A 121,896-nucleotide genomic window follows, 5' to 3' on the forward strand; every position below is an offset into this window, starting at 1 on the left:
CCTGCCAGAGTTCTGCGGGGACACTGAGCCGAGCCACAGTGATCTCTCCCCTCTGATGTGATTTCTGTGAAAGCAACAACGAAATGCCTCTGAGATATCAGGAGTTTCTCTTTCTCTGGAGATCCTGGGTACATGATGAAACCCTGTAGGCAACTGTCCGAACGTTCCAGGAGGCAGAACTCAGACAGCCTGAGATTCCCGCCCCCCCTAGTACGCACATCCGTATAATTCCCTTCCATGGGAAGTGCCGTGGGACTAGAGGGCATAATAAGGTATCCCTCCTGTGATTAGGTTACCACTCAGTTGACCTTAAGTGAATCAAAGGAAAATCACCCCAGGCGGCTTGACCTAATCAGGTGAACCCTTTAAAAGAAGGTGAAGTATCAGAGTCACTCTCCTGTTGGCCTCAAAGGGCCAAACTACCATGTGGCAGAGAACATTGGGTAGCTGTGACTAAGAGCCTCAGCCTTGGAATGTCAAGCAGCTGAACTCAGGATACCTACTGGCCACTCAAATCTTAGTGAGATTCAGCTTCCCCCCTATTTTCAGAGAGGACAGCCAGACTGAGGAAGATAGAAAGCATAAGGCCACTAGGTCTGGGGATGGGGAAGGCCCTGAATGGTGAGACAGAAGAACCGAAGATAGGATTGATGTCATGCCATTTTACCCGGGATCGTCCCTGGGGGTTGCGGTTGTGCCTGTCAGTTTTCCTGGGCTAGAAGGATGCCTCTGTCGGTCCGGGGGTAGGGGGGCACCCATGGGGAGGGAACCCAGCGGATCGCTGAGGTCGTGAGAGGCAGTCACTCCACCTGCAGTGGCTGGTGAGCCAATGTGGCTAAAGGTTATTGGCCACAGGGGGAAAGTCTCTCTGGTTCTTTTCTAAGAGGTTTCGATAAGGGAGAAAGAGTGAGAGCATTGCCACATGACGGGGAGAAATGGCCACAGCAGGAGGACAGAGCTGGAAGGAGGCGAGTAAGGGCCTAGAAGAAACACCGGTCCCTGCCACAAGTTTTCCTGGGTTCACACTGCCCACATGAGGTAGCATAGGCCCACCAGCCCCACCCAGCCCTGCCCTGATTGTACAGCTCCTGTTGTTGGGAACAGAGGTCGCCCAGATTATGGGGTACTCATAGTATGGGGCGCCCAAATTATGGTAGCCTGGAGGGACTCCCACTCTTAAAATATCCGTCCACCCACTCCTCTGTCCTCCATCTATTAGATTCACATTTATTGAGCATCTACTATGTGCCAGCCCTTGGGCTGGGTATCAGGAACACGTTGATCAATCCCCAGTCATCCCCTTATGATGATCCCAGGGTTGGGAATTTCCGCAATGCAGTGATGAGGAAGAAAGGTGAACGGGAGGAGCAGCATTATTTTTTAAGCATTCCTGTTTAATTTTTAATTTGTTATTGTTTTAAATGTGCACACAAGTAGAAAGAATAGTGTAGTCAACTTTCAGATAACCACCCCCCAGTTCCAACAATTTTTGTTAATATTGTTTCCTCTAACGGTTCCAGTTTTTTTGATGGAGTATTTTAATACAAACTCAAGATCCCGTGTATTTCACCCATAAGGACTTCCATACAGATCTCTGATATGAACGCTTTAAAACAAACAGCTATCTGATCCCCAAATGCAACGCCCTGACCTCTGCCCGCTCCACCCCCCGCCCCCCGGAAATCGCCAACCGCTGGGAAGCCAGTCCTATATCCTACACATCTAGGAGTCTTGACAAGGATCTGGTATCCCAGGCCGTGACATGCTGGAGTTTCAGACTTTGGCCCTTTAGCCACCCCCCCCCGCACCCCCTCCCTTCCCCCGCCCCAGGCCTCACCGCGCTCTTCCTCCTACCTGTTCTTGCCACAGATTGAAATGCTAGAACACAAGTACGGGGGCCACCTCGTGTCCCGGCGCGCCGCTTGCACCATCCAAACCGCCTTCCGCCAGTACCAGCTCAGCAAGAACTTCGAGAAGATCCGCAACTCGCTCCTGGAGAGCCGCCTGCCGCGACGGATCTCCCTGCGCAAAGTCCGCGCGCCCACTGCTGAGAGCCTGGCGGCCGAGAAGGCGCTCATGGAGGGCTACGGCCTCATGGGGCTGCCACTGGTGCGCTCGCCCTCCCTGCCGCCCACCTTCGCGGGCACGCTCACCGAGCTGGAGGACTCCTTCACCGAGCAGGTGCAGTCCCTGGCCAAGTCCATCGACGACGCGCTCAGCACCTGGAGCCTCAAGACCATGTGCTCCCTGCAGGAGAGCGGCGCCTACCAGCTCCACCAGGCCCTGCACGCGGGCGCGGGGCCGCCGGGCCTAGAGGCCGAGATGCGGGAGCTCGACAGTGCCCGCCCCGCGCCCGCGCCAGGGGAAGAGACCGCTGAGGCCGCCGGCCTGCCCCAGGGCCACGGCAGTACCCTCATGATGGCTTTCCGGGACGTCACCGTGCAGATCGCCAACCAGAACATCTCTGTCTCCTCCGCCACGGCTCTGTCGGTTGCCAATTGTCTGGGCACGCAGACCGCCCAGGCCCCGGCGGAGCCTGCGGCGGGCAAAGCCGAGCAGGAAGAGGCGCCGGGGCAGGAGGCCTCGGTGGCCACAACCGCGGCTCAGGGGGACGTGCCCGCTGAAAACACGGGCGCAGAGGCCGGAGCCAGCGGGGCCCCGAGCACCCACCCTCCTGGGGCTGTCGTGGAGGCGCTGGTGGAGGGGGCCACGGTGGCAGCGGAGGCAGAGGTGGCGGAGGAGGGTTCTGGGGAGGTGGGGAAAGGGACTGAGGCCGAGGCTGGCGACAACTCGGAGCCGCTGAGCAGCAGCAGCACGTCCACCAAGTCGGCCAAGTCGGGCTCGGAAGCGTCAGCCTCAGCCTCCAAGGAGGCCCTGCAGGCCATGATTCTGAGCCTGCCGCGCTACCACTGCGAGAACCCCGCCAGCTGCAAGTCGCCCACGCTCTCCACGGACACCCTGCGCAAACGGCTCTACCGCATCGGCCTCAACCTTTTCAACATGTGAGTGAGCACCGACTCGAGAGCTCTGGGGAGACCCGGGAAGCTCTTGGTCGGCGGGGAAGGGACAGGGGCTACAATGACAGGTGAGCAGGGTATGGGTTGATTTCCCGCATCATCCCAGCGCCCTGCCTGGTGACATTTGTGCCGCACCAGCTCCTGGAGGTGCTGGGTAGGGATGCACGTTTTCTTTTTAATGGTTCACAAATTTATGTTCAGGATTAGGGACAAAACAACACATCAAGGCCATGCTTTCAACACTATTCCTGCTTACTAGGGCTTGAAAAGCGAGGGAATTGAAAAGAAAATGCGGTATTAAGTAATAGTCCAGGTCGTATGAGGATTGAGCCGAAATCCTTCAGGCAGACTGGAAGCCAGGGAAACAGCATCGTCTCAGGGGGATGACGTCAAGGAGGGAGCAAGGAGGAAAACGAGGAAAGGCAAGGGAGGGTCTGGGTGGGTGAGAAAGAAGAGAAGGAGCACAAGGAATCCAGGTAAAAGGCAGGAGAGGGGCGGGGATAAAAGGGGGCGACAAGGACGCAGAGGTGGCACAGAAGAGAACAGGAGAAGGAAAGCAGGAAAATGAACAAGGGTTTTGGTTCAGAGTCCCCAGCCAGAGCCCCAGCCAGAACTGTCCTTGCAACTAGAATGTAGAGAGCAGGGGGCCAGCAGTATACACGCACCCCTCCCGTGGAAATCCCATCTCCACCCTCCGTTCACCCCTTCCTTCAGAGCCCCGAGCCAGGAAATTGAACATCTCTCCCAGCAACGTGTCCGTTCACTTATTCACTCAACTGTCACTTATTGAATGCCGGGCACACGTTGACCATGGAGATGAGTAGGACACATGCCCTGGTCTCCAGAAACTTCTATTCCAGGGAGGAACAGCTACTGGTCCCGGCTCACCTCACATAAAACATCTGTAAACTTCCTAACAATATCTAGAGATGGCCTTATTATGCCATTTTACAGAAAAGAAGCAGGCTCACACAAGTAAGGCAAGTTGTGCCCTCACACTCACGCAGACCCTGGGATCCCTCAAGACAGTGGTTCTCAAACTCTCTGTAATAAAGGACCAGTCTGGGTTTTCACCCGCTAAGTGGTGGCTGATACTTTTGTGAACTGCGATAAAAATGAGTTGCTAGAAAAACAATCACATGCTTGGTTATCCCGAAAATGTCAGAGTGCTATAAAAGGTTCTAAACGCTTGCCCTCTGTTTCTGTACTTAGCTTCTCCTGAACCAGTCAGATACAGTTCAGGGAATAGTATGGATTTTCAGGCCATACTGTGAGCACATATGCCTAAAAACACAGCACCCACATCCACACGTAGAGACCAGAGCCTGAGAAAGTGAATGATGGAGAGCAGGATTCTTGTGTCCCTGTGGCCAGTGCGGTAGGAGAGCTCCCCTCTGCTCCCCAGAGCCCTGCTTCTGGGGCGAGTACTGCATACAGACGACAGAACACGGACTGGGTGGAAGGGCCTTCGTGGGAAGCCTCCGGGCCTTTCAGGGAAGACAAAAAGAAACCTCTCCACTTGCTCTGGAATTCTCTTCGTCTGCCAGACCTCTCTAACTCCTTCTCTCCCCATGCAATCTTCATTCCTGTGTGTGTATTAGGGGTGGGGGGTGGGGGTGTTCAGGAAGACAAGGTTCCTAGGTGAAGCCCCTGGGACAAGGAGCCCGTCTGCAGCAGAAGGAATCCTGGCTTTTCGATGGAATTCTTCCCAGAAACTTCCAGGCACTTCTGTAGCTTCCCTGGGCTGGAAGAAAGGGAGGAAGGAAGTCGTGGATAGCCTTGGCTCACTCTCTACTTCTTCTTCCCACCTCCACTCCCACCCCCAGAAACCCAGACAAAGGCATCCAGTTCCTGATCTCCCGAGGCTTCATCCCCGACACCCCCATCGGAGTGGCCCACTTCCTGCTCCAGCGTAAGGGCCTCAGCCGGCAAATGATCGGGGAGTTCCTAGGCAACAGCAAGAAGCAGTTCAACCGCGATGTGCTGGAGTGAGTGCCCCTCTCCCCACGCATGGCCCAGGGTCCCACAGGACACAGGGGAGGGAACAGGACCCCTGGAGTCTGGGCCCGTCGCTGTATCTTGACCAGCCTCTGTTTCCCCCTCCTGGGGTCCTGCATTTACTGAGCGGGCTCCGGGCTGGGTCCCACTGAAGGCACCAGGGGTATAGAAATGGTCGAAGGAGACGAAAAGGCCTCCCTCCCTGCTACCCTGTGGGGCCAGAGAGGAGGACTGGGTCTACACGGGGACTATCTCTGCCTGGTGAACCGACCCTCAGCCCACCCCTTGCTGCCGTCTGCCCAGCCCCTGAGCCCCACTGGCTGGCTTGCTCCCCATGTGGGTTCAGTTTCATATTGGTGGAGGCAAACACAAGTCAGGAGAAGGGAGCTAGATGGGTTTTAGAGCAAGAAAATACAGTGATTCCACAAACATACGTTTACCACCAAGATCAACAGATGTGGGCAGGATGTGGGCTTGGCTTCGCTAGTGCTCTTGGCCCTGTTCACGTGGAGGCATGGGCAGGTGAGAGCCCCCGGGTCTGGGGTGGCATCCTTGGGGCCTCGAAGCTACCTTGCCCCTGGCAGAGAGAGAGGGTGAGGCCCCATAAAGTCTGCTCCAGACCCCCTTCTTGAAGGTCACCATGCTGTCGGAAGCCTCTCCCTGGGAAGTCAGCAGACGTATTTCTCGGGGGTTCTGAAACAATCTCTCCCTTTCGTCTTGCTCTTGGAGCAGCAAGGGACTGTTGTAGGAGGGACAGGGGTCTCCTGCCCGAGGGTTTGGGAGCAGCCTGACTGGCAAGATTGTCACTGTGCCTGGAGCGGGAGCTCGGACACCTGGCTTCTGTTTATGCAGTAGTCTTGGTGCTGTGTCTTTGGACAAGTCCCTGCCCTGGGGGCCTGCAGTTCCCTGCCCGTGGACTGGAGGGGGCTGGATTATGAGGGGTCGTCCCATTGTCCTTTAGAATCCCTGTCACGTTCCTGAATCCACTCGGTCTAACTGAGTACAGTCCGAAGAGCAGGGGCTTGGACACATCTGAGGGACCTTGAAATCCCAGGATGCCCCTTAGTTGACGGAACTCAGTCCCCCCCTATTTGGACAATCAGACCCTCCCCCACTAGTGCTTAAGATGCTCTGAGGGTCTTGCAGAGGAAAATGAACGGATAAGTTTGCTTCCTTCCTCCTCCTTTCTTCTCCCTCTCCCTCGCCACCCCCGCCCCCTTCTCCTCAGCATCAGCCCTGCTGGGTAGGGTGCCCTGAAGGGATGCCCTGAGGAAATGATACAAAGAGGAGAAAGATCAAGTTTTCTCTGTCTCCTTTCGCACAGGCTTTCCCTCCATCTAGCTCATCTCTCTGGCCTTTTCATTTGCTTTTGTCCCCGTTCCACTCGCCCCCCCACCGCCCTGTTTCCGTGGGAGGGTGAGTGGGGGTGTGCTCTCCTCAGTGCTTCATTCTCCTGGCTCCCTGCGCCCCTGGGGGACCCTGCTTTGTCTCTCTGCTCAGGGGCTTCCTGCTTCACTCCCAGCCCTGATTGACTGTGTCTCCTCTGCCCTCCCCAGTCGCTCTATGGCCTGGCCCTGAAATTCTGACCTGCTAGGTCCACGGTGACCTGGCACACTGGGAACACGCAGTTTTCCGGCAGCCCCGGTGGTGCGGGCACCCGGCAGCACAATGCTAACTAATTGCCATCCTCCCTGGGAGACCGAGTGTGTGGGCTGGAGACAGGCAGCCCCCGTGGGGAGGGGCGCCGCTGGGAGCCTGGGACCAGGCTGGCAGCTGAGGTGGGGAGCAGGCTAGGGATGAGGGGGCAGTGTGGTGGCAAGACAGAGCTGCTCCTGACAGGGCCTGCTCTGAACCCTGGCTCTGCTCCTCTCGTGCTGGGAGGCCTCCTCTGGGCCTCGGTTTCCTTACCGGAAAAGCGAGCAAGAGGGTCGGGCTGTGTGATCTCCAAAATCCCTTCAACTCCTGTGACTCTGAGATCTTACGTATTCCTCGGTGTCATTTTCTCACACTGGGATGGTTGCAGAATCGTTCGCCCTAAAGGCCAAGGCCTTGCTTTGTCAGGCCACCGGGACAAAGCCTGGGGGCTCCAGAGCCGGGAGTTCACAGTTCCTGCCACAAACACGCAGTGCCTGCTCCGGGCTGGGAATGAGGCTGTGCTGGGCATCCCTGCGAGTACTGGATGGGGGCAGGGAGGAGCAGGCGTGGCCGTGGCCTCAGGGGAACTCACAGACCCTGGTGTCAGTGGGAGAGATGAGCAGAGGAGGGTGGAAAGGGAGACAGGGAACCTCCCGCAGGCCTAGGGGTGTCAGGAGAGTGGAGTGCAGAGCTGAGCCCCCTCCGCCCCTGTGGGTGCCTCGGACCCTTGTGCTTTATTCGCCGGCACACCCAGCCTCCGCACGGCAACAGCACCGAAGGGAACCTCTTCACCCAAGTCCGAGTTGCCACCTGCCTGGCTTGTCTCCTGTAGGGTGTCCGAGGGAGATGGGAGGCAGGAAGGGGGCAGGCACTCACAGGGGAGCCAGATGCTGGGGTTCCGGAGGGGGGTTCCCTGCCACTCAAGCCAGCTCTCCCGCCACCTCTGGGCATCTGCTGCCTCTTCCTTACGCCCACCAGAGAACACACACAATAACAAAGTCACCGGTGCCATTTTGCCCAGGCCGAAAAGGCTTCATTGGGATTCTGCACAGCATCCCTGCCCCCGCCTGGTGACATTCAGCATGTCTCGTCCGTTCTGTACAAAGCTGCTTGCTGAATAAAAGGACATAAATCACCCATCCCCTTGGAGACTGAGACAGCCCCGGCCACTGCACTCTTCGAGATGTAGCTGGGCAGGAAGGGGAGAGGGTGGAAGCTTCTAGGAGGGGATGGGGCGGGACCCCAACCCCTACCACCTACGGGCCTGTGGAGAAAAGGAAGATAGAAGGGGCCAAGCAGAATCCACCTCAGCTGCTGGCCTATGCCGTGACGTCGCCTCTGGAATCGGGCCCTTGCTGCTCTAGGAAGCTGATCTCTTCGTCCCTTAGTGCCCTGATTCCATAGCAGATCCGTTCCAAGAAGAAATGTATTTAATCAGGGTGTATTGAATTAGTAGGAGGCATCCTGAGCTCCAGAGGCCATGTCCATTCCACTGTTTACCTGGGAAGGGTTTGGTTTTTATAAAGGAGAAAAGGGCCTGTTGCCTCGCTTGTCAAATGGGGACAATAGGACCCACGTCATGCAAATTACAGTTTTAAAATGCATGTAAAGTGCTTACGTCAGTGACTGAGGCTAAGTCAGTTCTTTACAAATATTAGCTATTTCCATTATTATCTTTCTCACTTGAAAGCACAGGGCGGTAGACGCCTCCCTAGCCTGGCCCTGGCCCGGTGCGGGGATCCCTCAGACGCCTCAGGTCTGGTTGGAGATCAGGTCCACTCCCCAGACAGCAAGAAATTGCTGGAGCTTGCTAGGGAGGGAGAGGAGCTCATTTGGGGGCCATCCTGCCCTCTAAGGAAATCTTCTCTGGTGCTGAGAAGAGAAGGGCCCTGGCGGCCTGGCCTAAGGAGCCAGACATCAGCTGGGGTTAGGATCCTGGGGCACTGGAAGCTTCTCCCTCTCAGTTTTCACATGGCTGGGAAATCTGGCTCTGCTCTATTTCCCTTCTGAAATGTTCGCCTCAGCAGTTTGAAGGCCGGTGGAGGGGGGAGCGTTCCATGCTGGCTGTGAGCAGGCTCTTTTCTGGGCTGGGTGATCTTTTCTGAGGGGAATCACAGGCGCAGGGCGGGTGTGGGTATCTGTCATTTCCGTGGAAGTGCACGGAGGGCAGCTTTTGGGCTGAATTGCCAGAAGGGTTTCCTGGATGTTCCTTCTCTCGCTGCGTCTACTCCGTTTCTTGTTCAATATTAGAATTTGACATTTTAGTCAGATCGCATTATTTCATTTCCTTGGAAATGTGTTGGCCAGAGTGTAACAGATTTGTTCTTCTGAGGGGACATTCAGAAATGAAGACAGATTGCCTGTCCAACTCAACAGGCTGGGAGGTGCTAGCCTTTCGTGGTTAGGAAGAAATTATTTGAGAATGTCTTGCCCACTCTGCCATGGGTAACCTCAGAATGGTTACTTTGTTTCTGGGGAATTCCACCAGGAAGGAGAGAGCAGGCTGGGGCCCAGGCTGGCCCTTATAGGTCTGCAGGAGGGTGGAAAGAGGCCCGGGGCAGGCCGGGATAGACTCTGTGTTTATTTCCACTGCTTTAAAAACTTGACACTGCCACCACCCAGCAGGATAAAAGGACAGGGTCCTTCTTTCTTCTTTTAATTTAATTGTATTTTATTTAAATTAAGTTAATTAACATATGGTGTATTATTCGTTTTGGAGATAGAGCTCAGTGATTCATCAGTCACATATGACACCCAGTGCTCACTACATCATGTGCCCTCCTTACTGCCCATCACCCAATTACCCCATCCCCCCACCCAGCACCCCTCCAGCAGCCCTCAGTTTGTTTCCTGAGATTAAGAGTCTCTTACGGTTTTTCTCCCTTCTGATTTCCTCATTTTATTTTTTCTTCCCTTCCTCAGTGATCTGTTTTGTTTCTTAGATTCCACATATGAATGAAATCATATTATTGTCTTTCTCTGATTGACTTATTTCACTTAGCATAATACCCTCTAGTTCCATCCACATCATTGCAAATGATGAGATTTCATTTTTTTGATAGATGAGTAATATTCCATTGTGTGTGTGTGTGTGTGTGTGTGTGTGTGTTTATTTATTTATACCACATCTTTATCTGTTCATCTGTTGGTGGACATCTGAGCTCTTTACACACTTTGGCTGTTGTGGACATTGCTGCTATAAACATTGGGGTGCAGGTGACTCTTTGGGTCACTACATTTGTATCTTTGGGTAGTAGTACAATAGCTGGGTCATATGGGAGCTCTATTTTTAACTTTTAGAGGAACCTCCACACTGTTTTCCAGAGCAGCTGCACCAGCTTGCATTCCCGCCAACAGTGTAGGAGGGTTCCCCTTTCTCCACAATCTCGCCAACATCTGTCATTTCCTGACTTGTTAACATGAACCATTCTGACCAGTGTGAGGTGACATCTCATTGTGGTTTTGATTTCTATTTCCCTGATGTCACATGATGTTGAGCATTTTTTCATGTGTCTATTGGCCATTTGTATGTCTTCTTTGGAGAAATGTCTGTTCATGTCCTCTGCCCATTTCTTGATTGGATTATTTTTCTTTGGGTGTTGAGTTTGCTAAGTTCTTTATAGATTTTGGATGCTAGCCCTTTATCTGTTAAGACATTTGCGAATATCTTCTCCCATGCTTTCGGTTATCTTTTGGTTTTGTTGACTGTTTCCTTTGCTGTGCAAAAGCTTTAGGTTTATGGCCTTGACCCCTCACCTCTCCAGTGCCCTTTCCCCTGATCTCCCCCCCCCCACCATTACACACGTACACACACAGACAAGAGATTTTCCTTAACGATAAAGAGTAATGAACATTTTAGACCCACTTGCTCCTGTGTGTAGAGATCTTTGGACTTTAAGTGTGGGGCGAACAAGTCCAATGTTGAGATTCCCTTTGGCTTGGTCACATTAGCGTATAAGTTGGACTTTCACACAAAGATCTACCACCTAGTCCCTTCATGATATTTTGGGCCCTAGCTCTGGAATGTTCTCTCAGTCCCTGTGTGACATTCAGGTGTGCCTTCATCTGGCCACTCTTTTAAGTGGGATTTCTAGGGAGTAGGATTCTAGGGAAGGGGCTTCCTAGGATTACAGTACTCTGGGGCTTGTAGGAGGGTCAGCTGTGAGTGAGTAGGCTGTGAGATGTAACAGTGACAGCTCACATATATCATGCATTCACTGTGTGCCAGCTGGCACTGGGCCAAGACCCATACGTTGAAAATCTTATCCCATCTTCTCAGCAGCTCTGTTAGGTGAGTGCTATTAATCTGTGCCAAATGAAGGAACTGAGGAACAGAGAGGGTAGGTAACTTGCCCACAGTCACAGAGCTAACCAATGGCTGAGATCTGAAGGCAGGCAGAATGGGTCTACAACCTGAGCCCATAGCCCGACACCACCCTTCCTCTCTGCCTCATCTCAAGGCAGGTGTGGTCCAGATGACCTCAGTTGTGAAATGCGGTGCAGGAAGGCCCCTTACATGGCCTGCTTGTCCAGCCCTCTCATTTCACCCAAGCAGGAAGAGAGGACCAGAGAGAAGAAATGACTAGTCCCCTAGCTAGTGACAAATTGAACAAAATCAGGTACTCCTACATCCCTTGACCCATGTTTGTTGGCTCTGCTCATTCAAGAAGAAAGCAAAACTGAGAAAAGGATCCATACATCTCGGGTCTGAGCTGGATCAAGTTTCCTCTCTCCCCGATAGGTGGATATTTTCAAGAGTTAGTGAATGAACATCTAGAGGTGAAATTTCAGGCAGAATTAACTGCTGATGATGGAAAAGGTCTCAATCCCTATGCTAAAAGGGACTTCAAATTCACTTACTCACTTCATATGTCAATTCAGATTGGGTGTCCAGGTACATAACGAAAACCGTCATCTCTGAAGCTTTGTTATGTAGCTTTACATACACAGTCTCTTTTAAAACTCAGAACCACCCGTCCACTAGAGGTCCTAGGAGTCAGCTCCATTCTATAGATGGAGAAAAATGAGGCATGGAGAGTCTAGGTGACCTGAACTGAGAGGCTCAATGATGGAAGCAAGATTCAGCCTCGAGGGTGTCTGACACCAAAGGCCTGACTTCCCATGCTGCCCATTCTTAATACCCTGGAGCAGTGGTTCTCAAAGTGGGGTCCCCGGAACAGCAGCAGCAGCAGCAGCCCCTGGAAAACTATTAGAGATATCAATTCTCAGACTCCACCCCAGACCCACGGAGTCAGAACTCCGGGGGCAGCAACAGTGGGTTCACAAGCCAGCCGGGTGGTTCGGAGGCACACTCAAGTTGGAGAATCCCTGGCAAGTGGGGATGCTGGCCGGCCCAGTGAAGGGAGAGTCCCTTCCAGGCATCCACACTGGCTTTGAGTTCATTCGGGTAGTTTCAACTTCGTTCTTTTGGTTCCTGAGTCTCCAACGTGTGACCGGCAGCCATCCCTTTTGAGGACCTCCCAGATGAGACTCTCTTTGTCCCCATGTCGTCACCAGGGATGCTGGCAGGTCCTCCTGCGTCAGCTTCCCTCTGTTCTATTTTCTGAGCCACATCACACTTTTCCAAAAAGCCTTGACCTTTGTTGAGCATGTTATGAGTTCTGCCTCACAAAAATAACTCTCTGGCGGATGGGGATATTTTTAATTGAATTGTATGAGCCAAGAACTGCAGAAATAAAACGAAGGTTCCTACATCCCGTGGCAGTGGGCGGTTTCATCTTCCATCCTAATCCTGGAGCCTGGACTCAGTCCCCGCCTCTAGCACCAGGGCCCCCCCTGCTGTCAGTGGGCGCTGCACTCTCGCACCTCTTCTGAGCTCAGCCCGAGCCTCACCTTCCAGATCTCTGCTGTCTCTTCTGGCCAATTAAAAATCCCTGCTGCTATCATTACCTATTTTCAGCTCCCAGTCAGTTCCTTTGTCTGCCAGACACAGTCTTGCTATCGTAAAAGAAAAAAAAAAAAGTTGAGATGACGAAATTCATTTTGCTCACAGTCGTCTACGATGCTTCACCTCCTTGCAACACAAATCGCTTCCACGCACAGATCAGTATTAACAAACCATTTTCTGCAAGGCTGTACCTGTTTATACAGATGCAGGGAACATCTGTGCTTCTGCTCCCCACAGCCCCTGGAAGGGGCTTGCACAGGAAAGAGAGGGAGGGAGGCCCGAGTAGAAGCTCCGACTCTCATGATCCACTCACTCGCTGATGTACAAAAGTGTCAGGCCCTGCTGGAAGCGGCTTAATGGGCACCAGTCTGCCCGGCTTCTTGTCACTTGCTCGCGCGTGCGGCTGAAAGCAGTGGGAAGCCTGTGCCTGCCACACTGCCTGACTGCCTGCGGTCTGGCATCCACAGGGCCGTTTCCTAGGCAGCTCTGCCCCGTCTAGGGGGCAGCTCTAGATGATCTTGGCAAAGCAGGCCCAGCAATCCTGAGCCACTGGGCAGAGCTCCCAGAGGCTCAGGCCACTGGTCTCCCTCCCTAGCTGAGCACACGCTCCAGGTCCCATTCATTCGCCCAGCTGGTCTCTCACTCACGCATTCATTCATCCCAGAAACGGTTATTGAATTCACATGCATGCCAGGCATGCAGAGAGTGAGAGGCCTCTGCTGGAAGGAGCGCAGAGCCGGGTGCGAAGACAGGCAGATAAATGTTATGGCACAAGGGACAACCGCGGCGGTCGACAGAGGACTGTCCGGGAGGTCCTGGAGAGATGGATAGCTCACCAGGGACGTTGAGGTTGGGGCTGGGCAGCAGGAAGAAGGACAGCATGTACAAAAGTGTCAGGCTTGAGACCCAGACTGCAGGAGGGGAAGCCAATATATGGAAGGGTCAGGAGAAGCTGGGTAGAAGTTGGGGTTTGCTTGGCCCAGAAACTGGGGCTTCAGACTACGGATGTGGGAAGCCTTGGGAAAAAAGTAGAAGCAGAGGAGTGAGTGACAGGACTAAATGGGTGTCCTTGAAGGATTGTACTGGAACATGACTTAGAAGCAGGGAGGCTGGTTAGGAGGCCATCGCAGGCACAGTCCTGGGGAGAAATGTTGAGACCCTGAGCTCAAGCAGTGGCCACGGAAGGGAGAAGTAGGCGGGGCGGGGAGGCGTGGCCAGGCAGGTGCGCTGTTGTGGTAGGGGGTTGCTGATCCAAGGAACAGCCTCCATAGCGGCTGAGATTTCAGAACCCTCCCTCTTAGCATATGAATTTGTTTGTGCTTCGAGCTCTCTAGGGTAATTTGTGAAATTATACCAAATAAACATGTGCATATTTTCAGTTTGGGAAGGGAGATGCTGGGGTCGGGAACATTTGATCTGAAGAATCCCTCAAACCAGGTATTATCAAATATTTACCAGGAACAAGCTGAAATATTAAATAGCCACTGAAACATGCCGTGTGCGCAGGGTGACTTCCCTGCGAGACATGCCAGCGCAGCCTGTGGGCTTGTGAGTGTGCCCAGACCAGCTCTGACTGCCATTCAGACCAGAGCACCCCCATGAGGTCAACAGTGAGAACTCAGAAGTTGGTTGGCTTCGATCAAACGCACAGTTGATTGTTTACTTGGCCCCTCTGGATTCAGCAATGTTGTCTTTTATTAACAATACAAATCAACCAAAAAGAAAATTAACTAGTTAGTGACGAATAATAACATGGAAAGGGAGAATTCATCACAAGAGATACACACATACGAGTGGTGGCAGGGGACGTTCAGAGCCGCAGTGATGGACGAGGCCACCTCAACAGAGGTGTTAAGAGGGAGAAGCGAGACTAGTGGCCGGCCCAAAGCTGGAGGCCAAGGGAGGGAGGCTCTGGATGGAGGAGGGGCACCCCCAGAGATGAAAGAGTCAACCCAGGGGAGGGTGGTGTGAAGAGAGCGGGAGAGAGGAGTGTTTCAAGAAGGGAATGATGAACTGTGTCCGTGCCACCAAGAGGCTGGTGGGATGAGAAGCTGGTGCCATTGGACTCGGCAACGAGGCAGCCAGCATGGCCTTGACAGGAGAAGTTTTAATGGAATGCTGGGGTAGATGCTTGGCTGGAGTGGGTTGAAAAGTGAATGGGATTGAGGAAGTATAGACAGCATGGGTAGGGACACCTTCTAGAATTTTGGCTCCAAAGAAGAGTAGAGAGAAGGGGTAGTGACGAGAGGCAAAGAAGAGTCAAGGCAGGGTCCTAATTCGTGAAATAGGAAAGACAAGGCTCGGGGTACTAAGGGGGATGATTTAGTAGACACTAAGTTGGTACTACCGTCAAGACCATCTCAGACTGAATGGGTCTCAACTGGCCGTCTCAATCTCTCCTCCTGCCTCTGAGTCCACCCCATCTGGACTCCACTTAAAAATTAGCACCACCAGCCCTCAGGTGCTCAAGCCAGAGCTCTGAGCTAAGAACAGTAATGTTCTGAGCTAAGAACAGTAAATGTTAGTGCAGAGGCTGTGTCCCCCACTGGTCTTGGACCCCCCCTTAGAGTGGAGAGGTCCTGCTGGGGGAAGAGGCCTCACAGGAGCAGGAAGCACGGGGCAAGCCCCTTTGTGGTCTCAGTTCTGCCTTCTGCAAAACGGGGAGATTATATGCCAGACAAGACCACTCAGAAATGTGTGATGGTTTTGACCTTAAAGATCCTCTAAGAGGAGAGACAGTCATGGGTGGACACCTGCTGGGTGGACACAGTAGGATGGGTTTGGAAAACTGTCAAACAGTCTGCACCCCACAAAGATTCCGGGGTGGCAAAGAAGGATGGGGAAGGGGTGATTTTACGGTGGACCCAGCAAAATAAGAGAAACCGTGGGAAAGAGGGAGAGAAGAGGAGAGGGAGAGGAGGTCGCCATGCAAAGCTGAGCTGGCCCTTCGGGAGAGAAAAAAGCATCATGCTGAGTGGAAGGACGAAGGTTTGGGTGATTGCAGGATGGCCGAGGCGTCTGAGGTGAGGATCCACTGGGGCAGGCTTGTCAGGAGAGAGCACAGCCTGGCCTTGCCAGCTGCCCCGGGCGGCACAGTCCCCACCAGGAAGACCCCCGGTGGTCCCCTGGGGTGAGGGAGAGAAGCAGCCCGTCATTGCCCACTCTGTATTCCAACGCCCCCCAGGAATGCTGCTGTTGACTGTGGCCGTCTCTGCTTCTGGGTCTTTCTTAGAGAGTGGGGGCAGTCCCGAGCGCTTACCTGGCTTGGACCCCGAATCTCCAGAGAGGAAGGCATTTGTCTTCTCAGGGATGGTAATACCCTACCACCACTCAGAACAGCTTCTTCCCTGCCATCTGGGGTTTGGCAGAACACACTGAGATTTTTTTTCCCCTCGGGATCTGAGAGCCCCAGGACACCATCAGCCCATCGAACATTGATGCCCCATGGTGGCAGTCCTCCCGGGAGGAAGGCGTGAAATAAGTGCGCACAGGCGTGTGTGTGTGTGCGTGTGTGTGTGTGTGTGTGTGTGTGTATGTGTGTAGGGGGCTCTGCATCTGTCTCTTCCTCCTCCCATTGCCCCCTCACCACCACCCTGCAAAAGGAGCCTCTGACAGCCTGACGGGCGATCTGTGTGCCCCCGGGAGCTGCTGCCTGGTGGTCCATGAGTTTCTGGATTCGCCTTTTCCAAAAAGCCTCCACACAGGCTGGACCCGCTCCTACCCTGGCCCTCAGCTCAGCCATGGCTTTTCAGGTTTTTAAGAATTGCCTGGAGAGCTTGGGAAAAATGCTGATTGCCAGGTTTCACCTCTGCATAATCTAGTCTGTAGATCTGGGATAGGCCTCAGGGGTCTGCATTTTACCAAGCCATCTCACAACTCTTACAAGGGGCCCTCGAGGACCTGGGGTGTAGACTCCCCACCCCACGGCCCAGGTGACCTCTCACAAGGTCCTCCCCATCATCCCCTCCCCCTCTCCCACCCCATCACCCATCCCCTCCCCCCCACCTCCCGGGTGGCCTGCGGCCGATTTACTCCGCACTCCCAGTCTGCGGCTGGCATTTCCACCTGGCTGAGTCTCGGGCTCTGGGCTCATTACTGGAGCTTTCAGCCGCAGCCCTGAGCGAGCCAGTGAGCAGGCTGCCGGTCACCTGAGTGAAGGCCGGGAAACTAGGCCATCGTGCTTGGCCGAGCAGATCCCACTTTCTCCCAGCTGCTCCACTGCCTCCTTCAGCTGCCCTCGCCCCCTGCCATGGTGCCTGGGGCCTCCCACCCCCTCAGAGGCCTGAGGCACCCACCCCCGCAGAGCAGTGGGACAGAAGGCACAGAGGCTCTGGGAAAGACGCCGCAGAGGGCCTCAGAGGCCCCGCAGCAGTGGGATGGGCAGACTGACGGGGCAAGTCCTGGGCAGCAGCTGGGCGCCTGGCCGGGGCACCAGGGGTCCTCTGGGTTTGGCCAGCCTGGGGCACACCACCCTCCCTGGTGGTCTCCACACGTGGGGTAGGGGCAGAGATGAGCTTGTGCAGCCCACCCCCCCACACACCCGGGCCACCCTGTCCGGTCCCTGGTGTTCTCCACCTCCGTGTCCTGTTACTTTCCGCCTCTCTCCTCTCCTTCCTCTTTGTCTGTCTGTCTCTTTCTCTGTCTCTCCCCAATTCTGTCTCTTGTTCTGTCTCTGTCTCTCCCCGGTTTTGTGGGTCTTTCTTGCTTCCCTGTTCACCTCCTTGCCCCTCTTTTTCTGTCTCTCTTGCCTTCTCTGTCTCTATGTCTTTGTCCTCCCTGTCTTTCTCACCAGAGTCTGTATCCTCTGCGTCTCTCACTGTCTCCATCCCTGTCCCGGCGCTGCCCTTGCCTCCCGGGCTCTAGCTCCTGGTCCCCTCCCTGCCAGTCTGCACCGGTTCACCTCCTCCGACCAGCCTTGTGGTCTGGGTCAATCATGCACGATCCCTAACTCCTGACTGTGTTGGGCTGGGGGACACGTGGATATGGGTCCCATGATGCTGCTCTCAGGGCTCACCTGCCACCTGGGGAGGACCTAGGGAAGAGGTAACACGCTGCTGGAAATCAAGAGTGACCTCTCCCCGGGCTAGACCCAGAGGCTTCCACCACCAGCTGCCTTCTGGGGGTTTTCAAAGGAAAGCCCCCGGGACGCGGGTGTGGGGAGTGGGAGGTGAGAGGGGTGGCGGGGGGGGGGGGTATTTGGCCTAGAAGGCCCTTCCTGATTGGTCACTGGGACCCCAGGCCCGCCCCCAGCAGGGCGGGCTGTCCAACGGGGTAGGGAATTGCACCTTGCACACTGCTCCTCAGTTTCCTTGGGTTGAGGGAGGTTCAGGTGCCGACCTCTCCTCAAGACCCCTCCACCCCTCCCCCGCCCCCAGCTGCGTGGTGGACGAGATGGACTTCTCCAGCATGGAGCTGGACGAGGCCCTGCGGAAGTTCCAGGCTCATATCCGCGTGCAAGGGGAGGCCCAGAAGGTGGAGCGGCTCATAGAGGCCTTCAGGTAGGACCCCCTTCTGTAGCCTCCCTCCCCTCCCCCAGCCCTCAGAACACATGCCTGGGGGCACGTGGGACCGGGACATACTGGGGGGGGGCAGTGGTTAGTGCAGGGCTGGGGAGAAGCCCTCCTGGTGAGGCAGCGGGGGTGGTGGGCTGCGTGGGATGGAGGGAAGGGAAGAAAAGGGACAGGAGCCCTCAGCCCTTGAGGTCGTTAGGCTGGAGTAGCGCTGAGCTCCCCAAGTGGACTGCGGGTTTCTCCCTCATCCTGCTTCTGTGCAAGGTGATGGGCTCCACGGGTGTGCGACACCTGCCCCGTCCTCTCAGTGGAGAAGAGGACCAGGCTAGAGGGAAGCTAACCACCATTACGGACCGGATGCCCTTGGGGAACCAGCTTACGGGCCCCAACAGCCCCCAGTCTCTGGAGTTCAGGGACCGGGGGATGAGGGGTTGGGGGGAAAGGACGTAACTGGGCAACCCGCTCCATGTCCCCCCGACAGCCAGCGCTATTGCATGTGCAACCCCGAGGTGGTGCAACAATTCCACAACCCCGACACCATCTTCATTCTTGCCTTCGCCATCATCCTCCTCAACACCGACATGTACAGCCCCAACATCAAGCCTGACCGCAAGATGATGCTGGAGGACTTTATCCGAAACCTGCGAGGTGAGGAGGAGGGGGAGCAGGGGTGAGGCCACAGCTCGGACCCCCGTCTGTTCAGCCTTAATTCTGTGAGCCTGATTCCACTGGAGATGGTCACCCCAGCAGCCAAGGGCACGGGGACTCTGCTATCTGGTCTTGGTCACACATAGCAATCTGGGAAGGCTGCTTGAGTGCCAGGCATCTGGTCAGTTTACAGGAGCCATTGCCACCATCCTAGACCTTGGGCGGGTACCCCTTGTCCTCCACGGAACGCCCTCCATGGGCTGACCACTAGGTGCGGGCACCACAGCCAGTGCCGAGGTATACCAGCCCTTCCCCTGCACAACATACAATGACATTTAGGTCTTAGGTCTGCTTATGTCCGCCTTGCAGATGTCATGCAGCCACCAGCCAAGTCCTTCCCTAAATGACATCGTGCAGCCCCTGGCAGGGATCAGAGCAAAGCTGGCAGGACGGGATGTGTGCTCAACTGGGTTTTTTTCTTTTCTAGCATTTAAGAAATCAAAGCCATACATGCACGTAATTTAATAAAGTCAAATAATTCCACAAGGCTTGCTACAAAGTTCATCCCTGCCCTTGTCACCACTCTCCTTCCTCAGAAGCAACCAATCTCAATTTTGTTTTGCTGTTTATTATGTGTCTTCTATAGCGATAAACAACATACTTCTGCTTCTTTTCTTATGCCTTTTTTCTAATTAGTATAAAAGCCGACTATAAGGTGTATAAATCTGAGGGCTTGAGGAATGCTTGAATGTATGAATATACATGTGTGTGATCACAGCCAGCTCACGATCTAGATCATTTCCCTGATCCCAGGACCGTCTCTCCCGTCCTGTCCCATTCAGCACCCCTGCCCGAGGGACAACTCTCCTAACTGCCATCCCCGCTGACCAGCTGGGCCAGTTCTTGAACTTCTTACAGGTGGGATTAAATAGTACACACACTTTGGTTCCTTTTATACTTTTGTTCTTTTTATATGAAACTTATTCATTTTTTAATTTTAAGTATTATTAATTTCTGTCTTAATCAGTTCAGGCTGCTGTAACAAAATATCACAGACTGGGTAGCTGATACACAACAGACATTTATTTCACACTGTTCTGCCCGCTAGGCCACCCAAGATCAAGGCGCTGGCCAAGTTGGTGTTTGGTGAGCACCCACTTCCTGATTCTGGCTGGGCCCATCCACCTGTGTGCTCACATGGCGGAAGGGGTGGGGAGCTCTTCGTCGTTGTTGTTGTTGTTGTTGTTTTAATGACACTAATCCCACTTATGACAACTCTATCTTTATGACTTCCACACTTTCTAAAGGCCCCACCTCCTCATACCATCCATTTTGAGGCTTAGGATTCCAGCCTATGCATGGGGAAGAGGGACACGAACATTCCGACCACGGCCATCTCCTGCTGCAGAATCCAAGGATTAGCTCTCTTTCATCCACCATCCCCAGCCCACCCCACTAAGACGACACTGTGTTTATATTATTAAGACATAAACACAGTCCAAAGCTGAGTCTGGAAGGATGTCATGATTACAAAGTCTTTTTATTTCTGCTTTCCTTGGAGTGAAGTGAGCACTTGTGTTCTTCTTCTCTTTGCTTAGCTCTTTAGGTACACGCTACTGATTTCTCTCCAAATTCCCCATCCTAAGTATCACGTCCCTCTCAACCCATTGAGCCCAGGGAGGTGTTCTTCTTGGAGTCTCCCTCCCGGAGCCTTTAGCTGCTCCAGTCTGTATGGGATCCCTTCCCCCATCATCTGGGGCCCCCCTTCACCTTGCTTCTATGTTCGGTCCATAGTTCCTAGATTTTATGGCTTGCTCATTTCTTTTTTTTTTTAATTTTTTTATTAACATATAATGTATTATTAGTCCCAGGGATACAGCTCTGTGAATCGTCAGGCTTACACACTTCACAGCACTCACCATAGCACATACCTTCCCCAGTGTCCATAACCCCAACCACCCTCTCACTATCCCCCTCCTCCCGGCAACCCTCAGTTTGTTTTATGAGATTAAGAGTCTCTTATGGTTTGTCTCCCTCCCGATCCCATCTTGTTTTTCCTTCCCTACCTCCCAAGCCCCCAACTTCGCTTCTCAAATTCCTCATATCAGGGAGATCATACTATAATTGTCTTTCTCTGATTTACTTATTTCGCTCAACATAAATACCCTCTAGTTCCATCCATGTCATTGCAAATTGCAAGATATCATTTCTTTTGATGGCTGCATAGTATTCCATTGTATATATATACCACATCTTCTTTATCCATTTATCTGTTGATGGGCATCTAGGTTTTTTCCACAGTCTGGCAACTGTGGACATTGCTGCTATAAACATTTGGGTGCACGTGCCCCTTCGGATCACTACGTTTGTATCTTTAGTTGTAAATACCCACTAGTGGTTTGCTCATTTCTAATTCACTTCCATAGAAAAGGGGCACAGGGGGCAAACTTTCTGAGAACCTGTGTGTCTGAGTATAGCTTTTTCTACCCTCACTCTTGATTGGGAGTCTGGCTGGGAAAAGAATTCCAGATTGGAAACAGGGAACTCAGAATTCTTAAGGTGCTGCTCCATTGTCTTTTCACGACGGTGCTTCTCTGCCATTCCAATTTGTCTCCTTTTGCATATTAATTTCTCTCTCTCTCTCTGAAAATTCACAGGCTCTTCTCTTTGTCCTTTGTGTTCTAAATTTTCATGACTTTTCACCTCCTTTTGGTTCTTTTTTTAAAAACTAAAGTGTAACTGACATCCTGTTAGTTTCAGGTAAACAACAGAGTGATTTTTATACACTGCAAAAGCAGTCTAGTTACCATCTGGCACCGCCCAAAGTTACTACAATGTTATTGACTCTGTTTCCTATGCTATACATTACATCCCTGAGATTTAATTTATTTGTAACTGGAAGTTTGTACCCCTTAATCCCCTTCACTTATCTAGCCCACCCCCAATCCACCTCCCCTCTGGAGGTGTTCTCTGTATTTATTTATTTATTTATTTATTTATTTATTTATTTATTTAGTTTTAAAGATTTTATTTATTTATTTGACAGAGAGAGATCACAAGTAGGCAGAGAGGCAGGCAGAGAGAGAGAGAGGGAAGCAGGCTCTCTGCTGAGCAGGGAGCCCGATGCGGGACTCGATCCCAGGACCCTGAGATCATGACCTGAGCCGAAGGCAGCGGCCTAACCCACTGAGCCACCCAGGCGCCCTTGTTCTCTGTATTTATGAGTCTGTTTCTATTTTTGTTTTGTGTGCTCATTTGTTTCATATTTAGAGCCCACATATAAGTGAAATCTTATGGTGTTTTTCTTTCTCTTTCTGACTTGGCTTCACTTAGCACAGTAACCTCTAGGTCCACCAATGCTGTCATAAATGGCAAGATTTCATTCTCTTTTATGACCAATATTCCATTTTATATATATGTTACATCTTCTATATCGATCCTTATTTCAATTCTTCCACATCTTGGCCACTGTAAGTAATGCTCAGTGGACCTGGGGTTGCAGATATCTCTTCAAACTGGTGAGTTTCTTTATAGTTCTTTTCTCATCTCTTGTGCTAACACTGGGTTGATCCTTTAGTCTAGAAATATGTCCTCCAATTGTTGGGAAGTTTTCTTAAATATAGTATTTGATCATCTCCCCATTTTGTTTTCTCTGTGCTTTCTGGAATGCCTATTGTAAGGATGTTAGATCTCCTAGTTTGATCTTCTAATTTTTACAGCTTTCTATTTGCCATCTTTGTCTTCCTGTTGGACTTTTTTTTTTTTTTAAGATTTTATCTACTTGAGAGAGACAGAGAGAGAGACAGAGAGAGCGAGAGAGAGCAGGAGCTGCGAGGAAAGGGAGAAGCAGGCTCCCCGCTGAGCAAGGAGCCCAATGTGGGACTCGATCCTGGCACCCTGGGATCAAGACCTGAGCTGAAGGCAGATGCTCAACCCACTAAGCCACTCAGGTGCCCCCTGTTGGACTTTCTTGAAGATGTCTTCCGAGTCTCCTCCTAAGGTTTTCACCTTTCCTGTCATGTTTTTCATTTTCAAGAACATTTTGTTCTCAAAATGTTCCTCTTTTCTGGGATTTTACTCTTGTTTTTTAGATGTGGTATCTTCTTACATGTCTCTGATGGTATTTATTAAGTTCAGTTTCTCCCTGCTTGTCTCTATTTCTTCTGGCTTCCTTTTTCTGATTCCCTGTCCTTTTTCTCTTTTGCTTTATACACTTTACATATATACATGATGAAACTTGGTTGTTCTCTCATATTTAAGAATGAGCTAAAAGGCTGATTAAAAACTATAAGTATGGGGCGCCTAGGTGGCACAGTGGGTTAAGTGGGTTCAGCTCAGATCACGATCTCAGGGACCTGGGATTGAGCCCCGCATCGGGCTCTCTGCTTCGCAGGGAGCCTGCTTCCTCCTCTCTCTCTGCCTGCCTCTCTGCCTACTTTTGATCTCTGTCTGTCAAACAAATAAATACAATCTTTAAACATATATATATGCATATATATATATATGTATAGGTGGGAGCTGCTGACCAGTGGGCTTTCTCATAGGGTGATTTAGTTGAGCTGCTTCACTGAGGGACCCCTACGGCAGCATCTTCAGATTTTTCTCATCTGCCTGTTGATTTCTCAGAAGAGAAACGTCTGATCTGTTGCCCAGAGGGTATGAGTCTGGCTGCCTTCGTTCTGAGATCTTCTGGGTCAATAGGACTGAGAGGGTCTCTTAATGTATAGACATCAACGCCATGCCCTAGTTTTCAGCACGGACTCCCACCTTTGGCTGGGCTTGCCCGCCCCCCCCCCCCCAACAGAGTTCCTATCTCACCTCTTGCAGAGGACAAACCCTCAGTCGGCTGCCAGAGTGGAAGAAGGGACAGGGAGATCTAAATGCTTTCTAGACTGATGATCGAGCTATGATCCTATGTCCAGCCCGACTTTACCTCTACTTTCAAGGATTCCTGTTGCCACATTCCAGAGCCCTTTGGTGGTTCTGTGGTGTATGGAGTGGCTTCTAACCTCGCTGCTGGCTTCACATTCCACTCTCTCACGTTTGCCAGTCCGGCTTATTAGTCCACTTCCCAGGTCACGTGGTGCCATTGTTTCTTCCCTGCCCTCTTTAAAAAATCCTCCCTTTGACCAGAATGTTGAGGAGGAACAGCAGTGTATGACCTGCTGTCTTCAGCTGGGAGCCTCTGTGTCTTGGTCCCTGCTCTTTCTTGCCCCCAGCCTGATGTCTTTTAGGCCCTCAGGGGTGCTGCATGGCTAATGTGTCTGACTTGAAGAACCAAGGTCAGATGGAGAAGAAACAAGGTTGATACAAAGAGTTGCTTGTAGAAGGTATAATATCCTCTCACTAAGTTAGAAAATCTCTTTGAGCACACTTGCCAAAGTTGCTTTATTTTCCACTTTTCTCTCTTGTAAGAGAAACATATAGTCATTAAAAAAAAAAAAAGCTTTAGAAAAGGTAGAAAGAAGAAATTTTTTATTGCCTCTCTTTCTACCTCCCGAAGAAATTTATTTCCATGCTGGTCAATTTCGTGCTACTATTTTTTGTTGCCAGAGTGTAATGACTGTGAAGTAGGAGATGGACGGCAGGTCTCCTCCGCTTCTCTTCACCTGATGTCTAACCACCACCACCTCCCACGCTCCCAGTGAGGGAAGAATGGTGTCATACATGCAGCAACTAATCATGGGGCACCAGGCCTCCGTGTGGAGGGGTGCGGAGGGTCCAAGAGGGAGGAGATCCAAGAGAGAGCAAGCTAGAACATCAGCTGTCAAGAGACTCTCATGGTGGGGACAGGGAGCGGGGTGGGGGTAGACAAATGCACGGGGTGGGGGTAGACAAATGCACGGAGGATAAGAGAACTACAGAAGCAAGGCACTGAGCAGGAGCATGGAGGCTGTATTTGGGGATGGGGAAAGAGGTGGGAGTGGGGAATGGAGGTTCCGGTCATGGAACGGCAGGAGATGAGGCTGCAGTGTGTATTATATTATAGTATTCTGGTGCCTGGCTCAGGAGTCTGTCCTTAATTCAGTAGGTAAAGGGAGTTGTCACTGAAGGTTTTGGAACAGGGACAGGGCAAAATCAAGGACACCCTTGAAGAGACTCAGTCTGGTAGGGTTTCCCCTCTCTGGCTCCTGGCCTCTAAGACCGCCCACCCTCCCTCCGCTGCCTCCCTGACCTTCCCTTCCCTGTCCATTGCTGGTAGGTGTGGATGATGGTGCCGACATCCCCAGGGAGCTGGTGGTAGGCATCTATGAAAGGATACAGCAGAAGGAGCTCAAGTCCAATGAGGACCACGTCACGTATGTCACCAAGGTGGAGAAGTCCATCGTGGGCATGAAGACAGTAAGTGCCCCCCACAGAACAGCACTCACCCCATGGGGGTCGCTTCCCAGGGCTGCCAAGCCCCCCACCTTGAGCCTGCTTCTGTCTCCCGTGTGACATCTCTTCCCATTCTCCTCCTTCCCTTTCAGAAACACTTTTGCATTATTTGCTCACTTCATAGTGATTGAATTCCCACTGTGTGGCACCCCCACACCCACCCCCATTTCCTCTTGCCTCATTTCCTCGTGGCTACCAGCCACCACAGCATGAGGGCCTGAGCTGAGGTGTTGGGAAAGACTGGCCAGTGATCTAGGGTTGAAGCATCCGGATGGCCCGATGGGGAGACTAAGGATGGGCGGGATGCTGAGCGTTCCTGAATGGTCCTACTGAACAGAAGACAGGAAGGAGCTAAAAAGCCTTCTAGACTCTGGTGTCCCAACCACTGGCTGCCCCTCAGTTATGACCTATGTCACAGGCAATATGGTCCACGCTGGTAATGATGCTCTATAGTTTACTACTCACACATCAGCAGAGGCTGTTCATGCCATAAATATAAAGGATGTAGAGTGGGTTCTGGTATTTCTTTCAACTTTCTCCTCCTAAATTGCTGACCCAGAAGCAACATGGGGATGTCATCTGAGCTCTGCACTGGGCTCCTCTGCGCTGGGATGGTCCTTTTTGCCCAGACCCTTGATTGCTGAGGTCTTTTTTTTTTTTTTTTAAGATTTTATTTATTAGTTTGACAGAGAGTGAGAGCACAAGCAGGGGGAGTGGGAGAGGGAGAAGCAGACTCCCCACTGAGCAGGGAGCCCAATGTGGGACTCTATCCCAGGACCCCGCGATCATGACCTGAGCCAAAGGCAGACGCTGAACTGACTGAGCTCCCCAGGCACCTCCATTGCTGAGGTCTCAGCATCTGCCTGGTCTGCAGGTGCCACTGCAGTAGACTGTTACACACGGCAGATCCAAGGCCTCCCGGCCATCCCCTCCCTCCGGCACACTAGGATTTGGTGTGCAGGGGACAAGGGGACGGAGGTGCAGCCCTGTAGCCAGCAGCCTGGGTTGTGGGGGGGCCCTCCAGAAGGTCTTAGAGGGAAACGGGTCGACGGTGGCCATATTTGAACAACCTGGCAGCTCTTTTCAATGGCCACGCCCCTGCTCCAGGTGCTGTCTGTGCCCCACCGCCGCCTGGTCTGCTGCAGCCGTCTCTTCGAGGTGACAGATGTGAACAAGCTGCAGAAACAGGCCGCGCATCAGAGGGAGGTGTTCCTCTTCAACGACCTGCTGGTGGTGAGTGGACTGGCCGGGCTGGGGCACCCTGCGGCCCCTCCTCAGCCTCAGCCCTGTCCCTGGGGACCTCCTTCAGAATGCTATAGTTATTTCTCTCTTTTGGTGGCTCCAGTGTCTCCAGGGCCCAGCTGGAGGAAGGGCGCTGAGGAAGCATTTGTGTATTGAGCAACTGGCTAAGTTTCCATTTTCCTTAGGGAGGGAGATGGAAATAACTAAGAAATTAACAAGATATTATCAAATTGGGAAGAAGGTGGGATAAAAGCAAGCAACGGTGAGGGGGGATTTGGTGCAGTTTGTTTCTGTTTGTTACTTGGGCTACTCAGGGAGGGGATTCCTAAGGAGGCCACATGAGTTGAGATGTAAGTAATGAGAGTAACCCAGCCACGCAAAAAGCTGCAGGGAGGGTTGCGGCCCCGGGATAGCATGTGCAAAGGGCCTGCGGGGGGACTGAGCTTGCCCTATTCAGGCCACGGAAAGGAGGACAGTAGGACCCAGCATAAAGCCGGAGTGAGGCCTGGAAAAGATGGGGAGAGGCAGGGAGTGTGGGCTGGCTTCTTCTAACTGCGGTGGGAGGAGCCACTGAGGAGTTTAGCAAGTTAAAAAAAAAACATATTTTGAGATAGTGTGTATTTATATACATGTGTATACACGCATGTGTATGTGTGTGGACACATATATAGCAATGTGTATGCGTGTGTGTATATAGAAACATGTGAATATGTGTGAATGTAACCTAAGTGTGCAAGCGTGTTCACATTTCTTTGTATGCACTCGTGTGTTCCCCAGTGCCCCGTGCGTGTGTGCACCCGAGCACACACACACACGTGCGCTGTCAGTGCTTGTCTCTGTCCCTCTCTGAACAGATTCTGAAACTTTGCCCAAAGAAGAAGAGCTCCTCCACATACACCTTCTGCAAATCAGTCGGCCTGTTGGGCATGCAGTTCCATCTCTTTGAGAACGAGTGTAAGTCTCCCGCAGACCCGGAGACGTGGCAGAGGCAGTTCTGGAGGGGAAAGTTGGAGGCTGGAGGGAGGAGGAGGGGACAAGGGCCCCAAAGTCCCTGGTCATTCTCCCCACGGGGCTGCCTCTAGCCTCCCCTGCTGTTGCTCACGGCCACGCGGGCCTGGGGTCTCCTTTCCAGACTACTCTCACGGCATCACCCTGGTGACCCCACTTTCGGGCTCTGAGAAGAAGCAAGTGCTGCATTTCTGTGCCCTGGGCTCGGACGAGATGCAGAAGTTTGTGGAAGATCTGAAGGAGTCCATCGCTGAGGTGACGGAGCTCGAGCAGATCCGGATAGAGTGTAAGGGCCACGGGGGGCGGCACGGTGGGAAGGGCGGGGAGGGCGGGGAGGGCGGGTGGGCTCCCCGTCAGCAGGGAATGGAGGCTGCTTGTGGCAGGAGTCTGACTCCTGCCCCTGCCCTGGAGTGAATGTGGTGGGGTGAGCCGGCCTCTCCCGTCTTCCGAGCCCTGCTCCAGGCCCACTGCATCTGCTCCTGTTTCTTCACAATTGAAGTGGGGGCTCGCTAGAGCGTGCACACCTGTGTGCACACCCACCAGGCTGTGGGGCTGCATGTGGATCCCGGGAGCAGAGGACCGGCTGTGTCTGGCCAGCGCGGCTGAGCCAGCCGAGCAAGGCAGCCATGCCAACCTCAATGGTCTGTGTGCCCAGGGGAGACAGAGACCCCTGGATCCAGTCTGGCTCACACCTTACATCTGTCTGCTTCATCTCGTTCATCACTTCTCATCTAGAATCGTCCCCCAACTTTATTTTTTCACCATATGGTCTTTTTGAAGGGTCCTGCCTGGTTTTCTGACTCTCCTTCATCTAGGAGCTGTCTTTTGATTCCCCTAAGGAATGCCTGGATTCTTGAGTACTCCAATTCAGGCGTTTTAGAAACTCCGTGGGCCTCTCTGGAGGGGGAGGTGGTTTGCCAGGTAACTTGGTGATTGAGGAAGGGAAGCAGCAAGGGCCCACAAGCTGTGCCCACTTGCAAGCTTTTCCTGCTGTAACATCGCCCTTGGCTTCAGACTGCCTTTCATGGGAAATCAAACAACCGTGGATTCAGAAACGAAAAGAGCAGATAGATTTCGGGTCTGCCTTCTATGGTCAGCTTGTTGGAAAGTGCTTCTAAATTAACTTAAACCCATTAGGCAATAGGAAAAGCAGAGGGACTTAGGGGGCAAGGCAGCAACGGGACAGGCCAGTGCTTTTTAACAGCGTTTTTGGAGCACCTACTACATGCCGGGGCAGTTTGCTTACAGCGCTCACAGTGATGCTGCAAGGTGGTGCTCGTCCCCAGTTTACAGACCAGCCTCCGGGGAAGTTAAGGGATGTGTTTAACATTGGGCATCTTAGAAGTAAACGTGGCACTTGCATTTTAGGTCTGCTTCTGAGGTTCATGTACTTTCTACTCTAACGTTGACGAAAGAGGTTCCGTTTATAATAGTATAAGGAAACAGCTCAGTCAGGTTGGAAGAGGAGCCGACCAGCCCAGACTGTAGGGCTCGGAGGTGGGGGGGGTGGTGGAGTGTAAATTCCCCTGCTGTACTCGGCTGGCATGCTTGAGCTCAGCGGCGGGACCGGAGGCTCCGACATGCCACCTTGGCTGCTGATCTTGAACATTCTCAAGGACACACCCTGAAAGGTCACTTCTGTCATTGTCGAAATGTTAAAGATGGCTCTGCGCCGCCCTGGGGAGGCACAGTGCATTGCTGGAAGAGGCCCCTTTGCCCCCACCCGCCTGGGAGCAGCATACCCAGTCCTCCCAAAGCACAAAGGAGTAGATATTGCCAGAATCCGTCTATCAAGAGCAATGTCCTTCCCTGCTGCCCAGAGGGCAGGGGAGCAGGGAGAGAGGCTCACTCACGTCTGGCTCCTCCTCTTCAGATGCAGAGAAGGGGAAGCAACAGCTAAGAAAAGATGAAGCACGGGCCAGGGAGGGAGGGAGGGAAGGAAATAGACAAAGGAAAATGGAAACAGCAGAGCCACCGTTTATTCCATGCCCGGCGCTGGGCTGCGTGCTGGCCCTCTTCTGTTATCTGGTCCTTGCCGCCACTGCCCATGAGTCAGGGAGGCTTGTCCTCATTTTACAAATAAGGAACCAAGCTGAAGGAAGTTGTCCAAGTTCATACAGTCAGTGAAAAAACAAGATTTGCACTAAGTTCCTCGGACTCCTATAATTACAATGCTAATTTCTCCAAAGCCAAGACAGCCCCTCTCTGGGGAGCGACAACCCTCCGCTCAGCAGAAGTATGAAGTATGGACTGATGGTGTGATTCAGGCAGTCAGGACAACCTGTGCTGGCTTGGAGGTTTGCAGTCCAAGGCCCTGGATTACAGACAACTAGGGACACAGGAAATGGGACCCAGGAGAGCAGCTTTAATAAAAGGAACCTGAGTTGTATCTCCTGGAAGAGAGACCCTGAAGGAGTGATTGAATCATGTCTGGACCAGGCTTACAGTGTAGTGAGAGGAATCAAGGTTGAGGGCAAGGCGGATGTCCTGGGGGTTGGGCAGCCACCGACATTCTCAGGTGGGGAATCTCCTCCCTGGGGGAGCTCAGCCAGCTGGGCGGGCTCTTTCCCATCAGGTGCAAGGGACGCAGGCTGGCCCCAACTGTCACTGAGGTCCTCTGTGCCAGGTGATTCGTCCGTGTTGTCACAAAAGCTAATATTCACTGAGCACTTGCCATGAGCCGGGCCGCCTCCTAAAGGGCTTTGGTGCATTTCCTCTTGAAATCCGCTTACCCACACTTGGAAGTGGGTACTGCTGTCCCCTCGAGTGAGGCATGGAGAGGTTAAGTAAGTTACCCATAGTCGCACAGCTAAGAAGTCCCAGAACCAGGATTCAAACCCAGACTGCTTGCTGCCCTCTCCGCCTCTTATGCTGCCTCTATGACACTGGAGCAGCCGTTAGCATCCCCACAGACAGAGGAAGAAACTGTGGTTCTGGTGGGTCTCTAACTTGCTGTGAAGAGGGTGCCAGACTCAGGCCACATGTTAGAGCCTGGGTCAGGGAGCAGCCCCTCTCCCTGTTCTCTCCTTACTCCTCTCCCATCTCACTGTGGTTGAGGTTGGGTTCCTCTCCATCCTCTAGGGGAGCTGGAGAAGCAGCAGGGAGCAAAGACGCTCTCCTTCAAGTCCAGCGGGGCGCAGGTGGACCCGCAGTCGAAGCAAGGATCGCCTACAGGTGAGCCCTGGTTCCACTCTGGAGTCCCAAACCCCAGGCCTGTGATGGCCCTGGGCCCACAGGGAGGCCACTCTCCGCCCCCAGCCCTGGGTTCCTGGGGAATTGGGATGAGGGAAGTGCTCATTCCCATGGTCATTTCTTTCTACTCAGAGCTCCAGGCTAATCTCATAGTGGGAGTGAGGAGGACAAGAAGGGAGGAACGTGTCCATTTACATGCTGCCCTGAGGCCCTGGGTCCCTGTGAAATGTCACTATCCTCCCTAGAGAAGTGGGGCCAAGAGCCCAGATGCCTGGCCCCAGTGGGGGAGCCTCCCATGCACGCACCCACCCTGCACCCAGACTCCCCGGGGACTGCTGGGGTTCACTGGGGGGTGGGAGGTGTAATAAAGAAAAACAGCTTGAGAAAAATTACTGCCTATGATGGGAGCCCAGTGAGGAGGACGGCAGAAGGATCTGGAAATCTTGGTCTGCCAGTCAAGTCTTTTCCCTAATGAGCCACAAGTGCTCCAGGCCAGAGTCAGCCCACCCCAACATCCAGATAAACCTTCAAACCCGTTTTCCCCTGTGGTTTCTTCAGATTGACTTATTCACTCCAGACGACTCAAGCCGGTTTCAGATTTTGTTATCAGCTCTGGCCATGTTCTCTAGATCTGCTTCCTTTCTGCCACTGACATCTTCCTACTTTCTACCTCTTGGCCTTCACCTTACCGCCCCCCCACCGCAGGGAGAAGTATCACCGCCACCCCCTCTCTGCAGTCCCAAATAAAAATCAGAGGCCAAGATGGCATAAGAATGAACTCCATCCATGAACAGACCTCCAGTAAACCATCCAGAACTGTTCACTGGTTAATTAATTCAGCCATTTATTCTTACATTTAACAAACACTTATCAAGTGCCTGCCGTGTGCCCCCTGCAAGCACTAGAAGACCAGGTCCAGCAAGACCGTGGCTTGAGCCGAGACACTCTGGTGGGTTTCATGCTGGGCCCCGGCCCTCGGTGACAGCTGTGACACCACGGTGCTGGGCCAGACGGTATTACAGGCTTTGGTCACTCTGGAGATGGGATTCCTTTCCCAAGCAAGACCTGAGGCTCCTTTAGCTGCACGGGGATTCTCACTGTGACGTCATCTTCCTTGTGTGGGTTTGGCCTGACATCGTGCATTCATAATTCTCCACCCGGCCTGAGTGTCCAGCCAGCCCCTCCATTTCTATCAGGTCATAGTACACGGGTCACTGCTTGTTTGCACAGCTGTGTAAACTCCAGAGCCAAACCTCAGTGTGATTAATTACTTGACATCCCACCCCACTCTACAGCTCAGCCTGCCTCTTTTGGAAGCTGCACCCCCTGGTCAGGCCATGATGCCTGTCTCCAGGGCCTGGTCCATCAGTCACCTCCTGCTTGGGGTTCTTCTCGGTCCCAAACAATGGCATAGCTCCCTCTTGTGCTACAGAGAGCAGAGAGATGGACCCAGCAAGGGAACTTGCGCACATGGGAGCGCACATGCACCGACACACACATAGACACATGGGCACACAGCAGTCAGAGGGGCTCCCCAAAGGGGCTGTGGGAGGCCTGATGAAGGCCAGGGAGGCAGCCAGGAGTGACTGAGCCAGAGAAAGCCACCACACTGTCCCTGGAGGCCCGCAGGGTTCCTGGTGCTGTGCCAAGCCAGTCAGAATGCCCTGTAGGGCTCACACAGCCACGCTTCCCACGCCAGGCCCTGTACAGGCCTCAGTTTACTGAATCCCCACCCCAGAGCTAAGTAGCGGGGATAGGAACACAAAAGGAACACTGCCTCTCCCTCAAGGGGCCTGCACTGGTCAGGGACAGGTTAACAGCGGAGCCTCCCTGTGTTACTGAGAGCCAATGGCACCATGAAACTGACTTTCACTGTCCCTATTGGGGAGGCTTTGACCATGGGTAAACGAGACTCAACAATGCTCACATAAAAACCATCAGAGATCCTGTAGTCTGCATGCCCAAGGGCACACAGCAACCAAGGGGCAGAATTGGGCTCTGCCTTCAGGTCCACCGCCCTGGGGCTGCGTCCCAGTCAGGAGTGGCACAGTACCCGGAGTCTTCTGTCCACACCAGCTAACTGCAAGGATGCTTGGTATCGGGTCGGGTTGCGGGGGGCCGGGGGGGGGGGCGGTGGCTGGGAAAGGCAGGAATTTGTATTGGGCTGGGTAGAGAGTGAGCCCTGTGCTCTTTGCATTCAAAGCCAAAAGGGAAGCGGCACTGGGGGAGAAGCCAGTGGAGAGCACGGTGGAGGTAAGTGGACGCCTGGTCGCCCAGGTGAGTGGTTCCGAGCCCCTGCTTGTCCTTCTTCTCACTGTCTCTGTTGTTTCTCTTCTCAGGTATTAATCAATGCCTCCCCAGCCCGACTCACCATTTTACCAATTTCAAGAGATACAATTAAAAGTTACTGCTAGCATGGGTAATGCCACTGTTCCAGCGCCTAATTAAGCCACAGCCCTCTCTGCCCATTCCCCGGCCGCGTGCTCTCCGAGGCCGAGCTCCCAGACTGACACCTGCAGACGATGCCCATGATGCCTCCGTAGCGACTCTGCTCACAGCCCCCCAAACCACCTCCCCAGCAGACTGCTCACTGATCCCCTAATACACGCTCTAGCAGGGAAGCCACCGGTCCTTCCCCGTGGGGTGTCTGTCCCCCACAGGAGGGAGCTTGGGCCCCTCTGGAGACTCACTCCTCACGTCCAGCCCTAGGGCCCACTTCCGGGGCGGACCCTGCCCGCCCAGCTGCCTCTTGGGACAGTTGGAGAAAAGAGACGGGGCAGCTGAGAGTGGGGAGCTCCTCCCTGGACCCGCCCGTCCATTTGGAAAGCGGCCCATGGCGTAGGGGTGCATGTGGGAGCCAGTGATGGAGAGCAGGGTTGGGTCACCTTGGGGATTTCCCTGGGGGGACAGCAGAGGTATCCGAAGACTCCCCACGTGGGAGGGGGATTCCCTCCCAAGCCACACAGGGAGAGGCTGGGGAGGTAGTCGCCGCAGCTAGTCCTTGCCAAGCCCCCGCCAAGCCCCCAAGTGGGGGCCCTACTTAGAGCCCCCTATAAGCTCCCCTGGGCCCCAATCCTCCCCCATTCTCCCCTCCCACCCCAGTGAACCCCTCACTCCTCTGCCAGGCCTCTAGGGATGAATAGCTTCTCACACAGACACCTCCTTGCCCAGCCCCACCCCCAGCTGGAGGAGCCCCCACTTAGAGGGAGGGAGGAGCCTGCCCACCATGATGCCCCAGGGGAGCCCAGCTTCTTCCCTCTTTTCCCATGGCCCCCACCCCCCACACACCTGGGTCTGGAGGAGGCACCTTTACACGGAGGAGCTTCCTGCCCCAGCAGCTGACAAGCCCCCAGGGTGGGTATCCCATCCCGTGCCCCCTCTTCTCCCCATCTTCCTGCAGCTGCCCATTCTCTAGCCTTGCAGATAAACACACAAGGCTCCCAGCCGTCGGGTTTGTTCTCCCAGCTCTGCCCTGCCTTAGCCTGACTGCCTAGGGAGCACAAGCCATCTGATGGCCGGTCCTCCCCACCCACACCTGCCAGAGGGCCACGTGGCTATCTGCAAGGCTGCCACCCCCAGCTAGCCCGGGGCCCTGCCAGCCTCTGCTCCCCTGCACAGAGGGCAGCCTCGCTGCCCCCAGCCTCTCAGCTGGACCCCAAGCTCTCTCGTCCTCTGCCCTCTCTCCAGCACTGCCTGGCCGAGCCCCTCTGGCAGGCGCTTCTCCATCTTCTCTGAGCTGTTCTGACCTGCTACTCATGATCCATCCTCTCTCTCTCTCTCTCTCTCTTCCCCTGCTCTCTCTCTGTTCTTCCATTAGCAGGGAGGTAAGAAGGGGGTCAGAATGAAATGTTTTGCTGTCACTTCCTGCTTCTCACTTACTGACCATTAAAGATAAGGAATCCAGGCTGAGGTGGAGAGAAGGGAGGGCCAGGCAGTGGGGGGGGGGGGGTCGGAAAGTAAGAGGTGATGAGGGGGCGGAGATGAGCCAAGAGCTGTGGGTTGCGTGAGGGAGGGGTGTGGGCCGGGAGGAGGAAAAGGAAGTCCAGTGGGTCTGGACTAGGGCAACTAGACACCAGCTGTAAAATCTGGGGGAGCAGGAGAGCAGAAGGCCTGCCCCCACTCTCTAGGCCACTTTTCTCTTGGGGAATAACTCAGAATACAGGCAGGTGGAGAAAGGAGCTGGTCCCCTCCAGCAGTGGAGGGCAGAAGCCTTCTGCCAGAGTGGGGATGGCAGAGGCAGAGGGCTCCCCAAGAAGAAGGTGGGTCCCAGCTATGCCCTCTGCCTACCCTGTGTCTCAGCAGAGCACTGAGGGACTGGGGGGGGGCTCCTTCATTTGACTGAGGGGAGATGGATCCCAGCCTAGAAAATGCTGCCAAGGCTGGAGGCTGAGAGTGAAGAGGAGAGCCTCCAATGTGCTGAGCACAGCAGGGTTTGTGGCTATTGAAAGGGTAGACAAAGCAGGGGCTTGGGGGACTGTGGAGAGGGAAGCAGCCCATGGGGAGTGCACGGGCCCAGAAGGAAGGGGTTCCAGAAATTGTTTCCTGTGCCAATAAATTCGCTTAGGAACCCCTGGTGTACAGCTCCGAGATGGGCATCTTGGTCTAGACCTGGCAATCAGGACTCTTCCACTCCAGCCTTGATGTCCCCCTCTGTGCTCTGAGAGCCCATCCTGGGTGGTGGTGGCCCAAAGACAGTAGGATGCCTCAGAGTGAAGGGTGTCAGCCACCTCAGAGGGCCAGGGGTTAGAAGGGGTTTGTGTGGCAACATTTGCCACACATTCCCCATAGGGAGCTGGAAGGTGAGGAACTAAACACATCCCACCCCCCAGAAGGCTTGAGCTTCTTTTCTTCCATTTCCCCAACCTCCCCCTGCTAAGGAGAGGAGGCCTGGTTGGTTCAGAGTGACCTCCATGGGTCGAGGGAGGGCATAACGATTAGAGTCCTTTCTGAGGATCCTCTCCTGCAGTGGGACAAATTTAACCAGGATGCAGGCTGGCCCAGAAAGGCAGCTGGGGACTGAGCTCTGGCCTTGGCTATCTGGGTTGCTTTTAGATTCATGGTTTTGGCCCTGGGGAAATCTAGGAGGACAGGGTAGGTCCAGATCATCCCTTCAGAGGCCCCCAGTGTTCTGGGTTTGGGCTCCTTTGTGATTCAACAGGGCTGGTGAAGCTTCCCCTTTAACAAAGGGAGGAGGGGGCTTGAAAAGCTCAAAGATGATGGACTGTCCCTGTGTCTGGTCTCTGTTTGTCCTCGCCATAGCCCTGGGAGGCAGGGAGAAGGCAAAGACCATTGTCCTGTTTTCTAAGCTCAGAGGTTAGTAGAGAGGGAAGTAGAGAGAGGTTTACCCGTGAGATGTGACTGCAGAGGCCTGCAGAGCCCCAGGTGAGGAGAAAGGCCTGAGAGCCGAGCTCTCTGGACCACAAGGGGGGCGGCCCTTCTGTATGGCAGCCGGAGTTCCTCCAGGCCTGTGGGGAGGCAGCCAGCGCGGCTCGAGGTGAGGGCTGGAAGCAGCCGAGGGGCCCAGGAGACGAGAAAGGGCTGGGGAGGGAGGCTCAGGGTAGCCAGTCCTAGCAGCTGGGAATTAGTCTTGTAACATTTCATGCTTCTCTGGCTGTTTCTAAACTAGGTGTCAATTCACAACAGGCTTCAAACGTCTCAGCACAACCCCGGGCTGGGGGCCGAGAGGGGAGCGCCAGCGCCGCCGCCAGACCCGCAGCCTAGCCCCTTGAGGGAGCAGCCCCCGCTGCTGCCGCCGCTGCCACCCACACCCCCTGGGACCCTGGTGCAGTGCCAGCAGATTGTCAAGGTCATTGTCCTGGACAAGCCCTGCTTGGCCCGCATGGAGCCCCTGCTGAGCCAGGCCCTCTCCTGCTACGCCTCGTCCTCCTCCGACTCCTGTGGCTCCACGCCCCTGGGTGGCCCAGGCTCCCCCGTCAAGGTCATCCACCAACCTCCGCTGCCCCCGCCCCCACCCCCATACAACCACCCCCACCAGTACTGCCCACCAGGTTCCCTGCTGCACCGGCGCCGCTACTCCAGCGGCTCCAGGAGCCTGGTGTAGACTTTGTTCCCCACTGCGCTGCTGTCCTGGAACAGCTGGCCGGTGGGGGTGGGGGACCCTTAGCTGCCCCCAGCAGCCCCAACACCCCCTCGCTCGCTGCTCCCCACACTCCGGCACAATGCACTCCTGGCCACTGCTCACCATCATTTTGGAAAGAGATTCTCAATCCCAGGCGCCTGGGTTGGCCTCGCCCACCATGCTTCCCTTGGTCCTAAGCACCCCTACCCCCTAATCTGGGCCCACCACTTCACTCTCCTGGGGCCCGACACAGCAAGGGACCCCTTCGTCCTGCTACCATTCTGGCCCCTTGGGCCCCAGACTGAGTCTGTCGGGTCCCAGGCTTCAGGCCAGGTGGGGAAAGCAAGGGGTGGGAGGCTTCCTCTTCAGCAGCCCCCAAGCGGACCCCCTAACCCCCGGGGGATGTTGGCTGTCCTGGTCACATCCTCCCTCTCCTCCCAGGGCCTTCTCCCACATTCTCAGGAGCTGGGCCCTGCCTGTCTGGGGCTTCTCTGACTTCAGGAAAGTTCTGAAGTTAAGAGGGAAAGGGAAAGGGAGCCTGTCAGCAGAGCTGTGGAATCGTAAGGCCATATAGCCATCAAACACACCTTTTAAAAGAGTTTTCTAGTTCTCTAGTCCCAGATAGTGCCCAGCCAAGGCGAAGTGCAGAGGTGAAGACTTAAACATACTCCTCTGAACCAGGCTCTTCCAGCCTGGAAGCAGACACACGGAGAAGTGGTGGTGATTGCCCAAGGGACGGATACAGCCAGCAGAGGTAGAATTCAGACCTAAGTCAGGGTTCCTTCTGGAATGGCTGTCACGGCCCCCATGAGAGGTTTGGAGACAGAAGCAGGCGAGAGAAGCAGGTGCTGTAAAGGCACCGGCATTCCTCCTGCTGCCATTCCCAACCAGCCCGGCAGCCTTTAAATCCTGCTCCCTGTGCCTCCTCCAGGAAGGCGACAGACCTGCCTCCAGGAGGCATGGCTGAAAGATCCCCCACACCATCACAGTTGCACAGGAGAGCCGAGCAGGGCTCACTGACTGCTGAACAGGGCCCACCAGAATCAGAGTGTCTGCTTTTGTGAGGCCCCGCGGAGCCGAGGCACTCAAAGCCCTTGGGCGCTACAGTCCTTTCAGGAGGTATCTGCCCCAAGTCAGGCCAGTCCTTTCAGGAAGTATCTGCCCCAAGTCAGGCCGGGCTGTCCAGTACTGTGCCAAGAGTTCATTGCTGTCCTTCGTTAAGACCCCCTCTCACTTGAAGCCCATTAGCAAAGCCTGCCAAGACAAGGAAGGGACTATTGGCTAGGGCTAAAGTGAATCTGCGTCGCCCTGACGCCTACCCCGTGCCCCAGAGGGAGTGCCCCGAGCCAGCTAGGAGACGCAGCATCCTCCCTCACTCTCAGAGGTTCCAGATGACCTAGTTTCTAATGTGTGTGTGCGGTCACCCAGACGTCACATGATGTCACCCAGTGAGTTTATTTCTGGCTCTGTCTTTGTCAGCCCCGTTTCCATAACTTGTGACCAATTTGCCGCCGCCTCCCCGGGTGGCTGCCCAGCTGATCTCCTGTACTTGTCTCTCCCTGCCACCCCCCAACTCCCCTCCCCGTGCCTTTCCTGTAACAGGTGGCTACAGTCATAGCCTTCGGAGCAGAGTGGCTGACAGATGGAGCCCACAGATTCAGTCACCTCTGGTGCCCTTGACCAAGGCAGGGAATGCCCTTAAAAAAATGCAGGCCTAGACAGTAGGAGTCAGGGTTGGGGGGACTCAGTGGGGGGAGTGGATGAACCTTGAAAGAGGGGCCAGGCCGAAAGAGCGATAATTACGCTGGGTGGCAGGGAAGCTGCCTTAGGAAGGAACAGGAGCTCTGAGATGGCAGTGTTCACTGGGTAGGGACCGTGAGTGCCAGGGACCGCCGAGAAGGGGCACCATCACAACTGCTGGACCCCTATTACCTGCCCACCCAGTGCTTCTGGTTGGAAAGTGCCCTCCTCTCTGTTGACGGGCACACAACCTCCGTCCCAGCTCTGCTGTGGCCCTGACTTTCCAGGCCGGGCCCAGCAAAGGTCTTAGGGCTGAAACCATGCCTGGAGCCTCTCTCTGAAGACCAGACGCCCAGGCACCACAGGGTCCCTTCCCCAGGTAGGGGCTTACCCGCTCTTACCCCAGGGTGGTTTCCCTGGGCCCCACTGGCAGAGCAGGGAGGCCTGGCCTAGGAGGCAGATCAGCCTGGGTCAGCGGCACCTGGAGCCAAGCCTGGGATCTGAGGGGCTTTTAATTCCTGATGGCCCCCCTCAGTGTCAGGAAAGCCAGACTTCCCACTGGCTCTAACAGCCCTCCTTCGATCAGCCAACAAGCTGAGGTTGGGACCCACCTCATTCCCTGTCCCCAGAGACGTGGGACAAGCCTCCTGCTCCTCCCCATGGCAGCGTCAGGCCCCAGCCCTCCCAGAGGGCCTGGCTGGAGGTGCAGTAGGGCTCCCTGCTCCCCGAGGCAGTGGGGGGGGTGCAGTGGAGTGCTGACTGGACCCCCAGACACAGTGTCCTGAGCACATCCCCCATGACCCCAGGATGGGCCCACTGGATCAGCTCTCTAGGCCTTACTTTAGGGGACCTGGGCCCCCTCTCAGTGGTATCCATCCAGTCCCAGCTTCAGAAGCAGGAATGGGAATGATTAATAGTTTTCCCACACAGTTTTGTGCAAGTCCCCCACTGGAGCTGGAACAAGCCCCCGCCCCCACCCTGGCAGCTTGGCCTGGAAGCCTGCTAGTCTCCAAGACACACCTATCAATCAGACCTGGGCCCTGGACAACCCCCCCACCCCCCGCCGACTGAACCCTGTTCCTCCACAGCCTGCCAGAATGTCTCTTTGCGTCCAGTAGGCTTCCCTGGTAGCCATCTGTCCATCTGTCCCTGTGTCCTGCTGTACAGACCTTCTTGCTGAACATCCCCCCACCCGCGCCCCAGCCCCCCGCATCTGCCCCCTCTCCTCGTTGGAGAGAAACCTCTCTAGGGAAAGGCAGGATGGCTGCACCCAGCGATGAATCCAAATGGCAAATATTTTGTAACAAAATAGCCCAGAGGTATTTTATCTGTTCAATTCATAGAGTTTTAGAGATTATATTGAAATATGTCACTTGAGCAAATTGCGTTGGTTCTGTTTCTCTCAGAGGGGGGTCCTACCTTGGGTCCGAGCGTCCGGTTGGCCAGAGTGCGAAGCCAGAGGCTGCTGTGCAGCCCTCAGCCCCGAAGGCTTTGGGGGGCAGCTAGACTGCCAGGCTGCTCTCCTCTGGCCACAGCGGTGTCATCTCTGACCCCGGGATGGGGTAACTCCGTGCCACCATACGACACGGTTAGGAAGCCCCATCCGAAATAAAAAAGAGTTGGGGGCTTGTGCGGGAGTCATAGGATGGGTCAGAGGTGGGGGTGCAGGGCCGGGCAGCTGACCCCAACACTCAACGCCGCCACACAGCGCGCATGCGCATACACGCGTTCCCACAAGCACCTTTCAGCCAAGTAAGAGAGCCGCTAACAGTGGAGACCGGGGCCACGTTAGAGGGAAGAAGCCCTGTGACCTCCAGTGTGCCGCCCCGCAGAGAGGGAGAGGAGGGGTCAGGACCCCATCTGCTGTGCTTGGCCTTATGCCATGGAGAGCGGGGCCGTGTTGGGGTTCCCAGGTCCCACTGAGCACATTTGATCAGCCTCTGAATGTCTGACCTTCTAATCACAGGTCTGCTTTGACCAGCCCTGGGGTAGAGAGCCCATCCGGAGGTGGAGGTCAACAGGCCCGAGGGCGCGGTCCGACAAGCTGCACCGAACCATGGAGTGTGTGGGGCAGACATCTGCAGGTTGCAGGAGGGGACCCCCAAATTCTGCAGGAGACGACAACAGCATCAGGGCGGAGAGGAGAGACAAGGGGCTCGAGCGAGCATTCACTGCTATGGACAGGGGCTTCACAGAGAGTGATTTCCCCTGGCGGGGGAGAGAGGACAGAGCCTTGCAGCAAAGCCAACACCTCAGAGTCAGTGCGCTGTGGGATAAGAGTGACTGGCCTGGGTGGAGGGTCCGGGGACACCTGTAAAGAGGGTGACCCACTCTCCTGGTGACCAGAACTCTGAACAACCAGAAATCCGGGCAGCTCCCCAGGCTGGGGCCCGTTATCCCCAGTTCAAGTAAGAAGGAACGTGACCTCACCCTCCTTCCAGGAAACGGGAAATTCCAGGAGAAGTCTGGGGCCAGCAATGACCTGTCCCATCCTGGGAACTCTCTGACCCAGGAATCTGAGGACGGGTCCCTGGAGAACACCCCTGAGGGGACCCAGTTCAGCCCAGGCCTGGGAGAGGGCTGAAGGCCAAAAGGGCTGCTGCTGTGTGGGAACACAGGGCGGCGCCATCCTCCAAGCCTTCTGGCCCCTGAGGTCGTCTGGAAGGAACACTCTTTCTCTAGTGGGAGAGGGAGACCACGGGCTCTAACGGAAGCCCCCTGGGTCCCTTGGCCAGTGCCTCTCCCTATAGTGACCCTTGAGCGGGGAGAAACTCCTCAGCCATTGATTCAGAATGTTTCCAGTAAGGAGCACCTGAGAGCAATGGCCCAGAACAGGACAGCAGCGTGAGAATTCAGGGAGCAGTTAGCAAGGTTAGGAAGCCCAGCATGCCCCAGGCACTGGTACGGGTGCGGGGGGCATCCAGTGAATGGGACAGACAAGGGTCCTGCCCTCCAGGAGATCGCACTGAGCGGTGCTGTCACAGAAACACAAAGGGACAGCTGTTTTCACAGAGCAAGTGGTGGCGCAGGAGAGGTGAGGGGGAGATAGGAAGGGGGTGAACAGTCAAGGAAGGCCTCTGCAGGGAGCCAGACACAGCAAGGTCAAGACCAGTTCCGAGGACAGGGGAGCAGTTCAGGGGGCGGAATGACCATAGCTTCCTGAGGCAAAAACAGCGACGCTCTGCCACAGGACTGTCTCCTAATCTGTGAATGTCCTTACATGAAAATTCTTAATATATCTTCCTGAAATGCATTTAAAGAACCATCTCGACTGAGGAAATGATAATATTGGGCTTCTCCTGGGAAACTTCAGTTGGCGGGGCACCATCATCAGTGGGGAAGGAGAGGGCTTGGACACAGACTGGCAGGCACTTCCAGGGGCTGGCCAGGTGGGGGCAGCTACTGTCCAGAGCAAAAGTTGGTGCGGAAGAGCCGCCTGCCGCCCCCCCACCCAGGGCCCAGTGGGCCACCTCACAGCCCTCTGTCCACCTCGTCCCTGTCACCCCATGCCAAGGAAACTCAGATTTGCTTTTTAAAATAACAGGATGGATTCCATGGCCCATTACCCACAAGACCTGGGTTGGCAACCTTTCTGACCTCAGCATGAATTACCCAAAACTGTGGTAGGGTCAGTTTCTCGTCCCGCAGGGCTGGCAGAAGGCTGCCGTGGACCTTGGTACGCCTCCCTTCCTTCCCCAAGCCTTGACAGACGGGGCTTGTTGACCACTGCTTTGCAGGAGTCCCCATCAATCAACAAACGTTGGCCCCTGGGATGAAATGAAGAGGCCGCCCACCCCAGGTGTCCTTCCTGAGCTGTTCTGAAGGAAGCTATTTGGGACGGAGGTGGTTTTAGAGCAGGAGGCACAGGCAAACTCTATGGACTGAAGGACCGGGACCTAGGGAGGAAGCCTGGCGGCAGATGCTTGTGCACACTCTTGTCAGATTGCTTGTGGAAAATGGCTCAGGAGGACGCCTCACTGTTCCATAGCTCACCAATGCGGTGCCAGGCCGATGCTCATGGCTGCTCCCTCTTAGGGCTGGTTCCACCCTGCTCTGGCACCCTACTGACCCCTGGCCCAGGAGGTCCCCTCACTTGCTCTACTCAGCTGCCATCAGTTCCCTCTCTCCTCTGACCCACAGAGTGAGCCACTGAGGTACAAGAGAGCAGCCAGGGTCACAGACAGGGAGTGTCTGGGGAACGGGAACTCAGGAGAGCTCTCCATCAGGACAAAGCATGGCCCCGAGAGGCCACCACCACCAGGCAAGTCTTCACAGGGCAGGGTGACGTGTTCCCTCCAGGAGAATGTGGGGCCCGACAAGAGCACGTGGCCTGAAGTGGCAGCCTGACCTCTTATCTGCTCCTCTCCCCTTCCCAGGAAGGAGCCAGACCCAGGGAGAGGCCCCATGTTGTTCCAGCCTAGAGACAGAACCGGTCCCACTTGGAAAATTCCATTCTGGAAGAGGCTGGAGGATGAGGGAACTGGGCTCAGGAGATGAAGGGGTTGGATGAAAACACTTTCCTCACCCTCTCCTCCCATCCCTCCCGCAGGTCTGGGTGGCTCCTTTCCCTAGAGAACCAGGCGCCCTAGACCCACTAGCTAGCCCTGAGCACCTCTGGGTTTCCTGCTTCCATGACCCTAAGGAACCTCAAGGCAGGCTGTGGAGAAGTTGTGGGAACCAGCTGCAGAAAGGCAGGAAGCCTCCAGGAGAGCTGGCTCTTATTCCACATTCCCAGCTTCCCTTCCCCCAGAACCCCCAATCCTTTCTCCTTCTAAGACGTCCAGGCTTGGAAGCGGCCTCCCTCGCAACCCCCCAGGATTGAGGGAGCCTAGTCCACCATCTCAGGGAGACACAGAGTCCCCGAATGTCGGACCCGGAAGCAACAGGTTAGTCAGTCCAACTGCCATCTCTGACAGGATTGTTCCCATTAAGAAGTTAAAAGTCTCAAAAAATTAAAATAAAATAAAAAATAACAAAACAAAACAGGATAATCTTAAAGGCAATAGGAAAAAGGAACTAATCAAGACAAAAGCAGAAACAGAGAAACAGAAAAGATACACACAACAGAAAGGATTAACAGAAGCAGAAGTTAGTTCTAAGGAAAGACTAATCAAATTGACAAGCCTCCAATTAGACTGATCACGACAATGAGATTTGGCACAGATAAATAAACTGAGACAGGAAGGGGCACATAGCTACCAATCCTGCAGAAATGTTTTTATAAACAGAATACTACAAACCAGCTATAAATAAACTACACACTTTAGAACAACATGTTTGAAAATTGTCATGTAAGATGAATACAATCTTTGAAAAATACTTTACCAAAACTCACTCGAGTACAAATGGGAAATTTGAGATGAATGGTCATTAAAGAAATTTGAGCACATGTTAAAAAATCTCTCTGCCACCTCCCTCCACGGAAACAACGACACAAGACCAGGCCAAATGGTTCTACACAATTCTACCATACATCAAGGGAACAGAAAGTTCCAACCTTTTATTAACTCCTTCAGAGAGGGGGAAAAGAAAGAAAATGCCCAAATGGCTTTTCACGAGGCTAAAGTCATCTTAAAAACAAAAACGGAAGGAGACAAGGCAACATGAGAAAGGGAAACTAGAAGCCACTGTTGCTTCTGGGCGTATATATAGCCAGAATATAGCAACTCCAAGCAAAATATTAGCACACTGAATCTGGCAGTGAATAACAAAGACTATGGTAGACCACCACCAGCTTAGATGGGTCCCGGGAATTAAAGATGGTTAAATATTAGGAAAAAACCCATTAATATAATTCACCACATTAACAGATTAAAGCAGAAAAACGATATGATCATTTCAATTGGTGCAGAAAAAGCAATCAATAGAACTCAACATTTTTTTTTTTTAATTTCCTGGAAAACCATAAGGGGGTATACAACTGTGTATCGTGGAGAGAAAAGTAGACCCTCTTGCTCCAAAAGAAATAATTTAGCCATCTAATTTGCACAAAAAGTCACATTTCAATCACCCCTACAGATAAGAAAGGTCCTACCACCAACTCAAAGGTCTTGATTTAAAACAAAACAAAACAAAACAAAAAACAGCAACAGATGAAAAGATGAAAAGTCATAGCCTTGAGGTTCCTCTCATGGGGACGGTCCTTTCATCAGCCGACTCCCTCCAGCTGAGGACAGGCTGGGTGTAGGCCATGTTCATGTACTCCTGTGGGCTGGGAGCAGAGCCTGGCCCTCCGCAGCCCCCTGCTGTCCTCCTGACCTCTCTGCCAATCACTGGCTAGCAAGCTTTTCCTCCCTGTCAGATCTAAAGAGCCCGTGTCACTTTCTTGAGCAGCTAAACTCGCAGGGAAGCCACGTGCCCTGGGCCACCGGGGAGTGGACACGTGAGGACCAGGGTGGCAGGCCGGCTTTCCCTGCCTCAGAGCAGGGAGAGGAGGGCAAAGCCCAGGGTCCGGGCAGGGCTTTGGAGGGCCAGAGGTGGTGAGGATGGGGGAGAAAGGCAAAGGGCTCAGACGGGAGGAATCCCAGGGAGTACTGAGGGTCGCCTCTGATGAGGGGTGGCACCCGACCCCCTCAAACAGGGAGATTCTGGTGTGCAGGGGAGTCAAGGATCCATATTGGTTACCTGCTGGTGCATAATAAACTGCTCCAAATTCAGGGCCCACCTGGCTGGACCTTCCTGGCACAGAGCCCCTCGTGAGGTTACAGTCAACACCAGCCAGGCCTGCAACATCAGCCACCCTTCTTTGGTCCCTTTTGAAGAACCCCCCTCCACAGTGACTCAGTCACATGGCTGACATGTCAATGAGGGCCCTTGGTCCGAGGCCTCTGTTCTACCCACATGGGCCTCTCTGTTGGGGTGCTTGAGTGTCTACGTGGCATCGTGACTGGCTTCCCCCTCCCCTCCCCGAGCGAATGACCCAAGAGGTCAAGACAGAAGAAGTCACTTGCCACCATTCTGTCACACACACTGTGGATCAAGGGCGTGGGTCCCAGGAGGTGGGGTTCACAGACAGCCATCTTGGATGCTGGCTACCTCACTAGACTGGAAGCTTTATTCAGAGAGCTCCTTCTATCCCCTGGCTGTTTGAAGACAAGGTGCTAGCCTTTCCAGTGAGCTGACCTCAAGCCTTGTGATTATGATACCTCCCCACAAAGCCCCATCCTGGCTCTTTCCTCCAAAACTTCATACAGCTCTCTTCCAGGGCATGTAGTCTAGGTCCCTCTGCCCCACCATGCTTCCGCCTAATGCCATCTGCTTCTGCTTCTTTCTCCTGCCCCAGTCCCCATTCCTGTAACCCTGTCCCCTCTCCCTCCACAGTCAAAAATCTTACAAGGCTGAGAGATTGGACATTACATTCTCTCTCTCTCTCTGTCTTTCTCTCTGACCCAGTTGGGGGAGTTCTGAGCTGAGGCCCTGGGCAGCACTGGAATGGAGCAGAAAGGGCAGAGCTGTGCCTCCTGTCGACAGTGACAGCAGAGACAAGAGACCAGCCGGAAGTCAAGGGTCAACCTCAAGGTGGCCCATACCTGAAGGGTGGATTTGGGCAAAGAGCTGGACGTGAAGCCCAGATAGTTCTTGGAGGCCCCAAACCAGGGCCAGCTACCCTCTTCTGGGGCTCCGCATGGGATGGGGTGGGGAAGCTGTAAAAGGGGGAAGCCAGGCTAGATAGGGGAACAGTTTCCCCTAGTCAGGCACCTTCTGGCCCAACACACACAGACCACAGCCTGAAATGAGAAGTCAGCTCCCCTGAGGTCAGAGGCTCCAGTGTCAGCAGAGTTCAAGGCCCCTCTCAGTTCCCAGAGCTCTCCCAGCTCAGGGGGATGGGGCGGAGGGGCCTGAGCTCACCTGAGCCCCCTCCTCAGCTCCTGCACCGAGCAGCGTCTTGGACTCTCAGGGGAGATGGGACAGGGAGAGCCAAGTCCAAGCCAGAACCAAGACCCAGCCACGCAAGGCGGACATACAGGGAAGACAAAGTGAGTAGCTGGGGACAGCAAACCCCAGCTTTAGAGGGTGGGCTCCCCAGAACCCCAGTCTAGGGGTGGGGAGGGAAAAGCAGGGACAGTCTTAGCCTCACGACATAGAGGAGTGCCAGTCAGATAAAAATGCTTTTGCCTAAAATAAAGGAAGGGGGAGGGTGATTTCTAAGCACATCTGGTTGCCCTAGTGGGGTTGGGAGGCAGGAGAGACCCCAGACTTCAGAAAACACAGCCACATTTTTTGCTTTGGAGCCCACCCTGCCCCTAGGGGCTGCCGTGCACTGACATTTTAGATCCAGCTTCGCAATTAAACTCAGCCACCATCTTTCTTTGGGCAAGAGAAGAGTCTGGGTGGGAGGGGGAGGTGACCCAGGTTTAATAAATTGCATCAGAGGGTCTACAGAGTGGGAAGTTCATGAACAAGCCATGAACTTCCAGCCCTTCGGAGGCGCTGGGACTCCTGAGACCACTTGTGTTGGGTCCCTGTCCTGCTCCAGTGAGGGTTCCGGTGACCTCCCTTGCACAGAATTCTCTGTTCTGCCTGGGCACTGGTTATGAAGGCAAATGCATTCAGGCATGAATGTGTGAAAAGATCAGGTATGAGTAATAGGGACTTGGCTGGGAGGGGGGTCAGTGGCAAACTGGAGAATGCCTGGAGGCGTCCGCCTTGAAAAAAGTTGTTCTTTAAATATCATAGTGGCCAAACAAGTCATGGTTGCCTGATCGGGCCACCAGTTTAAAACTTAAATAGTCTCGATGAGATGAAAACAGACCCCAAGTTATGACCCTACTACCCACAGAGGCATAGCTATGCTCTTTATGCATACATGTGTATGTAAACACACACACTCACGCACGCACAGCTGAAGTAGTGCTCTGGGCACTTGAGTCAAATTCGTGCTCATTGCCCATCTTGTGGGCCCAATGAGTGGCTTCCCTGAAGTCCCTTTTTCTCTGGCTGATGTTCTCTCCAGCTGCAACCAGCCCCCCCCCTCCGCCACTTCCCTCACCCCCATGCCAGAGCAGAGACTTTCCTGGACATGCTAGTGAGCTTAAAGCCAGGGGATCTGGAGCAGCTGAGAGTCCTGGTGAGTTGATGTGGGGAGAGGACAGTGGTGTCTGCCGTCTGCAGAGATCAATACGGAGGCTGAGGGCCCAGGGAGCTGGGGAGAGCTGGTGCCCCACCGCTGTGCAGAACAGGACAACCACCCACAACAGACAATGCCATAGCCCAGACTGAAAGGGGGCCAGGCTAAAAAGCACAGCACACCCTGGGGAGGAGGCTGGGGGCCGAGGAGCCTGGCCGGCCTCAGCCCCCATGCCCTTGAAGCTGGGCTCCCCCAAACCAAGCCAACTGTACTGGGGAGCCCCGCTGAAGCCACGGGAGGAGGACATAAGAAGTATTTAGTTTCCAGGCAGCGTGAGCTTACACAGGAAAGAAATGCTCAGCTAGCCAGCCAGTGAGGGCAGGGGTGAGAGCACTTTCCTCCTGCTCCTATGGGGAGCTCCAGAGGCTGGCAGGGCCAGGGAAGGGGACACTGCTCCCATCTGCCACCAGGCGGCAGCAGAAAGCAGCACACCTGCTCCACAGGTCCCCCGGGGTCATTCAGGAGAGCTGTCAGGCTGAAGCAGTTTCTCTCTATGGCTTTCTCCTGGACCTCCTTCTTCACCCACTAACTAGTCTGACCAAAGCGAGCACGGATATGCAGAGCAGTCCGAGGGAGGCTGAACCCAGGGGTCTAGACATCTGCTTGTGCCCAGCAGGGAAGCCCTGACAGATCTGGGTGAAAAACGCTGGGTGCTCTGAAGATGAAATTCACCCTGGTTGGACCACAGATTTTTGCTCCGGCCACCAGCCACTGGCTCTGGGTGACATCTATCTTTGCATCCCTGCAGATGGCTATCTGTAGATACAGAGGTGTATACAGGTGGCTTCCCTTTTTCCAGTTCCCAGGTCCTGCCCCAGGCCACTGTCCCGAAGTGGCCTCCCCCACCCCAACTCCTCCCCCTCCCTTGCCTTCCGGAGGCCCTGGTATCATTTGATAAGGGCCTGGGGAGAGGAGCATCCCCATGCAACACCTCCCACTCTGTGGGAGACCGGTGGGCTTTCACATACTCCAAGGAATCTCCGGAGGAAGAGGAGATAGAAAAGGGCAAGAACAAAAGGAGCGAGAGAGGAAATCTGGCCAGAGGAGTATGGGCCGGCAGAGGAAATGCCAAGATAGGGATGCCAATGTGGGGAAAGTCGCTCACCTCTCTAGAGAGGGGACCCTCTCCCTCCCACCCCAAGACATTAGAACTAAACAGGAACGGGTCGAGGCAGAGAAGACTAGCACACCATAGCAGACAATCCATATATACTTGTTAACTAAGGCAGGAGGGTATCATGGGAAGAACCTCGGCCTGAGAAAAGGAGACTAGGTTTTGGGCATAGTTATGTGAGCTTGAAAAAGTCACTTTCTCTTTGGTCCTCAGTTTTCTTACCCATGAAGTCAGGAGGTGGGACAAAAGCAGGGTGGCCAATGGAGCTGCCTGGAGTTCTGTATTTGGAAGGACTGTGTGGTGGGAAGACTCTGTTATCGATTAGCAATGTCTGCCTTGGGCACCGGAAGGTACAGACACTCTTGCCTTTGAACAGTCTAGGGATCATCTCTAAGTTCCTTCCATTCCAATGTTCCATGAGCCGAGGACACAGATTTCAGGAAGCGTGGGGAACCAGGGGCACCTTGAGAAGCCTCCAGGAAAACTTGAGACCCTGATGGCTCGTGAAAGCTTTTTGTATCTCTAGTTCCTTCCCCGGGCACTTCAGAACACCAAGCCTAGTGAAGAACCTCCTCTAATGGAATGTCAGAACAAATATGGTGTGTTCTGTTGTCACTTCCAACCCACCATGTTCCATCAGGCTCTCCGAGTCCAAGCGTGAGACGTATCCCCATCGGCGCTACCCTCCCAAAGCACAAATACAGGAAGCTGGAACATCCCTACAGCGGGAGCTCCCATACAGCGTGATGTGTTTGAATCAGATGGTGGACTCAAAGAAGACCACCCTCCTTTATAAATAAGAAGGTGTGTTCCAACAGTATGGTGTGGTGTAGCAGACCACATCTCGCCCACAGAAGGAGCTGCCCCAGCTGAGGAGCAAGCGGCCTGGCCTTTGGCTGGGGGAACCCACGGACATCACAGAGGTCCCCAGCTGGACTGCGGTGGGAGACGGAGGTGAAGGCTGTCCACCGTCGTGGCCCTAACAGAGGTTCCTGGCTCCATAGCCACTTGACTGCTGGCCACATCCTACAAGTGGGTCTCCTTCTCCCCAGCTATGAATCCCTCCTTTGCTGGGGAAGGCCCGCCGTCCTGGCTGGTACCACCATCTGGATACAGGCGTTGTTTGGGCTGTGGCAGGCCGGGGTCAGGGGTGGTGAGTTGTCGCAGGCGCTGTGGAGATGAGAGGGGACAGATGGGTGCTACTGGTGAGTAAGGCACAGATGTTTCGTCCTTTTTGTGTCCCCGGGGCCCAGCCCAGAGCCAGACACATAGGGGCCATTGGTCGAATCTGAGTGAATATGGGAATAAATATTTCGAGAAGAGAGAAGACACAGTAGCGTGGTGACTAGGACCAGAAACTGGCCAGGTTTCAGTCCTGGCTCTTACTAACTACCTGTGCAATTGCAGGCAACCCATTTAACCCCTCTGTGCCCTATCTGTAAAACAAAGATATTAATAGTACACAGCTCAAAGTAAGTTGACCAATAAGTGCTTATTTTTGTTCTTACTATTACTATTATGATGTGACCAATAGGTCCCTATTATATGAGTAGTAGTACTACTATTATTACTGCTATTGGTACCATCTCCTTCCCCCTCCTTCTTGCCTTGAATGCAGATGTGATGACTGGAGTCATGACAGCCTTCTTGTGACCATGGGCTGGTGAGCATGATGACAAAGACATGCTCAGACAGAGGTGCAGAAATATAGGAAGAGTTTGGTCCCTAATGACCTCTTTCAAGCAGCTGAACCAAATGTCAACAGGATCCATCTCTGGTCTTCTTGATGTAAAAGAAAATAAGCCAATTTGCTTATTGCAGGTTGGGTTTTCTGTTACTTATAGGCCGGATCAATTTCTACAAGTGTAATATCTTTGTGGGACATGCTCTATCCCCTTCTAGGAAGGCATGTCTTAAATTCTAAACAGGGAGTCTTTGCATTGGTTTCCCAGGCAGAATTAAGAGAAGAAAAGAAGCCAGAAGCCTGTGTATGAAATGAACCATGGTAACGGGTTATTAGTTTCCTGGGAGCAAGGGATTTGTACTCTCTAAATCTCTGCCTGGGCACTTCTTTAAGTTCTTGCTGTGACTCGGTTTCCTCCTTAAGCCTCTGACAGTTTACTCTTGCTCAACTTGCCCACATGATCTGCTGGAGGTCAGATTCTGAATGCCCAGAACCCGAGGACTCTTGAACGTTTCTGGCAGTGAAGCCATGGGACTGGTCTTCAAAGATTCCATGAGACCAAAGGATGGCCCCACACTCAGAGCTGGGCCCCACACCATCTCTCAGGAACCCCTTTCCATGTACCCCTTCCCCAGGTCCCTACCTTCTTGAAGGAGCCCTGGGTCTTCAGAAGGCTGATGATGACAAAGAGTGGGACACAGACCATGGAGGAGAGAGCCAGGAACCAGCCGATGGAGTAGCCCCAGGGAGGGTACACGTAGATGTTGTTGTATTTGAGAGGGGTGTACTTGCTCAAGGAGAAGAGGAAGGTGGCCTGGAAGGAGGGAGAGGTGGACACAGATGAGACACAGAGTCCTTGAAATCCTCTCTTCACCCACTTCAATGTCCAGGGACAGAGGACGAGTTAATGCACTGTGGTACATACAGAGGTAGACTAGTAAAAGCCATCACAAGCTGTGAGCCAAGGCATGGCTCCCCCGAGGACTGAGATAGGAGGAGCTCTGAGGAAGGGAGGGGAGGTGGAGGAGCCCTAAATCGGCAGATAGAAAGAGACCACTAAAACTGGGACGCTGGGCAGAGAGAAAGGAACGGGGCGGAAACTGGAATGAGGCAGGAGAACTGAAAGCAAGTGCAGGGAGAACCGACCCAGAAAGGGAGAATGGACCAGCTTCCCTGGGTAACTGGATAGGCAGGGAAGGAGCCCAGAGCTCAGGCGTCCTGCTCCTCGTCCCCGAGTCCTCTGGCGGCAGGAGGGTAGCTGGCTGGGCACATACCAGGCAAAGTCCAGGGGTCAGAAAGAGCCAGGAGACCTTCACCAAGGGCCATGGCCGATAGCCAATCATGTCCTCAACGTTGTCATAGAAACGGTCTGCTCCTGCCCAGGGCAGTGGGAGAAGAGTGTGAGAACGGGAGGAGGGAGACAGCTTGTAGGTATTCGGGGAGGACTCACTTGGCTTTGCCTTCTGCCCCCCACCCTGTCAGGGGAAACTGGGTCAGGGCACGTGAACGAGCAGGGTCGCTGGCATCGCAGCCACAAGGCAGGGAGTGGAGAGGGAGAAGGGGCTGCCATGAAAAACCCAGGAGCCCTCGTGAGAGCTACTCAACCTCCCAGTGCGATCCTTTATCCCTTTGTCTAGGAATGAAGAGCCTAAATCCTAAACCCAGAGGACGGCGTGGGCCTAAAATGGCACCATTGCTACGTCCATGCTCATTTATCTATGCCGCAGAGATGAATTCAGTTTCAAGTCAAAAGAACAAAACGGCGAGGGTCCCGCTATGCCTGCGTAGCACGCCAAACTCACACGGGGCCAGAGAGCCACTGGGGAGGGAACAACAGTCTAGATTCTAGACTCTGGAGGAACCACACCGCGTTCTCGGGAAAGCCCGACAAGAGGCTTGATCTGGGTTTGTGGAAACCCTGCCTAGTTTTATGTACTGTCCTTCTGTTTCCACGTCTGCTCCAGATCCAGGCCCAGCCAGTCCTCTAAGGAGATAGCCACCGATTGGGAAAGATCCTGGGATGGTCCCCCCCAAGCCCTTCCTCAGCAAAGCAATAACTCCCCACTCATCACCAGGGTGCACGAAATGTCCCATTAGGGCGTCATTGCTTTGACTTCCAAAATTCTCCCCCGGATACCAGCTAATGCTGGGGAGGCATAAACTATTATAGTTCCTCAGCTTTTTAGAACTCACTGTGATGAAGTTTATCAGACCCTCTTTGATAACAAGTCCCGAGACGCAGTAGAGAGAAATCAGAAAGACATCACATGTTTGAAGTGAGACTATAGGAGACATGTCCCAGGAGAGGAAGGACATTAGATAGGAAGGCTCAAGGTAGCAAAATAAAAACCTTCCTACTCGCAGCTTTCCTCCTCAGTCCGGCTAAATGGACCCAGCTCCCCACCTCTGCCCCGAGCCTTGTTACATCGGCAGCATGTCCGCCCGCCCCAGGGTCCTGGGATATGATGATGCCTCTTCCGCATACTAGCTGTGTGGGCTTAGACAAGAGAACTACCTCTCTGAGCCTTGCCTCCCCCCTGCAAAGGGCTGCTGTGTGGGCTGAGAGATAAGGTATGCCATAGTCAGCTTGTTTCTTGGGATTTAACAGTGCATTGACTCAATGCATAAAGGTTCCTCCCTCCACTGTCACCAGATAGGACGTTCTAGCTCAGCATCACTGGCTGGATACCCCAGCCCGGGTTGGGGGGTGTGGTGGTGGAAGTCAACAGAAGGCAGAATTCACTCCAGTCTAAGAAAGGAATGTGTAACAGCCATAAGGAGAAAAGCCCCCTCAAAAACACGGGAAGGAGTTTCCTGTTTGGGGAAGTATTCAAGCAAAGTCTGGGTGATAACCCAGAAAGGGAATGTGGGGATGTGCGGAGGCTCGGACGAAGCAGCCCTAAAGCTAGGATTCCCACTGGCAAAGGGCTTCCAGCTGCTTCTGTATCAACAAAACTGTTCCCCGTTGTTTCTCATTCCTCTCACCATTGCGGGAAATCGGTTTTGTCTGTCTGCCATAATGACAAATGCCTGGGCTCCCAGGGGTGGATGAACTTCCCAGGGCAGCAATACAAAGACCTATAGAAACCAGAGGGCTGGCACAGCCCGTCTCTCCTGGGCAGATCACGTCCTTCTTGGAGGAGGGGCTGGAGGCTCCCCCACGCACTCCTCTCTCCACTTACCGTACACCCAGCTGACGCAGATCACTTCAAACACTGCCAGGAAGAGCAGGCATATACCGCTAGATGCGTAATAATCAAACAGCTGGAAGATATACATCCCGCCCTGCAGAGAAGCCGGGAAGCTGGGTAGGGCCTTGGCCAGGGCGGGCAGGGCACCCGCTCCACAGCGAAGGTGCAACCATCCGTCTGGGCACCCCTCCTGCCCAAGCCCGTTCCTTACAACTAACTAAAGGGAGTTTTCCTCTCCTGTCCTTGCCTCCAGGCCCCTCATTTAACATCAGGACCACCATTTCTGACTCTTGGGAAGTGTGGGACATACACTTTGTATCTTCCAGCATCCTCTCTTGTAGAAGCTGTCACCACCTCACTCTGAGGGTGCTCCTTTCCCTGCTACAGGCCTGAAGCGGAGCTAGGGCTGGACATTCACTGTGTTCTTAGGAAAAGGTCCCTCTCTTTCCTCGGGTGTTGGGTGGGTGGCAGAAGGTAAGCCTGAAGCTCTGCCAGTGCTCTTTAATATTGGGAGGGAAATCTGGCTAAGAATGGCATTCCTGACAATGTCCTTAGAGCAGCTGGATCCAACTATACCTGAAACCAATAACCTCTAGACTTTTCAGTTTCCTGCCCCCCCAAAACTCTCTTTTCTGCTCAAACTGGCTAGCATTTGGTTTCTGTCACAGGACACCAAAAGAGCTAACTCTCCCGACATCCTCACTGTGATGAGGGCAGAGCCTGTATCAGCACCCCCAAGTAGCCGATAAGGAAGGTGTGGCCCCTGGCTCCCTCACCCTGGAGCCCATCCTGCAGGCCACACACACCCCCACACACTCACCTCCGTAACCAGGAAGAGCCCTATCAGATAGCACACGACTGCAATAGCCAGGATGAGGAGCTCTCGCCGCCCACTCTTCCGGAGCTGACTGGGAAACATGTCCACGGAGGCTGTCACCAGGCACTCCACACAGACAAACTGTGGGCAGGAGGGGAGTTGGCACTCACCCATGCTGATGCACAGGAGCACAGGAGGGGGTTCAAGGGCAGAAGTGGGGGTGCCAGTCCTGCCCTGGGACAACCAAGGGTCCCAACATGGGGACCAGAGCAGGAGACATGTTCTGTCCCCAAGGCTGGGGAGTGGGGCTGGGCTGCTTGAGCTGGATAGCCAGAAGGAGGCTGAAGGGCCATTTGGGAGGGAGGTGTCCATGCATGGGGAAGGATCAGGCCTAGGGGGAGAAGGTAGATGGCCCCCTCACAGAATAGGTTGGTCTTGAGGCCCAGGGTCCTCCAACCAACTGCAAGGACAAGCCCTGGAAAGTGGAGGGGGATCTGGAATATATGGTCAGGGGGAAAAGAGATTGGGGGGGAAAGGTAATTCCCAGAAGTGCAGAAGCTGGGAATGGGGTCAACAGGGCAGGGAGGTGTGCAGTGGGGTGGGTGGGGTGACAAACCTGGCTGTCCAGCCCTAGGAAGATGAGCATGATGAAGAAAAGGCAGGACCACAGCTGGGATAAGGGCATCATTGTCACAGCCTTGGGGAACGCGATGAAGGCCAGACCAGGACCTGCCAGGCACACAGAGGTCAGGAGAGCTCTGTCCGGGCTCTCACTACCCGCAGGGAGGAGCCTTCTCCCAAGGCTCTGTGTGAGAGCACATGCGAGAGAGAGAGAGAGAGAGCGAGCGCACGAGCGAGCATGCACATGCACACACATGCATGCGCAAGGGGAATGTGTGTGTGTGTGTGTGTGTGTGTGCCCGTGCGTGTGTGTGTGTGTGTTTCAAGAGTAGTTTCTTCCGTTACTCTGCTCTTCTGCTTCTGAGGAGCTGGCTTGACTGTGGGTCTGCCCACGCCCCCTCAGTCCATGCTCCCTCGCCCACCCGTCGTTAAGAAGGCCCTCTTCTGCTCCAAGCAGGTCCCCCAGAGGCTAAACATGTTCCCATAAGCCAGCTGCTGGGACCCCTGCCTGGGACCCTGGATGATGGATCTGTGTCCTCTCCTCAGGGCCCAGGCAGCAAAGTGGCACTTACCGGACTCGGCCACTTCGGAGATGGGAACCCCCTGCTCTTGCGCCATGAAGCCCAGGATGGAGAAGACCACAAAGCCGGCCACGAAGCTGGTGGTGCTGTTGAGGAAGCAGAGGGCGATGCAGTCCCTGTGGGGCAGGGCGGGATGGCGAGGAGCCAGGGGAAAGAGAGGAAGAAGAGCCACCAGGGAGGAGAGAGCCAAAGACAGTGGAGCAGTGGAGCAAGCGGAGAGAGCAGAGTGGGGAGGAAAAGGGGGAGCAAAGATGCACATGGGGAGGTATGGGAGAGAGAACGGGGAGGGACCAAGATCAAGGATCACGGAAGGCAAGAGAGGGAGAAGGAGGGAGAAAAGGAGGGAGGATAGAAATTCAGTCTAGGAACTAACGCGGTGATTCCCTGGCCACACTCCAGGAAGGCCAGCCCCCCATCAACCTGTGGTCCCCGGCACCCCACCCCTACCCCTTCACTCACCTGTAACAGTTATTGTGGTACTTGTTGTAGCTGCCCAGGGCGGTCAGGCACCCCTGGCAGATGGCAAAGGAGAAGAAGATCTGGGTGCCTGCGTCCATCCACACCTATGTGAGACCCCAAGAAAGTGGTAGGGGGTGGGGGGCGCCCGGCCTTGGCCCCTCAGACCCTGCTGGTCCCCTGGGTGTGCCCTTGGAGTTGCACACTCATCACCGTCCACTCACATGTCACTTCACAGGCAGGGCCATTTAAATGCGGCTCTGGGGGCACCCAGGGGGCCCCCCACACTAGGATTTCTTGAGTGGAGGGGCTGGGCTCAGAGAAGGCAGGGCCCAGAGAAGGCAGGGCAGAACTGAGAGCATCAGGCTCACTCCACAGCACTGAGTGCCTTAGGCAGCCAACACATGGGGCCAAGAGCCACTTCATTAGAATATAAGGAAAAAACCCAGGACTCCTTGGGGAGGGGGATGGGGGAGTGCAAAGAATGTGCTCAGACAAATCCTATAGGAGGAAATCAAAATGCGCAGCAAATCTGTGGGGAAGGGGAGGGGGGAGTTAAATTAAAACAACAAAATGATACTATTTTGATCTCTCAAATTAGATCAAAGTTTAAAGCAAATTATTATGGAATCTCTCATGGGCCCTGGAGGAAAAAAGGGTGTCCTCCAATGCTGGTGGAGAAAGTCTCCATTTCTCTAAAGCCAGTACATTTCAAGAAACTTAAACGCACATCCTCTTGGACTTAGTGATTCCAGAGACTGTCAAGAAATAATCAGAGATGTGGTCCAAGATTTAAACACAAGGTGTCCATTGCAGCTGTATATGTGATCATTAAAAAAAAAAAAAAATGTCCGGACGCCTGGGTGGCTCAGTGGGTTAGGCCTCTGCCTTTGGCTCAGGTCATGGTCTCAGAGTCCTGGGATCGAGCCAAGGATCCCTCTGCTCGGCAGGGAGCCTCCTTCCTCCTCTCTCTCTCTCTCTGCCTGCATCTCTGCCTATCTCTGTATGTCAAATAAAATCTTTTAAAAAAATGCCTGACCTAACTGTCCAAGAATAGGAGCAGATTGATGACACCTGCCCCACATGTAAGTGCTCAGAGGACAAGGAGCCTGGTCTGTCATGCACACTGCTGGCTCCATTCTTAGAGCACTACCTGGCCCTTGATGGGTCCTCAGTACATTCTGGATGAATGAGTGACTGAATGGTTGATAGATGGAGGACACAGTCTAGGCAAGTGTTTAAAATGACATTTACAAGTGAATTTAATAATATGGAAAATGCTTACAATATAATTTAAATGAAAAAAGACATATTTCTACAAAATTATCTCAACTATATTAAAACACACACACACACACAACTAGAAAAAGACTTGGAAGGAAATCTAAAATGCTCATAGAGAAACAGCTAAGTGGTGGGATTTCAAGAGATCTTTAATTGTTCTCCAGTGGGGATACGTTGCCTTTTTTTTTTTTAATTTTTTTAAAGATTTTATTTATTTGACAGAAGGAGAGCACAAGCAGGGGGAGCAGCAGAGGAAGAGGGAGAAGCAGGCTCCCCACTGAGCAGGGAGCCTGATGCGGGACTCGATCCCGGAACCCTGAGATCATGACCTGAGCCGAAGGCAGAGGCTTAACCAACTGAGTTCCTGATATACTGCCTTTAAACCAAAAGAAAAGCAACCAGAGATTTTCAAAAGTACGGCTGTGGTTTGGGGTGGGAGACAGCAGGGAAAGGTCCCCAGCACAGCTCCTACCTGGGGGTCCTTGAGGCGAAGCAAATCAGGCTTCAAGTAATAAATGATGCCCTCAGAGGCTCCGGGAAGGGTGACGCCACGGATCAAAAGGATAATCAGCATCAGGTAGGGAAATGTGGCCGTGAAATAAACAACCTGCAGGGAAGCATCCCCAGGTCACTCCTGCTGGGGACACAGACGCCAGGAGGTGCCAGGGAACCTTCGGCTGTCCTCCTGTCTCCCCTCCTCAGGCAGCAAGAGTGGCCCCCAGCTCAGCGTCAGATGCCTCCTTAGAGATGCCAAGAGGGGTGAGCACCCGTAACTCGCCCCAGCTTCCTTACAATTTCTAGCGGGTCTTGGGCTGCAAGGCCGGTAGAGTGTGAGATGCACACCAGCAGGGCAAGGACAGAAGAAAGACAGGGAGAGACACAAGATCCCAGCCACAACATTTCAAAGGCTATTTTAAAATCTGGAATCTGGTCTCCCGGAATCCCTCATCCTGGCTGTTCTCCTTATGCCCCCTGGTGAGGGTAGGTCTCGGAGACAGAGGGGGAGCAGATCCTCACAGTGACCTGTGACAAAATTTATACTGCTTTTCCAGGCTTAAGTTTGGGGGAGCAGCAGTGGCCTGAGTTCTGAGATATGGAGACACTCCAAGGGGTCCACTCTGCCCCTGACCGAGCTCAGCTCCTTGTCAGAGGTGATGCCGATATCTGTGTTATTATCGCCATCACTAGTTTTATTATTATTACAAAAATCCTGGGGATGGGAGGGCTGCCCCCAGAACAGGCTAATCGGTGCAGTCAGTATCCTGTCTATTCCTGGCTTTTTAAAAAAGCATGAAACCTCAACCTCAGATTTCCTGGGTTGGAAATAATGGCTCTAATTTGAACTCTCTACACACACAATAAGCACTGTTGTCCATTCTTGGCTTGAACCCTTTTGACGATTGGAAACTCACCACCTCAAAGACAGTTCTGTTTGCTGGTTCATACCACATACTACAAAAGGCAAGTCATAAAAGTGTACGATGCTCATTGTGTCATGTACACACATAATTAATACAGATGGACACAGACATACACATAAAGGAAACTAGAAGACAATACAATGAAACATTAACGGGGACTCGTAGATCCAAATGGCTGCCATGCTGGCTGGTACAGTGATTAAGGGGACTTCTAGGTTTCTTATTTCAATCTGTACGTTACTTACGTAAACGGATCTTTTATAATCATATTGAAAGAGAAAGTCTTACCTTTCTTACCTTGGACTGAGTTAAACTCTTCTTACCATTTCCCCTGTTCTCACCTTGCCTCTCCCTTATACTACTCTTTCTTTCAGTTCTCCAGGGGGCCTCTTTGAGTGTCTCAGGGCTTCTGGGGGCCAGAGAGAGCTTACCAGGGGCCAGAACACCTCACCTTGCCCGTGGTCTTGACCCCCTTCCAGATGCAGAAGTAGCAGATGACCCAGGCAAGCAGGAGGCACAGGGCCAGCTCCCAGCGCAGGGCCCCCAGGTCGTGGATGCCTGAGGTGATGCCCAAAACACGTCTCCTGAGGATGGAAAAAGAATTAACCAGGTAGCAGGTGAAAGGGTACAACTTGGTGTTTGTCTTCAAGTCTCTTGATTCTTAGCGCTGACCCCACAGATCTCATGTTCCAGGCTTCCCCTCCCCATCCCGCTGCACCCCCCCTCCCATGGCCATGCCATGTTCCCACCTGTGGTCTGTATGCCCCTGCTGTTAGAAGACCAAATCACGTAATCCCATAGGTATCTTTGTCTTTCTAACCATCCAGCTTTCTCTGTTGTACAGAGAGAGATAGAGAAAGAGAGAGAGAGTGAGGGTGGTAAGTAAGGCATGGACGAGCAGATGGAGAGTAGATACTTACACGGGCAGGTTGAGATACAAGTGCATGGGTATCAAACAGGGGGGCTGACTGTGTTTTAGCACCCTGAAGAGTGCAGGGAGCAGTGGAAATGTGTGCACATAAGTGTTGGTGGATGTGTGAGCTTTGGGTGACATGGGGACATACGAGAGTACGGGTGCAGGCAGACATGCGTGAGTGTTGGTAAATATGTAAGGGTACAGGCAGACCTTTGCGGGCATGAAGCTGGACACATGTGGGCGTGGGCAGATGGACGGGCGTAGTCACATGGGAGGGTGGAGGTGCGAGTATGGGGTCGGCCAATCTCTGCGGTACCAATACGCTCACCTTGGCCCATTTCAAGCTACCCACATGACATCCCTGAACACGGAGCTGGGGAGTGATGGGCACCACCTGCTCTTGCAAGCCGGGGCAGACCACTGGCCAGGCACCAGGGGACACATGTCGGTAGGAATGAAGGTGTAGGTAGATCCTTGTGGGGGTGGGGGTGGATTGGTGCAAGGCAACAAGATGACACGGGTAAATGTGTGGGCCTGGGCGGACACGGGTGGACTCAGGGTCATTGGGAGTGTGTCAGTGGATGAGTCCAGGTAGATGCGAGTGTGCCCCCAGGTCCCAGTGGTGTGCAGGTCGGGGAGGTGGGTAAGCACTGGAAAGTGTGCACAGAAAGGCTTAAACCCTCCCTCCAAGTCCCGGGTCTCGGACATCCACATCTCCCGCTTGGGGCCCCTGGCACATGGCATCCAAACCCAGCACCTACTCCCAGAATTCCATGACAGGCGAGGTGAAGTTCTCGGAGGGGGTGGCTGGGCGGGTTCCCGAGCCGTTCAGGAAGTCCATGCAGTGCTCTGTTGGGGACAAGGGGGGCTGGGCATTAGCTAGGGACTAGATGGGGAGAGATGCTCTGACACTCTGGTCCCCTCTGACCCTCTGACCTTACAGCCTGGCGGTCCCCATCATTCCCGATCCCAAGAGCTTCCCTCAGAGCCCCCATTTCTTAGGAGTTGACCACCCAGGTGGTTCATGGGACCAGCCCCCCTCCCCGTGTGCCTCATACAGCTCTTGTTCCAGGGAATCTAGCTGTGCCCTGGCCACCCCACCCACCAACCTCTGACACAGACTTCAGATCCCTCCTCCACCCCCAAGACTGGCCCACTGTCTCTCCACTCGACACACAAAGGGACTGTGTCCTACGCCTGCTCTTCCCCCCAGTTGGGCTGCTGTTCCCATGGTCGGTTCCTTCTCACCCTTCAGCCCTCAGCCATCAATTTTCCTCCCGCTGTTGTCGGGTTTCTGCTGCTTCTTTCACCCGGTGCAATTTGTAATTAATTATTTGATTAATTGGTCTGTTTCTCCCACGAGACCATAGGCTCATGGAGGGCTGGGGCCACGTGGCTTTTGCTCGCCCTTGGGTGTCTAGTACATCCAAGCTGGGAGAGGCCCCAGCCCAGTGGCCGAAACGATGGATACCTGTGTTCCAGCTATTGGTACAGGTTGTCCAGGGCAGCTCAGAGGTAAAGGAGCTGAACAGGTAAAAGAGGGCCCAGGCGAGGATAACGATGTAGTAGATGTTCAGATAGGACTCGATGACCACAGAGGCCAGACCGATGCCTGTGTGTGGGGAGGGTGGGGGAAGGGAATGGGGAAGCAACAAGGAAAATCCAAGAGATCAAGTTAGTCCAGCAGAGCCGCACGGAAGCCTCCTGCAGTGGCTGGCCAGGGACTGGGTGCTACCGGAAGAGACTCACCACATCTGTTTATTGGCCTGAGAAGCCACAGACAGCACATTTTTCTAAGAAACCCAGGCTACAGAATACCACAGTTTGCATTCTTCCAGTTTTGTAATACATGTTTGAACATATATCTTCTTTTTAATTTTTTTTTCTCATTATGCATAATTTACTTAATTTATATCCCCCCTTTTTTAAATGAGATAAACTCTGGAAGGATTGCCATCCAGAAGCTCCCTGTGGTTCTCTGGTGATAAGATTTCAGTTCATTTTTTTAAAGTTATTTTTTTTTCCTTTTGTCCATCTGCATTCTCTAGTTTTTCTATGACAGTCACGCATGACTTGTAAAATGAAAAGGGGCAGGAAGAACAGAGGAGTTATCTTTTGCTCAAGGTAAGAGCAAAGACCAAAAGAAACCAGCAAAGAAAAAAAAAAAAAAAAAGGAGAAGTGGTCACCGTGGAGAACCGGGAGCCTGAGTGGATCTCAAAATGCCAGCTCACAGGGGAGCGAGGGGTAAGAGTGTCCCCCAGAGGCGCGACCTGTGCACCCAGGTCTGACACAGGGGAGCAGTCTGGAGGCTGGCTGTGGGGCACCCCTCCCGCGCTCAAACCTATCAGGGCTGGGAAGGAGCAAGGGCAGGCATAGTACACCACCCCCACCCCCCCTTCCTGCCCCGCCTGCTCCTGCAAACGTGGGATCTTTTCCACAGTCATTTTAAAAGTAACACGTTGCCAGAGCGGCCGTTAGTCCCGAGGTGCGAAAACTGGTGGAGAAGTGGGCGCTGTGCCCTGCCAGGGCCTGCCTGTTTGTCCTGCGTCCCAGCACCGCACACCCTCCCCTGGGGCCCCAAGTCCTGGAGATTCGGCTGGCGGCCCGGGAAGCCGGTGCTCCAGAAGGATTTAATGAAGCAAAGCCCAGAGGCAGGTCGGAAAATCAATGCCAACTGTCCACAAAACCTGCCCTTAGTCGGGCGACTGTCCACAAAACTTGCCCTTGGCCGGGCGAGCCCACCCTGATTGTCTGTTCCCATGGGCCTGGCCACCTCGACTGGAGGCCCGCCATGTTTTCCTGCGTTTGGGTCTCCGCACAGCATGTAGGCGTGGTGGGGGGGGCGCCCTAAAGCAACCGGTTGGGGCCTCGGGAGGGGTGGGGCCGGGGGCTGCTGATGGCACGGAGGGTCCCCGGGGAGCCTCAGCCCTGCAGTTCTGAACGCACACACACAGACACTCCCAAACAAGTGGCCACTGTGTGGCCACTCGTCTCTGCCGCTGCCAGAACGTGCTGTGCTCCCACCACCCAGTAAACACCGACCTGACCCAGGAGGAGGCAGCGCGCCAGAGCTGGTGTGTATGGGGGGGGGGGGGTTTGCCCCATCTCTGAAGGGAGGGATGATCTGGGGCGGGGGGAGAAGGAAGCTTGTGCCTGTGTGTAAATTGAGGGGGAGGGTGGGTGAGCACAGGGTGTGCCCTCCCATATGGGGAGGGTGATCTGTGGGGTGGGCGCCCTTACACAGATGGAAGGCAAGGTAGTAAGCAGCCTTGGACCCTCCCACCAAAATAGGTGCACACACCTTGAATGCGTCTCTCCCTGAGACCCCAGGCCTCAGAGTCTGTCTCTTCTACTTAGAAAAGAGGGAAGGAGCAGCAATCCTTCCCTCCAACCCACATCCAATGATCGGTTTGCTCACCCTATCTGCAGTGATCCCCTCGGAGAGTTAGTCGATACCTGTGGGAGATTCATCCCTGGGTCCTAGGGATAGAGCCCAGCTGTGTGGGACATTAGGCAACTCCTGGGGTCCAGAGCAGAATGCTGAGAAACTACTCTGGCTGAAGCCACAGCACTCCAGCAGGACCCAGCCCTCATGAGTAGAAAGGTGTGCAGGCCAAGCTTTGCCCTGCCCCAGCCCCTTACTGCTGCTCCTCCAGAGGTCCCATGGGTGCCCCAAGAGGAATCGGCTAGCCCCAAACTAGCCTGGTCCCTACAGCCAAACCCCCAGTCAGTGGTCAGGTTCCCAGCCTGCTCAGGAACCAGTAATTTCCCCCCATGCCCGCCTCTGCCCAGCCTACTAAGCTGGGCAGTAACCCCAGATAGCCCAGTCCCCGAGGCTCTCTCAGAGACTGATGTGAGGGGAAGAGTCCTCTCCTCATTTCACCTAGGCCAGGAACCCCTCAGAGACAAAGGTTGGGTTTCCCAATGGCCCCCAGGGGACTGGCCCAATCAACTAAAATTGGAGTAGGGGAAAGACACCCCAAGCTGCTCGCATTAGCCAGCAAATCCACAGAGAGAACAGGAGCGGTGCCTAACCGAATCCCTAACCTAACATAGGAAATAGCGTGAATTTTCAGCTCGGGGTGACCTGGGTTCAAATCCTCAGTGAATGATCTCATTTTCTCATCTACAAATAACTAAGTGAGTTATTACTAGAGGATCCTATGAGGAAATGCACATAAAGTTCTTACTTGAGCCCCAACATGTAGCAGGGCTCAGTAGTTGTTAGCCATCGTCATTGTCATCGTCACTATGGTTATGGGCTTCGGTGGCATGTCTGCGGCCGTGCCATATACACGGAACAACTTTTCAGGAAGCTGAGGAAGATGAACCTTCACAATTCCTCACTGGCAAGGACCCCTTCCAGGCTCTGTATCTAGTTCTGCACTGGTGATTTTGTATTGTCTTTCTTGAGGAGTGCCTTCCTCCCCAGGATCTATTAAGTTTGAGGCCCCCCAAAGTCTGATGACACTTCCTTGTGTCCCCCACAATAGACGAATAAGAAGGCGGTGGCAGGGAAGGAAAGGGGAGGAGCAGTGGAGGGATGGACTCTCTTGGGGGCCCAGGTAGGAGGGCGAAGGGGAACACTCACCCTGGAGAAGGGGGCAAATCTTTCTCCAGGCTGTCACACTGCCTTGGCTGGTGTACTGGCCCAGCGCCACCTCCAGGAAGAACACCGGGATGCCACAGGTGAAGAAGAAGATGAAGTAGGGGATGAAGAAGGCTCCTGTGGAAGAAGGGGGGCAGGGGCTGAGTCCTCGACCCATCTGGGAGACCAGTGTCCCACTACTCGGCATCTGTAATCTCCCTCCCCACCCTCCCAGGGGCCCGTGTCGGCTTCCTCTTGTCTATGAACGGGGACGGGCAGAAATTTTCCAGTCTGACCCCACCCCCGGGATAGGAAAGACCTTTGAAGAAAAAGGAGTGAATATTTAGGTGGAAATCCTAATAGATGCCCAATTTATTTTCTCAGTGTGCTTCACAAACTTAGTCCATTTATTATTTTTGGAACCAAAACATATGTTCTGTATAATTTGATATGCCTGTTAAATTATCAAGTGTGTTACATTTTAGAGAAAAACAAACAGAGACACCTCAGAAAAATTATTTTTCCTCTAATAATTTTCAGATTTTTTTTTCCCCCTCCACCAGGCCCGGATCTGAACTGGGGTCCCAGCAGAGAAGGCCTTTCTGCTCAGGCCAATTCTCGGGTGCGGGAGTTTCGGCAGTCCTGTGATTAGGTGCAGACTCACGGGAGGCCAGGCTGAAAAAGCATCCAGCAAAGTAGTGAATTTGGAGACAACCCTAAGCCACCAATGCCCACTTCAGTCTCTAAGACATATACGTCACTTCAGAAGAGTAGCCGGGGGTGAACAGATTATTGTTTTCTGCACCAAAATAACCCTTAGCACTTATGGAGTGCTTACTGTATGTGAGGCTCCACCAACTTCCGAATCCTCACAGAACCACCTCCCACGGGGCGGGTACCATTGTTATCCCCATTTTACAGAGGAAGAAACTGAGACACCAAGCCAGCTGGTCTGATCCTGAGTCTGTGCTCTTACCCAAGTCATCCACCTTCCTTTGTAGGAAAAATAGAAAGTACGAAGGGGAGAAAAGGAAAAAAACATTGTATAGCCTTCCAATATTCTTATAAACACACACACACACACACACATTTCTCTTTTTTTGGCCAAAATGAGTACCTGCCATACATTCTTGATAATTATTTAAAAACATATCATGAACCTATTATATCAATAAATGTAGACAGCATCATTTCAATGGCCGTGTTATATTCCAACATAAGCATCTGTCCTAGCTCATTTCATCCGTACCTCCACTGGCCTCTGGTTGTTTCACTGCAAACTCCACTGTGATCTGCGGCCCACATCCTTGTGCATTTAGCTAACTGGCTCCTTCGTATAAATTTCCAGTAGATGAATTGGTAAGTCAGAGGGAATGTACTTTTTTTTTTTTTTTTTTTGCTTTATTTGGTGGTAAAATACATACAACATAAATTTTACTTTTTAACCAGTTTTAAGTGTACGGTACAGTGGCACTAAGTACATTCACTTTGTTATCCAATCACCACCACCATCGGTTTCCAGAACTTTCTCAGCCAGCCCAATCTGAAACTCCGTAGCCATTAAACACTATATCCCTATTCCCCGCCTCTCCCCAAGCCCCTGGTAACCATTGTTCTACACCTTCTCTATTGTTTTTCTACATATCCCATATAAGAGGAACCATACGGTACTTATGTTTTTATGTTTTTGTCTGGCTTATTTCACTTAGCTTCATGTTCTCAAGGTTTCTCCATGCCTTTCCACGTTTTGAGGCTGAGTAATATTCCCTCGTGTGTATATATCACATTTTGTTTATCCCTGAGTCCATTGATGGACATTTGGGTTGCCTCTACTCTTGGGGCTTGAACACTATTTAAAAGTCTTTGATGTGCATTCCCAAATGGTCCTCCAAGCCTCTCCTACCCATCTGCACCGCCAGGAGCAGAATGAGAGTGAAGAAGAAGGATCTGTGAGCCCTCTGGGCCCTCTAGAGCCACAGCAGCCAGTAATTCTCCAAGTCCTGAAGTCCTTTGTAACCCCAGCTTTGCCTGGAGCAACACCCCTGACTCCAGGTTTCATGGCTTAGTGGGTTACAGGGGTGAGGCTGAGGGGCAGTGTGCGGGGTTCTCCCGGAGGGCGCTTTACCGGAAGTCTGTGGCGGCATGTGACTCATGGGCCCCTTCCTGCTGACTGTGTGGAGGTCCTTCCCTCTCCGGAAGGAGAGGGCCTCAGCCCTACCCTTGGCTACGTAGACTTCTGCCCCACTGAAACTGGGGAGAGCTCAGGAGGTCTGGAGCCGGGCCACCCTCAGGCTGAGTCGGCCCAGGCCTGGGCCATGGCAGGCAGTGGGAGGAAGTTGGTCCTCCAGCGCCTACAGGCATCCATTCTTGGCTTTCTCCCTGGGTTTTCAACACACTATCACTGCAAACATCCTCCTCTCCAATGAACATCTGAGAATCCTCACTCGGGGAGGCTGACCTGGCCCACAGTTCTCTTGGCATGTGCCCAGGCTCTGGGCCCGAGCAGCCGGGTGAGGCCCCCCAGGGATCTGTGAACATAGAGCAAAGGGAGGGATACTTTAAACACATCCCGAGTGTTTATGATGACCCCTCCCTTTGCTCTAAGGTATGCCTTATTATCTCTGCCAAGCACTCACTCCTGAACCACTAACAGTTTGAAACTCAGGAGTCATAAAATTCTCTTTTGGGGTGAACCCTTTTTTGACGATGACCTAGTTTAGTGACACCCTGTTTTTTTGGTAACCAAAGACGTGATTACGCCAATAACACTATTTTTTTCATCCCTCTTGAAAGATTTTCCTCTATAGAACTGTTGGTTGACTAATTATCAATTCATTATGAACTGATTAATAGATCAGCAAAAACTATATATAACAACCTTAAAAAAAAAAATTTTTTTTTAAGCCAGTCAGAGTGCCCCCTGCAGTTCCTTATGTGGAAGCTTGACTACCTTATGTTCTCCTACAAACAGACCCAAACAAACAGAGAGCTTGTTTGGAGGTTCTAGAAGGGGAACGTTGCTACTCCTATATCCTCCTATACAGAAGAACGGACCTCTTCTCTCAGGGAAGGTTGTCCTCTTTAGACCGAGCAGACAGCTTTGGGAAGGATGCACGTGGAGTGGTGAGGGACAAGGGGCCACCCGCCTGGCCTTCCAGATCAGCTGAATCAACCCTAGCGACCAATGAGGTGAAAGATGTCACAGCCAGATCGCCCTCACATCCTAACTGCTAACTAAGGATTTATGGTCAGCTCGAGAGAAACCCTGTTATCACAGCGAGTTCATAAAATTCTAGCCTAAAGCAAAAAGTCGACACTTGAGTTGGTCGGTGAAGTCATGTTCCCATGTAGATCCATCATTACATTGTCTGAAATAAGGAAAACTACATGCCTACTTTCCTGGACCCCCAAAGACCAGTGACCTCAGATTGGGACCCCTGACCTTGCTCGGCCTCTCATGTGTGGGGAAATAAGGGAGACAGGAGAGAGGGGTGGTGAGGTGTCCTCCCCGGGCACTTAGGTTGGGACAGAGCTGACACGAGTACCTGGACTCCGCCCAGCAGCTGCGTTCTGGCACTGCCTCTTCACGGACCACCCAGGCTCAGCCCCGTGTCCCTGCTCACTGTCCTATGCACTCGTCTCCCCACACCACCCCATGGCCAGGACCGAGGTCACAGCCAAGGGCAGCCACCAGGCGGGACACCGGCAGGTACTTGAACCCGAAAACCTGTCCCCTGGACCCTCTTTCTCCCTCCTTTTCAGATGGCAGGGCGAGTGATGGGTGAGCTGGGAGCCAGGCAACCAGGGTACACAGCTCCCAACCACTTCTACGATCTTGGGCAAGTCACAAAATATCCCAAGGAGCCTCTGTGTGCTCTGTGAAATGAGGGCTCAGCCTCGATCATCTTTAGCTGGAACACGAATGCCTTGCATGTTCGTGAAATTGGCCTGAGACAAAGAAACAAGTCACTGACCCTACCACTTCTCCCCACCTCCCCTAATCTCTGGCCAGCATTCACCCGCACTCCACAACCTTGCCCCATAGCCCTCACCTGCCAAGAAACCCCATTCCTATTTCTTTGGAGCCATTAGTTCAAACACTTGGTAATAACAACTAAAAGCTTTAAAATACAGAAAGGTACCTGGTAGATGCTCAGTAAATACCTGTCAAAGTAAATATGAGGGGCTTGGTTGGGTAAGCATCTGACTCTTGACTTCCGCTCAAGTCATAATCCCCTGGTCATGGGACTGAGCCCCATGTCAGACTCTGTGCTCAACAGGGAATCTGCTGGAGATTCTCTCCCTCTCAGCCCCTGTCCCTCTCTCCAAAATAAATAACCTTTTTTAAAAAATTAAATATGAACAGTGTTTAGAAGGACTTTGTAAACAATGATTATCTTTAAGTAGGAATGTTTCTTCTTTTTACTTTTCAGGAAAGTTTCAGGTTTCCCAATAAATGTGTACAATTTCCACAAGAAAGAATAAAGGTATTTTCAAAAAGCAATGATGAATCTGTCCAGTCACAAATAAATTCATACAAATGGACACTTCCATTTGCATGAAAATGCCAAATAGGTAAACCTGTAGTCACAGAAAGTAGATCAGCGATTGCCAAGGGCTGGCAGCGAGAGGGACTAGAGAGACTGCTAATGCCTTCTGGCCTTCCTTCTGGAATGAAGAAAATGTTCTAAAATCAATTGTGGTGGTGGTTGCATAATTCTATGAATATGCGAAAAACCTTTAATTGTACCCTTAAAAAGATTGAGCTGGCCCCTTCCCACCACACCCCTGCTCATTTTTACAATCAGTGCTGAAAAATAATGAAGTTATGTTTCTTTAATTTAAAAAAAATCAGAGAGAAGGTCATATTCCTGTGCTCAACTTCTTCAACAGTTCCTATCTCTCTCAGAGCAGAGCCTACAGGATGTAAGCCCTGTTACCTCTCTGATCTCTTCCCCCTCTCTTCTCTCCATCAGGCACTGCCCTCCTCACTGTTCTGCAAGCAGGCCAGGTGCACTTTCACCGCAGGACCTTTGCCTTTGCTTTCCCCTCCCTTTGGAATGGTCTTCACCTGATCTCCAGCCCCAAGACTCACTCCTTTACCTCCTTCAAGTCACATCCTCAGCGCAAGCTTTCCTGGGCACCTTACTTCACCTTTCAGACCCTTCCTGCAACGTCCCCCGCCGCCAGCGACCCAGCATTCTCCCACCCCCATCCCTGCCTGGCTTCTCACCGTTCCACTCCTCACTATTCAGCATATCATGCATTTTACTTCTCTGGCTGTAGTCTGCACCCTGATCTAGAATATAACACACAGAATGTGTTCTGGACTGGATCTAGAACAGCACCTGGCACAGGGCAGGGCCATAATAATACCGGCTAAATGAATGGCTCCTATCAGCAACCGACGTTGTACACCATCATGAAGGACTATTATTATCCTGTCTTGTTACCTACTCAGATTCCTCGGTCCTGCCCATGACCTCCGTTTACCCTTCACCGTGGCCCTGGGAGATAGCATCCCTCCTTCACGGCGGAGGACCCCCAAGGCACAGCCAGAGCTCAGACCCCGGCCCTCCGACTCCATCTAGCCTCCTTCCATTTCATCACACCGCCAGGCAGGAGGCACCCAGGTAGGCCCTGCCTGGCGGTCAAGGCACAGCTCTCCCCACCACGCCTACCTCAAAATGAACTCACCACCTCCATTTTTGTAGCAGAGATAGGGAAACCTCCAGACATTCCCCAGCCCAATGATCTCCCCGGCCACTGACAGCACAAACTCCATCTTGTTGGTCCACTGTTCCCGATCCTTCACCTGGTCCTCGCCTTCCTGGTTCAACATCTCTCCCTCCTCGGGGAGCCAGGAGACCACAGGAGGCCCGTCCGCGGGGACTGTCACTTTTCTGTCCATGGCGACGCGATGGACCGGGAGGCCGCAGAGCAGGACGGTGAGACAGGTACTGCCAGGTGGGGGGAGAAGGGGTGAGCTGTACCAACCCGATGCGCACCCTCCACCCCTGCTTTCTCCCTCCTAGGCTTTCATTATTGTCGGAACATGACGGTCACATTTCCCTTTGTAAGAATATGGTTTAATATCGTCAGGGTGTTGCTTTTCTTCCCGAACTCTTAATGACATTTACACCGAAAGTTACACTTTGCTCTTGTGACTCGGAGAGCAAATAAGGAGCCGATTTTAGTTTGCCCATTTTGCAGAGGGGGAAATCCAGGCCTTGACAGATGAAGGGACTTGCCGATGACCGTATAGGAGTAGACTGGGAGGAAAAGGCTTGAAGTCTTTTATTCCGAGTCCCCTTCTGATATTAACAGCCAGCCACCATCCCTGCTTGCCCGTCTGCCCAGCTGTCCAGTGAGTGGCACCTGCCCAGCCTCCAGCCTCCAGGCCAGAAGGGATCAAAGCCTGCCAGGGGTGACAGGAGGTCAAAGGGCAGGTGTGGCCCAGCTGACTGCATGGTCTTCCTCTGGCCGGTTGTGTGCTCATCCCTGTGCCAGGGAATCGATCAGCTCCGGGTAAACATGGGAGCCAGCTAGCTCTGGGCGTCTGATTGGGAGGGAAGGAGAAGGTGGGGTCTTTAAATAAGGTCAGAGGAGACCTGGGATTGGTGCCAGGACCAAGCACAGGCCTTCGAGGGAAACCTGGTTCTTCTCTCCCCGTCGTACCTCTGTCCTGAGAACAAGCAAGGGGTTCTGGCGGTCGACCCCAGAGCAACTCTCACTGGGCTGGGTGGTCTCCTCAAGGGAGACCCAGATGTGGCTAAGCATGACAGTAGGTTACTGACCTTCCTGAGTCCCTGCTCTCCTAAAAAGCCCAGAGCTCCCTGAACTGCCAGGAAAATGACGTGGCCTCCCTCGGTTTTACTCTGCCCCTATCGCTGTCCATTTGTCAACCTCCAGGAGACAAATTGCGGCACCGTGGTATTGTACCTGGAGTCCTTGTTTGCCTTCCCCCCTCCCCCCGACACAGGCACCCTGAGGCCACCTCCGCCTTGGCTCCCAGGGAGCTGCCAGGAGGAGGGGTCCGGGCTCCAGGGGGAAGTACCCACCTAGCGCCCCTCACCTCCGGGGGGGCGCTGGGGGAATCAAAGTGACCCGAAGCTACCAAGTGCTCCTCCAAGGCTCTAGGGAAACACAAGGGATTCTTTTTACTAAAAGAAGCGTCTGTGTTTATTTGTTGGTCCTTTTAACCCAGGCAACAGCCCAAGCCCAAGTCAGTTAGAAGGGCGTGGCAGGAGCCATTTGAGGTTATGGAAATTTTTGAAGGTGACTTGGAGGGTACGGGTTATCCCAGGAACGGGAAAGCCTGTCGGGGTTAGATTCTGGTATGGGGACCTACTCACAGGTTTCCATGGCAAGTTCAGCCCAGGAAGAAAGATGAAGAGAGAAGCACCTACTGGAAATCAGAGGTCTCCAGCCTCCCATGTAAGAGAGGAGGAGGGAAGGAAGGGAGGGAAAAAGGCTTCCAGGTTCAGAGGAGACCATCGGACCTTGGAGGCTGGGGGAGGCTTTGAGAACCAGAGTGTCAGTTTGGAAGAACGAGGCAGTTTGGCCCCGGGGAAGAGCCTTGTTGCTACCTGAACCAATGGTAGACGGCAGACATTGTACAGAACTGGGGCTTAGGCACCCAGAGGAGTGGCCCCGGAATCGTTATCAGGCAGATGAATGGATGAATGAATGAATTCAAAAACATTAACGGAAAAAAGCACCGGACAGGAAACCCAAGGTCTAGTCCATTCCTAGCCTGTAATAACATTAATAAAAGTTTAACATTTGACTAATCCTTGTGCCCAAAATCTACACTTCTTCATATACATTATTAAATTTCATCCTCATTAAAATCTTTGAGTAGGTATTACTACGAATTCCATTTTATCAATGAGGAAATGAAGCTCAGAGAGATGAAGGGACAGGACTCGACCCCCTGCAGGTGTTCAGTAAAAACGACTTTTGAATGATTTGAAGAAACTTACAGATCCAATAAGTGATGGACCCGAGTCTCTAACTTGCTGTGTGACCTTAGGCAACTCACAGGTCCTCTCTGGGCTCTCAGTCTGCCTGGAAGAGAGAATGAGCCATTCAACAGGGGTGCTGGGAGGGTAGGGGATAAAAATAAGCCTTTTCTTGCCAAGCCATAGTGTAGCTTAGCTCAGGGTAAGCCCAAGCACAAAGGTCTCCAAGGGGGAGGTCAGGGGACAAGCCTTCCTGTTATCAAACCAGAAGCACCACGTGAGGGCCAAGCTGTTTGCAACAGTGGAAGGAGGGGAGACCTGGTGGGGACAAAGAGTGAGCGAAGGGAAGACCAGAAGCGAGTGCAGAGTGGGAAGCAGATCTCAGAGTCCAGTTTGGGCACAGGGTTTGGGTTGTGTCGGGATGGGGGAGACCAGAAGAGAACACATTGATGAGCTGATACTGATGGAACGTATTTTTTTTTTAAGGTTACTGGAAAGATCATAATTTATGGGTTAGAGTGAAAAACCGGAATGGCAGAATGAAAGCATGAGCCTGTGGAAAGGGAAGCTGGCCCCGAGCCATGGCAAGTCAAGGGGAAACAGTGCAGCAAGTGGGATTCAAGTTAGACTCAGGGAAGAAATGTCAAGGCAGAGGTCAGACATAAACACAAGGTCAGAGATCTCTTGTGGGGGTTACTTTTAAAAGCCAAAAGGACGGCCTGCCCCCCTACCCTTCTCACCCCGTCCCCACTGTGCCCTTCTGTCCCTAGCCCACTTGCGAGGAATAAACAAGTGCTATCTACAGTCAAGGTGACTTCCAGAGATCTCCCCCTTCCCAAGGTCTCCCCCGTCACAGCCCTGCCACCTCTCTAGCCCCTAGAACCCGCTTCCCACCTCTGCTAAGCTGGAGCAGGGTGCGGGGGGACAGGCATTGGAGCTCACCACACGTCAGTGCCCTCCAGAAGCAAAGACACCTACACCCACACTGGGCTCAGTGCTGCCCATGGAGGAAATCTTCAGGAGACTAGCAAGTCCAAAATTAACCGTTTACAGGAGCTGGGCATGGGTCAAGGTCTAGGAGGAGGAGGTCCGGTCAGGGTCTAGCGGAGGACCAGACAGGTGGAGGAATGCTGCTCACCAGCATGCCGCTGGGATCCCAGCTTGGCCCCATCTCCCTCCCAGTCCAGCACAGGAACAGCCCAGCCCCAGACCCGCCGTGGGGTGGCGGCACGGGATGCCCCAGCCCCTGCTTCAGCCCACACCCACATACCAGTTCCCATTTCCATACACACACTGGTGCCATTCCCGTCACGTCCCTTTGCACACACATACCTGTGTGCATGGCACCAAAACCTGACTCCGGCTAGTCCTTCACACCCTGTGGGCTGCCTGGTTCAGCTTGTGGCCGCCCGCCCCTCCCCGGGGCTCCCTGTTGCCCTCCTCTGGCACAAGCGTGCCCACGCCTCCCCATAGCCTCAGCTGGGGCAGCTTCCTCCTTCTGGGAGACACTTGGCGTCCTGCTTGCCCTGCTCGGCCCGTGGGGAGGGAGGGAACCCCGCATCCACATGGCTAATTGCAGGTCACAAGTCTTCGGGAATGCCCAAGGTTTGTCCCGTCTGCTCTTCGTCCCATCTCGCTGGGCACTGTCTGCTTTCCCTCCCTCTCTGAGTCAGGTGATCACCCCTCTTTCCCCCACTCCCTGGGACCAGCCCCCAACCTCTGGACTTCCCCAGGCTCGTCCCTGAGCAACGTAGAAGCTGCGGGTGTCTTGGGAGAGCTGGGGTGATGCCTCTGGTCCTAAGATTCCCCAACATCACACTTGCCTTCTGCCCCAGTCTCTTATACAACAGATACACACAATCCTACAAAATCTTGCCTCCCAAGATTCACTCCTCCAGCTCCTCTGAGGCTCCTCTAAGGGACTGCGAAGGCACAGCCTGTCCTCCACTTCCTGCTCACCTCAGTCCCGATCTTGGCTCCCGTGGTCAGCTCAGCTCCATGCCTCCGGTCCCCGGCACAGTCCGGGGGACGCTGCTTACAAGAATGCCCACACAGCCGGGACTTGAGAGGGGAACCAGCTTCCACCTTTGCTCCTTTTCCTGTTCCTCCCAGCTCAGAATCCCGTCTGAGTTGTCGTCCCGGGACTCCCAGACAGAAAGCAGCTGTGTGTGTGCGTGTGCGTGTGCGTGTGCGTGTGTGTGTGTGTGTGTGCTCAGTCACACGCCAGTGTATTGGGAAGTGAAGGGACAGAGAAACACCACAAGCAACAGGAGGGACTGAAGCCAAAAGTTTGTGCACCAGGATTACAACATCCAACCTCAGGAAGCCAAGTCCTCTGTCCCCAGTCCCCCACCCCCAGCTCCCTCCTTCTGTGGGTGCCCCCCAAACTGTCCCAGTGGACGCTGTCCCAAGACGACCCCTCCAAACGGCTCAGACTCTCATCTGACCACATCTCCCTCCTTTTGTCCCTCCCACCTTCCCCCTCCTCACCTTGCCCCTCCAGTGCCAGCTCCTTCCGAGGGAGGTGATGAGGGTGTGCGAAGCAGGGTGCAGGCTTCTCTCACCAGAGCGGTAGGATGGGAGGCACCAAGCCCCAGGCTGGAAACTGAGAACCTCAGGAGGGGAGTTGGCCTCACTGACGAGGGCTCAGGAGGAGGGTGAATCACGCTCTGGAGTTTTCCACCAAGTACCTGCCCTCTGTGGTTTCAAGGCAAGGCTCTGGACCTTCACAACCACTACCCTTTGCCTTGGGATTTTCCTAGAGAAACTGCCCAGAGCATACCTCAAGGAGCCTAATCTAGAAAGGACACAGGTCTACAGTCAGACAAGACCTAAGTTTGAGCCTCTCCTCTGTTCTACTGGTCGGGTCAGCTAGCTAGGCAAGGGTCGAACCCACAGTTTTCCCATCTGTAAAAAGGACAAAACAAGACCAACTTAACTTTTCACAATTAAAGACAATATGATAAACTGCTTAGGAGATTGTGGGGGCTTCAGTAGGGGGTTGGAGGGTCAGTGGTGTCTGTTGTGTGTCCTCTGGAAGCGGGAGCAGGGTTGGTGTGGCGTCTGGTCCCTGGCAGCAACGATAAAGCTCTGGTGACCTCTCAGCACTAAGGCTCCTAACTGGGACTTGTCCGATCACCCAGCCCACCAACAGTGACGATCCGGTATTTGCTGAATGAATTTGTGTGCCCCCTGCTCTGTGCTCAGTGAGATTATGCAGAGCAAGGTCCTCATCTCTGGTCCTACACACGCCCCTCATGGCGCTGGGTGCAGGACTGTCCCACAGGTCATTCATTCAGAATGGCCCCCCAGGGCCTTTTTCAAGACAATGACGGTGATTTTTAAGCCCCAAGTGGTGTGGAGGGAGGGGAAGTTGTGGGGAGAAAGGGAAATTTCCCTCTGCATGAGCTTCCCCTTTGTATTTTCGACCTTCCCAGCAGGGCTGGGGTGTGAAGTGAGAATCTCAGTCTGTACTTTTCCATCAAGCAGACCCACTGGGTGCCTTGGAGGCCCCTGGCAGCATCTCCTGTGGGGTTCCCCAGCGCAAGGAAGCCGGAGCGAGTCTCAGTTCTCAGACTCCTTGCCTCTGTGAAACCAGAAGGCAGACAGAGGGTCAGCCCTGGCAGAGCTGCCCATGGCCCCCAGCAGAATTCATACCGCAGTTACCCCTGCGCTCAGCTGGGACGATGTGACCTGCGCTGCCGCATATGTCCCTGCATGTTGGGTCCACCACATGTCAGCCCTAGAGCCTAGTGCAGTGGGGACACCAAAGTCCATGAGATACAGGGCAGCAGCGGCCGCTTCTCTGGAACAAAACACCCAGCCTCTCCACGAAGGGGAGTGAGAGGAAAGAGAATCACACTAGGCAGAGGGGAAATTTCCTGGTTCATTCATTCATTCATTCAAAAATGGCATTTCATGCCTACAATGTGTTGGGCTTTCCACAAGGACCTCGGGTTATACAGGGACAAGCAGTCTTATCTCCTCTCCTTTGCCCTGGAAGATAATAGCTGCCTTGTTGGCCCTGGACTCCTTTTGACTTTGAGCCCCCCTTCTTCAAACCTCACCCCAGCCCCTGCAGCTTCCCACCCCTAGTGGGTATTCAGACCAATTAGTAAACTCTTGGAGGCTAGAGACCCCGTCTTTGCAAAAGGTGGAAATCCCTTCATTACCTGGAAAGCTTTCCTAAGATGCTTTCCAAACTGGATGTTTCTGGAGACAAGAAGGAATATGGCTAAGTGACTCAGTTATCTTGCCGCTGTGAGAACCGTGAACCCCATAAAATGTTCTCCTCCCCCACCTTCATCTGAGCCCACGCTTTTGAGAGCCTGGCATGGAACTCGCTTTCTGAGCATCCAACTCTTTCTTGTCCCACTGCAGCGTCATTGTTTCCCAGACCAGAAATGTCTAAAGGATAGGGACGTGTTTCCCAATTCTTTGTTTCTGCCTTCAGCATTTAATAGAGTGCTGGTTCAGAGCAGGCACTGGATGTTTCTTGGATGGATGGAAGGAAGGAAGGAGGGATGCAATTTGAGGGGAAAGAATTGACCCAGTTTTCCATTTTCTTGGAAAGGCGCTGCCCTCCCAGATTCAGGGGATAGATTAGCTTGGGGGACTCAGCTCCTGCATTTCTTGGACAATACTGTTTGTGTTGGGTAGGACCCTGGGACCCCAGGACGCAGAGTTACTCTGCGCCTACTTCTCCCTTGTCCACCACCCCCCAAATGCCTCGTTCAGGAAATGGGTAGCCTTTCTTCTGGGCCCAATGCCACTTGATGCCAGGGGCTGAGGAGGTCAGCAGACTGCCAAGATGCCTCTGAACTCTTCCTGGGCTTTTGTGTTTCATGGATGACCCAATGTTGTGGGGCTAGAGCATGGGGGGGAAAGGTGGATTTTCTCAAATGTGTCCCCAGGGCAGCTCTCCCTACACTCTCCACTGGCCTCCAACAACACACTGATCTAGGTCTTATTATTTCCATTTTATAGAGGAGAAAATGAAGGTTCAGAAAGGTGAACTGAACCAAAGTCACATAGCAAATAGGTAGGAGGGCTCGGACCCAAGCCAAGACGGCAAGCTCCTATAAAGGAGTACACTGGGCTGACTGTGAAGCGTCTGAGTTGGTGCACATTTATCTGAGGGTGAGGAAGGAGGCGTGTGCGAGGTCTGCGGTGTGTGACCCAAGGCTCCAAGGCGGCCCGGTGGGCTCAGCGCCTTGTCGGTTCCTCCCTGTCTGCAAGGCCTCTGCCTGCAGCTCCGGGATACTGTGTCGCTTCTCTCCATTCTATAATCACTTGCCCAGGCACCCCTGCACCTGCCTTTTGATTTTTTTTATTGTCGTCGTCGTTGTTTTAGGATTTATTTATATCAGAGAAACAGCGTGCACGTGCAAGGAGGTGGGGGTAGAGACAGAGGGAGAGAAAGCCTCAAGCAGACTCCATGCCGAGCACTAAGCCACATGACCACGACTCAGGGCTCAAACCCACTATCCCGAGATCATGACCTGATCCGAGACCAAGAGTGGGACGCTTAACTGACGGAGCTACCCACACTCTCCTGTGCCTGCCTTTCTTCTCTAACAGGTGGGGCTGCTAGGTCAGAGAGGTCCCCTTTCTTTTGTGTCTTCCTCCTCGAAAAACCGCAGGATCCAGTTTCTGCCCTTCCAGGCAGAGAAAGCAAACGGACAGATAGCAGCCCCTCCCCCACCATCTCCGTTAAAGCCAAGTGCAGGTATTCCTGCTCCGGTTCCCGACCCTGATGCTGACAAGTGGCTCTTCTCTCACACCTTTGCCTGTCCCTGCCCCTCCCCCGGGGTTATTAGAGCAGATCGCCCTCATTCATCCCCTCCAACTAGTTTAATGACCTCACACCGCTTGGCACTGAATGACTGAAAGGGCTCTCACACCCATGACCACATTTGAGCCCTACAACAGGACCGCATTTAGGTGGGGGCACGGTATTCCCTCCGTCAGAAACATGCGAAGACTTCAGTTGCATGGGACTGCCACAAAGACAAGTTAGAGGCAGGTCAGGACTGGACCCTGCATCTCCTGAGCCTCGGGCCAATGGATTCTTTTCAGCCTGTATTAATGAATCTCCCATCTAGGATTCGAATAGCCATCACCAGACTGCAGGCAGGCATCCTCCTCCCTGGCCTCACAGCTGCTTGCAATTGTGGTCAGATGGCTGGCTGGAGAGCCAGCACACCCTCAGAATGGCCTTCCCCACCCCTGCCCACACCTAAACCAGCAGCCTGCTTCCCAGACCCCATCCCTCCTTCTCATGGCATTTTGCTTTTCCTCCATAGCATCGGCCACAATTTGTCATTGCAGAAATGGTATCTATTTTGTACCATCATGAAGATAGCACAGTGTCACAGCAGTGACAACTCTGCGCCAGAACACAGCAGTGTTCTGGAAACATCGTCAGATGGATGGAGACGCCAGGTTTCCCTCGCACATTTTCTCCTCCCACCTTATGACCGTGACTGAGCTTGGCGCACCCGGGAGATGCCCAGCTAGGCACGGTGCAGGAAGGAGTAGCCGACACCAACAAGCGGGAGGGTTGTGACCACTGACTTTGATAATTTCTCCAAACAGCAACAAAAAATATCAAAACCTGAAGACTGGCAACAGTTTCAGCAAACTTTCCCACTAACTGACCTGTAAAACAAACTAGGGAAATCACCCAGGAATACTGTCGTTAGTCCGCAGCTCTGAGATTCGCAGACGCTCCCCCAGACACCAGCAGAAGAACCATCTGAGCAGAGGTGGGTCAGGCCGACACCGAAGCCTCCACACGTTCAGGGAGAAAGAAAGCACCGTGTTCAGGCACATACACACACACACACATACCTATACACCAAGAGATAAGTGTGCCCCAGCTCCACACCTAAAGGCTGCAGACACACCTGTGTGATCACCCCACTCCGTGGACACGGAGGCCACCCCCTCCCCCACCCCCCCAGGAAGGACCTGCCACCTGGATCCTCTCTGCAGCCTGACCCTAAGAGCTCTGGCCCAAACCTCAAGCCTTGGTCGTGGCAGTGCCGCCCCCTTGTGGCCACGTCCAGCGGTGCCGCTTCTGGCATCCGCCCTGAGCAGAAGAGCGAGGTGGTCCTGAGGAAGTAGGGTCCCTCTGCTGGCTGAGCTGGGGTAGGACCCGTTCTGCCAGGGCTGGTGGCACCTGCCGCCTCAGGTCTGCAGTCACTGCTGTCCCTTGCGTGCTCGGGTCTCAGGACCTGGGCGGGCGTGCGCGTGCACACACCGTTTTGGCAGGCAGGATCAGGGAGGGAGGGGGCAAGGGGAATGTGGGGGGAAAGAAGCCCAAGCATCACGCTTTCCTCTTCCTTCCTCCAGCTAGGGCTCAGGTCTCCCTCATGTCCCCCTCCATTGCCCTGCTTAGTCCGTGGACCGGAGGAGGAGGGAAAGGGCTCCGGGGAGGTGAGAGCATGGATGGAGTGTGACAGACCCCTCTGGTGTGAGTGTCTGAAGATGGAGGGTCTCAGCTGGGTCCCACTGTCCTTTCCCTCTGCTCCTGGGCCACAAGAACTCAGGGAGAGAAGGAGAGACAGGGCCGAGAGGGGGCAGAGGGGGGTACTCTAAAGCCACAACTTTACAGTGAGATGGTGCTCAAGGCAGCCAAAGCAGGAACTAGGCAGAACAGCCGGCAGTTGGTGGGAAGAACATGGATTTAATGGAATGAAAGGTAAGAGGGACAGGGCTCCCGCTCCACCCACCAGCCCTCACCTGGCCTCCCTAGGCCTGTCTCAAAGGGGGCGCTCTTGATACCAGCATCTCACACCTGTTTGGCCAGCCCTGGAGCAGGAAAGTTCTGGAAGGAGGAGCCCAGCCCCAAGCAGATTCCAAACCATCCCCTTGTGTCTCATCTACCACAGGTGGAGGCAGAGATGCCCAGCGGAGTGGCTTCTGCAGCTGGTCCCCAAGCCAGGCCCATGGGCATGATCCCGGGCCCCATGGCCCTAGCAGTGAGACTCTAGCTCTGTGAGTATGAGAAGCGACGTCCTGGGTGTGGCAGGGGCTGAGGGTTCTGCTCGCTTCCATCCAGGCAGGTCCTCAGCTGGGCACATGAGCTGGCGAATTCTCTGCAAGGCAAGTGGAGGTGGCTCTCGTGAGCTGGTGTCAGGGGCATGGCTGCCCGCCGCCTTCATCAGCTCATCAGTGTCTGCCTGCCACCCCCCCACCCCCCACACACATGCCCTCCAGGTGGCCGGGTGCCAACCCCCACATCCCAGCCTGTGACTTGGAGGCATCAGTCTCTTTCTGAGAGTTGTAAGAACTCACTTTGTCCCTCCCCAGCAGCCTCTCCAGGCGTGGTGTCACCCCCGTGTCCCAACTCCTACCCTGGTGGATATCGGTCTATCCTCATGGGGCCCTATGTCATCGTCTTGTGTTCCTGTCCCTCCCCACAAACCCCCTACCTCTCTGAAGGAGCCCTTGAGGGTCCCGAGTTTATAGAAGCTCCAGGCGGGAATGCAGACCATGGAGGACAGAGCCAGGAACCAGCCCAGGGCATCACCCCACCAAGGGTACGTGTACTTTTTGTTGTAGGTCAGCGGAGTGTACTTGATCAGAGAGAAGAGGAAGGTGGCCTGAGGAGGAGAGGAGAAGAGAAAGGGGCTGGGAGAGCAGGAACCTTGTGCCCTCCGCACCCCTGGAAGAGCTGGCAGAGATCCTTCACTCTGCAAGCCTGGACTGGCCTCCAGGCTCATCTGAGTCAGTCAAACCACAACCCTCAACCACAGTCTGCTAAAAATCCACACATTCTCAACAGAACATCCAGGGCGCCTCCCCTCTCCCTGCAGGGCCCCGTGCCCCCTGTGTACCTCTACCGGAGCTGGCCCTCAGCTAGGAAATGGTCATGAGACTGTTAATGTTTTCAGGTGCTTAAGGCTCCAGCACCATCAGGTGAGGCTGCGAGGGCCTCAAGGGCAGGGGGTCGTACCTCCTTCCCCCTGGGCCGCATTTACACCCTGTAAGTGGGCACTTGGGGAGCAGCAGGCATACAAGATAAAGCCCCAGGAGGCAGCACCCCGGGGCTTACTGCTCAGAATCTGCAGCCAAGCTGCTGGACTTGATCCCAGCTCACTGCTATTTCCTCGATAGGGCAAATGGCTGACCCTCTTTGGCTTCAGCTTCATCCATAAAATGAGTATGAGAGTAATTCTTCATGCAGTCCTTGTGCAGATCAAGTGGGTTAAAACGTGCAAAGCACCTTATTCCTGGCACAAAGTGTGAGCTCTGTAATGGTGTTCTTATAATTGCTGTGGTTACTAGTACCACCACAAGCAGCCCAATGCCCTTGGGTTGCTGTCCTGCCTGTGACATTCGACTCACATCGTGGTGTTGGTCAAACCATCTGGTAGCTCTGGACCTCGGTTTGACCTTCTGTGAATTGGAAAGGAAGCATCTACCCTGCTAACCATTTTCTTTTTTTTTTTTTAAGATTTTTTTATTTATTTATCAGAGAGAGGGCGCGCGCAAGCACAGGCAGACAGAATGGCAGGCAGAGGCAGAGGGAGAAGCAGGCTCCCTGCCGAGCAAGGAGCCCGATGCGGGACTCGATCCCTGGACGCTGGGATCATGACCTGAGCCAAAGGCAGCTGCTTAACCCACTGAGCCACCCAGGCGCCCCCTGCTAACCATTTTCTAGAATCCAACAGGAGGAGGAGTGAAAATGTAAAATGGTTTTCAGTCCCTGTGGAGAAGTCCCTTCTAGAGCTAACAGCCTATCTACCCTCCTACCACCACCATTTCTCTTTGCCTTCATGTCACTTTACCCCTGAGGTTCTCTTACCGTGCACACAGCTGGGGTGAGGAAGAGCCAGCAATATTTGATGAGAGGCCACGGTCTGTATCCAATCATATCTTCAATGTTGTCATAGAAGCGCCCGGCTCCTACCAGGAAGAAGAGAAGGAAGGAAAGGGGGAGAAAGGACATTCTTCAGCATCCAAGGCACGGGCCAGATGGGCAAGGACCAAGAAATAGAAGATAACATGGTTCTCTTTCCAATGACTGCTGGGAGACTCTCTTCCCCAGGGATTCATAGGCATACATGGCAGGGGCCAGGCCTTAGCATAGCAAAGACAATGACTTTCTGATCGTCAAGGTCAAGAGCTGAAGAGGTTTGGCTAGGACAGGCTAGGATGGGCCCACTCGGGGCAGTCTGGATGCGGCCATGACCAGGAGGATGCCGAAGCAACCTCCGGAGGGCCCTTCCAGTGGTAGCGATTTAGGATTCTTGAGATTTTTGAGGTCAAGCAGAGGGGGCGTTCCAGGAAAAAGTGTGTGAGAACAGCAGATGACTCTTAGTCCAAGGGCCATGAGGTGGCGGTGAGCCCTGGGGTTAGGCCCCGGGGGGAGGGTCACTCACCATAGACCCAGGCCACACACAGGGACTCAAAGATGGCCACAAACAGGAGGCACATGCCACTGGCAGCGTAGTAGTCAAAGAGTTGAAATACGTACATACCGCCCTGCCGGGAGAGAGAACAGACCAGAACTGTATCCGGAGGAAACAGACAGATTTACCCACCCTGGCCTCCAGCCTCACACCCACAGGCACAGAGCAGACCTGGTGATCATGGGAGACAGATATTAAAACAGAATATAGTTTGTGAGCTGGGAGGCACTCGGGCCAATAGGAGACAATAAATTTTTTTTTATTATTTTCAGAGGGAAGATAGATAAAACAGACGGCTATTGTTAGCTCATCCCTGAGAACATTTAGGGATTGACCCAGAAGTCCGAGACGACGTGTGTACTTTTTGGCGGAGGATCAGGACAGAGGCCATCATCAGTACTGTGAAGACGACAAACTCCGTCTCCTTCCTTCTCCCTCGAGACAAAACACAGAATAGCACCCATCCCCAGGGCTCCCTTTCTGCCTTTGAAGTCTTTCCCGGGAACGTGGTTCAGCTGCCTGAGAAGTCATGGGAGCTTGCTGGAGAGGCCATTTTTCCTAACCCAGAACTTCCTGACCATCCTTCTCATACCTCTTAGCTTACCGTGGAGCCAAACCACCCCTCAGCCGCCCCCAGAGGTGGGTGGCTGGTGTTCCCAGGGCAGAGGAAGGCCTCACCTACTGGGTGCTGGCTGTGGCTGGGAAGGGACTGAGTCCCAGGGCCCTGAAGCCTGGGAGCTTGGCTTCTCCTCCTCCCCCAGTCCCCACCTCCACAGCTCCCGGACCCTCACCTCTGTGAGCATGACGAGCCCGACAAAGAAGGAGGTGACAGACACGCCCAGAATGAGGAGCTCCCTCCGGTTCTTCTTGCGGAATACACGGGGGTACATGTCCACCAGCGCCGTCACCAGGCTTTCTACGCACACAAACTGGATGAGAGGGCAAAAGAATTGGAGGGAAAGAGAGCGCCCAAAATATGCTGCTGCCGTCAGCCACCTCTGGCTTCTTGCTCCCAGGCTCAGGCCTGCCCCGGCGCTCGAGTACCCGGCACCGTCCTGGTGTGCTCAGGTCTGGACCTACCCTGCAGAGTCCCTCTTGGTCCCTAGATGGGCCTCCACCTGAGACATTCACCCGGTCCCCAATTTTCCTAAGGTCCCTCGGGACATCGGGCTCAACCTCCTGTCCACGCCTTCCCACCCTCCAGCCCGCACACATCCACTTATCTCTCGCACGACCGCTTCTTGATACCTGGCTGTCCAGTCCCAGGAGGACGACCATGAAGAAGAAGCAGCAGGCCCAGAGAGGAGAGAAGGGCAGCATCACCACGGCCCGGGGGTAGGCGATGAAAGCCAGGCCAGGGCCTACAGCAAGGAGCAGAAGAACACGGCCCAGTGCCTGGGCTGCCTCCAGACCACATGAGATCCCAAGGCTGCCCGGTGCGGGTGATGGAATCACAGGAGCCAGAGGAAACCTCACCCCAAGTTTCCATCATCGCCCCCACCTAGCCTGGGAGAAGCCATCCCAACCTCCACCTGGTGCCCATATCTCCAAGGCACCCCCCACTGTGTTCTTGTTGGCAGGAACAGAGCAGAACCTCCTAGAAGCTGTGGCTGTAAGGGGCTTCGGGAGACACAAAGGGGGAAGATCACCTGCATTTCTGTGAGCTCTACCCCAGATCCTCAGGGCTCACTCTTGGGATCTACTGCCCCAAACCAGAGGTTTCACCCTTAAAAAGAGCTTAGAGGCCAGGCAGGCCACGTACATTTGTTTGTTTGTTTGTTTGTTTGTTTTAAAGATTTTTATTTTATTTATTTGAGAGAGAGAGAGATCACAAGTAGGCAGAGAGAGAGAGGGAAGCAGGCTCCCTGCCGAGCAGAGAGCCCAACTAAGGACCAGATCCCAGGACCCTGAGATCATGACCCGAGCCGAAGGCAGCAGCCCAACCCGCTGAGCCACCCAGGCGCCCCGGCCACGTGCATTTGTGCCGCTGACCCAGAGTCAAATGAGCGCAGGCGGGAGTTGATGAGACCTGCTGCTGTCATGACTCCACCACGGCAATTGGCGAGTTCTTTCTAGAAGACACTCCCAAAGAAAATACCTCCAAGGACTAGGTTGAGCCCGGGGCCACCAGTCTGCCACCTCTGCACCCAGAGCCTTTTCTGTCATTCAGAAAAGGCTAGGAGTGACCGGGCATTCATTTCAGAGTACCACTGATGTAACAGTCTCTCAGATTAGCTGGCTCAGACGACGGGAGCTGATACACCTGCCCATGCCTGGCTTCATTCAACAGAAGCTTCCTCGGAGAAACAGTATGACTAGGATCTTGGATGGTCGTTTACCTCCTCGAGCCCCCACTCACCACACTGGAGGGATGGGGATAATCCCAGTCCCGCCTCAAAGCTTTCCATCGCTGGTGCAGGCAAACTGCTTCCTGCAGTGCCTGGCATTGAGCAAATGTTTTATAAAAGTGAAACAATACGGGGATGCCTTGGTGGCTCAGTCAGTTAAGGTTAAGCGTCTGCCTTTGGCTTGGGTCATGATCCCAGGGTCCTGGGATCAAGTCCCGCATGGCGGGGGGTGTCCCTGCCCTGCAGGGAGCATGTTTCTCCCCTATGCCGCTGCCTGCTGCTCTGCCTGCTTGTGCTCTCTCTCTCTGACAAATAAATAAATTTTTAAAAATTCTATTAAAAAAAAGTGAAAAAATATCAGGTTTCCTAAGAATCAGTGATGTCAGTTCCCAGTGCTTGGCCCTCTGTGTAACAGGGCACGCTTGGGTAGGCCATGATGGAACACTGTCTTGAGGCAGAGGGCAAGAGGGTGGTCCTCAAGAGTAGGGAAGGGCAGGAGACATTGACAGCTCACTCAGGTAGGGGACTGGTTCTTGATTAAAAGCAATAATAGGGGCCGCCTGGGTGGCTCAGTGGCTTGAGCCGCAGACTCTTGGTGTCAGTTCAGGTCCTGATCTCAGGGTCCCAAGACTGAGCACCCCCGACCCCATGGGACTCCGCACTCAGGGAGTCTGCTGACAGTCTTTCCCTCTGCCCTCTCTCCCCATTTGTGTGAGCACACACATACTCTCTCTCTCTCTCTCTTTCTCTGTCTCTCTCTCAAATAAATCTTTTAAAGAATAAAATAAAGCAACAACAGGGGCACCTGAGTGGCTCAGTCAGTTGAGTGTCTGCCTTCAGCTCAGGTCATGATCTCAGGGTCCTGGGATCGAGTCCTGCATCAGGCTCTGGGCTCAGAAGGGAATCTGCTTGAGATTCTCCCTCTGTCTCCCTTTGCTCTCCGTCCCTCCCCCTGTGCCTGCTCTCTCTCTCTCTCTCTAAAATAAATAAATAACTCTTTTTAAAAAATAATAAAAAATATAAAAGCAACAACAACCATATTTTGTTAAATACGGCATGGTGAAGAGGAGGAAACTCCACGCCAACATAAACTTATCTTCCAGATACATTTTGGAGGGGGCAAAACAAGACAAAGGGCAGAACAGCATCTATAGTTTTATATCAGTTGGTTTTCTAGAAGGGGGGTTAAGAGATAGAAATAGTACTACGTGCTCAGCTTGCACGAATGTTCACGTACGTGCGTATGTGTATGTGGGCCTTTCTCTTCTCAAAGATGCCTAAAATGTTTCTGCAAGGAGAAACACGAGCCTGGCCATGTCGGCTGCCTCCAGGGTAAGGAAGAGGAGGCCAGGTGTGGGCAATGCTCCCCATACACCCCTCTGCCCTTAAGCTGGGGTGAGTGTGGATGTGCTCCCCCAGGTCTTCCCAGGGATGCGGCCACCGAAGGGTGAGCACCCCAGGGTAGGTGACATTAGAAATGTGTCCAGACCCCAGTTGGCGAAGGTTCAAACAAAGCTCCCAGAACCCAGCCCTGGCACGCAGCCCCCAGCACTCACCAGACTCGGCCACCTCAGAGATGGGCACCCCCTGTTCCTGGGACATGAAGCCCAGGACGGAGAAGATGGCAAACCCGGCCACGAAACTGGTGCCACTATTGAGGAAGCAGAGGGCGATGCAGTCCCTGCGGGGCAGGCGGGAGACAGAGATGGGCCGGGTCAGCACGAGGATGCCAGCAGGAAGCCCCTCAGGTGGGCAGACAGCCTCAGCCCTCCGCGCAGGCCAGAGGGGGGCTGCCAGCAGGATCCCGATGAGCATTCCAGGCCTGGGTTCTGCTCCCCCACGCACACTCCTCAATCTATTAGCTAAGACTTGGACTCAGTCACAGTGGTCCCAGAAGAATAAGGTTCTAAGGAAGTAATATACTCATCTAAAAATTAGGAACTGCTGCAGAGCTTCCCCGCTCCACCCCTGCCCTATTGCCACTACTCCTCTCAGGACGCTTCCGCTCGGACACAATTCAGTCTGGCATGCTAATGTGGAGGCTATGGACATGGGCAATCCCAAGCAACATGTGATTCTCATCCCCCAAATCTGATTTTGAAAGACAGGACTTGATTTTTTATTTTTTATTTAGCTTGAACTTGGCTGAGATGCTCTGATATGAAGCCAGGAGGCTGGAGGCAACCCTGATGGGGGGAGGCATGAGATGGGGAGCAATGAGGTAAAAGTAGGTGAGGGTTCAGCGTTGGCTGGGGCAAATGAGGCTCCACTGCATGGCACAATGAATGACTTCCCAGGTTCAAGCCCACAAACCTCTCCATTAGCCAGAGGGCTGGACCCCGTGGTGGCTTCCCAGCCAACCACAACCACCCCAGCCTTTGGAGGAAATCCCACTGCCCATGCTATCCTTGGCTCGCCTTCAGCAACTGGTGGCCCTGGGGCACGGGAAAGTGGGGGTGAAGATGGGTAGGGGGGAGACAAATCCATGAGCTGCTGCACCCTTCAAATCACCCAGACCTAGCACACTGGCGGGGCAGGGGAAAGGCAGGACAGGGACCCGGGCCCCACCCCTCCAATCACCTGTAGCAATTGTTGTTGTACTTGTTGTAGCTGCCCAGGGCGGTGAGGCACCCCAGACAGATGGCGAAGGAGAAGAAGATCTGGGTGCCCGCGTCCATCCACACCTACGCAGGGAAAAGGCAAGAACGTTGCACCCCAGTAAAGCCAGGCTGTCAGGGCTCCATGGCACACACAGGCCTGTGGCTGAGCCGAGCGCTGGCTAGCAGTGGCTCAGCCTGCAACCCGACTATCCCAACAGGCCCCTGGAAGGCATTTCTTGGGCACTACCAGAATGGCGTGGGCAGTAGGCTCTGGGAGAAGCCTGGAGGACCCAGGGAAGAGGATTCTGGGAAAGAGTTCTAGGACTAAGCCAGGCCTGGCACCAACTTTCCGCAACAGAAATAAAGTCCTGGTTCTTCCCCTACTTTCTCCCTTCCTGGGTCCTCCTCGCAACGGGGTTGGAAGGAACCCAGAGGACAGGATCTCTGGACCTAGGGGGTCCTTCATATCAGCGCCATGGCGAGAACATATCTTTGCCCTGCGCCCCTCAAAGTCCTCTATCTGGAAAGCAGAGAGAGTCATCCTCAGCTCACAAAAGCAAGAGGCTGAACAGGAATGCACGTGCTGTGTACTCCTTGGGGGGATGAGCTCTGAAGCTAAACCCGGGGCCGGTGAGGACCATTATTGTCTCAGCTGGCCAAGCCGGCCCGGACATGTTATGATTTAGATTTAACAGCTACAATAACATCCCGAGGAGAAAGCACATCAAGGCGAGCAGGACTGGGCAACCCTGCTGATCTGCAGGAGGTAGGGTCCCTGGGCTGCAGACCCTTCCCAGGTGCCTCCTGTCTTCAGAGGATGCAGCACCACAAGGGAACACTAAGCTACGGGCGCAGAAAACACTGGGCCTAACCTTTCTGGGGTCCCCATTTCTTGCCTTTGCCTCGCCCTCTGCTAACAGCCCCCAAACAGAACCCTGCTTTCCTTCCTTTCATGTCAAGTTCCCAGTACCCACATCCACCAAAGCCTCAGCTGCTGGCCCGCCTCTCCCTGCTTCCCTGACCATCACCACCGCCCCCCGGCCTCCCTCACGGTCTTGTCACGCGCGCCCCTGCTAAACTGGCCATTTCTCCCAGCACTGGGGTGGGTCCCGGGGACCCAATAGCAAGCCCTAGTTATGATGTCAGGTCTCTAGGACTTAAGAAAACTGCAGAAATCTGCATTATTTTCAGAGCTTCCTGAATGATCCTAGTGTCAGCCAGAGGCGGGAATCCCTGCCCTACAGGCCCTGAGGACCAGCGCCCGGAACCCGCCCAGGGCACCCACTCCTCTCGTTGTATTCCACTTTTGTGGGACGCGAAGCAGGGTGGGGAAAGACGGTGAAGAAAAGGGGAGATCATCTCTGGGCTCCTATCCCTTCTGCTCACTGTGAACCCCATCCCCACAGAGGCTGTGAAGAGAGTCACCTCAGGAAGTCAGTGACTGCGGGTCCCTCTGTTCTGTTTCATTCCTTCTCACTGGGTTACAGGTGGGACCCTGTGGCTGGAGGCTCTGAACTTGGGCAAAGGTCTGACCTAGGCCCAGAGAGGGAAGCCTGGGAGACACCCCTCTCTACCTGGGGGCCCACAACCGCCAGCCCAGGTGACCGCTCCCCAGTGGGCCATCCAGGAGATAGCCCAGGAGCCTGCCCAGCCTCGGGTCTTGGAAGTTTTCTTCCCGGGCCTGGCAGTGCCCGTGAGTTACCGGGGAAACTCTCCGCTGCCCTCAGAGACATTCTGCGGCTCCCCACACGTAAGCAGGGGCCGCAACCCCCATGGTGATGAAGTTTCATGAACTTGGCCTTGGGAAGAAAAAATAGGAAAGACTGTGACTTGGCAGTTCACCCTGCCTTGAGGGGGACAGACTACGACTGGGTTGGGGGCAGAGGTTAATGAGAACAGAGGAAAATGCAGCAGGAGGGCTGAGAGTTCAGAGGGTGAGGGTCAGACCTAGAGCCTCTGACTAAAACCCGCTCCCCAGCAGCTTGGCAAGCCCCCTGCTCTTGGCCCAGCTGTGGCTTGACAAGCCTGCTGGGATGGGGAGAAGAAAGGGGTCAGAGGAAGGGCCGCAGGAACAAGTAGAGCTGGCTGTTCTGTTCCCCACCACAGGCGACCTGCTCCCTGACCACGCCAGCAGTTCTGGTTTCTAAAACAAAGCCCCAGTGTGTCTTTGGCTACGACAGGAGACTGATCAAGAATAAAACAAGTGTGAGAAACACCTGGTTGAGTGTAGGCAAAAGGAGAGTGAGGTCTTTGCGGGGAGCAGAGGACAGAGACCTCTAAGATCCAGGTAGGAGGTTTTCGACTTTGAGCTCAATCCCAAGGATGATTATGTTCACTATTTTTAGGAAGGCACTAGTGTGTAATGGATAAAGCCTGGGCTTCAGAGTCGCACTGAATTGGGTTCAACTCTTAACTCTATTAATTCCTAGCTGTGTGATCTTGGGCAAGTCCCTTAACCTCTCCGAACCTCACTCTTCTCCTCAGGGAAATGGGTACAATAAGAAATAAAATAATATATGCAAAATCCTCAGCACATAAATAAGTATTAGTTCCCTGTCCCACCTTCTGGAATAGTGAAAAGCAGCCCTGAAAACTTTCACATTCATACTCTTTGGAAAATGTATATCATGGTCATCAGGACAGCAGACTCTGTAAGACCACTTCATAAAACCCAAGCTCCCCCGCGTGCTAGTTCTTGTGGATTTGGGGCAAATTTCTTAAGTTTTCTACGCTTGAGTTTCTTCATCTGTAAGGTGAAGCCGACAGGCATTCGTGGGGCTGCGTGGGAGCTCCCCAACGTCACGCCCTCAGTAAAAGTGCCTGGCAAACAGTTAGCACTTAATAAATGTGTCAGCTCCTGCTGCTCTTTGTGGTTACTGTGGTTACTTCCAAAAGGCAACTGGCCTTCCAGTGATCATGAGGTCGCATAGAAGTCAAAATAAAAAGACCCACTCTAATCAATGTTCTAACCACCTCCCTAAACAAGCCCTTCATTAGAAGAGCTTAACGTTGAGATTTCAAAGGTTCCAAGAGGGCTCTTTGGACACCCTAAGTCCCTATCCATCTACCGAACAAAGGCAGCAGAACAAAGGGCCAGGCAAGGGAAAGAAAGGACTGCCCAGGAGAGTCCTGGTCTCCAGGAGCCCCTCCCGCGTGTGAAAGGGATGAGCCCCACAGAACACCGGGAGGGGCAGTGACCTGCTGGACTTGCAGCAAGCCTGGCAGGAAGAGAGGAGGGAGCCAGATGAACCCAGCATTGTCTCTGCCCACCTCCCCGCTCCCAGACTGAGTGCTTGGCAGACAGAGATGTCTTTGGTCTTTGTGTTGGCTGGCAGGAATTTCGCACCTTTCTCAAGGGCCAGGCAAATGCCAGTTGGAATTCTCACACTTCCTGGGAAGTGCCAACTACATTCAATTAGGGCTCTGGCAGGGCCATCACACCTGCGGGCTGCTGCTCTGTTCATAACAGAGGCCTGGCTGCAGCCAGAGATGGGGACCCAGGGGCCAAGAAGGCTGCTGGGAAGCACAGACCAAGTCCGGCTCTGGAAACATCTCCCTCCTCATGGCCTCAGGGGACGTGGAAGGCACATGTTCTCTGCGCAGCCTACAGCTGGCTGGAGTTGGAAGGGTGGTATCCTGGATGGCAGTGAAAAGAGGTTCTACTCCCCGCAGTGACCCAGATACAGAATCAGGCCTTGTTAAGGCTCAGAGTTAAAGGCCATCTGGTCCACCTCCTTTGCGTTTGCTGGAACAAACCTGTCACGTAATAAATAGACGTTGAGTAAACTTTTTGCTGAATGAATGAACTTTGAGAAAAATAAAGATGAGCAGATGGGGACTTTGCCCTCAAGAGATCATAAAGCATATGGGATTTGTCGTCATTCGGACCCAGATTCCGGCTGCAAATGTGAGGATGAAAAATGCATTAAGCTCTCTAGGCCTCCCTCTCTTATAAAATGGGGTCACCTCACTGATCAGCCTTGAGGGTTAGCTGTGACACTGCACGTAATGACGATAGGACATAGTTAGGGCTCAGTCACTGTTGACTACAAACAGCTGATCAGAACAAATGAGGCATTGATCACTGAAGCCAAAAATCTGTTCAAGAAATACCAGAGCCTTCCTTCCTGTTTCTCTTTCGGCCTCCCTGCCCGTCCCCTGCCTGAACACAGGCTTCTCTTTCCAGCCCAACCCCCCAGATGAAGGCAGACGGCAGCTTAGCCCCTGGATCATCCCTCTGCTCTTCCAGAACAACACTGGAGCCCTCCTGCTCATGAGACCCAAGCCAGCCTCTCTAGCCCTGACCTTCAAAGCTGGTCCCCACACCCTCCTGCTTGCCACGACCCACAACACTTGGGCTCCAGAGACGTCAAAGGGCTTCCGAATCACAGAATAAAATTACACTTTGTTTGGCCAGCCCCTTACTTGCTGTGTGACTTTGGGCCTTGTTTTCTCATCTGTTCAATGAGGAGTTTGCCCTGGTTGATCTCTGGGGGCCTTTTAGCCGTAGCCCGACCACAGTTATACACTTTGCTCCCTAGCCGGGCTACGGCCCATGTGCCTCGCATGGAGATGAGGCAAAGGCAAGCCGCACCTCCGCTGTGTCCAATAAACAGGGGAGGGAAGGATAAGCCCACAGTCCCCCAGATCGCTGAGCAGGACCTGGCACGCCAGGCTGCCAGGCTCCGCGAGAAGCTTTGGAAGACGAGTGCTCTGGCAACTTCTGGTCGCGGGCAGAACTCAGGATGGCAGGACTCAGCTCGGCCAGGGTGGCTGGGAACCATGAAAAAATGCAGCATCTGGATCCCGCCCCCACCCCCACTCCAGGCCCTGTCCAGCAGGGACCTCAGCATTTGCAACGTGTGCGAAGCCATTGGCTGTTCTGGTCTCTTCTGTGCTGGGAGCCTCCCACCTTGTGTCTCCTCAGGGCCCCTTTCCAGACACAGAGAGCCCCTCCAGCACCCAAAGAGAGGGTGACCTCCATGCCAGGGAGCCACAGCACATAGGCGGGGCACGTAGCTGGGCAAAGCATTTTAGGAGCCCTGGGGTGGAGCTCCCCTCTGGCCCTCCATACCTCCTGGCTTTGCCAGCTTTTCAAAATGGCTGCCAAACAGGAGAAGATAAGAAACCTGTCAGCGGTGGTGGCTTTTCTTTCAGGTTCTGCTTTCCAAACCTCTCCAGGAAACAAGCAGCAGCACCCCCGGGGAGGGCCAGGCCTCAAAGAAGCTGGCTGAAGCCCACAGGACAGGAGGGACGGGCCGGAGAGGAGGGAGGAGGCCGGGGCCTCTGGACAACTGATGGGAAACTCAACACCAACCCAGCTGGCCGTGGGAGGGGCTGGGGAACTGAGGGACCTTGGAATGGGCCACGTGGGCAGAGGGAGGAAACCAGGGGGGCTGGTGGAGGGGTAAGAAATCAAGCTGAGAACACCAATAGGAAAAGTGGGAGAGTGGGAACAGGCTGGAGCCCCTGAGGACAAGGCCTGGGCTCCCTGGCGGCTGCGAACCAAGCAGGGGACCACAGACAGCTGCTAACACGTGGCCAGAGACCCCCCCCCCCCCCAAACGCCACCATATACGCTGCCAGAGGGTTTGGGCCAGGAGCAGGGAAAAAGCCTCTAGAGCCACGGGATGGCTGGCCCCTGTCTGTGGCTTCTTACCTGTGGATCCCACAGACGTGTGAGGTTGGGGTACAGGTAAAACTGAATTCCTCGGGCTGCCCCAGGCAGCGTCACCCCTCGAATTAACAGGACCACCAGCATGAGGTAAGGGAATGTGGCTGTGAAGTACACCACCTAACCAGAGGGCAGATGAAAGACAAGGAACCCGTGAGTTTGGGAGGAGGGACGCTGAGACCGACCAAGACCGAGACCCGCTACAGAGGCAGGAGGCGAGAGCTCCTCACTTTGAGCACACAGAGGAGGTCAAGACAGTTTGTCTCTGCCCCCTCCTTCTCACCCCTGCAGCTGTTCCAGCTCCATCTGCCCTTGGCCCGAAGCCACAGCCTCCCCTAGCCCTCTCTCCCTCCAGCTTAACGCACCCACCTCCCCCTGACACGTACCCGGTAAATATCTGTTAAGTGACTGAATGAACTCGAGCATGCTCCGAGCAAAGGTGCTTAGATTTTTGGCAAGGGCTGTCGGGTACCAAAAACTCTCTAACACGTGATCCCTGTCCTCACAGGGCTTACATGCTTAGCGCAGCTGGGCAGCCAGATCAGGAAGGAAGCCTTGTCAGAGGCCTCCAGGGCAAGAGTCCAAAAGAACTCAGAATGCCCTCTAATGCCTCATACACTCTATGGCAGAGAGTGCCCACCCCCAAGTTCTCAGGGTGGTTGCGGATCATTTTGAGATGAATGGTCTCAGTGGGATTCTTTTTCCAAAGAACAGTTGAATAAATCAGGGAGCCACGATGGGTGTTCAATTTGCAACGTGCCCCCACATACGGCAAATTATTAGATCATGTTCCTTGGAAGTGTCCTTCCTGCCTCTCTCTCTCCCGCCTTTCCATTCCATTTCCCCACATACCAGAGTGCACAGGAGTGAAGCAAGGAGAGGCCCAGAACCAAGGGAGCCACATTCAATCTTGAGGGGCTCATTCCCTCCCATCCCCGACCAAGTTACAGCTCTGGGAGCTCCTGGGTGACTGGGCCGCCAGGGAGGGCAAGGAGTCCTGGGAAGAGAGAGGGGCCAGGAGCTCTCCAGCACGGACCTTGCCCGTGGACTTGACCCCCTTCCAGATGCAGAAGTAGCAGATGACCCAGGCGAGCAGGAGGCACAGGGCCAGCTCCCAGCGCAGGGCCCCCAGGTCATGGATGCCATCAGAGATCTTCAGGACCCGCCTCCTGGGGAGAGAAGGTTGGGCTGGGCTCCGCCTTTGCCCCCAGCCTCAGTTTTGTGGCCCACATGTCTCAGGCAGCAGAGTCATGCCTGCAGGCTCTCGTCCAAAGGCTCGTCAGCTCTTTTCCGCTCAGATTCACAAGGCTCTCCTTTGCCCAGAGATGGGGATAGATAGCAAGGGAGACAACTAGAAACTGTTCCCAGGTAAGTGTGGTCTGGGAGGCTGAGCACCAATTTAACCTAGACAGGGAGGGGCAAACACATATATTCCCAACCAGGGTTTCAGGATGTGTTGATGTTAGGAATCACCAGGTGAACATGGATGTGAGGGAGGGGGGCTAGGAGGCAGCCTGCACGCAGCTGCAGGGCAGAGGGAATTAGGAGTGTCCACACACACATGTGCGCCATCTAACATGGGGGTGGGGATGGGGGGAGGGAAGGCAGGTGTGGCCTAAGGAAAGTTGCAAAATTCTCATATCTGAAACCCATTCTGCATTAATCATGAATACAAGCCCAGCGGGAGGCAGGGGGTCAGGGGAAGCCACTTAGGTGACAGGGCCACCACATGAGCTCATCCCTACGCCCTCTTTTCCAACACACAGCCCACACTGGGATGGGGAGAGGGCCTCACTTACTCCCAGAACTCGATGACAGGAGAGGTGGCATTCTCAGAGGTCACATTCAGGGAGCCATTGGTCCTCTGGAACTCTACACAGTATTCTACCCGTGGGTCCCAGGGAAGGAAGCAAGAGAAAGGTCATTCACTATTTGGCATGGCCAGAGAGAGGGGTGTGAAATTTTAGGGCAATGGGAAGGAAGGGATCTGGAAGGAACTCGGCTGAAGTTGTCCATACACAACATCCTCAAACACAGGTAACTTCAACAAGCTTACTGCGCCTTCTCCCGCATGACTTCATGGGCGGGTTTCTAAATGTCTGGGGACATACTCTTACTAAAGCATCATAAGATGGGATCACAAAGGGAGCTCTGCTTCTGCCTTCTTCAAAGTTTGCAAATATTTCTAGGTCACTGCCTTGTATGAAGGCACAATCTCTGAAGGATAATAACCTTTTCTAGGGAAGACATGAAGCAGAGTGGCCAAGAGTTCAGATACAAGGTCAGAAAGTTCTGGCTCGAATGCTGACCCTCTGGCCATTTGCTGTGTGGCTCTCTGACATCACTTTGCTCGACCCTAGAACGCACATAGTGATACCCAGTTGTGAGACTGATGGGGGACTACATGAAATCCTGAGTATAAAGCGCCCGGTAAGTAGTGGCTCTTAATTATTTGTAAATGACCTTGGAGTTTCATGATGAGGGGCGGGGGCTTGCATTCTTTTTTACGTCGTGTTAGCATAATAATCGTAGAAAACTTTAAACCAGATAGTTTTCCCCATTGTACACATGGAGAAAGGGAATCTTCTTAGAAATGGCCTGTTGCAGGTCATGAATGACTGACTGAAGGCTAGAATCCAGCTCAGCAAGTTGTATGCCTTACCTCCACAACACCTGCCATCAGAACATTCTCATTACGGCCACCTGTGGGTCCCCACCATTTTGTGGCTCCTCCGCTGCCCTCTGCTTCCTACCCTTGCCTCCCTCGTGCAATCTCCACACAGCAGCCAGAATGATTTTGTTAAAATTTAAGTAACTCCACATCACATCTGTGACATAAAACTCTCCAATGAGCTTCCCACCCCACACAGAGAAAGAAGATATGACCCCTATAATGGCCTCTGAGGCCCTTTTCAATCTACCACCATCATGTCTGACCTTGTCCCCTGGGGAGGGGGTCCCCACTGACCTGCTCCGGCGATACCTGCTCCAGCCACACCCTGCTATTCCCTGGACAGCAGAGTGTGGCACAAGGCCACCTCAGGGCCTCTGCACTGCAGCTGACTCCCCACCACCCCTCCTTCAGAGCACAACTCCTGTGTCATCTCAGTAAGGCCTTTCCTGATGACCCTATTGAAAATGACAACTGCCACCCCTAAAACTCCCAATTCCTCCTTCCCGTTATATGTTTCTCCCTAACCTTTCTTCTAACATAATACATATTAGGCATTTAATTTTGTTTACGGTCTGTGTCTCGCCATTAGGACAAAACCTCCATGAGGGCAGGGACCCTTGTGTGCCTTATCATAACCCCAGTGCTTAGAACAGAGCCTGGTACAGGGTGGAAACTCAATAAATGTCTGTTGAATGAATGCCCATGGAGTCTTCTTTCCACAGAACCCTCTCTCTCCTTGAAGCTTCAGCTTGCCCAGAAAAATGGTGTTTCATCTTGACAGGATGGGATGTCTTCTGCTACAAATGATGCTAGGCTCTGAGTAAAACCAGACTCACTAGGATAAATGTCAAAAATATCAAGAAGCAAAAGACTCAGGTATGGAATGTGCCTTGAGATTGTCTCAGAGATCCCCCAGTCAACCCCAAGGTTTGTAGGCCTCACAATACCCTGAAGTGAAAGCCCTAGGCCACCAGAAATTTGCAACATTTCTACAAAAGGAACTCCCCTGAGATCTGGATCAAATCAACATCTGACAAGCTGGTTGTCAAGGGTGATTTCAGGATAAATAGAATGAACAAGTGGGGGAGGAAAGAAGGAAGGAGGGAAAAAAGAAAGAAAAAAATAATAATAAAGAAAATACTAGAATAGAACCAATTTTTAAGACTGGACTCATCCAACAAAATATTTTTATTGAGCGCTTATGATGTAGCCAGCACCAGAAAGTAAGTGCGTGCCACAGTGGAGTCAGGGCTCAGGGTAGGCACCACCAGGCACGTTTAAGAAGAACCTAAGGAGGGGCGCCTGGGTGGCTCAGTGGGTTAAAGCCTCTGCCTTTGGCTTAGGTCATGATCTCAGGGTCCTGGGATCGAGCCCCGCATCGGGCTCTCTGCTCAGCAGGGAGCCTGCTTCCCCCTCTCTCTCTGCCTGCCTCTCTGCCTGCTTGTGATCTCTCTCTCTCTTTCTCTTTCTCTATCAAATAAATTTTTAAAAAATAAAAATCTTTAAAAAATAAGAACCTAAGGAATCTAGGTCTGTGGGGGGAGGAGCCTCCAAGATTGGACTCTTCGCTTGCCAGCTGGTGGGATGAAGGTGGCAGAGATCAGCACCAGAACCTCCTAGAAAGGGATAAGTGTCTGAGCACCAGAGGGGCCTTGCTAAGCATTGCCAAGTGTGCCTCCTTGGCAAGCAAAGGGCTCAGACTCCTGGTCAGAACTGAATACCTCACCTAAGCAAAACAAAACAAACCAAAAAAGGAGTCATGGCACAGGTTGGGCCCCCGTGATGAGCACTGAGGGATATTGGGGCCGTGAGAGCAAGTGGAAATGTTGGGTCCAGGCAGGACAGTTCCCCACCTGTGCTGTCCTTGGGTTGGCCTCCAGCCCCATGGGGCTACTTACATTTAAGCTACTTAAAATTAAACAAAAACTTAAAAACTCAGGTCCTCACACACACTGGGCCCATGCCAAGCTCTCCACAGCCACATGTTGCTGGCGGCTACCATGTTGGAGAGTATGGAGAAATTTTCCTCATCGCAGACAGTTCTCTTGGACGGCACTACCCTAGGGATTTTCAATCTTTGTACTTTCTACCAAATCGACTCAGTAGGCCTGTGGCCACAGGTGACTCCTGTTGTCTTCTAAGAGAGTCACAAGCAGTCTTACAAGCACAGGAGAAATCAAGCGTGTTTATAAATCATAAGGAAGATGCACAAAACAGCTTATTCCCTGGTTAAACCGAGATGGACTGTGAGATCGAAAGACCCAAGAGAGTATCAGAAAGAAGACGGGAGGAACAAAGATAACGGACAAACAATACATACACCGAAGTGATCAGACTTCAAACTGCAAGAAATAAATGGCTAAACTACATAAAAAGAAATCAGGTCTATTTGCATAATCTGTGACTTCATAATCTATGAATTGAATGCACTAACTTTTAAAATTTGAGTACAGTTGAGAGACCGTTCTTTTTAGTGTGTGACATTTTGCCTGTGATGCTGGTGAATTCTCATGCTGATCTTTGATACAAGATTTCTGTGACCTACTTGGCAGATTATCTAGAATGTCCCAAGTTAAGGTTGGGGATGGGATGCCGGGGATATACGGATAATCCCAGTCCTGGTTTATGTGGCTGAGCGGCAAGAGGAAGGGGACTCGCCAGGGATGACCTTACCTGTATTCCACTCGTGGTGGCAGCTTCCCCAGGGAAGGTCGATGGTGAAGCTGCTGAAGAGGTAGAAGAGGGCCCAGGCCAGGACAATGATGTAGTAGATGTTCAGGAGGACGACAATCATCTGGGAAGCATATCCGATGCCTGCAGGGCAAAACTGCAGAATTGGGCTAGGGACCATGGACAGAGTTCTCACACGCCCCCCCATCCCCGTCCAGGAGGGGGTTTGCTCTCCACTGTCAGAGCCCTAGACAGCACTGGGCCCAGGCGCCCGGCTCTCTCCTCTGCCTCCCTGGCAGGTGACAAGGGGCTTTTCTCCCTGCATTCCGTTGCCCTCTACCCGGGCTCCCTGTGTCCTTCCACCTTTATCGGTTCTGAAAATTCACTGATTTAAAGTTATTTTTTAAATGTTAAGACTAACTTGAAGATTCCAATAGTAAATATTCCCTGGAATTAAGCTGATGTCTTTTTGAAATATAAAAATACATGTTAAGAGCAGGAACAGGGGCGCCTGGCTGGCTCAGTCCATAGAGCATGCAACTGCTGATCTCAGGGTTGTGAGTTCAAGCCCCACATTTGGCACAGAGCTTATTTGAAAAAAAAAAAAAAAAAGTGCAGGTATTCACATGGGAGAAAATTCACATGGGAGAAAATACAACTAGATCCTCCCTAATATTTGCAGATGTGCAAAAGGAAACGATGGTGAAGTACCATTCTGCATAGATAGCCATAGTGAAATTTTTTACAAATGATGTAACTCAGTGATTTCCAAATTTGTCCACATATTAGAGTTACCTGAGAACATTTTTTAAAAATTTCAAATCCCAAACCAGACCTGAGACCAATTAAATCACAATCTTTGGGGGCAGGGCATAAGCCTCAAGATATTTTGAAGGTCCCCAGGTGACTCCAATGTGAAGACAAGTTGGGGAACCGCAAATACCCAGAGTTGTGAAAGATACGGGGGAAAGGTGTTTACTCAAGCATAATGACATGGCAAATCAGTATAACATTTGCATAGGGCAATTTAATAAGCCAGACCAAGAGACATCAATTTGATTGTCCATTTGATCCAGTGATCCTAATCCTGGAAATCTATCCCAATGAAATCATCCAGAGAAAAGAGAGAAAAAACTATTTTAACAAATACACAAGACAGCAGAATATAACAGCTTTATAAGTAATTGAAAATAAGCCAAAAGCCCCAAACAGAGAACTGTTAAGTAAATTATGATATATCCACTCCATTGAAGCTTATGCAATCATTAAATTATTGTTATATAGAAAATGGAAAATAAGGGTGCCTGGGTGGCTCAGTTGGTTAAGCATCCCAACTCTTGATTTTGGCTCAGGTCATGATCTCAGAATCATGACAGGGTCATTAGATGGACCCCTGAATCATCAACCTCCACACTGGCTGTAGAGCCTGTTGAAGATTATCTCTTTCAAGGGTGCCTGGGTGGCTCAGTGGGTTGAGCCTCTGCCTTCAGCCAGGTCATGATCTCAGGGTCCTGGGATTGAGCCCTGCTTCGAGCTCTCTGCTCAGCAGGGAGCCTCCTTCCCCCTCTCTCTCTGCCAGCCTCTCTGCCGACTTGTGATCCTCTCTCTCTCTCTGTGTCAAGTAAATAAATAAAATCTTTAAAAAAAAAAAAAAAGATTCTCTTTCCCTCTCCCCCTCCACCACCCCCACCCTCTGTCTCTAAAAAAAAAAAAAAAAAAAAAAAAAGAAAGAAAGAATGAAAGGAAGAAAATAAGGAAGGAAGGGAGGGAGAGAGGGAAGAAGTGAGGGAAAGGGTAATAGGAAGGAAGGAAGGAAGGAAGGAAGGAAAAGAAAGAGAGAGGGAGGGAGGGAGGGAGGGAAAGAAAGAAAGAAAATGGAAAATAACACTAACTGGAAAGTGGGGACATAAACTGTGTATATCCTGGATTAATACATATGTAAGCTCTATACAGAGAGAAAGAATTAATGAAATGAATCCCTAAAACTGGAAACAACACAAAGGTTTTAAGGTGGGTGATGGTTAAATGAACTGTGGTATGTCCATATCGTGGAATACTACTCAGCAATAAAGAAGAATGAACTCTTTATACAAGAACCTGGGTGGATCTCAAGGGGACTGTACTGACTAAAAAAAGCTAATCTCAAAAGGTAAAGACTGCACAATTCCATTTATATAACATTCTCAAAATGACAGAATTATAGAGATAGAGAACAAATCAGTGGTTTCCAGGGACTAGGGATGGGGCAAGAAGGAGCAGACATAGCATGACAGTAGCATGTCATAATGGGACAGTCTGTATATTGATTGTGGTGATGGTTAAATAAATCTACATGTGATAAAAATAACAATTATACACACACATACACACACACTAATGAATGCATAGAAAACTGGGGTAATTTGAATAAGGTCTGTGGGTAGTGCCAAATATCAATTTCCAGGTTGTGATTTTTTTTATAGTTAAGTAAGACATTACCATTGGGGAAAACTGGGTGAAGGGTACATGTGACCTCTCAGACAATTTTCTCTGATATATAATTATTTCAAAATAGAAACTTAAAGAAAATCCTATATAGAGAGAAATTTTGAAATAAAACACACTAATGTTTAAATAGCTATTTTGTCAAAACAGTAGAATTGTTACTGGTATTTTTTTGTCACTTAAAATTGTCTTTTTGGTTCTCCTGGGTGGCTCAGTCATTAAGCGTCTGCCTTCAGCTCAGGTCATGATCCCAGGGTCCTCAGATCGAGCCCTGCATCAAGCTCCCTGCTTGGCGGGAGCCTGCTTCTCCCTCTCCCACTCCCCCTGCTTGTGTTCCCTATCTCACTGTGTCTCTCTCTGTCAAATAAATAAATAAAATCTTTTAAATAAATAAATATAAATAAAATAAAATTCTTTTTAAATTTCTTGCAATTAATTAAACATTTTGAAAAAATACAAAATCATTTGTTGTACATTTGTAAAATATATAGCTAAAATAGCTTTGCACTCTACTTATTTAATCTGAAATCTTTTTCTCCATCCTCAGCCCCATCTTCTCCATTCTCTGATATATCAGTGCAGCACTGGGCCTACAAGTGGAGGGTTTAACATAAAGACACAGAGTATTAGGTCAACCAGCACTGCTACCAAAGCATTCAGTCATCCCAAATAAAGTTTGTAACCATGTATGCAGATATCCTGGAATCAGGCACAAGGCTACTCACCCTCAAAGATGGGGCAAATCTTCCTCCAGGCTGTGATGCCTCCCTGGCTAGTGTACTGGCCCAGCGCTGTCTCCAAGAGGAAGACAGGAATGCCACAGGTAAAGAGGAAGATGAGGTAGGGGATGAAAAAGGCACCTGTGGGTCGGAAACAGGTTTTCCATTACCCAGCACTAGCCTCCTTGTGATCCACATTCATCTCCTCCCATTACCACCCCGCACTGCCAGTTAGAATCCCCAGGGGCACGGGATGTGCAAAACTGTGGGGGACATTCCTCCAGATATCTGGAACCATAGCAGAGATCAAGAGTCACCAAGTTACCTGACCAGCCCTTTCTTACACTCTGAAAGTTTCAATCTATACCTACCATGATCTGCTCTCCATCAAACATCAATTAGGACTTCAATTATCCATAACTGTGCCAATAGCTAGGAGCTCACTGAATAATGGACATCCCAGAACATTAACATAGCCCACAGACTATAATTCTTTTCAAGGAAATTACTGTTTTGAATGCTAGATAGAGACTTTGAGCAGATTGAAATCAGATTTCCCTTGAGTAATCCTTTCTGCTTCAGTTTTCACAATCCTTTCTGCTTGGCTTTCTGCTGAGACAAGAGTGCTGATGCTGGAGATGCTAGCATTTTCTCCACTGTAAACCTCTGTGTGTTGCCAAGGTAGACAGAGGAGTTCACAGAGTACCAGAGAAAAAAGAACTGCAGAGAGAGGGAGATCCAAATATCTGCAGGGTGTCCACTTCTAGCTTTCAACTAAGGGCTGGTCCAATAAAAAATAAGTACATATGTCTGAGGAAACTACCCAAGGTAAGGGAAAGAACCATTTCAAAAGATGGAGAGTAATGGCGCTCACAGAGGGCTGGGAGAAGGGCTGACTCCCACCAGCCAGACTGGAGAGTCCCAGAATTCACAAGGCATTGGAAAGAGAAGGCATTTCCACTGAAATGGAGAATAATTAGCCCTAGATTGAGCACAACTCTGGTTCTGTATAACAAATCTCGGAAGCAACCCCCGAAAGTATCAAATAACTTCGCTAGCTCCAAACAAAACTCAAGAATATTTGTAGGGGGTGTCTGGGTGTCTCAGTCATTAAGCGTCCGCCTCCCACTCAAGTCATGATCCCAGGGTCCTGGGATCAAACCCCGCATGGGGCTCCCTGCTCAGCGGGAAGCCTGCTTCTCCCTCTCTCCCTCCCCCTGTTTGTGTCCTCTCTCTCACTGTGTCTCCCTCTGTCAAATAAATAAATAAAATCTTTTTTAAAAAGAATATATATAGAAATATAAAAATACCCAGCAACCAATAAAGCAAAAATCACCAGGTTTGGTGTCCAATCAAAAATTATCAGGAAAGGGAAGCCTGGGTGGCTCAACTGGTTGAACATCTAACTTGATTTTGGCTCAGGTCATAATCTCAGGGTCATGGGATTGAGCCCCATGTTGGGCTCCACACTCAGCACAGAGTCTGCTTGTCCCTCTCCCTCTGATCCTCCCCGCACTCACTCACTCTCATTCTCACAAATAAATAAATAAAAACTTTTGTAAAAATTACCAGTAAAACAAGCAGAAAAATATCACTTATAACGAGCAGGTAAATCAGTTGATGGAACCCAACCCATACTTAAACCGATGTTAGAATAAGCAGATATGGACGCTAACATGCTTATTATAATTGTGTTCCATATAGTCAAAATGTTAGATAGAGATGTGAAAGATACTGAAAACACCCAAGTCAAATGTCTGAAGATGAAAACCCCTGGTGCACCTGGCTTGTTCACCCCGTAGAACATGCGACTCTCAGTCTTGGGGTTGGGAGCTGAAGCCCCACATTGGGCAAGGAGCCTACTTAAAAAAAAAAAAAAATAGAGGTGAAAACCACAATGTGTGAGATGAAAAATAAATTGGATGGGATTAGTGGCAGATTAACAGCAGAAGAAAAGATTAGTGAACTTGAACCACAGAGTAGAAACTATCCAAAATAAAACAAAAAAGAGGTTAAAAAAAAAGTGTCAGTGAGCCATGGAACAATTTCAAAAAGTCTGACATACTAGCATCTGGAGTCCCTGAAGAGATAAAAGATGGGGAGGGAGGGTCAGAAAAACATTTGAAGAAATAATGGGTGAAATTTTTCCAAATTTGATGAAAACTATAAATCCACATATCCAAGAAGCTATATGAGCCTCAAGATAAGAAACATAAAAAACACTATAAGAAGGCACATCATAATCAAGTTATTTAAACCAGTGACTAAGAGTTTTTTAGAGGAAATCTTAACAGCAACTAGAGAGGGACAACTGGGTGACTCAGTCAGTTAAGCATCTGCCTTCAGCTTAGGTCATGATCCCAGGGTCGTGGGATTAAGTCCCACATTGGGCTCCTTGCTCAGTGGGGAGCCTGCATCTCCTTCTGCCTGCTGCTTCCTCTAATTGTGTTCTCTCTCTCCCTCTCTCTCTGACAAATAAATAAATAAAATCTTAAAAAATAAAAATAAAATTATGGGGTGCCTGGGTGTCTCAGTGGGTTAAAGCCTCTGTCTTCAGCTCAAGCTATGATCCCAGGGTCATGGGATTGAGCCCCACATTGGGCTCTCTGCTCAGCAGGTAGCCTGATTATCTTCCTGCCTGCCTCTCTGAATACTTTGATCTCTGTCAAATAAATAAATAAAATCTTTAAAAAAAATAAAATTAATCAGAGAAAAAAAGACACATGTACAGAGAAACAAAGGTAAGATGACCTCAAATTTCTCACTGAAAACAATGCAAACGAGAAGATAGCAATAAGAGGGCACATTAGTTCCAGTACTGAAGGAAAGAAGAAACTTTTAGCTAGACTCCCAATAAAAATACTGTTAAAAAACTAAAGTGAAGTAATGCTTCTTAAGACAAGCAAAACCTGAAAGAATCCATCCCTAGAAGACCTGCACGATAATAAAGGTTAAAGAAAGACCTTCAGGCAGAGGGGAATATGATGCTACACAAAGGAACAAAGAATGTTAGAAACGGTAACTGCATACATAGATAAACATCTAAGAATTTTCTCTTATCACCCAAATCTCTTTGAAAGATGACCGACTAGTTACACAATATGAGGTGGAGTTTATAACATATGAAAAAGTAAAATGTGTAGCAAAGAGCACAGATGTCAAGAGGAGAGAGATGGAAATATATTATTGTAAGGTTCTTGCATGTAAAGCAATAGAATATCACATGAAGGTGAATGGTGATAAATTAAAGATGCACACCACAAAATAAATAAAATCTTAAAAAAAAAAAAAAGGGTGCATGGGTGGCTCAGTGGGTTAAAACCTCTGTCTTCGGCTCAGGTCATGATCTCAGGGTCCTGGGATCAAACACTGCATCGGGCTCTCTGCTCGGCGGGGAGCCCGCTTCCTCCTCCCTCTGCCTACCTCTCTGCCTACTAGTGATCTCTCTGTTAAATAAATAAATAAAAATCTAAAAAAAAAAAAAAGATTCATGCCACAAAATCTAAAACAATCCTTCAGGGGCTTCTCAGTGACTTAGTTAGTTAAGTGTCTGCCTTAGGCTCAAGTCACAGTCTCAGGGTCCTAGGATCGAGTCCCACATGCTGAGCAGGGAGCCTAGTTCTCCCTCTGCATCTGCCCCTCCCCCATTTGTGCTCTTTCTCTCTCTCTCAAATAAATAAAGTCTTTTCAAAAAATAAAATAAAACCATCATTCAACTAACATAACAAAGACTTGTGGCTAATAAGCCATCAAAAGAAGAAAGCCAACAATGAAATAATAAAAAATAACCAATTAATTCAAAAGCAAGCAGAAAGGTAGGAAAAGGGGAACAAAGAACTGATAGGACAAATAGAAAACAAATAGTAGGGTGCCTGGGTAGTTCAGTGGGTTGGGTCTCTGCCTTTGGCTCAGGTCATGATCTCAGGGTCCTGGGATTAAGGCCCGAATCGGGCTCTCTGCTCAGTGGGGAGCCTGCTTCCCCCTCTCTCTCTGCCTGCCTCTCTGCCTACTTGTGACCTCACTTTCTCTCTCTCTCAAATAAATAAATAACATCTTAAAAAAAAGAAAACAAATAGATAATTTATTTAAACTTAATGCGGTAAACTTAACTGATAATTACTTTAAATGTAAATAGTCTAAACATCCCAAATAAAAGACAGAGATTGTCAGAGGGGCTTCAAAACAAAAACTAGCAAGACTCTGCTATATGTTTCTTAAAAGAAATGCACTTTAAGTATCAAGACATGAAAAGAAGGAAATCCTGCCTGCTGAGATAAGGTAGATGGACCTCGAGGATATTGTTTCAGGGAGAGAATAAGAAACTGTATGCTCAAGGGCTGCAGCATTCCCCACCTGCTGGCCAGGATGGCAGGAGAATTTGGCTCTCCTCTGCCTTTGGCCTCCAACTTCCTGGGGAACCTAAGCAAGTGTCCTTTCTCCTTTATGTTTCTCATTAGCAAAGCGAGGAGTAGAGAAGTGATGTCAGGTCCCTTCTGGACTTCACATCCCAGCTTTGTCATCATCCAGGGTCCCTTTGCTCATGTCCCAGTCCCAAACCAGTAACCACAGACCAGAGCACCAGAGGCCTCAGCCACCATGAGCTCAGGCCTCCAGCAAAACCTGTATGTTCTCAGTTATATGCGGACCTGAAAAGGTCAAATTTGGGGACACCTAGCTGACTCAGTTGGAAAAGCTCATGACTGTAATCTCAGAGTTGTGAGTTCAAGCCCCACGTTGGGTGAGGAGATTACTAAAACAAACAAACTTTAGAAAAATAAAAATAAAAAGGCCCAATCTGTGGAATTAAAAGGTAGAACGGTGATTGCCAGAGGTTCAGGGATGGGGGAAATGAGGAGATAAACTTGCACCTATAAAATGAATAAGCTCTGGCAATCTAATGTACACAGCAGTGTGCCTATAGTGAACAACACCATATCATATACTTGAAAGCTGTTAAGAGACTACATTTTGAGTGTTATCACCAAGGAAAGATAATTACGGGAGGAAATGGAAGTGTCAAATAACCTAATTGTGGTAATCATTTCACAGTAGATAACATGGATTGAATCATCACATTGTACACCTTAAACTTAATATATGTCGTGTCAGTAATATCTCAATAAAACTGGAAAGACATTTAAAAAAACCAAACCACATTTGTGGTTATACTCAGACAGGGCAGCAAAGGTAAGAGAGGTGGGAGAAAGGGACAGGAGGGAACTTGAGGGAGTCATGAATACAATACAAGTTCATTATCTTGATTGTGGCAACGGTTTCATAGGTGTATACATGTCAAAAGTTATCAAACTGTACACTTTAAATAGGCACATTTTGTTGTAAATCAGTTATATCTTAATAAAACTGTTTGAAAATGAAAGTTAATGGGGACTAGCATTCTGCAGTCCCTCACCTTCCAAATCTCTGGTTTGTAGTCTACATGTCTATAAGTCCCACTGAGGAAAGCACCTGATTCCCACAGGGCAAAGAAATAAAGATCATAAACTCCATGGTGTAATAAGTCCATAAATCAATCCAAAACTTACTGAGCAGGAAAAGAAAATTCCAGAAGAGAGAACTCAGTAGCCAATTTGAACAGTTACAGCTTAGAGTTGAAAACATGGCAGAAAAAGAAAGAGAGCAGAGAGAGATAGAAAGATAGAGAGAAAGAGAATTTTCAGACCAATTCAAGCCCCTCCTCCCCACCTTTATGCTACCTGATCTTTCCCAATAATCTGAGCCAATGTTTAACCACAGAGGGTTCCATGGTCAGCTCTGTTCCCCTAGTCCTCTGCCTCTTGGAGCATGTGGGCAGCTGGCCACAAGGGGCAAGTTCCACACTTGACAAGCTGAGCCACTGGTCCTACAAGGGGAAGGGGCCAGGGGAGTAATGGGCCCCAGAGGGCCCGGGTGCAGACTTGGGGGTCCTATGGAGGCCCAGCCTCTTTCCCTACCCAAGCCCCGGTCACCATGATTAGAAGATGGAGCTAGTCCTAGAGATCCTAGACCTCAGTGATCTGCTCCCCCATCCCGGCAGATTAGTCTCCTTCCCCAAATTCTGAAGGGTCCTGGCATGCTTCCCTGTGAGATGGGGGAGGCCCCATGTCCAACCTAGAAGGGAATCATTCTGCAGGCCACTCTTCTACAAAGGAACCCATTCTGTGGTGTCTTCTGTAATATTCCAGCAAATATTTAAAAAGCCTAAACTGATAAGATTCTACCCAGTGGTGAGCATCCATGACCTGTTACATGCCAGAAGCAACACTATTCTGACCACTGCTGGGAGCCGAGTCATTAACTGACAGTGGTTAACAAATCATCACACACTAGTAAAATCACAATCGTTATTTTTATATGGAGAAAAAAAGCACTCCTCATTTCCCTTTGTTCTTTATACTAACAAGCAACATCAAGGAGATCAGTCCTCCCAGAGGCCAGGTACTATTTAATCCTCCTCGCCCTGGTGTCCCTATGGCCTCTGTCCCTGTGGTCTAGGGCTGCCCTCCCTCCATAGCCTGCTGCTCTAAGATCCCTATTCCTAGAAATCCAGCTGTGGGACATTCTGTTGTAGCAGCATGTGGGATGTCCAGGCATTCCAGGGGTGGAGGAACTTGGTCAGCCAGTAGCCAGGGTCCAGGGAGCTAGAGAGAGCTCAGCTGAAGCTCCATGAAGAGTTTGGGTGTCTGGGGACTGAAGATCAGAAGGGAGGAGGGCTTGGAGGGGGATAAGGATCAAGGAAGCATCTGTCTTCACACAAGGTGACCTCCAGCTGGTGTTCTATGACTAGCAAAAACCAATGATTCCTTGCACGATTGACCTCTGCTCCTGGTTTTCAGTAACTTGACTTAGAAATTAAGTATAGGGGTACCTGGCTGGCTCAGTCGGAGGAGCATATGGCTCTCTTGATCTTGTTCGGGGTCATAAGTTCAAGCCCCACATTGGGTGCAGAGACAACTTAAAAATAAAATTGTAAAAATAAATACAAAAATCAATTTTTTCTAAAAAATAAATTAAGCATAAAATGGTTGGCAGATGATGTTTTTGACTGGGCTGAGACTGGTGGGCAAGTAATTTACATTCCCTCCTGGCAGAGTCGAATCCTCTTACCAAAACCCTGTCCTACCACCTTCCCCCCAACATCACGCCTTTTGGGTTCTCTGGAGACTTCTCATCCCCATGGTTAGAGCTTTAGGGGACAAGCCTCGGTGGGAAGTCATGTTTGCATTTCCCTCCAGGGGGCTGAGGATGGAGAGCAGGAGAGCTAGATCAAATGTTCACCGGTCTTCCCAGGCAAGAGACCCAGCCCCAGCACCGGCACCGCTGGCTGCACAGGGCACATTGTCATTTCTCTTTAGCACTCACACTGGCTCCCTCCTAACCAGGAGGGAGAACACACAGCAGACATGTACTCTGTCCACTCCCAAGTTTTGCCCAAATAACCCATACTTCTTATTTCTAATTCTCTTCTGCCCCCATTACCTCAAACCCACTGCAAGCAGAAGCAGTCACTGCCCCGGCTTCCCAGAGCGACCGTTCCTACAAGATCACCAACAAACAGCCCCCATGCCACCAAAGCCAACACTCCAGTCTCCTCCGTAACCTTCTTGACCTTTCTGCAACATCTGATGTCATTGTCCTTCCCGGCCCCTCTGACCTCATCACTTTCCTTGCCTCCCAAAACACTTCACTGTCCTGGTGGTCATCCTTCTGCACTGCTGTCTCCTTATCTGCCCCCTGCTCTTTCCTCCCCTTCCCCCATTCCTTGTTCTCTCTTCTCGCCATGAAAGGGCTAATCACCCACCAATTTATATCTCCCATCTGCATCTCCCTCACAGACCACAGACTTCCGTGTTTTACTGCCTAGTGGACAGCTCCCCTTGGATGGCTAAGAGATAGCTCCAGTCAGTGTTCCCAAAATGCAACTCCTTTTTTCCCTCTGAATACCTGCTCCATCACAGTGGAGGGCTCATCCTTCCTCCCCAGTGCTCAGGCCGTACCCCTTGGGACTGCTGAGACCAGAAAGCATCAGTGGGGGTGACAAGAAGTATCTGATTCTGCCTACATCATGGGTGGGGGGGGTCACCAGTCCCAAGCATTCTGGGTGTTGAGGAACTCAGTCTGTCAGCAGCCAGGGTGTAGAGAACCCAGTTGAAGGTTCATGTTCAGAAGCACCCAGAATCTGGGTAGTTAGGTAGATTTGAGGGTTGGGGGGGATGGGAGGAATCAAGGATGACTCTAACATTTTCAGCCTTGTGACTGGTCTGCTTCTTCCCTGACACCTATACACTCCATTCCCAACAGCAGCTAAAGAGATTCTTTCAAAATGTAAGAACTGTAAGAAATGGGGTACCTGGTTGGCTCAGTAGGTTAAGTGTCTGCCTTCGGCTCAGGACGTGATCCCAGGGTGCTGGGATCGAGCCCCATGGCAGGCTCCCTGCTCTGTGGGGAATCTTCTTCTCCCTTTTCTCCCTGCCCCTCCCCACTTGTGCTCTCTGCTATTCCCGGTGCGCTCTCTCTCTCTCTCTCTCTCAAATAAATAAAATCTTTTTAAAAATAATAAAATGTAGATCATGTCACTCCTGCTCAAAACCCTGCTCTGAATCCCCACGTCACTAGAGCCACAGCCAAAGTCTCAAAGTAACTGACAAGGACCTCCCCGATCTGCCACTCCCTGACCCCAGCCTCTATCTACTCCCCTCCTCACAACTCCTCAAACCAGCCAGTCAGCCTCTTGCTTTACGACTCTTAAATCTTGTGTGTCTTCTGCTCGGAGCACTTTTACCCTCAAGAGCCACACAGACAACTCTCTCACTCCTGGCAAACTTTGGTTCACATGTTCTCAGTGCCCCCTCCCCTCCACCCCTCCCACACACTTCTGATCCCCTTACCCAGCTCTCCTTGGTCTTTTTCCATAGCACTCCTTAACTTCTGATATACTGTATAATTTTCCTATTTAGTATGTTTCTTGTCTGTTTCCCTCCTCTAGAATGTAAGCCCCACAAGGACAGGGAATTGTTCTGTTCTGTTTATACACGGATGCCAACAATTTAGAAGAATGCTGGGCAAATGGAATGTAGCCAGTAATTGCTTTAAATGACATGGTCGGGGTCAGGGCTTGTGTGGGCTGTGCGCTGGGATGGCTGGCTGAGACTGGAGATTCTAGAAAGCCATTAGGGGTGGGCAGGCCCCAGGTTTTGGACAGCAGAGAAGGTGCTCACCAAGTAGACGGCTGAGGCAGGCAAGGCTCCCATCCATCTCCCTGAAGAGCCTACTAGCTGCTTTTGATTTGAGATGGGCTTCTTTCTATTACTTTCTCAGCTTCTCTGGTTTTTGACTATAGTGTTTCACTGTTCTCCTGCTTTTTCTTTTTCTTTTTTCTTTCTTTTTTTTTTTTTTTAATTTCACCTGCTTTTCTATCATATTCTTGCCTCAGCCCTTTCTCTGCTCGGGAAGTCACTTCAAATTGGGATCTACCAGATGTTAAAGCTGGAAGGAATCAGAGAAGACATCGTCGGTTTAGAACAAAAAATATGTAAGTTTAGAACAAAAATATGTTTGGGGAACTTTTTCATTCCTGACCTCATCACTGAACAAATATGGATAAAAAGTGCCCGCCTAACTTATCTTCTCGCTCTGCCCCAAGTCCCAAAGGGGCTGTTTAAGTCTGGGAAGTTGAAGAAAGGGCCCGGAAGCAGTCTGATAGGGTCCATTACCTGAGCACAGTTCACCCCAGTGTGCCCCCAGCATCTTTCTCCAGAACTTGCTCAAAACATTCCTCTCATCCCCTAGGAGTCCCCAGGGATCCCTAGTTGGAGAATCATGGGTTTAAGTAAAATCACTACACCAGGAGGAAGAAGGGTGGAATCCATGTAAGTAGTCTCCACTCTCCTCACCTTCCTGCCCCACACGGGTAACAAAGGGTCCTGTCAGAAAGAGGCATCAGTCTGTTCCTTGCCAGACAAGGGGGTGAGAAGAGCAAGTGTTGGAGTCCATTCCCTGGAGGAACTTGCTTTCCCAGGAAGGCGAGGGGAGCTGAATGATGACAGAAAGGTTAAACCACAAGGAGCACCACAAACCAGGCCTGTCCGTCTAAAGACCCCACACATCCTAGGTGAGTCCTCCTTACCTTGGCAAAGGAGGCTTTCCATTAATTTACCCGGTGGCCCTGGATGACTCATGCCCTTCAGAGCAAACCTGAGCATCAGCCTCTAGCTCCAAAGACCCTCAGAACACTTCCCTCCAGCTGCTGTCGTCCATCAAGGAAAAGACGAGTCCTAAGGCGCTACGCTTGATCAAGGGAAGAGACTATGGGTGGCAGTGTTAGGGATTAAACAGTTTGACTGGATCCAGGACACAGAAAAGGTGTCTCCACTCCCAGTCAGAATCAGCACCGCTGGAAGGCTATCCAGGGAGGAAGCCGCCAACAAGCCGTCACACCCACCCCCTTCCCTCACAAGCCCATGGCAAGAACCAAGGGACCCCCTACTCTTCCTGGGCCTGCATTTCCACCCAAGCCAGCATCACACTCTCCGGGGCCGGCACGCACTTACCACAAAGCCCTGAGGCAGAGCTCAGATCCAAACACGGCCAGACAAGCTCCCCTCAATGGGGTGAGCCCACACTCTGCCCCCCCTCACCACACACACACACACACACACATGCACACACACACACTGCTCCTGGTCACAGCTCCCTTTGCTTCCGTTTCCTCAGCCCAGTGGTTTTGCAGCAGAAATCACTGGAAATCACTCCCTCCCGTCTCTTCGTGCCACTCCCGCTAATTCCCAGGCCAACCTTTACCCAATTCCAGAGAGGCTTGGGGAAAGCTGCTCACCTCCTAATCTTCCTGCCATGTGAGGAGCTAAGCTGGTTACTAGGCTCCAGATACAGAGCCCCAAAGCCCAGCTTAACCTCCAGACTCCTCCTCCGCCCTGGACCAGCCTCGTCCCTCCACCCAGCTCACTGAAGGGAGGCATGTGGAGTGTCCAAGGCTGGCGTGGAAGTGGGAAGACCTCTTTTCTTCCCTCACACACCGCCCAGAACAAAGTCCTGTGATTTCAGGCTGCTGGCCAGAAATCCCCGGGGGGAGAAAGGACATATCAGCCCATCCCTCCCCTCTGGAAACATACAAGTTAACTTCCAACACCAAGGCCAGGCCACCAATTGCCACGATCCTGAGAACAGCACTCCAAGACTTCAGAGCGCCAAGCCAGCCCTCCCACCTCCCCTGTCCAAAACCACTGGGAGGCGGAGCTCCATGCATTTGAGAGGATCCGACTCCCCAGGAAAAGGACAGGTGTTACGCTGGGGCACCCGCCAATCCTGTGGCCCACAGAATAACCACGGCCCTCAGCGTTTCCCCACGTGACCTACCTCCCCATTGCCCCTTCCTCCAGCCCAGACGTCCAAACTGGATCTGGGGAGCCCCAACACCTGTACGCTTTACCCACCAACAAGGAGATCTTCCTAACCTACTGCTCACCCAGAATGCTTCAGGACCTGAGAAACCCCTCTGAGCTCTCCCACAGAGGGCTGGGATTGCCTGAATGTGAGGTACTGGTCAGAGAATGACCACTGCTGCCGGGCAGGAGTGGAGCTGCCCCCAGTGGGCTGGAATGGGGTGGGGGGAGCAGGAAGCCAAAAAGAACCTGGAGTTAATGCCACCTGCCCGCAAAGTTCAGTGGGGAATTTTGAAGGGAGAGCCGCTGGTATCAAAGGTTATGACACTGGGAGGGCTTGGGTAATGACTGCCTTCAGGAATGGCATCAGGCCAGAGGAATACAGGGAGACACGGACTAAGGAGTTTCAGGACCACAGGACAGTTCAGTAGCAACATCTCCAACATCGCTGCCATTTATTAAGCTCCTGACCTACGTGACCACTGATCCTTACGGCAGCTTGCAAGGCAGGTACTGCTATCTTAATTTACAGGGAGAGCCACTGAGGCTCTGAGAGGCTTAAATGACTCGCCCAAGATGACACAGAGATTAAGTAGCAGAGCCAGGGTCCAAACTCTGATCTGTCTGGTTCCAAACCTATGTTCGTACTCCTAGGGTGCCACAGCAACATAGAAAAGCCCTGGGGAAAGTCACATAATGTGTCTAGGTCTCAATCTCCTAGGTCTGCAGTGTCCTTCCTGACCCATAAGGGTCTTTCCAACTCCAGCATTTCTGTGCACCCATGGGACTCCCCAGAGGGGCAGTACGTGTGGGAGATGGAGACATCCTCCTTCCAGGGGTGCGTGGGGTGGCACAGTGGCTCTCACCTCCCCCATTTTTGTAGCAGAGATAGGGAAACCTCCAGACATTGCCGAGACCAATGATCTCCCCAGCCACTGACAGCACAAACTCCATCTTGTTGTTCCAGTGTCCCCTTTCCAGGGTGCCATCTTCCTTCGCCTTTTCCATGACTGGGTATGCTGGCTTTGTCTCTCCATTACTGGTTGTGTTCGAGACCCTGCTATCCATCCCACCTGGAAAAGAAGCAAAGTGCTCTATTAACTGCTGGGAATCCTGGGAAGAAAGGCTTCCCCTTCCTTCACCGGCAGATTCCCAAGGGAATGAGTGCACTGGAAGAAAGTAGATTCCTACCCCCTTGCCTGTAGACCCATGTTCTCCTTAGCATCTCTCACTGGTAACGGCTGAGTAATAGCTGCAGAGAATGTATCTTTCTTTCCTGTTCAGAAAGAAAGCATGGAGACTGAGGTACAGGCATGTGTTACACAGGGAAGATCCTCTTGGGTGGGGGCTTGTGGATATGGAAGAATCCACATGGCCCCTGGGTTGTCTAAGTTCCTCTCTGCCAGCCTATGGCTCGCTTTGAATGTGTTACCATGACCTTCAGTGTCTATATTCTGTATGCTGGGGACAGTTGAAAGGATCCTCAAGGCCACCAATTTCCCTTGCAGGAATTTAGTCTAGCAAAGTAACTGTGACTGTGGGTAAAGATTTGGCATTGAAGATGTTCATTATTTACAACAGCAAAAAATTAGAAAGTACGTAAGGTCCCAAAGCGATAGATAGGTTAATAAATTATGGCACATACAGACCCTGGAGCCTTTTACTATCATCAAAAATTGTATTGCAGAAGAAAAGGTAATGAAACGAAAGTGCTCACAATATGTGAAGCGAAAAGTTATCAAAGAGCATACATGATACCATTATGCTTGGAAATATTTCATAAAGCGTATGCATTGGAAGCTTAGGATAGCCACCAAAATGGTTCTCTCTCCATGGTTGGAATATAGGAATGTTTTCCTTATTTCCATTTCTTACATTTTCATCAAAGAACATGATTTATTTTGTACTATTTAAATAAAAGCAAGTTCTTAAAAAATCCTTCCCAAGGAATGAGAGAGGCTGAGGGGGTCCTGGAATTCTGCAGAAGATGGGCTGATTTTTTCAGCTATCCTTCCTTGTCTCTCGGAAGTCAACATAAAAGAAAGATGAACTATGGGCTCGTGTGTGTGTGTGTGTGTGTGTGTGTGTGTGTGTGTGTGTGTTACACATAGGAATCTGTTACAGTAGAGAAGAAAACATGAAATTAGTAAAGAAACACTGTGGGGCGCCTGGGTGGCTCAGTGGGTTAAGCCTCTGCCTTCGGCTCAGGTCACGATCTCAGGGTCCTGGGATTGAGCCCTGCATTGCATCATCGGGCTCTCTGCTCAGCAGGGAGCCTGTTTCTCCCTCGCTTTCCGCCTGCCTCTCTGCCTACTCATGATCTCTCTCTCTCTCTCTCTCTCTCTGTCAAATAAATAAATAAAATCTTTTTTAAAAATTTAAAAATTAAAAAAAAATAAAGAAACACTGGTCCAAATGCTTCCCTACCCTATTCTAGACTCTTACCAGGATTAAAGATAAGACTGGACATGGTTCACATTTAGTGAGCAATTACTACTAAGCACTTTACAGATATTTGGTTCCTTTAATCCACAGCCACCCTGAAATGTAAGCAGTATTAGTTCTGCTTTGTAAATAAGGGAGCTGCAGCTCAGAGAGGTTAGGTGACATGTCTGCAGCTCTACAGCAAGATAATGGCATCGGCGGGACTTGAACCAACTCTGTCCCTGCTCTTTCCATTAAATCTCTCGATTACATTGGCTACCCAGGTTGATCAGCATGTCTCAGTAGCATCTACTGATAACTCCCTCCTGATTTTATACAATGGTCCCTTTTCTGGAAAAGAAGGCAAATGGGCTTTTTCATACACGTCAGGAAAAATTCATGCTAACAGAACTTTCTCAGGGATAGCCTCATCTTGCCCAGGCTCCCCTATGGCTCCGCCTCCCCAGGGGGGGCCACCTCAGGGACTGGAACAAGGAACAGTAGGAAAGTCAAGGAACAGTAGGCACCTTCACTCATTTGATAAATTAGGGAATAGGCTGCAGAGATCTTGAGCTAAGAAGGAGAAACCCAACCAGCTGGTCCCGAGAAGGTTCCTCAGTCCTTTCAAGAAGCTTGTCTAACACCTCATGCTCATCCTGAGCCTCTCTTTACCATCCAATGGGAGTCCTCCAATGGTGGAATGCTATCTCCCTCCCTCCCTCATCCTCCCAGACCCTAGAAGAAACCGCAGGCCTCTCCTGGGTCCCTGGCCTTATGAAGGTGCCTCTCAGAGGTAGTGTGCTGCAGTTAGAAGGTCATGAGCTCGTCAAGCCCAGCACAGACCTTAGCTCTGCGCTGTGCCACTCGCTGTCTGACTCTGGGGAAGTGAATTAACTACTCTGAGTCTCCATTCACTCATCTGTGAAAGCAAGAAGGACTAAGTGAGGCACTAGATATATATAAAGGAAAGCACCTCGTAGAATAACAGCACTCAGATTTTTATTTTCTTTCAGTATTGCCAAAGAGGTGTTCATTGTCTCATCTCACAGAAAAGAAAGGCTTTCTTTCCTCTCAGTCTAGGGTTCTTGTCCTCTAAAGCCCATGGGCCCTCAAGTCCATGGCCACTGAACCTTCAGAAAGCCCAGAATATAGCATCTAGTCTTTGCACAGGCACACCGAATGGCAGGATCTGTTTTCTAGGAGAACCAAAAAATCCTTTGGTTGTACGAACTATGATCTTACCAACCTGTAGTCTGAGACCCAGAAACAGAAGAAAAAGAGAGCGAGAGAGAGAGAGAGAGAGAAGAAAATGTCACCAACCTTAGTGTGCTTGCTGCCAGAGGTCCAGTGGGGTGGGGGAAAGAATGATCTAAGGGGGAAGGGGAAGGTGCTGGCTATTTAAAGTGTGGTTCCAACTCCTCTGCCGCACTTGTAATTCTAAACTTGGCCCAGCCCACATTCCGCCTCCTGCCTGCCCCCCTCCACGTTCCCTCTCCTGAGCACCAGACAACTCACAGGCCGGGGAGTGCGAGTGCACCCTGGCAGGTCAGGCCAGTTGCTTGAGAGGCCGGGCAGCAGACAGTTTTCCCCAGACCTCACAAGCTCTTTCCTCTGGCCACCTCGGGGTCTCCTTAGAGGGATTCCGCCTTCCACCCTTTCTCTGGCTCCAGCGCTCCTATACTCCCATCAGGAATAGGTGTTCCTTTGGTCAGGTGCCCAGTAAACTGAATGTGCATTTCTCTAAGCATTCTGCAGTTTATGATTTGGTGTGGACCATGATTAAGAATAAAGATACATGGGGACGCCTGGGTGGCTCAGTGGGTTAAAGCCTCTGCCTTCAGCTCAGGTCATGATCTCAGGGTCCCGATCGATCCTGCCCCTGCATCGGGCTCTCTGCTCTGCAGGGAGCCTGCTTCCTCCTTTCTCTCTGCCTGCCTCTCTGCCTACTTGTGATCTCTGTCTGTCAAATAAATAAAATCTTAAAAAAAAAAAAAAGGAATAAAGATATATACGGGCACCTGAAATTAATGTCATGTTGTGAATCAACTATAACTCAATAAAAAAATACACTAATGGAATGAAAAAAAATCAATTATCATTTTTGCAGGTCGTACGCTACTATTTATTTTTTACTTTTTGTTTTACTGGCAAAATTATAGGCATAAAATTCAATAAAGGGAGACTTTTGTCAGAAAAAAAGGAATAAAAATACGTAGATTATAGAAATCTGAGAAGTCAGAAAAACGCCCTCAACACACACACACACGCGCGCGCGCGCGCGCACGCACACACAGGTTTTTTAAAGATTTTATTTATTTATTTGAAAGTGAGAAAGCAGGAGCTGGGAGGAGGAGCAGAGGGTGAAGCCGACTCCCCGCTGAGTAGGGAGCCCCACCAGTGGCCCAGTGCGGAGCTGGGGCTGGATCCCATGACCCTGAGATCATGACTCGAGCCCAAGTCAGAGGCTTCACTGACTGAGCCATCCTGGCCCCTCATTTGCGCATTTATATACATATGGGAAAGTCAAAACAATTAATACTAGTTCTATCTGGAGAGTAGGGTTGGGGCCCGGAAATGAAACATGAAGTACGGGACATTTTTCACTTCTGTTTTCGATTTTTTGGATTGTTAAACAATGTACTAGTTTCGATTTTTTTTTTTTTAACGATTTTTTAAACCAATAAAGAGAAGAAAGTGCCAAGCTTAAGCCCTAAACTCATCCTAAGCGGAAGAGCTGGCTGGGAAGAGGAGGCGGCAGCGTCCAGTCCCCGGCGTTTCGCACTCCGCGTCAGGGCAGGAGCAGAGTGGGGCGGCAGAGCACCGGCCCAACACCGAACGCCCCGTGGGATGCATGCTGGGCCCGGATGCGCCCTGGGTGCCGAGGCCAGATGGTCCAGGGCGGAGTCCCCGCTCCATCACTTTCCGTGTTGTGGCCTTGTTGCTCAAAAACCTTGTTCTCAGGCGCCTGGGTGGCTCAGTGGGTTAAGCATCCGCCTTTGGCTCAGCTCACGATCCCAGGGTCCTGGGATGCAGCGCCACCTCAGGTTCTCTGTGGGAAGTGTGCTTTCCCTCTCCCCCTCCCCCTGCTTTCCCACTCCCATTCCCCCTGCTTGTGTTCCTGCTCTCACAGTCTCTCTCTGTGTCAAATAAATAAATAAAATCTTAAAAAAAAAAAAAAAACCTAACGTTATAAAAACAACAACACAACTTGCTTTTGAAAAATCTATAAAAAGGTGTGCCTCCTCCTTACCTTGCAGGGTTGAGTGAGGTTTTGGCAGGTAACGAGCATATGTGAAGGGCCCAGTCCATGGGTAGCAAGCCTTCGAATGGTAGCTGGTATTGATCCTTAGGAAATCATTCACAGTGAGCAGGGAAGGTTTCCTGAAGGGGATGAGATCCAGAGACCCCTGAGCAAAGCTGGGCTCAGGCCAGACAGTAAGAGTCTGGGGCTGGGGGCGGGGCTTGGGGTGGATGACTGAATGGGATACACAAAGGTGCCTGGGGGTGCCTGGGTGGCTCAGTCAGTTAAGCATTTGCTTTCAGCTCAGGTCAAGATCCCAGGGTCATGGGATCGAACCCCACCCCTGGCTGCCAGCTCAGCTCTCTCTCTCTCTCTCAAATAAATAAATAAATCTATGGGGGGAAAAAAGCCTAGGGAGCCTCGCAGAGACAATTATTCCTGTGTTTCTGCTGCTCTTCTCTCCCCTTCTGACCATCCCTCCATCTTATTTAACTGTTAAACAAGAGACCAAAAGTGTTCTCCCAGAGAGGTTGCAAACTCATGCAAAAAACTCCATTTTCAAAGGTAATGCTGTTAACTTCTGTTTTTACTTACCATCAAGTGCTACTTACTAATGACCTATGAACTGAGCTGCTAATCATTAGAAACTCTAGTATTTGTGCTCTAAAATGACCAGGTAACTGGAGTGTACTGAACTTCAGATGGATATAGGAATAGTATTCTAAGTTAGGACACCAGACAGCCATCAGCAATGTTGCACAGCCCCTCCTACGCCCTCTATGTGCAAGAACTAGGGTTCCCTGTTTCCAGGAAAGACTCCCAGTGACCAGGGCACCATCAGGATCAGGCTGAGTTCCTTCAGCCTTGAATTAGAGTCGTTTAGAGTTGCTGCCCTTGTACAAAGGAATGTTCAGTTTTGCTTGTTGATCCTGTTGTTTTTACATAACCACTTACATTTTACCTTTTTAATATTTTATTTTTTAAGTAATCTGTACACCCACCGTGGGGCTCAAACTTACATCCCCGAGACAGAGCCGCTCATTCCACTGACTGAGTCAGCCAGGCACTCCTACGTATTATCATTTTGATTGCTGTTTTGTTCCTCTCCAAATCTTTGTTATCCCCAATTTCTTTTTCTCTGTAAAGTAGGAACTGGTGCTGTAAGTCTTCTGCCCTGTTTAGGTTGACCAATTTTTACAACGTTTGAAAATCGCTGGTAAATGAGTGACAACTGCTCACAACTCCCTGACTGGGGTTTAGCACAAATCAGGCAGGACTAGCCTTGCTTCTACCTCACTTAGCCATCAGCCTTTGCCCTCCCGGGTCAGGAAACCTGAAAATAGGGAACATGAGAGTCAGTTTTCAAGAGTTCTCACTCAAGAGGCCGTGATGGTTCTAAGACTCGCTAGAGACTGTTAGGTTAATGGAAGGATGTGGTCCTCAAACAGAAATAGAGTGAACCATGGAGAAAGCGGGCCTGGCAGGTCTTGGCTTCTAGCCCGTTGATCCCGGCATATTTCAATGTCAATATGCCATTATTTACTTCCCCAGCATTTTTTTTCTCTCTACTAGGAGTGGCACAAGGGTAAAAAAATTTTCAAATGAGCATGATTCATTTCAAAAAGAATATTTCTGAGCAACACCAGTTTCAACATTGGAATGAGTTAATGAAGAAAGTGGAGAGAGATCTTTAAATGAACAGGCACTGGGGCACCTGGGTGACTCAGTTGTTAAGCGTCTGCCTTTGGTTCAGGTCATAACCCCAAGGTCCTGGGATGGAGTCCCGCATCGGGCTCCCTGCTCAGCGGGGAGTCCACTTCTCCCTCTGCCACCACCCTGCTTGTGCTTTCTCTTGCTCCCTCTTCTCTCAAGTAAATAAATAAATAAAATCCTTTAAAAACAATTAATAGGCATAGTTCTCTTTAACCACAGGGGTGAGGAACCTATTGACCTTTTTGATCTCTTTTCAAATATCTGAAAGAGAAGAAAAGAACAAGAGAAGGGGCACCTGGGTGGCTCAGTGGGTTAAAGCCTCTGCCTTCGGCTCAAGTCATGATCCCAGGGTCCTGGGATCGAGCATCAGACCCTCTGCTCAGCGGGGAGACTGCTTCCTCCCCTCTCTCTGCCTGCCTCTCTGCCTATTTGTGATCTCTGTCTGTCAAATAAATAAATAAAATTTTTCAAAGAAAAAAAGAAAAGAACAAGTGGAATCAACTCCACAAATTATAGTTTTGCTAAAACTGGAACAATTCAAGCCATAAAGTGAATAAGGATGGTACTGGATTTTAACCCAAAGAATGAAATATATTCACAAACCCATGCTAATAAAATAAATAATCAATCAAATAAATGAATGGGAGGAAAAGGGCAGCTCTTCTGTACAGTAGAATTCTAATTAATAAAAGTAGAAGGAAAGCAAGAAATAGAAACTCACCACTAGACAAACCCCACTGTAATCCTTGCTGGAGACAAGATCTACCGATGACTGCTGAAATGAATGGGTGAGAAGTTTACATAGTCTCGAAGCATCTTCTCCAAGATATTTATTATCTACAAAGAGAGAGTCACTTCATGGTGGAGACGTCAGACAGAAACCACCATAACCAAGTGACCCAGGCCAGCATCTCTGGTAATAAGACATACTGCTATCCATATCACGAACCGAGGAAATGATGTACTAAGAAAAACACAACCACGCTCCTGCCAAAAATGCAGTTTAGTCATGAGGAAACCTAAGACAAAGCCAGAGGGGGACACTGGACCAAATAACTGACAAGGAGACAGAGATTGTTTTAGGCCGCAGGAGACCGAGGGGAAGTAACATTCACATGTCCCCTGGGATCCTCCCAAGGGTCCTAGACTGAATGCTAGAACATAAAAGGGCCACTGACCAGTGTCAAAACCGGTGCCATGTACAGAAGGCCTTCAGGCTGATGGCGCTCCGCCCACACTAGGTTCCTGTTCTGACAGTCGTGGTCTGGTTGGATAAGATGGTGACGGAAACTGTACTATTTTTGCAACATTTCCTTCAGTCTAAAATTAATTTAAAATAAAAAAGGCTTTTTTTCATGGTTTGCTCCCTGACTATTGCTGCCCAAGCACTGGATCCCGCTGGGGAAATCCCT

The 121,896-nt window shown here is 52.0% G+C and overlaps 3 protein-coding genes across 16 annotated transcripts in view; 1 reads left to right on the forward strand and 2 right to left on the reverse strand.

The window, feature by feature from the left end:
- Positions 1–38,445, forward strand: part of LOC116594154 (IQ motif and SEC7 domain-containing protein 3-like) — a 106,942-nt gene extending 68,497 nt beyond the window's left edge. Inside the window, 11 exon segments of the mRNA XM_032349153.1 lie at positions 1,870–3,002; positions 4,844–5,005; positions 17,934–18,056; positions 18,550–18,716; positions 24,919–25,058; positions 26,202–26,327; positions 27,191–27,290; positions 27,469–27,630; positions 30,426–30,518; positions 32,740–32,789; positions 36,163–38,445. Coding sequence (XP_032205044.1) covers positions 1,870–3,002; positions 4,844–5,005; positions 17,934–18,056; positions 18,550–18,716; positions 24,919–25,058; positions 26,202–26,327; positions 27,191–27,290; positions 27,469–27,630; positions 30,426–30,518; positions 32,740–32,789; positions 36,163–36,597 — 2,691 coding nt within the window. The 3' untranslated portion in view covers positions 36,598–38,445.
- A 10,229-nt stretch (positions 38,446–48,674) lies between these two features.
- Positions 48,675–73,648, reverse strand: SLC6A12 (solute carrier family 6 member 12). 12 transcript variants are annotated; one of them, XM_032349155.1, is made up of 17 exons: positions 73,259–73,315; positions 72,142–72,226; positions 69,854–70,116; positions 64,160–64,294; positions 61,039–61,179; positions 60,329–60,416; positions 59,103–59,235; positions 57,703–57,837; positions 55,950–56,053; positions 55,482–55,606; positions 54,905–55,017; positions 54,292–54,429; positions 53,463–53,565; positions 53,266–53,358; positions 51,555–51,655; positions 50,924–51,094; positions 48,675–49,766 (listed from the first exon to the last, which is right to left on the reverse strand). In XM_032349155.1, exons 3-17 carry the CDS (start codon positions 70,065–70,067, stop codon positions 49,623–49,625), a joined length of 1,938 nt encoding a protein of 645 aa, XP_032205046.1. In that variant the 5' UTR covers positions 70,068–70,116; positions 72,142–72,226; positions 73,259–73,315; the 3' UTR covers positions 48,675–49,622. The 12 variants fall into 12 exon arrangements, with proteins under 12 accessions (XP_032205046.1, XP_032205055.1, XP_032205053.1 ...); XM_032349164.1 differs by lacking the exons at positions 53,266–53,358; positions 73,259–73,315 and adding an exon at positions 73,453–73,612; XM_032349162.1 differs by lacking the exon at positions 53,266–53,358 and having other exon boundaries at positions 55,482–55,576; positions 73,259–73,312.
- Positions 73,649–79,790: 6,142 nt separating this feature from the next.
- On the reverse strand, positions 79,791–121,395 carry SLC6A13 (solute carrier family 6 member 13). Of its 3 annotated transcripts, XM_032349167.1 has the most exons (17): positions 121,206–121,395; positions 119,791–119,984; positions 118,781–118,911; positions 113,973–114,179; positions 101,717–101,851; positions 98,511–98,651; positions 94,963–95,047; positions 94,200–94,332; positions 93,149–93,283; positions 87,470–87,573; positions 86,446–86,570; positions 83,790–83,902; positions 83,333–83,470; positions 82,512–82,614; positions 81,935–82,035; positions 80,559–80,729; positions 79,791–80,222 (listed from the first exon to the last, which is right to left on the reverse strand). In XM_032349167.1, exons 2-17 carry the CDS (start codon positions 119,811–119,813, stop codon positions 80,100–80,102), a joined length of 1,968 nt encoding a protein of 655 aa, XP_032205058.1. In that variant the 5' UTR covers positions 119,814–119,984; positions 121,206–121,395; the 3' UTR covers positions 79,791–80,099. The 3 variants fall into 3 exon arrangements, with proteins under 3 accessions (XP_032205058.1, XP_032205060.1, XP_032205061.1); XM_032349169.1 differs by lacking the exons at positions 118,781–118,911; positions 119,791–119,984; positions 121,206–121,395 and adding an exon at positions 116,851–116,951; XM_032349170.1 differs by lacking the exons at positions 118,781–118,911; positions 119,791–119,984; positions 121,206–121,395 and having other exon boundaries at positions 113,973–114,023; positions 114,056–114,143.
- Between the last annotated feature and the right edge of the window lie 501 nt (positions 121,396–121,896).

This window comes from Mustela erminea, chromosome 6 (assembly GCF_009829155.1).
Source record: "Mustela erminea isolate mMusErm1 chromosome 6, mMusErm1.Pri, whole genome shotgun sequence".
In the NCBI taxonomy this organism is placed as follows: Eukaryota; Metazoa; Chordata; class Mammalia; order Carnivora; family Mustelidae; genus Mustela; species Mustela erminea.

What these genes read in the sequence shown, in the direction of transcription:
- SLC6A12 (XM_032349163.1), bottom strand. An exon ending in CCTGTCATGGAATTCTGGGA is followed by an intron (nt 59,236 to 60,328) that starts GTAGGTGCTGGG and finishes TTCCATCCTCAG; the next exon opens with GAGACGTGTTTTGGGCATCA. An exon ending in TCCTAGGGCTGGACAGCCAG is followed by an intron (nt 54,430 to 54,904) that starts GTTTGTCACCCC and finishes TCCTGCCCACAG; the next exon opens with TTTGTCTGTGTGGAGTGCCT.
- SLC6A13 (XM_032349167.1), bottom strand. Translation starts at nt 119,813, where the DNA reads ATGAGCGGCTCTGTCTCGGGGAT. An exon ending in CCTGTCATCGAGTTCTGGGA is followed by an intron (nt 94,333 to 94,962) that starts GTAAGTGAGGCC and finishes TTCTCTCCCCAG; the next exon opens with GAGGCGGGTCCTGAAGATCT. An exon ending in GGGTCAAGTCCACGGGCAAG is followed by an intron (nt 93,284 to 94,199) that starts GTCCGTGCTGGA and finishes CCCTCTGGTTAG; the next exon opens with GTGGTGTACTTCACAGCCAC.